At 42.6% G+C, this 144,179-nt stretch overlaps 1 protein-coding gene across 1 annotated transcript; it reads right to left on the bottom strand.

The window, feature by feature from the left end:
• Window positions 1-45,163: 45,163 nt before the first annotated feature.
• DTWD2 (DTW domain containing 2) lies at window positions 45,164-136,030 on the bottom strand. The gene is made up of 6 exons (XM_035099884.2): window positions 135,743-136,030; window positions 98,501-98,591; window positions 97,356-97,450; window positions 85,067-85,256; window positions 54,685-54,813; window positions 45,164-51,875 (listed from the first exon to the last, which is right to left on the bottom strand). Exons 1-6 carry the CDS (start codon window positions 135,916-135,918, stop codon window positions 51,705-51,707), a joined length of 852 nt encoding a protein of 283 aa, XP_034955775.2. The 5' UTR covers window positions 135,919-136,030; the 3' UTR covers window positions 45,164-51,704.
• Between the last annotated feature and the right edge of the window lie 8,149 nt (window positions 136,031-144,179).

The following is a 144,179-nucleotide window of genomic DNA, read 5'->3' as shown; positions in this document are numbered from 1 at the left end:
CAGCAGCGATTTTTCTATGTTCATGCCCCCAATTAAAATACATTTGTATTCCTCTTGCTGCCAAATTACTTGAAATTTATACCTTGAAGTATTTTATTCCACTTGCTGCCTTATACTGATAGCACAACGGATGCTGGGGACTGAGTAAAAGAAAGTGAGATACTATCACTAGTGCAGCTTTATTTTGCTCCACAAAATAAATTTTAAAAGCATAACTTTATTATTATTGAGTCGAGTCAGAAATGTAGATGCCCCACTCCCAAAAGGTGGTATTGAAGCACTTCCAGCTGCCTTGTACCCACAGTGCGTATTCAGACACACATAGTCCCCAGGTGTAAGGAGTGGGGCTACTGTTAGGCAGAATGAGGCAGGTGACAGGTACAGAGGGGGACGACCACAGACACTTCTGTCCTCTGAGTCAGTGCCCCAACAGAACCAAAGCTTCCTTGTTTCTGTCCTTGCACCTCCTAAACTAGCTTGCAACCCTGAGAAGTTGTGGAGGATGCTGTCCTTCAGCACCCTTTCTGTCCCAGTGAGAACTTCCTTCCATCTTCCATCAGTACATTACTTACACACACAGAGAGAGGGGGGGGTCCAAATTTCAAATAGAATTGTTGGGAGGCAGAGTAAAGATGTATGATTTGTTGCTTGAATGGGGTACAAAAGATGAGTTGACAAAAGATGTGATGATAAGATGGGCAAGAGATTTTGGGTATAATATTGAATATGATGCGTGGCTGAAATTATGGAATGAAACAATGAAATTCACTGCATGTACCGCCTTGAAAGAAAATGTTATGAAAATGATGTATAGATGGTATTTAACACCAGTTAAATTGGCAAAAATGTATAGAACAAGTAGCAAAAAGTGCTGGAAATGTCAAGAGAAAGATGGTGAATTTTTTCATATGTGGTGGACATGCGAAAAGATATTGGGAAATGATATACTGTATAATGAATTGAAAAAGATGTTTAGATACACATTTCCCCCAAAACCTGAAGCTTTTTTATTGGGTATAATGGGAGGGGAAATTGCTAAAGAAGATCAGAGATTGTTTATGTATGCTACAACCGCGGCAAGAAAGCCGCTTCCGCGCCTGCGACGGAAGCGGCGTTGTGGGCTGACCGACTGCACCACCGCGTAGGGGCTGCGAGTTCAGCCCCTACGCGATGGTGGCTTCCCGCCTGCGTCATCCCCGACCAGCCAATGAGAATGGTCGGGGCGGAGCCGGCAGTTTTAAAGCTCCCCGCAGGCGGGAAGCCGACCTCTTTTCTTGTTCGTCACAACTTAGGTTAGGCGGTTAGGCGTTGGAAATTTGCATAACAATAGAAGGAGGAGGGGCAGATTACGTCAACGGCTGCCCAAATTGGGAGAAGTAATTCCGTTAAAGGATTCCGGGGGCGTCGCTTGGTCCTGAGCCTGGAGTTGCCTGGGCCGTAGGGCACGCCCCTTCGGTGGCCACAGGAGGAGCTCTAGTAGATCTACATCGCGGGGCTCCTTTCTGGTGGTTAACTTCTCAAGGACTCCAACACACGGGTTGGAGTCGGATATAGTCTGTTAGGTTCCAACGCCTAAGCCAATTCCGCTCAACATGCTTATCAATAAAGTTGTGGCCTTAACCACCCAATTAAATCTTAATCTCTGTGTCATGAGTCTTGATTATGTGGGAAGGAGGGACATAGCCACACAACTTTATTGGCTCAAAAATGGAAATTACAGGACTTACCGACAGTTGAGGAGTGGAGGACGAAGATGATGGACTATGCAGAACTAGCTAAGTTGACCCATGAGATCCGATACCAGGGGGGAAACAAGGTTCCAAAAAGAATGGAGTAAATTCGTTGAATATATGGAGAGGAACTGTAGAAGTTTAAGGACACTTGCAGGACTAAAATAAATCCTACAAACTGACTTTGAATAAGTAGGTAAAAGAAACTGCGGGATAAGAGTGGAAAAACAAAGCCGAAGGATGGGAGGGAGGGAAGTATTAGCTCGGCGGAGCGAATTATATTAAGACAGAAGAGTATAAGATGCAAGAGGTTGTGTTATGTGTGCATTTGTGTGTGTGTGTGTGTGTGTGTGTGTGTGTGTGTGTGTGTTTTATATTTGTTAATTTGTGTGTTTATGTGAAAACCAATAAAAATCTTTATGGAGAGAGAGAGAGAGAGAGAGAGAGAGAGAGAGAGAGAGAGAGAGAGAGAGAGAGAGAGAGAGAGAGAGAGTGACTCTTACCCAAAGTAGTCTACTCTAGCCCTGTTCAGGCATTAGATTTGACTGAAAGGGTATAGCAACTTATGTGCAACTGCACACTGCCCCAAACACCCTGGGCATCTCTGCTTGATCACTGACCTTCCCGCACTGAACAGGAAAATGTGAAGATTATCCAGGTTCCCAATCACTGGGAGGCTTATAACCAGGGATTATTTTCAGCCAAAACTCCGTTCCGGCACCTCTCAGGTGGGTGCTATTGCCATTTTCGTTGCATACTCACAAATGTCATTCAACTGTGCTTACTTCATTTTTATATTTTTGCTGCTGGATATACATTATACAGTGAATTCTTCCTGTTGCAAAGTGACCTCTAGAGTCTGAGAAGTAGCTTAATTTCAATTTGTGTCAAATGAAATGGTTGATAAATTGTTCTTCTTAGAATCATGTATACCTTTGGATTTCAAGACTATTATTACCACTCTGACAAAGATAAATCAGGCTGGAGGGGTTTTTTCTGCCTTGTCATAGCATGGTTGCAATTACAGATACAATTCTGAAACGCACTTCTAGAAGGTGTTTTAAGCTGAACTCCTCGCTCCTACACTTTGCTTCCCTTTTGAACATTTCTACCTATCATGCCCCTCTGAAATTATGGAAAGCACTGTAATATTGCTAATTTTAAAAACAGCAATACACAAAAAATAAACAGGAATCCATTAAAAACACTTCTCTAAATATCATCCTCTACAAAAATTGCTATAATAAAAGCATTGATGCAGCGCCCGGATGTGGATTCTAAAGATCCATTATTGGTTAAAACTTATTTTTTCCCCTGTTGGGTTGGCACACTTAACCCTTCTGGATCCCTCCCAATCCAAATGGAAAGCCATACTACAGTGGTGCCTCGCTAGACGAATTTAATTCGTTCCACGGGTCTTTTCTTATAGCAAAAAATTTGTGTAGCGAATCCCATAGGAATGCATTGATTTATATATATATATATATTTTTGCCCATAGGAACGCATTAATTGAATTTCAATGCATTCCTATGGGAAACCGCGATTTGCTAGATGAATTTTTCATAAAACGAATTCGTCTAGCGAGGCAACCTCCGCTCGAAAAATCCTTTCGTTAAGCAGAAATTTCGTTAAGCAGGGCATTTGTTAAGCGAGGCATCACTGTATATGAAAAGCTAAGAGACTTGGGATCCTCCCCACAGGCCTTGATAGCTGCAGGCTATGAGAAAGCAAGAGCAATAATCCGCCAACGAGTTTGGGATGTGGAACTGCAATGCCATGTGAGCGAGATGAATAAACATCCAGCCATAAAAGATAATGGGAGAGGATTTTCCCCAGCAAAGTATTTGTCAAAATTAAAAACACCTAAATACAGACGGGCATTTACCCTTGTTAGATTTAACGTACTGCCATCTGCTTTACTGCAGGGAAGATTCGCAGGTAAACCATATGTGGAACGAGTCTGCCCCTGCGGGATGTCAGAGGTAGAAACTGCCTCCCACGTTTTATTACGCTGTCGTTTCTACAGTGACATACGCCGGGTTTTCATTTATCCTGTTATGCAAAAATTCTCAAATGAATCCGAATCCCAATGCCTAAAATTCCTTGTAGAAGATAAGGACCCTGAGATTATGATAAAAGTAGCCAAATTTTGTGCGGCTGCCATAAAACTCAGGGAACAAGCGGTGTCACCACAATGATCAAGGCCCCCAACTACAATTTTAGGCTATATTTTAGCGACCCAGTTTTAATTTACATATTCTAAATGCTGTAATATATACACGTGTACCGTCCCTGCCGTGTAAATTTTAATGCTACACCATTGAGTTTTATGATTTTTGATTCTGTATGTGAGCTGGTCTGTGACCGTAAATGAATTGAATTGATGCAAATTAATAAAAATAAAGAAAAAGGATAGTGTTTTATTGTTCAAGCACACTTAGCAAACACATACTGAAGGGGCAAATCTCTCAGGCCCACTGTGTAGATTATCACTGTGGGAGCCATATGTGCTCTGTTTATTTGAAAGGGGAGGCATTCTCAAAGAGATAAAGTCACAAATTTGTTGGCACAGTCCATGCTTCTTGAAGCAGATGTCACTGGTTCCTTTCCTTCTTGATCCTAAAGTTATTCAAACTTCACCTGTCCCAATCTCAAAATAGCATGTAATTGCTCTTCATTCCATTGTAATTCCCATCTGGTAACAACTGTTCCAAAATGCAGGCAAGATCCTTGGGGAACTTCAATGAGTAATTCATTGTTTAATAGATGCCCTGTTGTTTCTGGTCAAATTAGTCACAGCTTATAGCATCGATGAATAATTATTTCTTGTTCTGCTGATCAATTATTCCCTGCTAGGATATGGTCGCTACATTTAAATATCCACATTATTTTTTTAAAAAAAAAAATCCAGCTGGAGGAAGACTTCTGTACAACTCAAAAAGTTCACATACCGTATTGTGACTTGGGTTTGATGAAGTCACTATCCTTGTTCCCCAGTCATAGGCTACAACTTATTGGACCACAATTAATAAATACATGATTAGTTTCCCATTAGTGTTTCCCATTTCTTGGGAGTTCACGAGTGCAGTTCATGAACGAACTGTCAAAAATTAGATGCCAATGACTTTATTGTTATTAAACTTATATGCTGCTTTCCAAAACCTAATGTGCTTCCAAAGGCTCACAATCAAGAGGTTACGAGCAAAAATACAATAGAGCATCGTCGTTAAAATCCTTCTGGATTCATCCATACCACCTTACAACATGATATAAACATGCATGATCCGGAATGGTGCCATGGATACAATGTTGGGCTTGGACAGGACAAGTTGAGTTCAAATACCGTAACTGCTTTTGCATCGGGGTCATCCCTACGATTATGCAGAGTGAGGAGGCAGCCTGAGGAAAGAGATACTGGTGAGGTGTTGGTGGACAGAGCTGGGTGTGGTACTTGGTTTGCCCTGCACCCTCTAAGCTAGCCTGAAGTCCTTGGTCATCATAATGAAGGATGTTGCCCTATCACTAGGGCCGGATTTAGGTTTGATGAGGCCCTAAGCAACTGAAGGTAATAGGGCCCTTCATATGTCTAGCTGTCTTTTGTCAACAACCAATTATCACTGTTTTTTGTGTTGAATATATGCTAGTGTGGTGTAGTGGTTAAGAGTGGTAGACTCGTAATCTGGGGAACCGGGTTCGCTTCCCCATTCCTCCACATGCAGCTGCTGGGTGACCTTGGACTAGTCACACTTCTCTGAAGTCTCTCAGCCTCACTCACCTCACAGAGTGTTTGTTGTGGGAGAGGAAGGGAAAGGAGAACGTTAGCCGCTTTGAGACTCCTTTGGGTAGTGATAAAGCAGGGTATCAAATCCAAACTCTTCTTCTTCTTCTTCTTCTTCTTCTTCTTCTTCTTCTTCTTCTTCTTCTTCTTCTTCTTCTTCTTCTTCTTCTTCTTCATGGTAATTTATGGACCTAATAGGTATCTAAAGCAATTCGCGCATAACAAAATATGTATTTTATCAAAGTAATTGTTGAACTGAAATACAATTGGAAATGTACATCCAGGTTTTTTTCCTTTAAATTTTTTAGGGGGCCCCAAGAAAGTGGGGCCCAAAACTATAGCTTGTTTAGCTTATACGTAAATTCAGGACTACCATCACCACTGTTGAAGTAAGAGTCGACTTTTGGTTCAGTTTCCTGCTGCTGCTGCTGCTGCTGCTTCTCTATTTTTTATTCTTATTTTATATTTTGGCAAAGTAATAATCACAAATAAATAAGAATAAAAATGTGCACCCCACCCCGGAGACCATTCCATTGTAACTATCCAGCCCCCCAAAATTTCAACACCTCTTGCGATGGTTTGACCCCTTTCTGTTTTAACAGTACAGATTCTACAAACACCTTCCATATCTCCTCAAAATCATTTCTCCTGCGTATTCCCCATCTTACCTTAATGGCACATGTTAATTTATCATTAATAGCTTTACCCCACACCTCTTCATACCATTCTTCCATTTTATATTCTGCTTGCCGCTTTCACTTCCTAGCTATCATAACCCGTGCAGCTGTCAATAAATTTGTGAGCAAGCCCTTCATAGCCTGAGAACCATCCACCCCATCGTAAATTGATAATAATGCTACTTCTGGACTTTCGGCCGGCTCAGTTTGCTGAACACCACCTTGTCCTTTTTCTCAGGTAGCAAAATGCCCGTAGCTCACCTTACGATGTGATCATGGGTCAATCACTGTCTCTCAATGTTAACTTCCTTTCAGGGATTCTGAAAGGTCAAAATGGGATAACCCCGTAACATGTATTGCTCTCCGCTCACTGGCGGGGGCAAAACATATATACGAAATAATCAATTAATTATTTCAGGTTATACCACTTGCACATCAAGTTCCCACTCAAAGTTGGTTTAGGGTAGAAGAAAGAAACACACTGTGCAGTGAAACCATGGATGCTGCAAAGACTTCATTTCCAACCTGCAACTATTTATTTATTTATTTATTTATTTATTTATTTATTTATTTTACAGCTCACGTTAAGTTCGATAATCATATTAAATTAATCATATTAAAATAAATAGCCAGATGTTGCTGGCAGAGATCACTAATCAAACACAGCCTGCATAATGCCTTCCATGCCTTTCTCGGTGGGAAGTAATTACTATAGCATTAGCTTTACAGTGTTTAAACAACCATTTCATTATAATTTTTTTTCTCCTAGACTGATTACATTTTCCCGGAGTTTATAATGCATCATTACATCTGCTTTATGAACAGATACTGCACAACATAACTACTTATTAAAAATCCCCTGCTCTCTTTCATCATTTTAATAAATCTAATTTGACTATATTTGCATAAAGTTTTATAAAGAGTGATTAGTTCTTTTATTAACACAGTACCTTGGGTGTGAAGTGACTAAAACATTCCTTGCCAAATGCGGTTGTTTACATTGTGCTAGACAGACCAAACCCCTTCTTTGGGAATTGTGTGTGTGTGTGTGTGTGTGTGTGTGTGTGTGTGTGTGTACGCGCGGCAGGTAATTAAGGGCAAATATTTGTCATAAGCCATTGTAAGCTAAACCAGGCATCCTCACGTTCTGCTGCCATTCAGCAAAAAGAACTATTGACATAAGAGCTAAAGCCATCTTGCTTCCGATTGCTAGATTAACCAGCCTGGCTCAGGGGAATGCCAAGTTATGTTAGGAACAGTCAGCATCATAGGTACAATCTAACAGAAAGAAGATAAAAGGTCCCTCCAGACCCGTGGTCATTGTCACTGACCGAAAATACTGCATTAAGTGGTAGATTTTTACTGGACCACCCACACTTCATTCCACTTTATTAGTTGTTCTGTGATGCTTCCCCAACATTACCATGTTATTACTGTCCGGAGGGGCGCTTTTCTGCGACAGTGCCACAAAAGCGAGACAAAACAAAGACAAACTAGGAACCTTTGTGCTAGGAAACATTACAGTATTTCAGATGAAAACTATGCGACACACACAGATTGGAAACAAAACAGTCTGCCCTAATACCTTTGCAGCCACAAACAGGATTGAAAGTGGGATTGTGTAGAACAGGCATCCCCAAACTTCAGCCCTCCAGATGTTTTGGACTACAATTCCCATCATCCCTGACCACTGGTTCTGTTAGCTAGGGATCATGGGAGTTGTAGGCCAAAACATCTGGAGAGCCGCAGTTTGGGGGTGCCTGGTGTAGAACATACCCTTCTAAGTGTCCTGATTTTCCAGGGACAGTCCCAGAATTACAGAAGCCATTCCGGTTTCTGATTTGATCCTGGAACATCCCAGTTTTCCTTTTTCCTCCACGTCTCGGAAAACAATTAAATGTGGGTGGGTCAGCCAGTTAGGTCCAATAACACAAAGATGTTCTGTAGTATATAAATAGCTCCACAGGACTGAAGGCCATTCTAAGAAGAGCACACATTAACATACCCTTAAAACATAATTTTGTTCTTTCCCACAAAGCTTATTTTTATGTTGGGTGTAGAGCAATGGAACATTGCTGATAGGAATTGAAAAACACAAGGATCCAGCAAACTAGACAGGAAGTGGGAGGCTTTTTCCCTTGCCAGATACTGAAGTCTACCCTCTATCTTACCCGCAGAAAGTGTCCGCCCTTCTTCCTCACCTATCACTGTGTGCTAAAAGAGACCTTTAACTATTCTAGTAGAGTTATACAACACAAGCCTTTGGAAAGATATGCTTGGGCTTGGGTCAACAAATGAATGGAGGGCCCACCCCAAAGCACACAGTATGTGAAATTTCCCCAGAGTGTGGGTTGTTAGAAAAAGAGAGGATTCCTAACAAAGGGAATATCAATAGCAGATTGCCAGAAGTGTGAGAAAGTCAAAGGATGTAAACTCTGGAGAATATAGTCAGTAACAACCTTCAGATATGGAAGTCTACACTGGCTTCCATATAAATAAATGTCTCAACAAAGGCATAGGAGCTGCCATTATCCCTGCCCATTGGTTGTGCCGGATAGAGTTGATAGGAGTCTCCTAACAATCATCGCTACCTTTAATTTCCTAGAATTCTTTGGGGCAAGCCATGAATGCTCAAATTTGTAATTATGCTTTAAATGCAGAGTGCAGATGGGGCCACAAATCGTTAAATGTCCTTTTCAGCTTGGCTTAGCAGCTGTGCTTTTTAGCAAGTTTAGAAAGATATAAATTACAAGGGGAGAAACAGAATCTAGGGCAGGCTGGCTTGCTGCAAGGATATTCATTCATTTCTTTCTGAAGGATAACAGTAATCTTTCAAGATCTCCTCACCGAGTGCCTCGTCCCTGCACTTCCTCTTCCTCATATTTAAGTGGAAAGGATCAGAGGGAGATTTGTGGGGGCTAAGAAACAGCTTCTCTACCCTCGTTTTTCATGGAACAAAAAAATAAAAATGTTGGGGAAGCTTAAGGATCAAAAAAAGAGGGGTGTCTGTGAATAAAATAGAACCTTAAGAGTTGGCAAGGAACATTTGTGGCGGAAAGGCTTTGTGGCACTCCTTGTGAAGGCGAGCAGGAGCAAATGAGCAAGGCGAAGCTATATAATGAGATGTTGCTCACAACAATTCCCTTATGAGGGTGTTAGGAAGAGCAACAACATGGACAGCTGTGGGTACTGCCGGTTATAAGGCTATTTTAAGTTATTAGCAGTTTAAAAGGAGTCCAGTGTTAGAAATTGCAGAGTAATCTTGGTTCTACTAGTAAATGACAAAGCTGACCACAGGGAGAACGATTATCAACATCCGTAAATCACTCTGTCAATTAATACATTTCTTCTACCTCTCCAGGCTCTAACCAGGATGCTGGTTGGTTGAACTGCCTCTTCTGGCTCATCAGCAACCGGATCTGTTCGTACCCACAGACGTGTGCAAAATCAGGGGGGGGGGGGATTGCTTGCAAGCTGAAACAGTGGGAAGAAAGCGGGGGGGGGGGGAAATGGCTGCAAAATGGGGAAAGGAGTGAAACAAGGATGGTGGGATATAACCCATACACACCATACTGCACACACACACACACACACACACACACACACACAGTTAGATGCTTTGCATGTAAAAAAAAATGTCCCAGATTCAGTCCCTGACATCTCCAGGTAGCAGGTGCTGTGGGGTGGGACACATGGAGGGCAGATCTTCACACTTGCTCGTCAAAACCACTGCCCACCTCCCGAGCAGAGGCTGGGGCTGGTGTGTGTGAAGGGTGCCCAGCAGTGGGGGGTGGCAGCCCCTTCAATATTGGGAGGGACACAGCCCTCTGCCCCAAAACATGGTGGCTGGAGCCCCTTGTGCCCCATATAGCCAGCACCCCTGTGTGAGAGTCACTGCCAGTTGTGTGGGTACCTTCTTCCGCCAAACGGCTGCATTCTCTCGTGGCCAACCTTCCACATACATTCATACATCAGGCACATATACATACATACATACATACATACAGCAAACTCACACAGAATATTGCACATGCTTGCATGCATAGGCACATAAACATATACAGTGGTACCTCGGGTTAAGTACTTAATTGGTTCTGAAGGTCTGTACTTAACCTGAAGCGTACTTAACCTGAAGCGAACTTTCCCATTGAAAGTAATGGAAAGTGGATTAATCCGTTCCAGATGAGTCCATGGAGTACTTAAATTGAAAGTACTCAACCTGAAGCGTACTAAACCCAAGGTATGACTGTACAGAGAGGCTCTCACTCTTCCTTCCCCCTGTGGTTAGACTTAGAAAAAAAAACACATGGCTGCTGTTTTGAAACCTAGACGTTGGGGTGGGGTAGGATGGCTGTTATTTTTATGGTGACTGTTGTAGAGGGGCGTGCACCATACACTACAACCATGGGTCCACAAATATACAGAGAGGGGAACGATGCCTTGACCTAACAGGAGCCATTTTTCCTTGCCAGAGACATAGGTCAAGACAGGGTTATCCCTTGCGAAATGGGTAAATTAATCCCCGCTTGACCCAGACCATCACCTGGATACACCTAGCCTCTTTTGCATAGCTATCGCCTAAGCTCTTTTACAAACTCCTCCAGGAACAGACATAATAATGCCTTAACTCAGGAAGGTCTGGCGCAGCAGCAATTGCGCATTTCACACCAACCAACCCCCCCCCCTTCTTTATCTATGCCCCAAGCATTTTCCTCCCAGGAAGGAGACTTGCTTAATCTAAAATCCTTCTTTAATTCTGTCTGAATAAAGCTATGTTCTTGTATGAATTTATCTATTTCATTATATTAAGGGAACAGGGGTTTCTTTTAAATGTATGTGCTTCTGTAAAACTCTGAGACTCTCAAGTTGTTTAAACGTCATTCTAAACTGTATATATTAATAATATATTAATAATGTAACCTTTCCCGTGTCACTACTTATTGTATCTCTGTATTCCTTTTATGTAACCATTAGATGTTCTTGTTTCTTTACCAAGTATCAAACCCTGTGTATTAATCTATATTAAATCTTCGCATTCACCCAAGTTTCCCCATGTTAAAGATCCTTGCAGGATCCTGTGTTTTCCCCACGCTGTGACAGTTTACCACAGTGCCATCTAGCTTGTCTAATAATAACGACACCAATACACAACTCAGCGGCACCTCTGGGAATCCCATCCTGTGAACAAATAAAATGTATGCATACTCATTATCAGGACCATCACCCCAATTGTCCTGCTAAGGTCCCCAACATCGGAAAAACCTATCAAACCTTTGTACTTACCTGATTACCCTCCACCCAACTGTCTCCCGCCTTTTTCTTGTACTGTAATTGAGTAACATTGGGAAGGAATATTATATAAAGTTGGAAGCTCCCTTTGTTCTGGGTTCTTCGCTCCGTCCTGCTACTTGGGTGAAGGACCCTGTTGCAACAGTTTCTTTTGTTTGGAAATAAACTGCCTTGCTTTCTAGACGTCCTGGTTTGGTCCCTGTCATTTCCTCCGACAAGGAGCTTCATAAATTGGTTTCCTTGTCAGGTTCTCGGACTCTTTCTGGGTCAGAGCCTGTTTGTTGTGGGTCACCCGACCCCCCTAATTCCTACAACAGTGACTACAGCTGGGGGTGAAAGCATTAAACTGGCTATGGAAACCCCTCTTTATTAGCAACAGTAGAAGGCTATTTCCCAAGCATAACTGGGATCCATTTTTGCTGGAAAGATCACAGCACATGAGAAGATTAATGCTCTCATCCCCAATTCCACTAACTTTTTAAAAAGTCCGTATACATCCTTTAGGTTGGAAAAAATAGTTTTCTATTGGAGACAATAGGAGGGGATATTTAAGCCTAATTGTGGCATGGAGGGTGTCCAATGGAGTGTGTCATCACACATGGGAGAAGCTTCAGCCTTGCCTCCTCAGCTCTATGATCATCATCCCCAAAGTGCCACTTCATCTCAAGTAGGTCTGGAATGAAAGACTCCTAGTGGCTGGTAGGAGAGTTACAGAAAAGGAAGCAAACTTTGGCCAGATGAACAAATAGGCTGTGTAGGCTCTCCTGTTTGCCCTGAATCCTGTGTGCTCCCACCACTAGTTTGGCAAGTGGTGCACACATGACATTAACCACAATCCATATCTATCATGTCATTTGGGGGAGGGGAGAGATGTGTTTTGATGTACTTTCCCACAAACCAGCTTGGATCCGAATTGAGAAGGAAAAAAAACCCTTGCTGCATTTTAAGATGGTGATCTGCACAGAGCTTCTGTTTGAAGGCAGCTTCCCGTTTCTCTTGCTGGAAAAAAAATCCTGGCACCCTCAAGAACAGCAGCATGTATGTTATGCATGCTTGCTCAGATATGACATTTTAATCAGCTTAAAGTTCCAACCCACAAAGTCCATGTATATATATGCAATCTTGCCCCTGTGCCCTGTGTACCAACAGGGGCAGCTGAACCCTGATAGTTTAATGAAATCTTAAGAGGCATGTTCTGGTCCATGGGGTTCATTTCGTAGGGCCTGCAAGACGGAGCTGTTCCGCTTGGCCCTTGGACTGACTTAGTCGGACCCCGGTGTTACCCTCCCCTAAGGCTTTATCCTACAGATATTTAAATGAGGTTGCACTTGTAGATTCCTAATTTTAAAATTGAATTTTAACATTGTATTTAATCTGCATTTTAATTGAATTGTTTCTTTTATGTTTGCTTTGATATTCTTGTTGTTAGCCGCCCTGAGCCCAGTCTTGACTGGGAAGGGCGGGGTATAAATAAATAAATTATTATTATTATTATGAAGAGTCGGACATGACTAAACTACTAAACAACAAGGGGGAAGGTCACAGTCATGGCATAAACTCATTCCAGTAGGAAGTGGTTTATGTCACGAGCATTCTATTACTACTACTACCTCAGGGTAGTTCACAACACAAAGTTACAATATACGAAGCACAAAATGCATAATAAAAATAATGAAAACATCATAAAAATAATCAGAGCATCATAAACAATAATCAAAACAATGAAAGGATTTAATACTATAGTACAAGAACTGTCCCAAAGACTGGTTCACACAGTGCCTCTCCCATTTCTTCCAGCATACATGAGCACCCTAGAATTGTCCTCAATATTTAAGTGGGTGGTGGGAATCACCTTGAAGCAATCTCTATATACTGTAGGTATAGCCAGAGTCATTGCTGTTTTTGTTGTTGGTTAAAAATGAGAAGTGATGTTGCTTCATAGTTAAACTATGGAAATTGCTTCCACAGGAGGCAGTGACGGCCACCAACCCAGACGGCTGTAAAAGAGGATTAGACAACTTCATGGAGGAGAGGGCTATTGATGGCTGTTAGCCGGGACAACTAAGCTCTGCTTCCATGGTTGGAAGCCGCAATGCTTCTGAATACCGGTTGCTGGAAACCGCAGGAGGGAAGAGGGCTCTTGTGCTTGAATCCTGCTTGAAGGTTTCCCATAGGCATCTGGTTGGCCAGCATGAGAACAGGATGCTGGATTAGATGGGCCATTGGCTTGATCCAGCAGGACTCTTGTGTTTTTATGGAAATGCAATTAATTCCATCCATGTGCAACAGCCTCCACAGGGTCATGCATGCATGTGATCAAGGCAGGCATCTTTTGACTGCAGGCATGTCAGGGGAATGTACTCTGCTAAGAAAAAGCCCTTCCAAATCAGTATTTTTATTCATTTATGTATGCAGTGTTGCAGAAGGGCATCGCTGTGCTAGAGCAGGAGCAGCAGAGTGTCAGGCTTCTCTGAAGGAAAGCCCCGTGAGATTTATTAAGGTTCTGTAGCATTTAGTTGCTTAAACTGATTAAGCGCCAAGTTAAATCAGCCCAATTAATTGGCCGCTAGGACTTTAATTAGTTGACAGTCCTAATTATAAGATAAGGAAAAAATATATATATGAGGAGTAAGGCAGAATCAAAAGCATTAGATAAAGGCTCCAGTATGGGGGACCTCAAATGAAGGTATCGGCTAGCTTCATTAATGAAAAAAAAATGAAAAAAATAAAAGTATCTACCAGTGCAATGTGATAAGATGCCAGGGAGGGGGTGGGAATCCTTGCAAATCCCCAAATAGTTATGAATTATTCATACAGTGCTTTCATGGGAAGCGATCGCAGGCTAGTAAATATCCCCACATTGCCACAGAGGTGCCACGAGCGATACAGCAAGCTACTGCGTTTCCTCTTTGCTTCTTACTCTGCGAGCTTTGTTTATGAGCTGCAAAATATTTCAGATCTCGCATGTCCTCTGCTTTAAACCTGTTACTTTTGGCAAGGCGTTTGGCTGATCCCTAAGAGGGTCGTTCTGGACAAGTAGATGTATCGTCTATAAAGTTGGCAAGGGGTCAGACACTCTTCTCGCAAACCCTTTGCTGCAGCGCTGTGTGCATTTTTCTCACACAGCACACACATGCCTTTGGGGGAAAGGATAGTGTGCAGGGAGAGGGAGGTTTGCCTAGTGGAAAGATGTGAACTGAAAGATCGATTGGTTCATGGACACATTTTAGTGTTTGTGAGTTTGGTTCTCGATTCTTCCAAGTCTCCAGTGAAGCAGCAAACAACGATATTATTTAATAGCAATTGCATAGAGCTTGTCATGAGGCAGGACTCAAAACTTGCAAATATCAGATAATTTAGTACTCTTGAGTTAACAGCCAACTCATTCAAGGTCTGGAATATTGAAAGATAAGCGAAATGCCATACAAGGAACAGGACAGTGTCTTTCAGCACCCTTTTGCAAACGCTTGTGGAAAAGGGATACTATAGAATATGGTCTAAATCAGAAGACATTGCGCTGTTCTGCCGATAGCAGGGCATGCCCTCTGCGCTATATTTCATCATGGTTGTGGATCTTCCACAAGACTGACTCCATCATTGATGCAGGTGTAAAAAATATTCACACCTTGAGGGGCAGCATATGATTTTGGTTCATATGTCAGCAAGCACCTCTCCCCTCAAGCACAGAGGTTACAGCTGCAAGATGGGAAAAGCCTTCCGGGGCATTAAAAAACAAAAGCAAAAAATCTGGAACACTTCACAGCTCACCAACATTATACATAGCACTTTGCAAACAACTGACTGCTATAATGTACAGCAGTCATAAAGTATGGCTTTTGTTTTGACCCGCAGTGAAAACAAACAATGAATTCTGACATGTCCTTTTTTCACTTCCAGTGCTTATTTGGGATATAATTTTGCTGTGTGTCTACAAGCAACATAGTATATACATTCCCATTCATCAGAGAACGCAGATTGTTTGGAAGAAAAGGACACCATCGCCCAGGCAAAGTGGGCAAGCTCTTTTGCAGGAGGTCAAAGGAACAGTCCCTTAACCAGGATAGTTCAACCCTCTCCCCACTATGCCAGGGAAGCCCCAACAGAATGGCAAAGTCACAATCCTCAATAAACCGCCATATGCACAATGCATTTAAGCAGTTCCATAAAACTTTAAAGTCCTGTGGCTTTCCCCCAAAGAATCCTGAGAGCTGTATTTTGCTAAGGGTCTTCTTAGTAGTGGCACCCGCCCTGTGTATTGCCTTCGCATTAGATGTCAAGGAAATGAACAACTTTGACTTTTAGAAGACATCTGAGGTTTTTGATCTTTGATGTTTTATTGTGTTTCCAATGTTTTGTTGGGAGCCGCCCAGAGTGGCTGGGGCAGCCCAGTCAGATGGGTGGCATACAAATAAATATTTATTATTAATAATAATATGGGGGGAAAGGAAAAAAGACAATACTGTACCTGAATATAAGCCGTTCCCTTAAAGCTGGAGGGGGGAATTCCGAAAGGCACCCACCCAATGATGCGCAATCACACAACGAGGAACACACACACAAGGCTTGCCCAGGGAGGGTTCCAGGGGGGGGGTCAAAGGGGGGTCAAGAAGAACCTGTACCAAACAAGTAGGTAGCTGTGTTGGTCTGAGTGGAAGCAAAATAAAAAAAATTCCTTCAGTAGCACCTTAAAGACCAACTAAGTTTTTATTTTGCTGTACGAAACAAGCACACTCTCACCACCGAAGCCCATGCAGCCAAATACTGTAACTGCTTTGCCAGTGGCAAATTTTTATTGGCAGCAAGATTTGAGGGGAGGGGACTAGACATGGAACCCTTTGATGTGCACCCCCCAAAAAAGACTACCCCACAACCCCAACATAGAAGAAAGTCTGCACAACAAACTCCATTTAGACACAGAGTCTTTGTGGAGCAGAAAGCACATCTAGAAAGTGAAATTTATAGAACTTCAGCTTGCCTCCAGAGATAACACGGGGGAAATATTTGCTTTGGCAGACCTTATAGGAAAACTGTTACGGTTGAGCAGGATATTTAGATTGGGGGAGGAGTGGGGGGGGAGAGAAAAGAGAAATTGGCTTACAGACACAGAGAAGCTAGCTGTGAGAAAACCCCAGGAAGTTAAGCTGCCTTTATTAGCTGCTTCTTGTTGCTTTCCACTCAATGGCACAGATCATTAACTGATAAGCAGCAACCTAGCAGCACAGAAAAGTCTTGATAAACTGCTTTAGCGGGGCAGGAACCGGCAGAAAACTCTGGCAGAAATTGACTCTGGTGTCGTAAATCTCCTAAAACAAATAGAATGAATCCTGCATAAATGGCCACAATATGGCACCCAAATGATGGGAGGGTGCTTGTATGTACATGAGGGGGTTCAGTACAGTGCGCAACGACTTGTGAGGAATCTAGAGCCTTCCTTGCAGGGTGTTGGGCTAGAAAAGGCTGGAGGGGGGGGTCTGGGTGAGTGAGCTGGTGGGGCTGGGTCAAACGAGAAGGGCGGCATGGCAGCAAGGTAGTGCAGGCAAACTGCAGAGATTTGGCAAGGAGTAAGGGAAGCTAAGGGGGTCATGGACCATAAGTAAAGGAAGAGGGGGTTGGGGAAGGTGGGTTGGTGGGGTTGGGGACAAAGCAAGCAGGAACATCAACCCCTAGTTAGGTGAAATTTTCACTAAAACGCTGGCGAATTTTCGTGAGAACTTAAAAAAAATAAAAACCCTACACAATTTGCAAACTGATGTGGAAATGTAGAATCGTAGAGCTGGAAGAGACCCTGAGGATCATCTAGTCCAACCCCCTGCAATACAGAAATATGCAGCTGTTCCATATGGGGATCGAACCTGCAACCCTGGCCTTATCAGCACCAGACTCTAACCAACTGAGCTATCCAAACAACTGACTTAATTTAAGATTGGAAAAATGAGAAACTAAAACTGACGTACATGCCCATCCCTCCATGCAGCAAATCCCCTTGATGGCAGTACAATACTACCGAGGGAGCAGATTTAGGATTTGGCCATAACTGGCTGGTGGGTTTCTGGTTAGAGTAGGAGCTAGGCCTTTGGGGGGTCAAGGAATAATGTGGCCCCAGGTTTGAGAAAGGGGTGGCCCCAGTACTCCACAAACAGGTGGGCACCCTCCTATTGCAGCAGTTTTACCCCTGGTGGACTTCCCTGCTGGGAGTGGCCATACTAGCAGGCAGCAGCAACCACACATTGGTGAACACTGGGAAGATGCCATTTTAATTTCCCACAATGCTCCTGATATAAGGCCTCTCCATGACATTGTAGAACGGCAGGTCCTAGACCCAGCCAGGGGCTTATTAGACCACAATGAAATGTGTTTAAAGTGGGGCAGAGCTGACAGGGCTCTGGGGCCTTGTCATTTGTTGACATTACTCGGGGGGGGGGCCTCAGTCCAGTACGTAGCTGCCAAGTCCCGGTTAGAAAAATACGGGATCAGCAGCGCCGGCACCGGAAGTTGCTTCTACGCATGTCCAGACATGTGTAGAAGCAACTTCCGGCGCCGGCGCTGCCCCATTTCCGGTGCCCAGACATGGGCAGAGCAGCACCAGAAGAAATCCGGGGGAATTACAGGATATTTCGCCATTCGGGATGACAGCGGGAAACGGCTTTAAAAACGGGGGTTTCTCGGGGGAAACGGGAGACTTGGCAGCTATGGTCCAGTATATCTGAAGGAGCGTTTCCACCCCTATCATTCTACCCAGACACAGATATCCAATGCCGTGGGCCTTCTGGCGGTTCCCTCACTGTGAGAAGACAGGTTACAGGGAACCAGGCAGAGGGCCTCCTCGGTAGTGGCACCCATCATGTGGAACACCCTCCCACCAGATGTTAAAAAGAACAACAATTACCAGACTTTTAGAAGACATCTGAAGGCAGCCCTGTTTAGGGAAGCTTTTAATGTTTGATGGATTACTGTATTCTAATATTTTGTTGGAAGCTGCCTAGAGTGGCTGGGGAAGCCCAGCCAGATGGGCGGGATATAAATACAGTCATACCTCGACTTCCGAAGGTTTCAACTTCTGAAGTCAACAACCCCAGAGGTCTTTTCGTCACATGCACGTTCTGCACTTTGCGCATGTGCTGGCCACGCGCTTCGACATCCGAAAAACCTCGACTTACGAAGACAGCTGCAGAACGGATCGTCTTTGTAAGTCGAGGTACCACTTTAATAAATTGTTGTTGTTGTTGCTGTTGCTGTTGTTTGCACTGCCACTCTGGCAGAAGGAAAGTGAGCTAAAATGTGAGGGTGTACACCCACCCATACGTTCCATTTCAACAGCAGCATTAATTTTAGAAGTGTACAACCCAAGATTTCCATTCCTGGTTTCACATCTCCCCCCCTCCCCCCCTTTATTTTAAAGGTGCAAGTTCCAAGAATTGCACACAAGATGCAATAAATCACATTTAAGCACTTGGTCAGAAATGCCGAAGCACCAGTGTTTCCATTACTTAAGCTGAAGCTCCTGTGTAGAAAGAAAACCAATTTTGTCTATAAAAAGGGAAAGGGAAAATATGAGGGAGGAAAAAAGCAAAACTCCTTAAAGGATAGATCCCTCCTAATTTTGAAGCTGCAGCTATTGGGAACCGCCTGAGCATCTTTTGCTACTAAGTAATCAAACAATCTAGGCAGAGAAAAAGAAAACAACTTTCAATAGTCATGAATATGTAATATTTCAATGTGACGACTATATTGGTTCATGTGTCAAAACTATTTTCGCAAATAGGCTGTGGGTGGGGGGAAATGATTGACATAAAAATACAGTCGTACCTTGGTTGTCGAACAGAATCCGTTCCAGAAGTCCATTCGACTTCCAAAAATGTTCGACAACCAAGGCGCGGCTTCCGATTGGCTGCAGGAAGCTCCTGCAGGAAGCTAAGAGGAAGGCACGCTTGGCGAATCCATACCGTGATCAACTCCCGCCCGGAAACCAATGTCCCCACTGTAGAAGGATGTGTGGATCCAAAATTGGCCTCCACAGTCACTTACGGACTCACTGTTAAAACCATGTTTATGGAAGACAATCTTACTTGTCGACGAGTGATCGCCAAAGAAGACCACCACACTGGCTACCCCTACCTTAAACTGTGCTGGGGGGCCTCCAAGGCCTTCTTCAGATATGTGTAGCATGCTGTTGTCGTAAGAAAAGGCAGCAGGTTTTTGTTTTCACATCCCATGCAACAGGGATGCTACCTAATGGGATTAAAAGAACCAGGCTGCTGAATTGCATTCCCATCTGTTTGGGGTGGGTTCATCATTGGGTGCAGCTCAAGGTGCTGATTATTACCTTTAAAGTCCAAAGTGGCTTGGAACTAACCTAACTGAGATACTGTCTGCTTCCCTGTGCATCTACCTGTCCTCTGAGATCAACTGATACTGCCCTCTTAAGACCTTCTGAGATACTATTCGTGGCACCATGCCAGAGAGCCTTTTCTGCAGTGACATCCGATGTATTGAACTGCCTACCCTAAGAACTTAAATTAGTCTCTTCTTTACTGGTGTTTTGCTGAAAACTTTTCTCTTTCAGCAGGCTTTTGATTCTCCTGCTGTTTGGGTTGTTATTTGTTAGTGGGTGCTCCGAGTTCTTTGCTGCTTTTAGTTTAGTATTGTGTTATGCATTTCATTATTTTAATGATGTGGCTTGTTGCTATGTTTATTTTTGATGTTGTTTATTGGGGGTTTTTTTGGCAGTCTGTTGGAAGGGGAAAGCGGAGTTGACATTTTTAGCAGAAATGTAAAAACAAAAGTTTATTACAGTGGTGGTGTTGTTTTTTTACTTTGTCTATCAAGAGACGCCCAAGGTGGCTGACAAAGTTAAAATAAAGAATACCCATTATATGCATGCTCCTAGTAGAATTGTCGCATTAGGCAGGAGACAGCTATATTGTAGGTGAAAAGGCAGGTGGGGGGTTGAACAGGACATATATGAAGCACTGCAGTGAGCACAGCATGCTGTTAACTAACACAGATGGCTTAACAGATGCTTGTTGGAAATGTTCGTAACTAGATAACATTACACACCTATGGAAGCTTTGGAAGCAAAGAACTCCAGGTTCTGTAAGTAAAGTTGCCTAAGACATAAATGAGGTTCACTTCCATTGTGCTGACCTATTGAACAGATGTCTCCTCAAAAATACCCCTCATGTTTTTATTCAATAACACATACATTAGGATCGTGTGTTCTTAATGGCACTGGATCCATGTTTGGCTTCTCCAGAGAATGCATGGAGATGTCTTGTGAAGATTACAAGCCATTCCTTACTAATATAATAATAATAATTTATTATTTATACCCCGCCCATCTGGCTGGGTTTCCCCAGCCACTCTGGGCGGCTACCAACAGAAATATTAAAATACACTAATTTCTTAAAGATTAAAAGCTTCCCTAAACAGGGCTGCCTTCAGATGTCCTCTAAAAGTCTGGTGGTTGTTTTTCTTTTTGACATCTGGTGGAAGGGCGTTCCACAGGGCGGGTGCCTCTACTGAGAAGGCCCTCTGCCTGGTTCCCTGTAACTTGGCTTCTCGCAGCGAGGGAACCGCCAGAAGGCCCTCGGCACTGGACCTCAGTGTCCGGGCAGAGCGATGGAGGTGGAGACGCTCCTTCAGGTATACTGGACCGAGGCCGTTTAGGGCTTTAAAGGTCAACACCAACTAAAATGTGTCAATGGTTGGGATTTCATTCTCTCCACTGCTGATGTGCGATTGTTTTCGTCACATGTCTGTGTTGACATTCCATACTATTGGAGTCATAAGAACGGAAGTTGTGTTCCGTTTTTGTTGTGCTTTTGCTATTCTCTCTCGGAGAAGGGGGAGAGAGAAGCCATGTTTCCTTTGTTCTGTAACACTTGAACTTGTACATAATAAATTAGCTTAGATTCCACACCCCTATGCCTAGTTTCTGCTTGGACTATGCTACAGTATTGTGTGCACATATTTTCGGATATGTGTCGCAGAAGCGCATTGGGACAGAGAAGTGATGGATCATCCAAAGGGGCACTTGAGGGGGAAGAACGCAACTGCCTGGCATTTTCCCAAGTTGGTTATGAAGCCCAGCGTGGTACACCAATGTCAAAGGGTAGGCAAATGTTTCTTGACAGACGTGTCTATGTTGAGGCTGTGATGTCACTTCCTCTGCTACTGAATCATGCCCCAGCACTGAGAAATCAGCTCAGTCCAACTTGAGTCAGAGAAAACGAACTTGGAAACTCCAGGTAGGCCAAAAACACCGCAGCAACTCTGGAGGTAGCTTCAGCTTTCTCCTATCTTAATATGTGACTATAGGCGTATTTTGAGAATGGCCTGCTAGTGTCATATCCCTCTCTTCCAGAATCTCAGAGGACTCAGATTCAGAGGCTACGCTAGTTGGCCCATTCAAGGGAGAGACCTCAAACTGCTGAAGAGGCCAGAGACCACCATGTTTGTGAGTACTGGAAGACCTGTAGCCTGCCTTGCATACCTTTTCCCATCTCCCTGGGAGCGTGGGGGGGGGGAGAGCAGAGTCCTGACTGACTCCAGCTATAAAAGCTGAGACTGCCGAACAGAATCTTGGGCTGGAATACTGCTTAGGAGATTTGGGGGCATGCGGGTGTTGCCGCTGTTAATTTTTGTATCTTTATTTTGTATCTTATGATTTATGCAGAAATTGTTCCATTTGGTTGTGTAGTTTTTGATAGTTTGCTTATTGTTTATGACTCCTTTTATTATGTTTGTATATTTGTAATTTTTTTAAATATATGTCGTAAACTGCCTTGGGCATGGTTTTAACTTTGGAAAGGCAGGATACAAATAAAGTGATTGATTGATTGTTCCTTCTCTGTGGTGCGAGGAAATGGCTCTCCCATCATCCTCAGAGTATGAGAATGACTCCAGAGATCGCAGGAGGTTGTTACCCCTCTATTATTGTCCATGCCGGGTCACTCAACCACTGCTACTGTGTCCTTTCTTTTAGCAGATCAAGGTGATAAGATGATAGCAAAAACTGCAAGGTTTCAAGTGGGGGCAATCAGAATAAGATCTATTATTTGATTATTGATGTAAGCCCCCAAAATGTATTTTCTATAGTTGAGTTTTTACCTCTATCTTCAGTACATTTTATTTTGTTTTATTTTATTTCATTGCCATGGTTAGTGGCTGATGCAAATAAAGATTCTTCTTCTATTTTGGAGGAGTATGCAAGTAGGGAATAGGCTACAGCCTCCTTAAAGATGGCTTGCTGATCTTCCAGGGGGGGTGGAGCCACTGGAAGGGAAGACCCTGCTAGCCTTCTGAAATTCTCAGCTGATCTTGGTCCATGGCTGAGACAATGTATTCATTAATTCAGATAGCAGGGACCACAGGGAACTGTCCAGGGTGCTAATTTGCCTAGTCTGGTACTCATTACAGTGGTACCTCGGTTTACAAATACAATTGGTTCCGGAAGTCTGTTCTTAACCTGAAGCGTACTTAACCTGAAGCGAACTTTCCCATTGAAAGTAATGGAAAGTGGATTAATCCATTCCAGATGGTCTGTGGAGTACTCAACCTGAAGTGTACTTAACCCGAGGTGTGAGTGTAATTGGTTCCGGAAGTCCGTACTTAACCTGAAACGAACTTTCCCATTGAAAGTAATGGGAAGTGGATTAATCCATTCCAGACAGGTCCGCGGAGTACTTAAACTGAAAATACTCAAACCGAGGGATGACTGTACTATTTTCCCTGCAAACCCGAAGCCCAAGAAGAACAGAATACCAAGGACCAGTCTATAAAAAGAAACATGTTGTGTAATGGAACATAAGAACTGTAACAGTGCTCCCATTGTTTTAAAACAAAGCACTTTAGAACAAAATGTGCTCTCTCTCTCTCGGTTTTGTCTATTTTCTGGTCCATGAGAATCTAAAGAGACTGTCAGTAATTTGCTGCCCAATGAAAGTGGGTGAAACGGCAGGTTAACATGCAGCCATTAAAAGAATTGCAGGCAATATCTTTCTGCTCAACCTTTCTGGCAGTCAACAGAAATGTCACAAATGGAGAATGTGAGTAGAGTTCTGGCTGGATTTCTCATCCCTATATGCCCTGGTTGACAGCTTCAGGGGGAGGGAGGGGTGCATACAGATTTGCTTATTTATGGGCGGTTTCGTTAGTCATGCGGTAACTGTGCTGACACCATTTAAGCCGAACTGGATAGGCATGTCTTAAGATCACTGCCAAGAAAGACTGTAATGAGAAACGGCCATCGCACTGTTCTCAAGAAACAAGTCTAAATGCCTAAAAAAAAGGTTTTCCAGGGTACCAAACAAAACTAACGAAAACACCAGACATGGCCTCTGCTATGTTCTACCCCCCATGATACTTAAAGCAGTGTTCTTCAAAGGAAGGGCAAGTAGCTGGAACCTGAGCAACACATCTCAAACAAATGACACCTGGCAACCTTTGAATTCATTATGGGTAACACCACAGCGTTACAGGAATGGATGCTTGAGGTGGTTTGAGTAAAAGCATGTCTCCATTAAGACATTTCCTTTCAGCCGCTTAAAGTATCATTTTATCCACCTCTATAACAAGCCCCAAGGCTGGAAAGGGCAGCAATATTTAACTAATGGTTCCTGGGCTTTGTCACGCTATTAAAATTATGTAACTTCCACCTTATGGATATTAGGCCCCGTTACATTGCACTCACCTCACTTCCACCCAAGTTATGGAAATAATAGAAGTTGGTTACAAGGAAACAGTTTTCAAAACAAAGAATTTAGGTCAGGCAACACACTTCACTTGGTCCTTGACAGATAAAAGAACTTCCATCAGCTAATGCATGACTTCTTGTGCACCTTACACTATAGCTTAGTGCAAGGGAGAGGAGTTATTGGCAGTGGCGTCGTAATGGGGGGGCAGGGGGCACGCCGCCCTAGGCAGCAGGCTGGGCGGGGCTGAACACCTCCGACCGCCGCTGCCGCGCGATGCGGCCACTGCCATGGAGGAAAAAGCCCCGATGCAAGCGAGACTGCCTCACGCTGTGACGCATGCGCGCGGTGGAGACCCCGCTCCCCAGCAGGATGCCTTCGGGTGCTACGCTGCTGGTTATTGGGTTGTTTTTGCTTTTATGGGTTTTATGTTGTAACCACCCTAGGACCTGTGGGTATAGGGTAGTATACAAATTAAATTAATTAATAATACTATAGCTTAAAACAAGCACATGAGAAGTAAAGATGGAAGATTCTTCTGCCTGATTTCGGGTGATTCTCCCTTCCCACTGCAGCCCCATACAACAAAGATACCCCACAATGTTCAGTAGGTCTGGATAGTTTTTTCGGAATGGGGAGAGCTGCAGAGAAGAGGGTGGGAAGGGAGTTTCACTTGTGCACCTAGGATATGTCCCTCCGTAGCTATAGCAACTGAAAGGTACCTCTGTATGTCAGTAAAGGGACTGAGATGAACCTTTGTTTTCCTGAAAGGAATTGCCTGGCCACTCGCTCTTGGAAACAGAAAACTGTATTAAATGGACTCCTTCGACCATAAAGCAGGGATTTCTTATGTTCTGCTTTCATCTCTTTCCTATCCTGTCCACACCTGGCAGATGCATATCTACCCCAACTGCAGACTGTGATATGTGGACATTTTCAGGAACTAAAAACCCCATATGTTTTAGCAGTCGTCTACGGACATGTTAGCTTTCCAGATAAGGGATGTGTTTATGTTCAGAAGAATAAGGAAAGGCCCTACAAACCAAATGCAAAGTCTTATTCATCCACCCAGTTATAACAAGGTATGTTGTTTTAAAGTCAGAGGTGCAATTGTGCAAAAATACATAAATGCAGTTATGAAAAAACAAGCCCAGATAACATCATAGGAAGTCAATTATTATAATATGCACAGCACTGTGAAAGCTCCAGTGATCAGCTGATTGTCAGACCCTTACAGTTCCATGCACAGTCTTTTGCAAGTCCCAATGATAGCTTGTCGTCTGCATATTGTGTCATTACCTGATTAACGTGTGATTGACCTCATCCACCTGTCAAATTTGGCCTGCAGGGGATGGGGGAAGATAAGGATCCACCTTTCTGGCCGAATCCAGTTCCCCAGCCCTGTAGTATCATAAAATGTAAAGCTCTTCCACCTGTTCTTCATAGACACACTATTCTTATTTTATTCTTTATATTTCAGCGGCATTTGGGGGCACAGCTCAAATATTGACTTCCTGTGCTACTGCCTAACCCAGAATATAACATTCAGATAACACAAATAAATCCCGAGTAGCCTTTCTAGGGTCCATGTTTTACCAAGTTTGTTGTGATGGCAGTCACCTGACCTGCATGACTGTGGCACCTATGAGGCTTCATGCAGAGCTCTGTTGGGAATGGAGCAATGGCAGCATGGCAAATGCAGCTCCCTGTGACCCCAACAATGGGACCTCTTGTTCCAGCCCAGCCCAGTACCTTAGTGCTATGCGATGTGTCCACCTACCTCACCCCGTTGCAGGGATTCGAACCACCGACCTTCTGATCAGCAAGCCCTAGACTCTGTGGTTTAACCACAGAGCAACCACACGCAGCAACAGTTACTCTTTGAATTACTGCAACTAAAGCAGTCCCCCTCTGTCCCAACACACACATACAAGGAAGATCAAGCTATGGAATATAACTTTTTATGGGAGCATAACATTCAGTCTTGAACCTACATTCCAATCTAATAAGCAATGTTATCAACTACATCTACATCTTGCATTGTCCAGAGTTAAATTATGGACTTGGAATTTGTCTACACAGGAGCTTCCTAGAACCCATGATGTCTCAAATGGAAGTGCAGAAACAAACAGACTCTGCCTACAAAACACGGTTTTGTATGTTTGCCTGCTGTGGATACTGTTACCCATGTTGGTTTCATGAGTATTATATTGTCTTGTACATTATTAAGGTGATGTCAAGTCTTGATATGGGTATCATGCTCCTTGTAGGGTTAGATGTGTTGCGCTAATGCAGGTATCCCCAAACTGCGGCCCTCCAGATGTTTTGGCCTACAACTCCCATGATCCCTAGCTAACAGGACCAGTGGTCAGGGATGATGGGAACTGTTGTCCAAAACATCTGGAGGGCCGAACTTTGGGGGTGCCTGCGCTAATGCATCTGAGCACACCCACCTCTACTTCCCACAAACCAAAAGCCCAATGAACATGTCCTAACTCTGTTCTTCCCCACAGTTATTGGCATAGAAGTGAGGTCAAGTAAAACAGCTACTAATTGGGAAAACACTTTGAAAGGTTTTTGCTTCTGAATGGATTTCAAATACCTATTGAAACCAAGCATGCATTTACTGGCTCTCGCCTTGCTTGTCATTCCTCTAGCTAGCTCCTCAACAGAACCTTCCTTGAACTGGGCAACCAAGGAAGTGGGAAGTGCCATCTAGGCAAGCTTTGAGAAATTGAGAAAATACACTTCCACACAAGAAGGCTTTATGACAAAAATCCACCACCCCCCATCTCCTTTTGCTGGAGACAGGGAAGAAGAAACACTTTGTATTACTGACCTCACCCAGTCCCCTCACCCTGCTGAGAGTGCCTCTTTTTCTCTTAACATACCTATAAATGTGGAAATTGTACCTGCGAGTAGAGTATTTTAGAGCAGCTTTTCAAACAGACATATTGTTATCGCTCTGAACTCAGCTTGAGCTGAAGATTCTCCAGCCTGTTAATCTAAGTACCAATTTTTCATTCTATTAGGTTCTCGTGTTGGGGTTTCGCCATTGTAGTAGGCACCCGGGGTGCTTTGTCTTATCAGACAAGTAAGATTAGCTTTAAACTCCTGACATTGTCCATAAATATTGGTACTCACCTGCAGCAATCTTAGTAAAGCGGGGGATAGCGGCAGATGGTATAAGTTAGAGGGAACAAGATGTAACAATGCACTTTGAGGGTTAAATATGTATACTGGTTTGTTTTTACTGTTTCTTCAGCCTCATCCTGAAGGTAAAACTGCTGGGAATTTATGGTGCATCACCTGGAAGAATTCTCAGTTCTCTACAACATCAGTCAAAGCAGGATCAAAGTTCTGAGTCTGGAGGCAGTAACTTTCTTGTCTCAGCTTGACTGCCATTCCAAATGCAAACGCTTCAGAGGAAGCCAGACTCTTGAACTTGAACATTTATCAAGCTGTTTCTATTAATTAGTCATCATGATGCAAAGAAAAGAATCCAGGAGCTTTCCAGCATCCAGCATGGTTTTAAAAGCATTCCCATCCTAAGATTTTGTTGGCTTTTCATAGCGAAGTCTGAAAAGGGAATGGATTACGTTGGATAATGCCATTAAATGGAGTTTCATTGACTTAACTGTCAAAGGGAATGTTGCTTTTTGTTCATTAATTCCAACAAAATCTCTTCCTCCTATATTAGCAATGGTAGGACAAATAACACTAAGTGGTAGGACTAAATGAGGATTTCCCCTCCCTGCATCCAAGTGTTTTAAGTATAACACAAGAAGTTTTTTACTCCCCTTACCTAATTAGAGAATGCAAATCATAGCACCATTTCTCTATCTCCATTAATGAGCTGGAAGAAGAATTAAATGGGATGTTAATTAAATATGCTGATGAAGCTACATTATATGTGCAGAATTCTAGAGGGAAGACAGGAAAAAATATTCAATGACTTCAGAAAGTTAGACAAGGAACTATTTAACAATATTTAAAAGAACCTAGGTACAGGTATCTCTTTAAATTTATCAGAGACTGGTAGAATGAAATTTTAAAGTAAACTTTGGTGGAATCGACAAACATTAAAAATCCGTTCTGAAAATGCTGTTTTTAAAAATACATTGAATTTTTCCATAAGGCTCACCATTGCCATCTAGTGTCACATTGTATATTGTACTTAAGACACACTTGAAACTTTTTATTTGCAGCTGTATAGCTGAGTCCTTTGAGTACAATTTTTTTTTCCTTAAGCAGCATAAGGAAGAATCACAGGATGGAATTGAATGGGACAGGCCCAGAATGTAATAATGCCCCTTTCTCTGCAAAGCCAGTGGGAAGCAAGGCCCAACAAGCAAGAAAAGTTGAAGATCAAAATCAAAAATTTTCCCCACTATCAAATCCATAGTGTGCGCTGTTCTGGCCTATAAGGAACCTCTTGTAGGGGACACCAGTCAATTTGTAGTTCCCTCCTCTGGCTAATGCTCAGTGGTACTCCACAGACTAATTGTTTGTCTGACATTTCCTAACCTCCAGGTTCCAGAGCCACAGGGAGCTGGAGCCCTGACTCATTGGTAAATGAAAACAGCAGCAACAACAACTTATCATTTATACCGCACCCATCTGGCTGGGTTTCCCCAGCCACTCTAGGAAGCTCCCAACAAATACATAAAGCACTAAAACATCAAACATTAAAAACTTCCCTAAACAGGGCTGCCTTCAGATAGTTGTTTATTTCCTTGACATCTGATGGGAGGGCGATCCACAGGATGGGTGCCACTACCGAGAAGGCCCTCTGCCTGGTTCCCTGTAACTTGGCTTCTCACAGTGAGGGAACTGCCAGAAGGCCCTCGGCACTGGATATCTGTGTCCGGGTAGAACGATAGGGGTGGAAACACTCCTTCGGATATACTGGACCAAGGCCCTCCCAGGGTAATGTCAACAAATGACAAGGCCCCAGAGCCCTGTCAGCTCTGCCCCACTTTAAACACATTTCACGATGGTCTAATAACCCCCTGGCTGGGTCCTTCAGGTATACTGGGCCAAGGCCATCTAGGGCAGGCATCCCCAAACTGCGCCCCCCCCAGATGTTTTGGCCTACAACTCCCATGATCCCTAGCTAACAGGACCAGTGGTCGGGGAAGATGGGAATTGTAATCCAAAACATCTGGAGGGCCGAAGTTTGGGGGTGCCTGATCTAGGGCTTTAAAGGTCAGCACCAACACTTTGAATTGTGCTCTGAAATGTACTGGGAGCCAATGTTAGTCTTTTAGGACCAGTGATATATTTTACTTTATGTGAACTATTGGAATGATGCAGGCCACTGCATCTGTCTGTTTAAAAAAAAAAACAACCTAATCCTAGTCTAGGTGAATGAATGCTTGGACAACCTAAAGCAGCTCAATATGTGATTATCTTTACTGCAGTCCTAGCTTCACTATCATAGTGCTTTTTTCCAGCTTACACAGCACATTTCTAACATTTATGTACTTGTATAAGAAGGGTGGGTTCAAGTTCAAGAGGTCTATAGGGGATTACAAACCAATGCTTTTAGAAACTTCTTCATTCAAACCCCACATTTATAGAAGCACCTAAAAACAAAAACTTAGCATTATTACAAGAAGCAATCTTCTGGAACAAGGAAGCCAGTAAATCAATGGCAGCTAATTTTTTCTCTACGTTCCCACACCTCAGCACATTTTGTCCGAGTTCTAGCATTCTATACGCTTTCTAAACTAATTATCTTCCCAGGCTAGAAATGGTGGGTTGTGGGAGAAGGATGACTGTCTTTTTTCTGCCTTTGTACACTGGATCTGCTGTTTTAGTAACCACTCAAACAAAAAGCCACCAGAAATTGATTCTGCATAAACTCAGTTGGGAGGGAGGGTAGTTGGGAGGGAGGGTAATGGGGCCGTTTCCCTATTCTTCTTATGCTGCTCTCACAGAAATTTCATGAATTACAAGTTGTGGCCTGTTTCACATCAGCTCGGCATGCATCTTCCTTTTCTTCTCCTCTGCTTCAGGCATAAGCTTCTGCGCTTGAAATAGTAACAGCACAACAGTGATTTCAACAAGAAAGTCTGACTATGCATACAATTAAATTTAAACTACAGAGGCAGAAGTTTCCCTTCTGACTTTAGCAATGTCAATGTTTACCTAAAAATCCTCTCCACACAGCACAAGATAAGGAATGACAGGCAATACAACAAATTAACGAAGGTCAATAGAGCAGATGGCAGCAGTTAATCAATTACAAGAGCAAACCCTCCGTCAAAGTAACTAGTCCTGTTTTTTCTCAGTGTAATCAACTGACTGAGTCTTGTAGTCTAATAAAATTGACTCGTTTTTTCTCCCTTTGTCTAACTGATTGATGCCTGGATTTGCACAAACTTTAGATGCCCTAGAATGTAAGACTTAATATCTCCCCACCAAAAGACAGACATCTAATTAGCTTGTCTCCAAACCTAATGGATACCTCAGCATAGTGGAATTCCATCCAGCCATGGCAAACCTTCTTGCTTTGAAGAGATTTACACATTTTGCATTAACTCGGCTGGGTGCTAGAAGTCAGGGCAGGGAAGTGCCTCTCCATTTTCGAGCAGCAGGGACCAAATTGCAATATACCGGTAATCACAAGATGACTTCATTAGGATGACATATTTGTGACTTGCTCATTTCCCCCCAGCGAAGAGTAAAGTCACGACAACTTTACTTCTTGCTCATGTTGCTAGAATGCTTTTTTCTTACAAAAGGGCCCTTTAGAAGTTATTATTTAAAAGTGGAATAGCAATGGTGCCCATTAAAGTTCTTAGTGGGTTTTGTTAAAGTTAAGCTATTAGAGATCACAGGCATTATTTCCATTCATATTCTGACCACAAAGGCCATTTCACAGTGCCAGAACAATGCAGATTGGAAGCATGTATGTACATTAAATGATAAATATATGGGGATAATAATAAGTGAGAAACAGGCATAACATGCCCTGTTTCTCCTGCTGATTGTACATTAAGCTCTCGAAAAAATGCTGAATGCTTTAATGTTGGTTAAAGATTACCATGATGAGGAGAGTTTAAAGCTTAAATCTGGTGCACATTCTTAGCCATGTTCTCAGTTTATCATTATTTTTCAGTATATATTAGAATGTTAAGCCAGGGTAGGGGGATGAAATACATGTTGGATACCTGGAATGCAAACAAAACCAAAACTTAGTTTTGCTGAAGTCACTTGTTCAAGTTTCAGACTGTAATGCTATGCATGTAAGTTTGGAAGAAAGCGCTGCTGAATTAATGGGCTTACTTTAGAGTAATCACGGTCAGGGCAGCTCAGTACATAATTTATTTATTCTATTTATATCCCAACTTTCCTCCAAAAGGAGCCCAGGGCAACAGAAGTGAGAATTATCTGCCTTACAGGATCATGGATGAGACAGAGGGCTTATTCACCTTTCTTCTTGTTCTACTGCTTTCCCACTGGGAAAAACTGCTCTTTAGTGCTCAATTGGAACAAACAGCAAGTTTTCCCCAGAATGCCATTAGTTCCAATCTAACACATGAGAGTAGGTTTTCCCTAGAAAAGAAGCAGGGCAAGGTGAAAACTGCTTGGATTCATGCCTAGAAAGCGTGGGTCAAGTGGAAAACCACTTGGACCCATGCTTTTTAAACACTACCCAAGCGGAAGTGTGGATGAGCCCAGAGAATGCAATATGCTTTCAACATTTAAAATGGCATATCAACAATCATTAAATTTAGATCCATTCTGATCAGCATCAACTAGGTTGGTTTTGCCAGTATATTCCCTTCTTCTGATAAACCTCTTCCTTCATCCATTGGACAAAAGGGTGGGCCCTGGCTAGTGGGCCCTGAAGAGCTTGGTCCTTATCAGGATGCAGGAAATATCGGGCAAGTTTATCATGAGAAGGTAAATAAGTATGACCCTGAACTGAAAATGTCATAGGGCAAGCTGGACAAACAGAAGTATCCTTCTGAATTTCAGTCGCAGGAAAGTGCAGGAGGGGAGAGTGCTCAGGTCCTGTTAGGTGCCTGGTTGTCCAGTATGAAAAACAGAATTATGGAGTAGATGGACCATTGGTCCTATCCAGGAAGACTCTTCTTATGTTCTAAAGTTGGAGAAGAAAAATAAGGCAAATTGGGTGCTCATTGCATGCAGTGCATCATCTAGAGAAGACTTGACTGTACAAGAAAAATGCATCAATCACAAATGAACAGGAACTGTAATGTGTTGTCATGTCAAGGAACCACATATTAATTGGGGGCTCATAAAGGCAATGCAGCAGACAATTAAACTAAGAACAGCCAATTTATAAAACAGGCAAAAACAAAAACGGTAGCTTGTTGACTAGTTTCCTGGTTCTAGGATATCTGTGTTCGATCTTGGCTCTGCTTCATCTTAGTTACACAGAAGATGGGGCCGTAGCTTGGATGCCAGAAAAAATACTTGTCTATAGTGCATAGCTGCCAAGTCTCCCGTATTCCCTGGGAAACCCCCGTTTTTCCAGCCGTTTCCCGCTGGCAGCCCGGATTTTTTTTAAAAAACCGTAAATCCCCCAGATTCTTACCGGCCCGGGGAGGCTCCTTCTGCGCATGTCTGGAGTCTCTGGACATGCGCAGAAGCGATTTCTGGCGCTGCAGCCATTTTGGAAATGGGCAGAGCATGCGTAGAAGCGACTTCCGGTGCTGCTCTGCCCAGTTCCAAAATGGCCACAGCGCAACTTCTGGCAATGCAGCCATTTTGGAAATGCGCTGGAAGTCGCACTGTGGCCATTTTGCAACTGGGCAGAGCAGCACAGGAAGTCACTTCTACGCATGCTCCAGGGGCATTTGTCTCAAAGTCAACATTCTCTCAGTATTGCAACTGCCCAATTTATTTGTTAGGAATACTTCCAGAACTTCTTCAACTGTTCTGTGAATCATTTTCGGTTGCTTATCTACATCAGCTCTTGTGATCGATGTCACTTTTTTGTACCAGGTCTCAGTAGCCATGCAGTAAAACACAACTATGATGGACATTCAAAGTGCTGCTCGACTTCAAAGTAGACTCTTATACCACATGGAGACACTGATCAGCATACCTCAGACGTAAATTAATCCCCCTTTAGCCCGGGTGGTAGTCATAGTGATTCCTAATGGTGATGACCTTGGACAGATATTCTATGAAGTGAACCAATGATTCATTTGCGGTTAAGTTTCACAATGGATCATAGCTGCCAAGTTATCCCTTATTTTAAGGGATTTTCCCTTATGCTGAATAGGCTTCCTCGCGAGAAAAGGGAAAACTTGGCAGCTATGCAATGGATTTGCTCCTTTGTTTATTAATTCATTTTTTACCCATCTGAACACCTGGTAATACCACATGCATTCATCTTAATTACATCATGTAACTTTTCCTCTGGACAAGGCAATTGTGGTTAATTACTAATTACATCTTCTTGGAAGGGAAGGGAATTAATAAACTTGCCTCAGCCACACACCAGGAGACTGCTAATATCACTTGAGGGGGTCTCACTATCATCAGGAACTTTCGCAAACAGCTTAAATTCTCTATTTTTGTCCCCAGAAACCCAGATGGAATGATTGTCCTAATTTATAGTCCTGTTGGAAGTGTGCTGCACAATGCATAATAATAGAAGCAGAGGAACGGAGAAATAGCATGACTGTGATCATATCACAAATCATACTATTATACCCAGGAACTGACTAATACAAAGAATTACACATTTGCCTTTACATATTTGTTTGTGGTACAGGAGAGCTTGTAAAACGTAGCTGCTTTCAGACCCAGAACAAACAGAAGAAGATTAAACTATGTATTTAAAACAGGGTATCAATATGATCAGACAGCTATCAATTCTATCTATTCTCTTGAACAGGAATAGAGAAGCTGCAGCTGTCTAGATAAGGCATCCCCAAACTTCGGCCCTCCAGATGTTTTGGACTACAATTCCCATCTTCCCCGACCAGTGGTCCTGTTAGCTAGGGATCATGGGAGTTGTAGGCCAAAACATCTGGAGGGCCACCGTTTGGAGGTGCCTGGTCTAGATGGTGCTGGAAATTCCCATCATCCCTAAACCAGCGTCATCAAAAATCAATAGATAGGAGTTTAGACCAACAACGTCTGGAAAACCACAGGCCCCCATCACTTCTCTTGAAGGTCAACTAGCTTCTTCCTAGAGAGGCAACATAACCTGCCATGTCTCTACCGAGGATGTTCCTAACCAGGGTTAGAGCTTCCCCTACCCCTCTCTAGCAGACAAGGCTCTCCTGACAGCCACATGCCACAAAGCATGAACGGATGGAAATTCAGAAGGGACAGAAACACTACTGACAAAGCTGATATTGCACAAAGATGCTCCCATGTTTTTCTAGCCATCTGGAATGTGGCACGGTAAGCTCAAGGAACACCCTCAAGAGTGCTCACCTTCCTAGTTCAAATACTCTTCTCTTTGGCTTTCCGAAAGTTGTGACAAACCTCCCCTCACCATTCTCTCTCACACTCCCATCAATCAAAGATGACTCATTTAGCTGAGGCAGCAACTCAGGACTTGCTTTCCAGATTTGTTGGCAAGGCGATGCTGTGCACAGGTATAAATTGGACCATCACTAAATTCAAATTCAAATTATAAAAGAGTTTTCAGTGAAACATAGAGTCTAGATTATTACTATTTATTAAATTTGTATACCACCCTATACCCTCAGCTCTTAGAGCAGGGGTCAGCAACCTTTTTCAGCCATGAGCCAGCCCACTGTCCCTCAGACCATGTGGTGGGCCAGGCTATATTGGGGGTGGGGATAAATGAATTCCTATGCCCCACAAATAACCCAGAGATGCATTTTAAATAAAAGGGCATATTCTACTCATGTAAAAACACGCTGATTCCTGGACCGTCCGCTCGCCGGATTGAGAAGGCGATTGGGCCACATCTGGCCCCTGGGCCTTAGGTTGCCTACCCCTGTCTTAGGGCAATTCACAAGATAAAATCACAAAATACATAATCAAAATAAAAACAAAAACCACCCATTCAGCCCCCCAACACATTTTAAAAGGGCATTGGGTGTCAATCAGCCCAAGGCCTGGTTAAATAGGAATGCTTTTGCCTGGCACCTACAGGTGTATAATGAAGGTGAGAGTGACTTCAAGCCCACCTAGGTCCAGCGACACACACGAGTGTAGCCAATCCCTGCTAAAAGCAGTCCTTAAAGACAGCTCCTGTCAGCTGATTGGCAGTGACTTTAGGTCCCACCAGTATTGGCTACACTACAGAGTTTCTGATGGGGAATTCCAGAGTCCAGCTAATCCAAGAAGGACTTCAAGCCTTTGGAATCTTCCTTTGCAGTGCAGCTTGAAAGATGGCACAGATGATTGACAGGTGGGGAAAGTGACCTCTGCAGGTGAGGGAGCTAAGGATCTGGCCCAATGGGCTGAAAAGGTTCCCACCACTAGTCTAAGACAGGGGTCGGCAAGCAAAGCTCCGCAGACCGGATCCGGCCCAATTGCCTTCAGGATCCGGCCTGCGGACGGTCCGTGGATCAGCATTGGCCATGGGGATTCTGTTCATTTATTTTTTTGCGCCACCATTTTTTTTTGCACCACCATTTCCTCCCACCCCCACAAGCTACGGACCTGCCCTGCGGCCCGCCGAGGGCTGCCGGTCTACGGCCACCATCCTGCCTGCAGGAGCCCTGGGGAAAGAGCGTGAGGAGCCGCTGCTGCAGAGGCACTGTGCACTGTGAGGGCGCTGCCCAGTGAGCCCAGGTGAGCTCCTGCCCCGCGGGAGGGGCTGTGCGCGGAGCAAAGGGGTGAAGCCGGAGTACGGCTGCGACGAGTCCCGGCCTGGGGGCCAGCTCCCGGCGGACCCAAGCACACCCCTCCGCCGAAGGAGGCGCCCGGCGAATGTCCTCGAGGCCAAAGAGCTAGGGAAGGGCTCCTGCTTCCCCCTCTGGAGAGAGGGGGAAGAGGCCAGGGGTGCTCAGATCACGGGTCTGGGAAGGTAAGCTCAGTGGCTGGGGCTGGGGGGTGGGGAGGAGGACTACTTGCCCCCTTGCCTCTTCTTCCAGCTCCCCTCCCATGCCGCTTCTCTGGCCCGCCACACGGTCTGAGGGACAGTGGACCGGCCCGCAGCTAACAAAATTTGCCAACCCCTGGTCTAATACATACAGGACATGCCTTATGATTCTACTTCTCCAGTGTTATGGAGCCAACATGCTCTAGTAGCCTTCCATTTGGGATGGTGAGAGCTGGACATTCTAGGTTGAGAACAGACCTGGAGCCATGACCTCACCCCTCCTCCATGTCATAGTCACGTTGCTGAGCAACAACATGCAGAGCTCAGTGGAGGCCAGCCAACCAGAAGCGTCTCTGAGTTGTACTTACCTGGAGGCAAATTCAGCATCCAAAGTCAGGTCCAGTCCTAGGCTCAGGTGAACAGCAATCCGTGTGGTCAGATGATCCAGAGGTCAGGGAATCTGGGGTCAAGACAAACAGGAAGCAGCAAGGTAGGCCCAGGATCTACAAACATTGTTTCCGACATCTGCCTGCTGCTGGGAGCTCTGCTTAAGAAGGCTGAAGCCAGCTGGTTCTCATCAGCACCTTCTCCTCTGAGTCCTTGAAGGATGATCAGCTGCAGGTGGAGTCACTCCGCCTTCTCTCCCTTCAGGCTGCTGTTCAGCAGGCAAAGCTGACTCCTGGCCCATGACACTCCAGATGTTAACCCTATGTGTGGAGGCAAACCTTTGAAGTATGATGATAATGATGATAATAATGGTTACAGGTAGGTAGCCGTGTTGGTCTGGATCGAAGTAAAATAAAAAAAATTCCTTCAGTAGCACCTTAAAGACCAACTAAGTTTTTATTTTGGTATGAGCTTTCGTGTGCATGCACACTTCTTCAGATGATAATAATGATAATGATAATGATAATGATAATGATAATGATAATAATAATAATAATAATAATAATAATAATAATTTATTATTTATACCCCGCCCATCCCCTTCATGGATCAATGCCTTGTCGTGGCGAAGGGGCTTGAATAACTCAGAGAAGCTATGAGCTATGCCATGCAGGGCCACCCAAGATGGACAGGTCATAGTGGAGAGTTTTGACTAAACGTGATCCACCTGGAGAAGGAACTGGCAAGCCACTCCAGTATCCCTGCCAAGAAAACTCCATGGACAAAGACAACAGGCATATAAAAGTTATGACGCTGGAAGATGAGCCCCTCAGGTCGGAAGGCGTCCAACATGCTACTGAGGAAGAGCGGAGGACAAGTACAAGTAGATTCAGAGCTGATGAAGCGGCTGGGCCAAAGCCGAAAGGATGCTCAGTTGCGGATATGCCTGGAAGCGAAAGGAAAGTCCGATGCTGTAAAGAAAAATATTGCATAGGAACCTGGAATGTAAGAACCATGAGTGGAGGTAAGCTGGATGTGGTCAAAAATGAGATGACAAGAATAAATATCGACATCCTGGGCATCAGTGAACTAAAATGGAAGGGAATGGGCGAATTCAGTTCGGATGACTATCATATCTACTACTGTGGGCAAGAATCCTGTAGCAGAAATGGAGTGGCCCTCATAGTCAACAAAAGAGTGGCAAAAGCTGTAATGGGATGCAATCTCAAAAATGACAGAATGATCTCGATACGAATCCAAGGCAGACCTTTTAACATCACAGTAATCCAAGTTTATGCACCAACTACCGGTGCTGAAGAAAGTGAAATTGACCAATTCTATGAAGACCTACAACACCTTCTAGAAATGACACCAAAGAAGGATGTTCTTCTCATTACAGGGGACTGGAATGCTAAAGTAGGGAATCAAGAGATAAAAGGAACAACTGGCAAGTTTGGCCTTGGAGTTCAAAATGAAGCAGGGCAAAGGCTAATAGAGTTCTGTCAAGAGAACAAGCTGGTCATCACAAACACTCTATTCCAACAACACAAGAGACGACTCTACACATGGATATCACCAAATGGACAGCATCGAAATCAGATTGATTATATTCTCTGCAGCCAAAGATGGAGAAGCTCTATACAGTCAGCAAAAACAAGACCTGGAGCTGACTGTAACTCAGATCATCAGCTTCTTATAGCAAAATTCCAGCTTAAACTGAAGAAAGTAGGAAAAACCACTGGGCCAGTAAGATACAATCTGAATCAAATCCCTTATGAATACACAGTGGAAGTGAGGAACAGGTTTAAGGATTTAGATTTGGTGGACAGAGTGCCTGAAGAACTATGTATGGAGGCTCGTAACATTATACAGGAGGCAGCAATGAAAATCATCCCAAGGAAAAGGAAATGCAAGAAAGCAAAATGGCTGTCCAACGAGGCCTTACAAATAGCGGAGGAGAGGAGGCAAGCAAAATGCAAGGGAGATAGGGAAAGATACAGGAAACTGAATGCAGATTTCCAAAAAACAGCAAGGAGAGACAAGAGGGTCTTCTTAAATGAGCAATGCAAAGAAATAGAGGAAAACAATAGAATGGGGAAAACCAGAGATCTGTTCAAGAAAATTGGAGATATGAAAGGAACATTTCGTACAAAGATTACCATAATCAAGGACAAAAGTGGTAAGGACCTAACAGAAGCAGAAGACATCAAAAAGAGGTGGCAAGAATACACAGAGGAATTATACCAGAAAGATATGGAGGTCTCGTACACCTCAGGTAGTGTGGTTGCTGACCTTGAGCCAGACATCTTGGAGAGTGAAGTCAAATGGGCCTTAGAAAGCATTGCTAATAACAAGGCCAGTGGAAGTGATGATATTCCAGCTGAACTGTTTAAAATTTTAAAAGATGATGCTGTTAAGGTGCTACACCCAATATGCCAGCAAGTTTGGAAAACTCAGCAATGGCCAGAGGATTGGAGAAGATCAGTCTACATCCCAATTCCAAAGAAGGGCAGTGCCAAAGAATGCTGCAACTACCGCACAATTGCGCTCATTTCACACGCTAGCAAGGTTATGCTTAAAATTCTACAAGGCAGGCTTAGGCAGTATGTGGACCGAGAACTCCCAGAAGTGCAAGCTGGATTTCGAAAGGGCAGAGGAACCAGAGACCAAATAGCAAACATGCGCTGGATTATGGAGAAAGCTAGAGAGTTCCAGAAAAACGTCTACTTCTGCTTCATTGACTATGCAAAAGCCTTTGACTGTGTCGACCACAGCAAACTATGGCAAGTTCTTAAAGAAATGGGAGTGCCTGATCACCTCATCTGTCTCCTGAGAAATCTCTATGTGGGACAAGAAGCTACAGTTAGAACTGGATATGGAACAACTGATTGGTTCAAAATTGGGAAAGGAGTACGACAAGGTTGTATATTGTCTCCCTGCTTATTTAACTTATATGCAGAATTCATCATGCGAAAGGCTGGACTAGATGAATCCCAAGCCGGAATTAAGATTGCTGGAAGAAATATCAACAACCTCAGATATGCAGATGACACAACCTTGATGGCAGAAAGCGAGGAGGAATTAAAGAACCTTTTAATGAGGGTGAAAGAGGAGAGCGCAAAATATGGTCTGAAGCTCAACATCAAAAAAACCAAGATCATGGCCACTGGTCCCATCACCTCCTGGCAAATAGAAGGGGAAGAAATGGAGGCAGTGAGAGATTTTACTTTCTTGGGCTCCTTGGTCACTGCAGATGGTGACAGCAGTCACGAAATTAAAAGACGCCTGCTTCTTGGGAGAAAAGCAATGACAAACCTAGACAGCATCTTAAAAAGCAGAGACATCACCTTGCCGACAAAGGTCCGTATAGTTAAAGCTATGGTTTTCCCAGTAGTGATGTATGGAAGTGAGAGTTGGACCATAAAGAAGGCTGATCGCCGAAGAATTGATGCTTTTGAATTATGGTGCTGGAGGAGACTCTTGAGAGTCCCATGGACTGCAAGAAGATCAAACCTATCCATTCTTAAGGAAATCAGCCCTGAGTGCTCCCTGGAAGGACAGATCGTGAAGCTGAGGCTCCAATACTTTGGCCACCTCATGAGAAGAGAAGAATCCTTGGAAAAGACCCTGATGTTGGGAAAGATTGAGGGCACTAGGAGAAGGGGACGACAGAGGACAAGATGGTTGGACAGTGTTCTCGAAGCTACGAACATGAGTTTGACCAAACTGCGGGAGGCAGTGCAAGACAGGAGTGCCTGGCGTGCTCTGGTCCATGGGGTCACGAAGAGTCGGACACGACTAAACGACTAAACAACAACAAACCCCGCCCATCTGGCTGGGTTTCCCCAGCCACTCTGGGTGGCTTCCAACCAAATATTAAAAACAGTACAGCATCAAACATTAAAAGCTTCCCTAAACAGGGCTGCCTTCAGATGCCTTCTAAAAGTCTGGTAGATGTTTTTCTCTTTGACATCTGGTGGGCGGGTGTTCCACAGAGTGGGTGGCACTACCAAGAAGGCCCTCTGCCTGGTTCTCTGTAACTTGGCTTCTCACAGTGAGGGAACCACCAGAAGGCCCTCGGCACTGGACCTCAGTGTCCAGGCAGAACGATGGGAGTGGAGACGCTCCTTCAGGTATACTGGATCGAGGCCATTTAGGGCTTTAAAGGTCAGCACCAACACTAAAGATTAGAGTTAATCTATCTGGAAATTCCATAGCTAATTCACTCTTTATTTCACCCACCCACATTCCACAACTGACTCAGACTGTGGCCACATGGATGATTCAAAGGGCTCTTCCAGGAGGTGAGTGATGGCCAAAGCAAGTTGTCACCACCAATTCCATTACATTATCCCTAGTGCTATATATCTTTACCTTTTAAAAAAAAACTGGACCTGGTCATGTGTCTTTAATGGCAGCCTAACACAGAGAAATTTAGCAACTTTATTCCCCATCACTTATTTCTGTGTCTGGAAAAGTATGATGCATTACACTAATGTGTCAGGATGCTACTAAACGGCAGATGGGGGGAGCGAGAGCAGGCAACTGACCTGCTGCACTAGCCACTCCTGGCACAATCTGCAGGACACAGCAAAAAGAGAGAATGCCTACCAGCTCTATAATGCCATCTTCTTCTGATGCTGTGGCGAAGCCTTCAGCAACCTGGCAAGGACACCCACCAGGGGCGTAGCATGGGTTTGTGTGTCCCGGGGCAATCACCCCAGGTGCATTTTTCACGCTGGGGTGTGTGTGTGTTTGTGATGCTCATGCCACCACCCCTGTGCTGCTTTGCAAGGCTGGGGATCTGATCAGATCCCAGCCTCGCAAAGTGGCTCGGGGAGAGCGGAGTGAGGACACAACAGCCATGTGTCTTTCAATCCCAGTCCCTCGAGTACGAGTCTAGTGAGGAAGTATTCCAGTCTTTAATGAATCTTGAACATACATAACTTACTCAAGATTGCAACCAATGGAACAAATTTGCTTCTCTTCTGCTTCTCCTGCCAGTTGTGGTTTTGTTGTTGCTTTCCATTTCCGAGTATATTTGACAGCCGATCTGTACTGAAATATGATGCGTTGGGACCACGTGGAATCATTATCATGCAAAATTATCTCAAAGTATAATAACATTTGCAGGAGAGACTTGAGCACCTTACATTTAGTTTCCGGCAAGATGCTGATACATTCATAAATTGGCAGAGTTATAAACATTTTACTGGCAGGTAAGGAACAATGGGAGACGAGCTGCCTCTAAATCTTGCGTTGAGCATCGCCGGGGCTTTGTATGGCCCCATTAAACTTGCTGCTTTGTGCTGACACTTCTTAAGATGCTTTAATGAACTTTTAAAAAGAGAGGGAGAGAAGTTTCTCCAAGTTGAACTCTCATATATTTCTTTAATGCTGGTTTCTGACAGGCCCTGCTATTGCAGCACTTTCATGTCAATGCTACATGGACAGTGCTTCTGCTTAAATACTCCTGGGCCTAACCCACAGCTGTAAGCTGTGGCTAAAATAACTACCAGTAATGAAAAAAGAGGCAGCAGCAGACATCGGAAGCCCAAATCCTCGAGCTACAGAGTTGCTAAGCACAGCAACCTTCATAATGATATTTGCAGCAGGGCAGTGGTGAGAGTATGCTAGATGTCCGAAGCTGCATGTTATTGCGGTGTAAGAAAATACATTAATGTACTTTCTTTCTTGAGTTAGGAACAATCACCCTTGCTTTGGTGAGTAAAATAAAATTTCAGAACACTTTCAGAGCTAGGACCTAGCTTGGTTGGTAGAGTATGAGACTCTTAATCTCAGGGTCATGGGTTCAAGATGAAAGATTCCTGCATTGCAAGGGGTTGGACTACATGACCCTCAGGGTCCCTTGCAATTATCAAGCTTAAGTTTATGATAAAGCCTGGCTTGTGGCAGTTTTCAGTATTGCTCACTGACCAATACCATGGATCCTGGCAAGACAGAACTGGGAAACCCCCGCATCTTGAAGGAATCTGGGAACTACTAATTTTGTCTCTATAGCCTGTGGAAGAAACAATTATCAGGAGTAAAAGATGCCTTAATGCCATAATTTTTTTGGGGGGGGCACACACTACAAGTGGTCAATCTATTTGTTCATCAGATATATTCATGCTGAGAATTCTCTTGATACAGAGACACTTGTATTCGAACAAGTAGGACTTGCAACGGAAGGTTGTGGGGTGAAGTGTTCCTTCCAGGATACTCCATTCTTTTTCCTTTCCCTCAGACTGCTGATACCTCCCCCTTGCATGCAGTATATATCCACGTTCACCTCTGAACATTGGAAGTAGAAAGAATATTTTAAGCAGTTTTATAGCTGGTCCGCTGTGCTTAAGAGCACGAGGCGAGTATATTTCGTATTTCAACTCCATCATAAACTCACTGGATCAGACAAACCATTATCTTTAAGTTTTAGTCTCGAAGTAGTTGCCAAGTTGTTCTAAGGATTTTGAGATAAGGCACCACAAGCATTTAAGACAAGCTGTACATACTATATTATTCATATTCTTTAGGCTAAAGACACAAAGATTCTGCTCTAAATTTTAAAAGTGTGCTAAGGTTTCTTTGGCACATTTCCTTGCAAACATGAAGCCAGTCTGATGTTTCAGTTCAATCTCAAATGCCTGTTGTTTCCAAGCAGCATAGCAGCCAAATCTTGGGTCCTTCAGAAGCTTCTTTGAGGTTCATCTGTGAGTAACAGCAGACACAGTTCTTTGAACGACGGATCTATCCCTGTAACATGTAATTAAAGGGTTGGGTGTGCTTCTGGGTATACTCAGGCTGAATTTACACCTGTAGTATTTGCTGGAGACAAGTTGTTAGTAAGTACAGTGGTACCTTGTTTTGAGTCCAGGATCCGTTCTGGAGCCCTGGACGCTCGACAAAAGGGACGCTCAACAAAACGTGGATCTACGCATGCAAGTGGTTTTGCGCTTCTGTGCATTGCGAGACTTAGCGCTACTGCGCATGCACAAGCAGCAAACCCGGAAATAACCTGTTCCGGTACTTCCAAGTTTGCCGCAGATGTTCCACGAAATGGACACTAAACGGGGTGGACTCAAAACGAGGTACTACTGTACCGTCCAAATTCAGGCAATTTGTGAGGCACGCCACTTTGGACTGGGTTAACACATTTTTTCTATTTTTCCTCAGCATTCTACCATTCCATGCATATGGAGCACAGGGTGATGTTACTTGGGCACTGTCTTCTGTGAAGTGGAACATACATTAAAATTCTGTGCAATACTTGGGCTTGTTGGCAGATGCAAAGGGGTTCCTTGGGAGACTGGCTGGTGTGGAAAGGGTTCTTTGAAGGCAGAAAATTTGAAAGCCACAGCTTTCTACCAACAATACTGATGGCAGTGCCATCAATTCCAGGTCTTCAGAAAAATGCATGCAGCTTTAAATTCTTAATATCTCTACTTGAAAAGGAGATTTTAAAAACTTGTTTCAATAGCACTGACTCCAAATTTGCACACTATAGCCTTAATGTTATAAATTAAGGCTTGTTATTCATGTCAAGCAACCACTTGGTATCACTTCAGGTTAACTAATGCATCTTTCTTGGATTCTCCCCCACTCACCTCTTTTTTTCTTTTTTCTTTATTACCATGGACTACTTACAACACTTCTAATAGCTAGCATGTCAAAAAGCTGTTTGGGAATTCACCTTAACTGTACGTCGGCCTGCCTCATGCGACCAAAGCCAATTAAAATTTAAAATTGAGCACTAAGTCTTATCATGCATTTTACATAGCATGTTTTGGTTCCAACATGATTTTCTCATTGGAGTCATTGGCCACCCAGGCACTTGCTTCTGCCTTCTCTAAATTATGTATTAGGTATTTTCATGTAGAAATCACCAACGTAACGGGAACCGCTCTGCCGTTATACTCTGTCAACATATTTTCTTTTGCCTCCTGAACTGAGCACAGAGTTAAGAAATGAACATTTATTTTCTTCCATTTAAACCCCACCACCACCAACACACACCATGGATGAGGTATTTATGCATGTCTAATACCTGCACATATCCGAAGCAGCAGTTTGCATGAAAGAAAATAATAAAAAAAAATTCTTCTAAAATGCTGGGGACCCAATTGCTCTGCTAAAAGGCACGTTGATTTCAGTGAGGTCCTTAACAGAATGGAGCTGAATACTTAAATCAGGCATGGGAACCTTTGGCCTTCCAGTAGCTGCTGAACTATAACTCCCATGCTTACAGGGGCTAATGGGAGTTGTAGTTCAGTGAAATTTTATCACATCTGATTTAAATGCCAAGACAATGACTATATGGGTACATATAGCAGGATTTTAAAAGGTGGGCTTGGGCACATGGAGATTTTGATCAGACCACATTTGTATCCAAGAGTAACTTGCTACAGGATAGGTGCAGATTATTCAATGACAGATAATCGCTTCTTGTTAACTGCTGCTAAAGATTCTCCAATGGATTCCACAGCGTATAAAATGAATAATTGTTGTTGTTGTTGTTGTTTAGTCGTTTAGTCGTGTCTGACTCTTCGTGACCCCATGGACCATAGCACGCCAGGCACTCCTGTCTTCCACTGCCTCCCGCAGTTTGGTCAAACTCATGTTCGTAGCTTCGAGAACACTGTCCAACCATCTCGTCTTCTGTCGTCCCCTTCTCCTTGTGCCCTCAATCTTTCCCAACATCAGGGTCTTTTCCAGGGAGTCTTCTCTTCTCATGAGGTGGCCAAAGTATTGGAGCCTCAGCTTCACGATCTGTCCTTCCAGTGAGCACTCAGGGCTGATTTCCTTCAGAATGGATAAGTTTGATCTTCTTGCAGTCCATGGGACTCTCAAGAGTCTCCTCCAGCACCATAATTCAAAAGCATCAATTCTTCGGCGATCAGCCTTCTTTATGGTCCAACTCTCACTTCCATACATCACTACTGGGAAAACCATAGCTTTAACTATACGGACCTTTGTCGGCAAGGTGATGTCTCTGCTTTTTAAGATGCTGTCTAGGTTTGTCATTGCTTTTCTCCCAAGAAGCAGGCGTCTTTTAATTTTGTGACTGCTGTCACCATCTGCAGTGATCAAGGAGCCCAAGAAAGTAAAATCTCTCACTGCCTCCATTTCTTACCCTTCTATTTGCCAGGAGGTGATGGGACCAGTGGCCATGATCTTGGTTTTTTTGATGTTGAGCTTCAGACCAAATTTTGCGTTCTCCTCTTTCACCCTCATTAAAAGGTTCTTTAATTCCTTAAAACACCCACCCACACACCAGTACCATGTCTTTCTGCTAAAGATGTCCAGGTGATATAGCTGGTAATACAGTCGTACCTTGGTTTCCGAACAGCTTAGTACTTGAATGTTTTGGCTCCCGAATGCCGCAAACCCGAAAGTGAGTGTTCCGGTCTGCAAACTATTTTTGGAAGCTGAGCATTTGATGGGGCTTCCGACTGGCCAATCAGGAGCTTTCTGCACCCATTCAGAAGCCGCACTTTGGTTTCCGAACGTTTTTGAAGTTCGGCTTCCAAGGTACGACGTAATCTGTTCTATCCTCAAAACTGGCCTAGGAGGTAGAGAGAGGAACAACTGAGTTCACTTGTTGCAAGTACAGAGGCAACAAATCCACACAGCTTCCCCAGAACGGCGAACGACAAAGCCACACTGTTGTTCTGGAGTAGGCTTAATCACAAATCACATTCATGCTAGTGCAACTGTATGGATGTCCACTTAGCAGTCCCACAAAATACAATGAGACTTGCTTGAAGGTCAATTTTTAGTTTGTTTTCTATCAATGCATTTTTTTTAAAAAAAAAGTTTGTCTCCTTAAAATAACTTGCAAGTAGGCAGTTCTTTGATTGCAACTTCTGAACATTTTAAAGAAACACACCGAGCCTTCACATTTGACAAAAGGTTCATGTAATTTGTACTCGCAATAACAAAACTCATCTATGGAATACAGAAAAGAAACATCAGGAAATTACTCAAGTATTCAAATGCAACATTAATTCATTGTAAGTTCTCTCATTTGGATAATTAACAGTAATGAGGAACAGAGGGAAAAGTGAAGTTAGAGCTCAATCCTTGCTCAGAAAACTTATACCACAAACCCTAAAACTGTTCCATCAGTAAAAAGTCCAGACTTTTGTGATGCTTTCTTTCAATGCAATTTCTGAATAAAAAATACTAAAGAGATAAATTAAAATAAGACAAGTGCCAGATTGAAGTGTTTTTCTCTTAACAAATGGGGAACAGTCATCAACAAATTGAATAGAAAGAAACCAAAGTACTAAAAGAAGATATTGCAAAACTGAAGACCAACTTGTATGACAAATAAATTGCTTAATACAGGCATCGCCAAACTTCGACCCTCCAGATGTTTTGGACTACAATTCCCATCTTCCCCGACCACTGGTCCTGTTAGCTAGGGATCATGGGAGTTGTAGGCCAAAACATCTGGAGGGCCGCAGTTTGGGGATGCCTGGCTTAATACATTTGGACAGACAATGGATATGATCCCTGCTACATATGAAACAAGAGCCTGGATTACTTCTCCCTTCCCATGTATGCCCAGGAAGGCTGTTACAGGAAGTGGAAGGCTTATACAGGTCTCCCAGATGTCCATTTAGCCTGACTCCTCAAGGAACAAAAGCTCTTCTGTAAATAATGAAGACAATGCAATCAACCATAAAACACACTGTGTCACTAATCTTGATAGACCTACATCTGTTTAAGCTGTGTGTTATGTGTGTTCAATAATTTTATTTTATTTAAATTTATTTGGTTTTTCAGATCAAAATTTTACAGTCAAATATTGAACATAGATCATAAAAACAAGATTCCTAGGAATCTCCTGCACTTCCATCCTCCCCTTTGTGGGTCTTATTATTAATCATTTCTTCCTGCATCTTTTATGATGATCCAAATCTTTTACATCTCCATTGTGTCCAGAATTCACCCTTAAACTACAAGTGATATTCCAACCCTACTAATGATTTTAACGATTTACAATGGTCTTTAAGATAAGGAATGGGGATAATTTATAACTTATTAAAATTTTGGTCTTCCTGATTTCTGATTCTTCCAGTCATTTTGGCCATTTTGGCATGTGTTCAGCCATTTTAAGAGTTCCCCAGAGAGCTACAGCAAGCACCCAATTTGAATCAGGCTCCTTATCCCTCCTCTAGCAGGATTCTCAATTGGATCAGAGTTCCATCAGTGACTGGAAGGAGCCTTTTGTGCACTGAGCAGTAACTCTGTCTATATTTGGCTACAACTGGATGCCATTTTGAATCAAGATGGAGGAAGGAACCTTTCAAAACTGCACCAATTTTGACCACTTATTTCACAACTGCACTCATTTTTTATTTATTTTTTGTTTCTTAGAATTTCCCAACCAAGCTGTGTATAAGGCTGCTAGTAACTTATAAACTGAAAAGCAGTTCAACATTTCCTGAAAATAGTAGCAACCAGTGAGCTATACTTCTAATAAACATGGATATAAGACGAAGTTAATAGAACTAATTATTAGAGGAGAAACAACAACAACAGTAATAATAATAATAATAATTTATTGTTTGTACCCCGCCCATCTGGCTGGGTTTCCCCAGCCACTCTGGGCGGCTTCCAACAAAGATTAAAAATACATTAAAATGTCACACATTAAAAGCTTCCCTGAACAGAGACAAAGAACAAAGCTGATCCAGCTACATTCTATGTGGCAAACAGGAACAGCACCACTTCTAAATGTACAAAACCCTCAACAAAATTAGAAGATTGAGATTCCAAATGATCTCATTATACAAAGCATTCTTTTGAGTGGTTCCAAAGGAGTAAAAACATACTAAAGTATTAAGAAGACTTGCAAAGGGTGCCAAAAACAGACCTCTTTCATATACATGAAACATTAATCCACATTTAATAAAAATTCACACTGTGGTATTATAAATGGAAGGGGTTATTTGACTAATAATACGAAGACATTTTTAATTGTGAATCTAGGGTATTCGATTTTCCTCTCTTCTTCAGAACTTGAAGAGGGGAAAATATTTTTTGGTACAGAAGAAAATACTACTATGTTGATGAGTCTGAAGCAAGGAAAAATTAATCAAAGGAAGTGAGTGCATCCTCCATTAAAAGGGAAAGTGTTGGCTACAAAGCTCAATTAATTGCTGCTGCTTTCACAGGAACAACTGCTGCAGCCAGGATACATCTACAGTAAGAATGTTCTATGTCGGCATTAACAGTGCTTCCTTGCAACCCATATTTTCAGCAGTATTGATTTAATTTCTTTCATCTAGACAAAATACAGTTAACCATACATTATTGATTCAGGACATTCTTCTTCAGCTTCTACCACATATTCATTCTGTGTTACAATAGTAACATTGCTATAAAATGTCAATTCCTGACACATGACTAAAAAGTATTGGGTGGTTTCCAACCAAGTAGTTCCATCAGCAGGGCTGTCTTAAGCAGATGTGGCACCAGGGTGCAAACATCCGCCCGGTGCAGCCCCCCCCCCCGATTTCCCAGTCCCGGGCGTGCAGGAGGGTGGAGCCGGCTGGCTGCCTCAGCATCTCGGTGGCTTGGTCGCCCCTGAACTCGCGGCACAGAGCCGCCAGCAGCAGAAGAGCCCGTCGCGGTGCTCCAACCGACGGGCGGGCTTTTCCCCAGACTCAACTCTTGGGCCCCGGACTCTCAGCCTGGCGCCCCTGTGAGCCCGGCGCCTGGGTGCCTCACACCCCTAGCGCCTATGGGTAAGACAGCCCTATCCGTCAGCACAAGGATTTACATTTGTGCAACTGAACTTCCTCTTTCTCTCCCTACATACCCTCCCCCAAATGTGCTCTGGAGGGTTGAGGGGAACCCCCAGAATGCATCTAGGTGGCGCATGTGGGGTGCAAGAAAGACGTGAGGCACAGTTCCTTTGTGGAGCCCAAAGTCCTTGCATTAATGGAACTACTTTGTCAGATACCACCTATTATTATTATTATTATTATTATTATTATTATTATTATTATTTATTTACACTTATATACCACCTTTCTTTCTAAAGGAGCTTGGGGCAGTGCACAACGTAAGAAACACAGTCAATAATTAATAATTAACTAAAAATTACAATCCTTAAAAAACGATATTAAAAATTGGTATTAATAACAAAACTGAGGAATCCCAGAGAGTTTGTTGCCCAAATGCACAGATGAATTGGTTTTTAATCGACATCTGAATATTAACATTGTGAGGTGCAACTGCACTTCCCTGGGAATTCCGCAGTCAGGGTGCCACCACTGTGAAGTCCCTATCTCAGACACACACACCCCCAGGCCATATCAACCAGTGGGATCATGAAGAGGGCCTTATCTGTCAAACTAAGAACACAGAGTAGCAGCTACAACAGACAACACGGTGATGTTGGCAAAACAATGAAAAGGTAAACCACCGTGAGGTGCAAATATATGTGTCCGACAATAAAGTGCTATGATGTATCATGCGTTCTTATCTCTTCCCATATGTTCTTATCTCAGCTTCTTGACCAATCTTTGAGAATTGTGAGCTTTGGCAGTCTTGTTAAGCCTTCACACATGAACCTTTGAAAGAGTCCGCCCCCTGAGGAAACCATTCCTGTGAAACGGAGAAGCTGGCCACCCGTCAGATGAGATAAGAACATATGGGAAGAGATAAGAACGCATGATACATCATAACACTTTATTGTCGGACTTGATTATTGCACGTTATACAGGACTTTTATGACTTCGAGCATGAGATTTTGCACACATTTTTGAATCTCCTTGTATATGTGAAGGTTGTTTATACATATATTTGCACCTCACGGTGGTTTACCTTTTCAAACTAAGAACACAGGCTAGCAGATATTGGGGAGATGCTCCTTCAGCTTTTTTTATGTATCTATGTCCTAAATTTTCCTGGTAGGTCAAAGTTGGGCAGTGAAGAGCTTTAAGGATCAGTGCCTCCTGGTCCCATCTAGCTGACTTGCTCAACAGCTAGGCTGTTTTGCATTAGCTGTGTTTTGCATGAGGTGAGGCTATCAGATTGTCTTCAATGGTAGCTCATGTAAAGTGCATTGTAGCAATCCCATTGTGAGGTTCTTCAAGCATGGATTACATGTGGCCAGGTTGTGGGAAACACAGTTTGCAACTCACAGAAAGCCAAGCTATGGCTGATCAGGACTGCAGAAGCATGCAGGCTCCTGGAGTGAGGTTTGCACCTGCTTTGCTGCTCCCTGTTCCCTTCTAGCTTAGTGCGGCAGCTAAACCAGGATTTGGCTTAGTGCAGTGATGGCCAAATTTGGCGCTCTAGCTGTTTTGGGACTACAACTCCCATCATCCCTAGCTAACAGGACCAGTGGTCAGGGATGGTGGGAATTGTAGTCCCCAAACAGCTGGAGGGCCACGTTTGGCCATCACTGGCTTAGTGTGTTGCCTGATCATGGTTAAGCTCTCTCCTCCCTAATCATGATCTATAATTGGCTGCAGCTTCCTAGCTCACATCCACTGCATGTTTCGGAGATGAGTTCTCTCTTGACAATGTACATGCTAATCACATACAAGTGTACTGCAGTGTGTAATTGCTCTCATGAGTGACAGGACAAAATAACTTGATCTCCAATGATCACATTTGCTAGTGTGTTCTTACCAACATCCCGCAATGTGAACTGGACATAAAGGTTTATATGATATATTGTTTAATCAGAACAAGAAATTAAACGGAAAAAATGTTAAAATTATTATTTCATTCCCACTGCTGATGAAAATCAAAATCCCCATACTGGAAATTTCTCTTCTAACCGCTGCCTTGTAAAAAATTATGTTCCTTGTGCAGTGATGCCAAAAGCCTCCCATAATTTTTTTTTAAGAAGTCATACTAAAGATCACAGACTGATAAACAGGGGTGAGAGTATGGGGGACGGATATCTCTTGTTTATTCCCTGATGGTCCAGGCATTCTGCTTTTCATTATTATTATAATGTTTGAACTCATTGGCAAGTTGCCACCTGAACTTTGTCCATTATCAAAAGAGATGATTGTCTGGATTAAATCCTTATCAAACTCCACTTCATTATTTTAAAGGATTCTTTCTTTTTTTAAAAAAAATAAATCTAATTCTACATGACATTGCTAAATTTTAACATTATTCACTAAGAGCTCCATTCTTCTGAGCTTGCGTTTGTTTTTTGGCATGGGCTTGTCATATAAACCATTTTTAAGAAGGTGCTCCTTGCTGTGATGAACTTGGGCGCCGTGTTGAAGCTGGAAAGAGCACAGGGCTTGAAGAGGACGGAGGACAGTCTGGAATAAAGGAGACAGATGGAGAAAGAAAAAAGCTTTTATAGATAGGTTTCAGATATTATTTCATCTTGAGTTCACATAGGCTTGTCATTGCACCAAGTAAATGACTGATATCCCACTCCTGAGCACACTGGAACTCACACTGATTTCAAAGGGAGCTTCTACTGAACTATGCTCAAGCTTGCAGGCTGGATTTTATCACATGTCGAGATGAAATATTTAATATACTGAAATGTGTGCTTGATATAAAAATGATCAGAAGAATTCCAAGCACATTGTTTAAAGTAGTTGCAGGTCTTAATACAATGCTTTTTGTTGTTGTCGTGCTCTAAGCTTCCTGGACATATTTCTTGGTGTTCCTAATTTTGGCTCTACTGTGTTGGTGCTAGGTAAAAGTGGGAAGGTGGAGGCAGGGAGGGAACACAACAGAAAACTACATTTTTTCTTGCAAAGGCTAAAATACAAGAAGGGTAGGCAGAGTTTTGAATTGCATGCAACTTTATCAATCCTGAATGTAAAGGTAAAGGACCCCTGGACGGTTAAGTCCAATCAAAGTCAACTATGGAGTGCAGTGTTAATCTCTCTTTTAGGGCGAGAAAGTCGGCATTAATTCACAGACAGCTTTCAGGGTCATGTGGCCAGCATGACTAAACCGCTTCTGGTGCAACAGGACACTGTGATAAGTGTCAGGGCGCATGGAAACGCCATTTACCTTTCCGCCACAGCAGTACTTACTTATCTACTTGCACTGGTATGCTTTTGAACTGCTAGGTTGGCAGAAGCTGGGACACAGTGGGACAGATCTCACCCTGTTGTGCAGATTCAAACCATCGACCTTCCAATCAGCAAGCCCAAGAGGCTCAGTTGTTTAGACCACAGCGCCACCCACTCTCTAACTCTGAATGTGCTACTATTTAGTACAACTTCATATTCCAAATACTCACGGGATAGATTTGATTCCATAAAACTGGGAGTAAAGAAACACCAAAACACAGGGAGGTTCACTAACAATATGTTTTTCATTGCTAAACGCAATTCAGATAGGTATGAAACAGCCAATGCCCATTAACAATTCAGCAAAAATTGGCTACAAACCTCAATAGCTTGAAACAGAAACCTGGCAGGTTACCTAAGATTGGGTATCCATCGCTGTGAATGCCATAAACTCATTTAAAGACCAGGAGTGAGGAGCTGGATCTGGGGCACAGATCCTCATCTCCCTCACCACCTACGGGTCAGGTTTGTCAGTCACTTGACATCACAATATGACCAGGTGAGCCATTTCCCCTTGCCAGCATGGTTTGAAATCAAGCCATGCAGGCCAAGGAGCAACGCTTTATACCTGCAGAAGTACAAGGCTTTGCAGGCATCCCAGCCAAGCTGTAGCTTCCTCTGCCCCACGCCTGACAATCCGGTGATTGATAATGCCTGTAAACCCCACTTGCAACTGAGTCACACCTTTACCTGTCAGGTGTAGGGCAGGTAGGCGTGGTGGCTGACAAAATGATGCTGGGTGAAAGCTCTCCCTATCCCTGGCCATGGTGATGGATGCTGATGGGAGATGGAGGGTCAAGGTTCCCAAGCCCTGTCCCAAAGCCTATTTATTCTGAAAACCCACAATGAGAAACAGTCATTATAGTACTGGTTCTTAGGATTCTCATTAGGAGTGCTAACAATCATGTAGCGTTTCCAGCGTTGGTTATCAAAGTGCATTGGAGACATTTTAGAATCTTGACAGAGTCTTCCATCACAGACCCATGAGATCCACTTGCACAGCAAAGGCTAATGTCTTATTGCCGGTTCTTTGACCCAGTAGAATAAACTTAAAACTCCAGAGCTGTCATCTTCCCAATTCTGATAATGACATCTGACAGTTTTAAGCTGATTAGTAGATTGAAATAACCCAGTGGGTCATACGCTGAGGCTAGAAGAATGCTTCAAGTCATTGGGATGAGTTTACAAATATATTTTAATCTTCAAGCTCACTTCAAAGGTTGTTCAGGTCATCTTTGCAGAGTATCTCATGCAGGAATGATTGTTATTAATTGCTTGGTTGAAATTGGATTGGCAGTGACTTATTATTCTTTGGAGTTCACCACAGATGCCTTTGGACCACAGAGTAACTGTTTAACCTATTTATAAACATTTATGTATTTCATTACCATGAAAGAAGATAATTGCTTAGCCTGACTTCAACAACCTTTGGTTCAGCATGAAACGTTATGAAATATAAGAAAAGGAGAGTTATGTAACCTCGGAGGGGAAAGAGGAGTGGCACACTTTTCAATCTAACAACCTTTATTCTGCTTTTCTAAATAGCCAATGTCAGAAGAACAAAGAACAAAGGGTCTAAATTTGGTGCTATACATATGTCTGTGATTCACTTTAGAACCTATATTTTTGCTGACTTTTAAAAACATCTTGTTTAAAAAAGATGTAATTTGCACCGAAATCCTAACTATGTCTACTTCAAAGTAAGCCCTACTGAATTCAACTGGCATTACTCCCAGGTAAATGGGATTATGGTTGCAACTTTACTTAAGAGCACAGTTAAATGTATGGAATGAAGTATCCCAAAAGCAGTAGCTAATTTTGACTGGTGTTGATGTATGGCATGCAAGGAAGTGCAAAATGCTTATGAGAACTTCTTCCCTCTGTTAAATCACTGAAGTTAACAAATTGCAACTATAAATATGCACAGTACAGTATATGGTCCTTGGCCAATAAATACAGCCCTGTTTGTGAAATAGCCTTGTGAAATAACCTTGTTCTCACCCTATTATTCCATTAACAGAGTAAAATTACCTACTTCTTTAATACCATCATTCTTCTCCATGATGGCCAGGGAAATAGCTGCACATTCAAGTGTTGACAGGCATGCATTTGTAGGCTGGGTACGAATTACATACTGACTTGAAAGGCTAGATCTCAGCTGCACCTGAAAACAACAGCCATTGTAGATTAAAGGAACAAATTATTACAAGAGCTCTCTATTTTGAAAAGCTGTCCTTAAAATATGTACCATTATACTTTGTAGTAGTTGAGAATTATCATAGGTATATACTATAGTTCAAGCATAGGCAAACGCGGCCCTCCAGATGTTTTGGGACTACAACTCCCATGATCCCTAGCTAACAGGACCAGAGGTCAGGGATGATGGGAATTGTAGTCCCAAAACATCTGGAGGGCCGAGTTTGCCTATGCCTGCTATAGTGCAACATTTTTTTGTTATAATTCACTAATAATCTTTAAAAATAGTTATATATTAAATAGTAAGGCAAACAGTACTTAGAATAAATTTGGTCTTTACCCTTAGCACAGCTGTTTATGAAGCTTTGCTGAACAGCAGTCTAAAAATATTTTAAAGAAATAAAAAAAGTCAGCATAATAATGTTTTTGAAATACGTGATTCTGAAACTCTGGTTTGAATCTGCTATATCATTATCATTTCCTTTATTGATTTTAGATCCTGCCATTCTATTTGTTTACGTGTTATATTTCACAGTAAAAACTTTTTTAAAAGCTTAAACCATTTTAAAATACCGTATAGGGTTAATTTTTAAAAATGTACGTGCAAAATATTTTATAAATGAAAATTAGTACACTGTTATAAAAAGGTAAAATAAAAATGAATTCATGTGATTTATTGGAGACTTTATATATATATATTTGCAGACTTTAAAAATACTTTAAGTTGATTAATTAGTTCTGTCTTAAGTGATAAGCACTTCACACTATCACATATGTTTAAACATTTTTCAAGAAAGACAAATGCCAATCTCCCATTAGGCTGTGTGTTTTATCAGCTGCAAAGGCTTTTACTGGATTTATAAACAGCCTCTGAAAAATGACACAGTAGCCTTTGTGATAGTATTCAGACATTATTCATTACGATCCTTCAGATTCAGACATAATAGAATGGAATGGCTTGGGATGGAAAGCCAAAGTAGCACATCCTCTTAATATTCATATCAATGAAGATAAAAGAGTTGATACAGAGAGAGTCTGAAGTGTCAAGACACATGCAAAATCCATTGCCTTTGAATTTTTTCTTAACGCTTCATCCTGGAGAGACTCCTTTTTTCACGAATACTTCCTTAATGTGTACAGCACCCACCTCAAACACCCCCTCCCAATACAGTGGAACTTCAGTTTTCGAACATAATCCATTCCAGAAGACCGTTCAACTTCTGAAGCCTGCATTTCCAAAAGCATTTACGTCCGGAAAACTCAATAGGGAAGCCACGTGGCACATTCGGCTTCCAAAAATTGTTCAAAAACTGAAGCAGTTACTTCCGGGGTTTCGGGGTTCGAAAGCCAAATTGTTCAACTTCCAAGATGCTTGAAAACCAAGGTTCCACTGTACCAGATATGGAGAAGAAAGGTGGCGAATTAAAAGCACATGACTTCCCCAAAGAATCCTGAGACTACAGAAAAGTTCCCAGCACCCTTAAACTACAGTTGTCAAGATTCTTTGGGAGAAGTCGTGTGGTTTAAATGTGCACTGGATCTGTTTTAAATGTGTGGTGCAGATCAGATCAGATCTATTAAATTGCTACGGATTCCTTTTCAATATCTGAGTCTGTTTCATAAGGGTATCAAAGGTGGGGGAGATCTCCTGAGCATTTGGGCAATGGACACTGCGATTCTGCACCTGCTATATTCACTTCCTGCCCCAAAGCAGTAACAGATAGTAGATCTAAGGTACAACATATAAGAAGGCTGCAGAATCATAATCAAGGTAAGCCCTATTCAGGCATTCAGCTTCCCAGAGAGCCAGTCTGGTGTAGTGGTTAAGAGCGGTAGACTCCTAATCTGGGGAACCGGGTTCCCGTCTCCGCTCCCCCACATGCAGCTGCTGGGTGACCTAGGGCTAGTCACACTTTTTTGAAGTCTCTCAGCCCCACTGGGAAGAGACCAGTGGAGATTCCCACTCACCCCACTCACCTCACAGAGTGCTTGTTGTGGGGGAGGAAGGAAAAGGAGAATGTTAGCCGCTTTGAGACTCCTTCGGGCAGTGATAAAGCGGGATATCAAATCCAAACTCTTCTCTTCTTCCCCACATGAGTGTGGATGTGCTTGGCACCACTGTCCCTCCATTATTGCAGTATTCCATGCATGGTCAGGGTTCTCAACCATGCAGGGTGGCTACATGTGTACATCAGGCTCCCTGCTGCAGAAATCCACCCTCCGTTGCATGGAGGTTAGTGGTGATAGGCATGGAGATGTGGTGGAGAGGGCAGTCAGCCAGTTTGTCCTCATGCCATTCCAATCACACATGGAAACTGAATGCCCAAACAGGGCAGGGGATTTCTAATCCCATTAGGGAACTGAATAAAGCTGCAGCCAACCGAATATCGAGTTTCAAGCTGCACTGTGGTGTTGTGTTCAGAAGGGGTGTCTGACCATGTGAAGCATTTTGTTACCTGGCTTAGCAGCATTTATTTATTAATGGTATTTATATGCCACCCAATAATGAAGTTCCCTGGGCAGCTTACGATAACGATTCTACCAACAAAGTTTTTATTTCCCCATAGAACACTAATAGTAAGCCTCCTTCTCAGGTTTATGATTGATTTACTAATTTAATTTCTCGCTCTACACAGATATAACGTATTTTTCCTCGGAGATTACCTTATTATTTCCCCTTGGTTGTACTTGTAACATGAAAAAAATGAGCGCAATTCCTTCCTCGGGCTGTTTTATAAGGATGCGTTTCTGAGTATGATCAATGCTATGAAGTGAATTGGGGTGATAAAACTCTATATTTTAATTTTAAATTTCAAATAGAACAATCTGGAAATAATCTGGAAATAATACTTAAAGAACAGACTTCTCAGAACTCTTCAGATGTTTGACAAGGTGAAAAGCTTGGCAGGCAAAATCAATGACGGTTTTCAATGAAAACGATTAGAGAGGTTGGTGATAAAAACATCCGAGGTAGAGTGAGTGTTGAGCAGCAACCAAAGAAAGCATCACAGTACACACTTACAGCATCCAGGAACACTGAAGGAACAGAAAATACACAAGAGGTATACTGGCTGTGTGGGCTTCAGGTAAACTAGCCAATGTTCATTTCCACTGCCAACAAGTGAAGCTCACAGGTGAATTTATAAACTACTCTTAAAATGGGTTTTAAAGCTATTATTAAGTGTTCAATACTTATAACTTGTTGATTATGCCTGATAAGTGTGACAGGTTCGCTGCTTTGACAGTTTGGGGGGATCAGTGGTGTTGCTAGGACACAATTATGGAGTGCAGATGAAGCCACCCATTGTGTATACAGGCCTCCAAATGACAATGGCTATCAGTTGCAGTTGCTGCAATGTCTTTTCCCTCCACAGATTTTTATTTTATTTTTTTATAGGGTGTTTTATAGAGTGGGTATGCTGCAGAAAAAGTTCCAAACTGTTGTGGCTGCCATGTTCATTTTCCCAGAGTGTTGTGCCTCTGGGAGTCATGTGTACACAAGCACCACAACACAGCCACAGTTACAAAAAGAAGAGGGGAAAGAATGGGGGGAAAGACGATTTTGTGGCAACCTTTGCCACTGAAGGGGGGAGGGAGACTAACTAGGGTCAGTGAAGGTAGAGCAGTATGGTTTGCCTAGCTTCCCAATGTGGGGAATCACTGTTAGTAACCAAGAAGTGGAAGATGGGCAGGAAGGAAGCACAAAATGGCTGATTGTCTTTGCTGCGTTGGCTGTACCAGAACAACCTTCCTGCTGCCTCATGGGCGTAGGCAGGGGGGCAGGGGGCAGTTGCCCCCCCCAGAAGCAAAAGGCTGAGGGGCGCAGCATGGCGGCCCCAGGGAGGCGCGGAGGAGGCAGCCACAGGCTCACGCTCCCCGCGTGCCTCTGGAGCTGCGCACGGGGAGCGGGAGCCTGGGGCCACCTCCTCGGAACAGCTGGGAGGCGCAGGCCACGTAGCCCCGCCCACATTCCCACTGTGGCCCCTCCCCTCCCGTGCCTTGGCCCCGCCCCTTGCCCCCCTAATTTTGATCCTGGGTACGCCCCTGTGCTGCCTTGCCCCTTTTCCTCTTGGTTAAAGGTAAAGGTAAAGGGACCCCTGACCATTAGGTCCAGTCGTGACCGACTCTGGGGTTGCGTGCTCATCTCGCATTATTGGCCGAGGGAGCCGGCGTATAGCTTCCAGGTCATGTGGCCAGCATGACAAAGCCGCTTCTGGCAAACCAGAGCAGCACATGGAAACGCCGTTTACCTTCCCGCTATAGCGGTTCCTATTTATCTACTTGCATTTTTACGTGTTTTCGAACTGCTAGGTTAGCAGGAGCTGGGACCAAGCAACGGGAGCTCACTCCGTCACAGGGATTTGAACCGCCGACCTTCTGATCAGCAAGCCCTAGGCTCAGTGGTTTAACCACAGCGCCACCTGGGCCCCTTCCTTACCAGCCCTAAATTCAGAACAAAAGGCTCAACTCCCCCAGGTCCTTAATCAAACACTTTCCCCCTCCCTACGTCTTTCCTAACAGTCACTAGAGATCATTTTGACAGTCACAACATAGACAAAGCTCAGCAATCTTAGAAGTTATTATTATTACTATTACTATTGTTATGATAGTTCACACACATACATACTGCTTTTTGGAACAAAAGTTCCTCCAACATGACCTGCATATTATAAGGACATATCTACTGCAGCTGAAAGAAATAGCCCCCCCCCCAAAACGAAAAGAAAAATATCCAAAGAACAAAGATAAAAACCAGATAAAACATTTTCAAAATAGGCAGTAAAAGATGCTCACCTGAAGGGTTTTTTTTAAAAAAGCACAACTGAAACAAATAAACTGGTTGTTTGTGATTTAAAGCACCCGACAGCTACAATACAACCATATTCTCCTTCCCAAAAAAATCCTATGTCTTCAATAACACGATCTATGACATGGTGCTCTTTATGCATGTGTGTACAGGTATCCTATTGTAGATATGGAGCAAAATAAAAAAAATCCTTCCAGTAGCACCTTAGAGACCAACTAAGTTGGTCTCTAAGGTGCTACTGGAAGGAGGTTTTTTTAAAAAAAATTGTTTCAGCTACGGCAGACCAACACAGCTACCTACCTGTAACTAGATATGGAGCGTCTCTTCCCCCACCCCGCAACCTGCCCCTCTCATTTAAGATAATGGGATGTCCCTGCATGTTTGGGGCTCTGCAGGTATTTCAGACCCACTGCCACAAAAGAATGCTAAGTTATTAAAATAAATGAGAAAATCACTGTAGGGTAAAACTTTCATTACCATCATCTGAAATGTCACCAAATAATAAGCTTTTGAGATCCTCCGAGCGCTGCTGGATGCTAAACAAAACATCCGGGGGAGGGGGAAATGAGAATGGAAAACCACACATGACGGAAAAGTCCCAAAGTCTGCAGCTTGCAACAAACCCTCTTTAAGATGGTGTGCAGAAGGCATTATGCAAACTTAATTAGATTACACTATGAAAGATGGATTAACAGAATTTAGATTGCACAAAGGACCACTGGGACAAAGCAACAATGGACATTCATGCATTTTTATTTCTGGAAATAAAAGCTCACAGTTACTCTGGAGTATTCCAATTGGAATAGTAAACATAGCCAAGTAACTACCAGGTTTCATATTTGCAAAAAGTTGGAAAACGTTCATGGCATTGTGACACCTTGGTCGGTTCTCTAATAAAGCTGTTACCATACTTCGGCTTTTGCATAATAAAAAGAGAGCTTAAAACCAGCAGTCAGATTAAAAAGCAAAGACCAGCAATTAGAAGACTTAAAAATTAAACATTAACAGCATAGCGAAATAAAAAGCCTTGACAAAATGTCTGATGGATATTACCAGTTCTCTCACTTTACAGATGTTTACAGGAAATAAAGCCACAGGATGCTCAAAACAAGGTGAGTCCTGGGGCAGCCAGACAAAACCATCAAAAAGAAGGGACATTGCTCAGATCTCGGGTTGGTTGGTTGCAGGGGTTTTTTTTGGTGGAACAGGCACGCCTTCACCTGAGTCAAGATGTTAGGGATTGTTGTTGTTGTTTAGTCGTTTAGTCGTGTCCGACTCTTCGTGACCCCATGGACCATAGCACGCCAGACACTCCTGTCTTGCACTGCCTCCCACAGTTTGGTCAAACTCATGTTCGTAGCTTCGAGAACACTGTCCAACCATCTTGTCCTCTGTCGTCCCCTTCTCCTAGTGCCCTCAATCTTTCCCAACATCAGGGTCTTTTCCAAGGATTCTTCTCTTCTCATGAGGTGGCCAAAGTATTAGAGCCTCAGCTTCACAATCTGTCCTTCCAGGGAGCGCTCAGGGCTGATTTCCTTAAGAATGGATAGGTTTGATCTTCTTGCAGTCCATGGGACTCTCAAGAGTCTCCTCCAGCACCATAATTCAAAAGCATCAATTCTTCGGCGATCAGCCTTCGATGTATGGAAGGGATAACAAAATGTTTTCTAATCTAGTTCAGAATTTATTCCAGGGTTTGTCAACACTGATGCACTCCTAAATCTATGTGGGAGCCTAGATTTTATAATATGTTTATATATATATATAAATTCTCATTTCCTTGCTAACAACGATAACTGTGGAGAAGTATGAGTATGGTACTATTGTCCTTCCATATGGCCAGACTCAACAGCTGACCAGGATCTCAAATGTTTATATACATTTTTTTAAAACAAAACAAAACCTTATACCACACATGATCACAGGGCAGATGGATTGCCACTCAGATACTTGCAATTGCAGAGAATACCTTTTAGTAAAAGTGGTGGGGAAATAGGTTGTTTCATTATAAAAACAATTCCTGGGATATTTAACTCATCCACAGAACCATAGAGTTGTAGAGTGGGAAGGGACCATGAGGGTCATCGAGTCCAACCCCCTTCAATACAGGCATCTTGTGCCCAACATGGGGCTCAAACCCACAACCCTGGGATTAACAATCTCATGCTTTACGATAGTTCCAGGACTTCCTTTGTGATGGATCAAAGTACAGTACAAGACAGTGACTGCCCACTTTGTGCTTCCATGTCTATCCATCTAGAATATCAGATGATCCTTCTTGCAGAGCGAATGCCATTCATTGTGAGAAGCATTAATGATTTTCTTCCATCTGTGGCAGAAAAGGCAACTCGGTATACAACTGGGAGTCACAGAGGAGCAAAAGGACAGTCGTGTTTACTTTAGTTCCAACTCCACAATACTAGCTTTCGTTAGTTTTTTATTTTATTTTTTAGGACTGTCAGGGGAAAATGGGTCAAAATGGATATGAATTATTAGTGAGTGATTAGAATACTTTAGAGGGACTTGAAAATATATGCCCAGTCTGCAGGTTACTTTAATACATTTTATAATGAGTGGAGGAGAAAGCTTAAAGTTTCTTGCTGCAGATTCATTATAATTCTTTATTTAACGTCATCCTCATCTACAGCTGCTAGTCAGCACATTTTTGCAAATGGATCAGCAAAGCATATGACTGATATTTTAGTTAATGCACACATTACAATTTTATAGTTAGCAAGTAAGAGATATATTACTAGTGTCTGATTATCTTGAGAACAGAATAGTCCATTTTTTTTGCAAAATCAGGACCAGAGTGTCAATCTTTGTACTAAATCTTATCTTCACAAAGGGGCTTATTGCCTAATGATTCATTAACAGATTATGTTTGTTTTTATGCTATCCTCAGTAGCTCATTGTAATATATTGAAATATGTTTCTACACAATGACAACTATGTGTCACTTTAAATGAAAGAACATTTTTTTAAAGTTAATTGCTGATCTAGGGAGAAATCCAGACTGTCCTTAATCACAAGTCTGATTGTAATTTAAAATACAGCTATTCAAAATGTTCACATTCCTGATCTGAATGGAGTGCTTAGTGAGTAGATTTCATTGACGTCAATGGAACTAAACACAGATGAGAGCTGTGTTCAAGTAAGTAAAGATGGCAGAATCCAATTCTTGGCTACTGCTTATAAAGAAATGCAGCTGAATGTTCCTGAAAGCTGTAAAACACATACTTCTCTTCCCTATAACTAACTTTCAGGTAAACCAGCTCTAAGCTCAGGGTGAGTACGTAAGGAAAATAGTTAGCTAGCCTTTATATCTTTGGTTCTTTGAGTGGTCATCTGTGTAGTCACAAATATGGGTTTCCCCACTTCATGCCAGCACTCATATGAAGTGGTATCTCAGTTCTTGAACGTAATCCGTTCCAGAAGCCCATCTGGCTTCGGAAACGTCCAAAAACCGAGGCGCGGCTTCCCATTGGTTGCAAGAGCTTCTTGCACACAGCGGAAACCACATCACACATTCGGGTTCCGAAAAACGTTAGAAAACGGAGCATTTACTTCCAGGGTTTTGGCATTCGAGAACCGAAATGCGCGACAATGGAGGTATTTGGGAAAAGAGGTACCGCTGTATTAATAAAAGTATCATGGGTACTAGCACAAAATGGTTGCCATAAGCAGCAAAAAAAGCAGGTGTTGATACTCTGTACTGACGAGTACTGTCACAAGAAAGAGCCCTGGGTTCACCTAACTTTGTAATGAAAGGTGAAAGGGTTTTGGCAGGAATCTCAGGCTCAACCATTAGTAAGCATGACCAAAAGGATATGGCAATGATCAAGAGGAATCATAGAATAATAAAACTGTAGTTGGAAGGGACCGTGAGGGTCATCTAGTCCAACCCCCCGCAATGCAGGAATCTTTTGCCCATTGTGGGGCTTGCACCCATGGCCTTGAGGTTAAGAGTCCCATGCTCTACTGGCTGAGCTATCCCAGCAGAAAACTTCCGCTTCCCCCCAAGAATGTAAGTTAGGCCCTTCCATTTTTACTTTCTTTTCTCTTTTCTCTCTACAGTGTTGTTATTTGTACAGCTACATTCAGATTATTTTTATCTGCTTTGGTCAGGCATAGGCAACCTTGGCTCTCCAGATGTTTTGAAACTACAACTCCCATGATCCCTAGCTAACAGGGCCAGTGGTCAGGGATCATGGGAGTTGAAGTTCCAAAACATCTGGAGAGCCAAGGTTGCCTATGCCTGGCTTTGGTGAAGGACATGCAAGTAGATGCATGCCCCTTCATTGCCAACATTTCACAAGGCAGGCATGCTAAGACTGCTTGCCTAAGCTGCAAGTTTAGTGGATCCAAGGTCCGTTTTGGAAGGGGGTGCTGAGGCCAAAGTACGTGCAATGCTCCACAAAGCCCCCGCTTTGTGCATGTATACTAATGGCTGAAGGTGTGCTTTCACCAAAAGTCTTTTAGCCTGTTAAGTTTCCATTGTTACTCTGTGGGGCTGCACAGAGACCATGAAATATTTAGAATTAATCTAACAGTGCAATCCTACTTACTTTAAAATTAGACTGAAGTCGAGTGGTCTGAGTAAATATATGATCAGGTTTTTATTGTGTCGAATCTATGGAATGCCAAATATAGCTTGTGTGTGTTCTATCACACAGATCCTTCCACTGCTTTCTAAGGCTCCTCTCCTCCCAGGTGCTTCCCCAGTAACCTGAGGCTCCTTTGTCTTGTTTCCCTTTGCTTCACCCTCTTTATTCATGTTCTGGGAGACCAGGGAGGAGAAGAGCTGGTTCCAGCGGGAGGGGAAGACTCCCTGGATTCTTCAGCAGCCCTCCTCCCCTCTGCCCTTTGGCAGCCTCTGCCTCTGATTCTGGCCTGCTCTCTGCCACGGCCTCTTCCTGCTCACCTAACCCTGTTGCCTCTTCAGCTCCTCCTCCCAGCCTGCTTCCGTCTCCCTCTCTAACCACTCATTATTGTCCCACCACCAAGCTCAGAGCCTTCTTTCCCAGAGGTTCCCTTGAGGGTTCCCTAGCTGCTGCCTCCCGCCACTCCTCTGCATCCAGCCCGTCCATAACAGTAGAACAAGACTACTACAAAAAGGATAGAGGACAGGTGTAGCAGATAGCCAAAAAGAGGTGGAACAGTGAGGCTGCAGATTCCTGATATGCCAGAAGGAGGTATCTCTTAGAAATAAAGACCCCTCCATTCTTCTCGAAGATGAAATGGGGAAATGGTTCTTTTGCCACTGTCATTTTCAGCAACATTTGATGTTGAGCTTTTAACAGAATTAATATTAAAATCAGGGGGATATAATGAGCAACGTATTTGTGGTGATTAAATGGAATGCAAAAGCAAGGAAAAGCAAGGAATCCAAACAGCACACGCACAGGTCTTAGGCAATGTGAAATATCGTGCAGGTATTATCTATTTGTCAATGTGGCCCAGATCGTAAAAAGTATAGCTTTGCACGTCAAAATCTTATAAAATGCCTATTTTAAGGCGAACAGAGATGTATATTTCCTTTTGCTTTTATATGCTTTAGCTCTAACTTCTCTCTGCTTGCTGCTAAAGTTTCACCAACTGCCTTCTTGACAGAGAAAGCAATGCACAAAGTAAGCCTCAGCCCATTGCTGAAATTTGCATCAAGAGCATAAATAAGTTAGCCATTTCAAACATCTTGACTTTAATTTAAAGTGGCATTTTAAGAGCTCCATGTTGCTATATTCTACAGGGAATAGCTGCCATGCAACTGTTAGGAATGGATAGGCAGAAAAAGTAAATTGATGTCACGAAACCTTTCTGCTTTTCATGTTCTTATGCTTCCATATGAGTATGTAATCACGCTACCTATGAGATATTTACAGAAATGTTAGGAAAATAAGTGCATTTCATGCATTATGTGAACTGCACTTAAAAGAACTCCATGACTTTTCCGTGGCCGTGATGAAAGCCTCTTATTAAATTTCCATCTCCACTTAGGTCATAAATCCTTTCCCCTATAATTTCCTACATGATTGCTGCTATCAAGGTATGGAAGCTCATCTTATTAAATGCATTTCTTTACAGCTGGATGCTGGCATTTAGACAAAGCCCTATATTAGTCTTGATGCACAGCACAAGTCAATGAGAAGTATTTTGCTCCAAAACTTTGGAAGAGGGAGAATTAACAGTAAGCATCTGAGAAATAGGGGTTTGCTTGCTAGAAGAAACTTGAATTAAAATAAAATAATTCGAAGCTAAGGAATAAGAGAACATGGTCGAGATGATCATATGGTCCCCATATGTTGGGTGGCTGCCACACTGGGGCTAACTAATGGAATCGGGATCTTATGTCCACACAGCAGTAGATTCAAAAGCACAGCAACAGCTATACAGGATCTACAAAAGCCAGGTTACTATCATAGTGTACCTGGAAAGTCTGCTGTCACTTGCTAATCATAATGCTACTTGATGACACTCCCACACTGGCCATGCACAAATATCATCAATCAGAAAAGTGGCAGAGGAATTGCATTGATCTGCCAGAAAAGAGACTACAGGGCCTCTCTCTTTCAACACACTAACATGGAACTGTAGGTAGGAAGCCTGTACGAAGAACCCAAAGATTTACCAAGTAAAGGGGTTGAGTCTCCCTATGGGAAAACTGCTTCTGTGCATACAAATTCCGCAACATGTTTTTTCGTATGACATTTCTGTACAGTCGTACCTTGGATCCCGAACACCTTGCAAGTCAAACGTTTTGGCTCCCGAACGCCTCAAACCTGGGAGTGTTCCGGTTTGCAAACGTTCTTTGGAACCCGATTGTCCGACAGGGGTTCTGCGGCTTCCGATTGGCTGCAGGAGCTTCCTGCAGCCAACTGGAAGTCGCGCCTTGGTTTTCAATGGACTGTACCATTGGACTGTACCAACATTTTTCAGGGGTCTGAGTACAAGATGATGGAGAGGGCCCGACGTGACAGCCTAACATCATGTTTGCAACATTGCTCAACATCCTGATGTTGCAAAGAGCCAGGGAGCAGAGGTGAATGCCCTCTGAACATTGAGGGGGACTGGCTCCCTAATTATTATTTATTTATTTTTAAAAGGGGTGTGTGGAGCCGGCATGTATGATAAACACTGAAGCAGAGTGATGTAACTCCACCTCAGGCCTGGAAATGAGGGGTCCATGTTTGGGGCTGTTTCAGAAAAGGGTGCCATATAATCCAAAAGTGTGATAGTTTAGTTCTGTTCAGAGAAACAGAGTTAGTTAACACTTTTCTTCATGGTCACAACATCCTACGTATTTGGAAACCGTCACCAAATGTTTGGAACCCATTCCTTTGGCAGGCTGGTGCTATCAACATTTTGTATTGCTATCAGTAGGTAAGTTTGACTATGAGATATTCTGGGTCTACGCTTAATTTGTTTTTACCACCAAGCATCATTACTATGTGGGCAAGTAGTCTCCTCTTGGTTTCTGGGGCATGAAACACCACTAAGATGACATCCCTTTATAGAGACGCATGCTTTTGACTGGTCAAAATGTCAATTTTTAATAATAATAAAATAGCACGCCATTGAAAAATATTCATATCGAATAGTTATGGAATGCATAATTAATAGCAAGTAAAGCAGAATTAGCATTTTTAAAAGTCTCTGCTCAGGCATCAGAACAGTGGAATGGCGAGCTTTTGAAAAGGCTCCTCATGTTACCTTTTTTTTGCTCTGCATATATTTCTGAAATGAATGTCAGGCAACAGATCAATATTTTATGCAGTGCTATTCTTTTAATAATTAATGGACAAGAAAAGTGCTGCAAGGAAGCGCAGGCACAGAGCAGAGTGCGGATCGCAAGGCAGGGCCATGAAACAAAGAAAAGAAATGTAATTATGCAGATTGCCAGAGCTATTTAACTTTAAATTGACTGTAAATATCAGAAGTGCCGAAAGACAAAAATAATACCTGTGCACGGGGTGCTTAGAGGGCTACTAATTACTTACACTTCCATTTCTTTCTTTGTTAATGGCACTGAGTATTTGTTGACCCATGAAAGGGAAGTGAGAGAAGTTATGTAGGGCAATGTTTATAAAACAATATCTAAGAAGATTTTTTAAAAAATTCAGAATTATGCATAAAATCTAACTGGAAGGGATGGCAAATGATTCAGCTGATAGGAATAGATTACCAAATAGCACTGAATGTGTCCCTTTTGCTCTAAATAACTAGGAAGAGGAGGCAGAAAGCAATAAAATGAAATTCAGTGAACATAGCTGTGAATTAAGAAGGGCCGCTATGACACACATACAAAAGAGAAGGAAAGGTGTAGGGCTTGCAATGAAATGTTGCAATGCAACCTCACTGCTAAAATAAGTGCTTCTGTTCACCTCTTTACATGTTTGGGGGGGGGGAGCTTTAAAAAACGGATTTGTGCATATATTGAGATTCACCTGACTGTGCTGATACCTCCACCTTGTTTCTCAGTAGCCCTGTTTTGGCAACAATCCTGTCAGCACTCACCAGCTGAGTTTGCTACTAGGAGGAGTGATTGATGAGGCAATGGTACTGCTGGCCAAGTTAGCTGGGTTTGCAAAGAAGCAAAATGGAGATGTTCCAAAATTTGTCAACACTTGGTCTTGCTTTGGAAGATTAACTGCACCACATGTTGCTATATTCTACATTATAATTTAAACAGTTGCAATGCTTATTTTTTCTTTATACTTCATTTGATATTAAAATCAAAATACATCCAAGAAATATATAAAAACTGCCATCTGCAAAATGCATTTAACCACACACAGTTACTCCCACAGTGGCATTTCCTCATATGGAACTAAATTATACAAGTATGAAAGGAAAAATAAAGATAATAAGCAAGCCCCCCCTTTTATCCCATTTAATACATTCTACTACAGGGTCAACACCTAGAGCCAAAAATTATTCTGTGGCCTAATTTTGTCCTAGTACTCACTGAAGAAAGAGCCCTGGGTTCACCGAACTTTGTAATGAAAGGTGAAAGAGTTTTGGCAGGAATCTCAGGCTCAACCATTAGTAAGCATGACCAAAAGGATATGGCAATGATCAAGAGGAATCATAGAATAAAACTGTAGTTGGAAGGTACCGTGAGGGTCATCTAGTCCAACCCCCCGCGATGCAGGACTCTTTTGCCCATTGTGGGGCTTGCACCCATGGCCTTGAGGTTAAGAGTCCCATGCTCTAACGACTGAGCTATACCAGCAGAAAACGTCCGCTTCCCCCCCAAGAATGTAAATTAGGCCCTTCCATTTTTACTTTCTTTTCTCTTTTCTCTCTACAGTGTTGTTATTTATACAGCTACATTCAGTTTACTTTTTTCGGTGCCAAGGGGACATCTTTGTCTATGCTGCAAAAGCCAGCTTGGTGCAGCTGTTCTGTTTTTACTAGCAAACCTGCAATGGGCACAACCGCTGCCTCCTCTGCTTTGGTGAAGGACATGCAAGTAGATGAATGTGCCTTCATTGCCAACATTTCACAAGGCAGGCATGCTGAGACTGTGTGTATGTATGTATATGAGCGCCGCAACCCCAGAGTCGGACACGACTGGACCTGATGGTCAGGGGCCCCTTTACCTTTACCTATATATATATATATATAGGGACCCAGGTGGCGCTGTGGGTTAAATCACAGAGTCTGGGGCTTGCTGATCAGAAGGTCGGCGGTTCGAATCCCTGCAACAGGGTGAGCTCCCGTTGCTCGGTCCCAGCTCCTGCCCACCTAGCAGTTCGAAAGCACATCAAAGTGCAAGTAGATAAATAGGGACCGCTCCGGCGGGAAGGTAAACGGCGTTTCCGTGCGCTGCTCTGGTTCGCCAGAAGCAGCTTTGTCATGCTGGCCACATGACCTGGAAGCTGTCTGCGGACAAACGCCGGCTCTCTCGGCCTATAGAGCGAGATGAGCGCCGCAACCCCAGAGTCGGACACGACTGGACCTGATGGTCAGGGGCCCCTTTACCTTTACCTATATATATATATATATATATATATATATATATATATATATACACACACACACACACACACACATACATACAGTGTGTGTGTGTGTGTGTGTGTAATGTGCAGACATTATCTGTTGTTCAGGTTTGTCCAAAACCTCCAAGGACCCCTCTGAATCATCACTAAGAACACAACTGTGTTGTTGTTGTTATAGTTTAATAATAATAATAATAATAATAATAATAATAATAATAATAATAATAAATTATTTATTTATTTATACCCCGCCCATCTGGCTGGGTTTTCCCAGCCACTGTGGGCGGCTTTCAGAAGGATATTAAAATACAATAATCTATTAAACATTAAAAGCTTCCCTAAATAGGGCTGCCTTCAAATGTTTTCTAAAAGTCAATTTATACACCGCCCTATACCTGGAGGTCTCAACTACTTAAATGGGGCTGCAATCAAAACCGCTTTTGTGCAAGCTGGAGTTGTGGGTTTGGACTGAGGATAGATACCCCTCTGCCCAGCCATGCTGGCCTCTGCCCTTGGAATGATGCCAGCATCAATCTGATGTGCAACTGTCCATCAGTGGTACCCATGGGATGTTTCAAGGGTAGGGCTGTGATGGCCCAGAATCTGCTGGATCCCAAGTTCAGCCCTACTGTTTGGGCCCAATTTGGAACCGATTGCTGCACCAACTCCAGTGATTTGCCTTCCTATGCCTTCAGTCCCGTTTGAATGGCAAGGCTGCAGATACAACCCTGCTGTTCCCTGGCTGCGGTCTGGATTGCAGTGTAAGGCCCCTACTTAATGCAAAAGAATGTGTTTTTTGGCAACAACTACTATGAAGGATTCATTTCTACATGTGCTGTGATTCATATATTATAATTACGGTAATTGAAAATAACCATGTTTGCAGGGTGAATGCTGCATGTGTCAAGTTATTAGCTGAGTGATGTCGTTATCATGTGCATTTCATCGGCATCATCTATTTGCATATACTAGATAGTAGAACTGAACACATTTCTTTTTTTAATGCAGCAACTCAGAAATGAAGGTAGACCAATGTGAGCTAGGAATGCCTAGGATTTCTTAAAATTAAAAATGGTATTTGTAAAGTGTTATACCATACACATTTCAATGTCATTTAGAAGTGAGTGGGTAATTAGCCTAAGGAAAATTTAACAAATAACAAATAATATGTTGTACCATAAGAAAAAAGAAGTGTTGTTATATCTGCAGCGGGAAAATGTAGTTTATGTACACTGAATATTCCCCTCTAGCTTGACAGGGTGAAAAATCGCCATCTCTTCAGAGACAGCTGGTAAAACATCAGGCTTCAAGACTAGTGTTAATCTACCTATCTTTTGCCTGATTTTTCTTTTTTTTTTAAAAAAGCAGCCTCTAAGATGTAAAAGGAGCCCTTGTCTCTCCTTCTGGCTTCTACTTGTTTTATCATCGCTGTCATTATCATTTACAACATACGAGCATTATTTACAATTAGCACAATGAACCTGGCACAAATCCTTCTTCCAATAAGAATGGCAGCCTAAATCTGGTAAGGAACAGGGAATAAATAACATGGGTGTGCAGCCGCTGAATAATAAAAGATAAGATGTTTTTTATTCGCCAGCTCTAGCGGTCCAAGACAAGGCTGGTGCATCTATCTTTACCTTTCCCCCTTACTTACAGAGACAAAATACACAGCTATTGAAGAAAGACGGCCACCAGCATCACTGCAGATGATGGTGACTGACAGTTTCCTGCTAATCCAGGAGGAAACAGAAAGAGCAAGAAGATTAAAGGATTCCCAGAAACATAAGATAGCCAGCTCTACAAGAAAACAGCATTCACTTCCAATTACTGTACATTGTGTTGTTAGGTTAAAAGTTAAAAACAAAAACAAAAGCAACAGGGGAAAGGAATAAGAAAACTTCTTGAGGAAATTCTGTACAACACTGCTCCAAAAACATACCAAAAGGACCACCATTATTTTGGTTGAAGCCCATAGATTGAAATAAAAATAAAATGTCTCAAAGGATAGTCCTCCTTCTGCAATGAAAAGAGCATGTCTTTTTTAAAATTCTATATCATTTGCATATAAAAAGACACTACAAAAAATGTAAGAACCCTTTATAGTACACAAATACATTTTATGAACTGGGAAGGCAAATGCAGTAGCAAAATGTATTTAAGGTAAATACGGCTGACCTGTCTGATGAGTTATGTATAGCATGAACCATGCAATCCTATACTCACTTACTTGGGAGTAAGGCTCAGTAAACCCAGTGCAATATTTCTGAGCCAACATGCACAGGATTGCACTGTTAAAACCTAAAATTATCGTTTTAACCAATAGGAAATACGAGTGAAAGGGTTTCTCTTTCCCCTAACTTTAGGAAACTGGGGTGAGGTGAACAACAAGGTGGCATCCCTCCCCTCCTAGACAAAGGCTGACTGGACAGGTATTTGGGTCTTTCTTCAATGCTGACAATGGGGCAATGTTCTCGAGGGCAGTCGGCTAACTTAGGTGTCACAGGGCAGGGGCCAGATGGCAAATACAGCTCAGTCTGCTTCCTGTCCCTCATCATCTGTTGCCTGAGGCAGCTACCTCATTCTGCCTAATGGTAGAGCAGGCCCTGTGGGGCAGCATGCCATGTCAAAGGGAAAGACAAACCTAAATTGCACTGCCTAATTCTGTGGTTCCCAACAAGTGGTCCGCGGACCCCCAGGGGTCCGCGAGCTATGCCAGAGGGGTCCGCAAGATCACCTCCCCATGGCGGCGGGCACGCTGGCGCGGAGCTCCTAAAGTCGACCAACGTGCCAGCGCCGCCAAATCAGCCCGACTGAACTCTCGCTTGGCCAACTGAACTCTCGCGATGGGGGCTGAGATCTCAGCCCCCTCGCGAGGGGGGAGTTCCCGCCTCCGTCATAACCAGGCTGACCAATCGGGTCAGCCGGGAAGCGGGGCTTTCCCCTCTTTTAAACTACCGGTAGCTGGGAGGCGGAGGGTGTGTGTGCGCGGCCCAAGGCATCGGCGAAGGAGGCAGTTTAGGGCTCGAGGTTGCTGCAGCGCAGCAGATTGCACTCGCCCCAGTTCGTTTCTTGGCTTGCCTGCTCCCGGGAGCAGTCTCAAGCTGCCGGGCGCCTTGCCGTGTTTTCGCCTCTATATCGCGCGCGCCCCGCTTCTTCCAGCAGGGAGTCCGGACTGCAGCGGTAGCCCGAAGGACCCTACAGAAGGAGTCTACCAGGGTCTGCAGGACCGGGGCTTTGGGAGCCCGCATAGGTTGCAGGATCGAGGCGGCTGCCTCTCCGCAACGTACTACTGCCTCTCGATCCCAGTCCACGCTGGGGGCCAGCTGAGCCTGGAAACAGAAGAGCGGTTGGCCAGGACCATTCCCCAGTATACCGCGCTCCGCCGGGGATCTCCTTGGCTTCCACGTGAGTTTTGCCGCGGTTGTGAGCATCTGCCTCTCCCCCTTCCATCAGCTGAGAACGGTGTGGGGGTGGGGGTTCGTGTGTCCCTTGTTCTATCTGCCGGTGGCCCTGTGTTTTACAAGCTAGGGACTAATTGTTTGGTTGCCAGGGAAACGTGGGGGCCGCCATTTTAAATCTGCCCACGTGCTCGGCGCCGATTTGTGTGTGGCTTCGGCCTGACAACGACGGTCATTTTAGGAAGGAAAAAATTAAAATAAAATAAAATTGAATTCAATAAGAATTAAATAAGATAAACGATTAAATAAAATTTCCTTAGAGGATAAATAAATAATAATTAGATAAGGATGTCATTAAAGAGAAGGAAAGGTGAGCATTTATGAATTTATACCTGTGATCTAATTTACATTCAATTACTTTTGGTTCGATTTACCAAACCGCAGCCGCTTTTGCGTGGGAGCCCAGTGGTCCAGGCCCAAGCCCACCTCTCACCACACCAACGAGGCTCACTGGAAAGGACATTGCTTTTGGAATTCTCAACGGGCCGGGACCCAGTTCGCGTAGTTAAAAATGGACCGTTGGTTAAAAAGTGGTTCGTTAAAACGACAAAGGCCTACAGATGAAGAGGAAGATAATGCATTTGATGTTCAAGCAAGCAAGTCTAACCCTTCCAAGACCAGTGTTAAGCTTACTGGAAAAAATAGAAAATATCACTCTGATTACTTGAAATTCGGTTTTACGGCCACTGGACCTGAGGAACAGCTTAAACCTCAATGTGTAATTTGCTATGAAAGCCTTTCGAATGAATGTATGAAACCAGCAAAACTCCGGCGCCATCTTGAAACAAAGCACCCAGAGTTCAAAAGTAAGTCATTAGATTTTTTCAAAAATAAATTAGGAGAGTTGAAAACATCTCGTAAAACAATTGCCAAACACTGTGGTGCAAATGTAAATGAAAATGCAACCCTTGCGTCTTACGAGGTGGCTCAGCTTGTTGCTAAATGTGGGAAAAACCACACAATTGCTGAGGAACTTATACTGCCATCAGCAATAATACTTTGCAAGAGAATGTTAGGTGATGCAGCTGCTAAGATAATAGGAACTGTCCCGCTCTCAAATAATACCGTTCAAAGACGAATTACTGATATGGGAGTTAACATCGAAGAAACATTGCTGGCTAGACTTCGCATGAGTGACATGTACGCTCTACAATTGGATGAAAGCACAGACATATCAAACAAAGCTATAATGTTGGTTTTCGCACGATTCTTATGGGAGGACCAAGTGTTTGAAGATTTTCTTTTTTCATGCGAACTACTGCATACAAAAGCAGACGATATTTTTACTGCATTAAATAATTATCTCAATGAACACGATGTCACTTGGAAAAAATGTGTAGGCTTGTCTACGGATGGAGCAAAGGCAATGGCTGGCAATAAAGCAGGACTTCAAACTCGTGTCAAAGCAGTAGCTCCTGAGGTGAAATGGACTCACTGTTGTATACATCGTGAAGCCTTAGTAGCCAAAAGATTGCCTGAACCTTTGCAAAAGATTCTGAAAGAAGTAGTTCAAATCATCAACTACATTAAAACACGACCTCTGCAATCCAGATTATTTTCTTTGTTGTGTAAAGAGATCGGCAGTGAGCATGAGCAACTTCTTATTCATACGGAAGTAAGATGGCTTTCTCGAGGTAGGATCTTGTCAAGATTTTTTGAACTTAGAGACGAGGTTCGTCTCTTCCTTCTGGACACAAAGTACGCGGATTTTCTCACTAACTTCTCTTGGCTTTGCTCAGTTGCGTACTTAGCTGATGTGTTTGAACACTTGAATGTGTTAAACTTGAGTTTACAAGGAAAAAATGTAGACATGTTCAAAGTTGAGGATAAGATTAGTGCTATGGTCAAAAAGTGTCAGATCTGGGCGTCAAGGATAGAAAACAAGTCACTAACTAACTTTTCTACTTTAAAACAATTCTTGGAGTCATCAGAGGAGAATTTGCCTGAGCAGATCAAGATCAATGTAGCCGAGCATCTACACAGCCTAGCCACCACTTTTAGAGAGTATTTCCCTGAACCTGACCCTGACGACAGGTGGATTCGGAATCCCTTCAGCTGTGGAGAAATACACAAAATCCAAGGCCTCACTGAAGAAGAGCAAGATCAACTTGTGGATCTGTCAAGCTGTGGTACGATGAAAAACATTTTCATCAGTGATAAAATTACAGACTTCTGGGCATCAGCACGCAAAGACTACAAGGAACTTGGAGATAAGGCAATGAAAAAGATCCTTCCATTTGCAACCACATATCGGTGTGAGCAAGCATTTTCTTCCATGTGTTTCATGAAAAACAAGTATAGGAATCGGCTCGACATGCAGTCGGATTTCAGAGTGAAAGTTTCAAGTTTGGAACCTAATATTTCAGAAATAATGGACTCAAAGGACAGATTTAACTCATCTCATTAAGAACTGAAAATTAAAACTAACTGTATACTGATGGAGTACTCTGTTGTAACTGTAAAAAACGTATTAAAAAGACTCTTAATTTGGCTCTCACTTTTTTATTTTAGGATTAGGAATTAATGGGGGTCCTTGTCACAATAGCGGCTCAATGAGGGGTCCTCGAGAAAATTTTGTTGGGAACCCCTGGCCTAATTTACAGCACACACATTACACACAACCACTAATACAATTTTGCATTCAGTTAACGGAAACGTTTTTTGGTTTAATATTTCATGTTAAGGGGTTTCTATGTTCCTTCAAGCTCCAAAATGCTGGGAAACTGTAACTGCTCAGTCATGCCCTCAACAGATGCATTATTCAGGCAATATTGATATAGGTTCCTCGTTTGTGGAATGCCCTCTCTAGTGAGGTGCATCTGTCTCAATCATTATTAACTTTCAGCAACAATTTAAAAACATCACCCAGACACTTGGTGGCTGAAGAATACTGTTCCTGGCAACCCTGAGATCAGGAGATGAAATGATGTTTTGAACTGTAACTACTTTTAGTATGTTTTTAACTATGACTGCTTCTAGATTTTTTTAAACTGTAATTGTAATCAGAATGTTCTAACTGCTTTAGAATGTTTTTATTTTTTAAATTGTGTTTGCCACCCTGGGTTCCTTCAGGATGGTGGGATATAAATTCAATCAATCAATCAATCAATCAATAGTATGGTTTCCTATCTAGTATCTTGAAGCCAGAAGACTACCAGATGTAGAAGGGTCAACCCAAATCCCAGATTTGCCTGCATTGAAGTAGACACATGGAGTCTGCGAAACTGAAGCTACCATTCCATGCTACAAGTAGCTAAGTGGTAGCCAGCTAGTATCACCCATGTAAGAGTTAGAAAGGAACTGCTAGCCACTGCCCCTCAAAAAAAACTGGGGCAACTCATGCCCTGGTTATCTCCCACTTGAACTACTGTAATGTGCTCTACATGAAGGTGTCTTGGAAACTACAACTAATCCAGAGTGCGGTTGCCAGACCGGTGACTGGGAGCGGCCGCCAGGACCATATAACACCGATCCTGAAAGACCTACATTGGCCCCCAGTACATTTCTGAGAATAATTCAAAGTGTTGGTGCTGATCTTTAAAGCCCTAAACAGCTTTGGCTCTGTATATATGAAGGAACATCTCCACCCCTGTCGTTGAGCCCAGAGACTGAGATCTACATAGCTCCAAGGACCTTCTGGCAGTTCCCTCACTGTGAGAAGTGAGGCTACAGGGAACCAGGCAGAGGGCCTTCTCAATAGCAGTGCCCACCCTCCCATCAGATGTCAAGGAGATGAGTAACTATACAACCTTTAGAAGACATCTGGAAGCATCCCTGTATAAGGAAGTTTTTAATGTTTAATGTTTTATTATGTTTTCTGGGGCAACCCAGTCAGATGGGTGGGGTATTATTATTATTATTATTATTATTATTATTATTATTATTATTATTATTATTATTTACAGGTAGGTAGCCGTGTTGGTCTGACGTAGTCGAAACAAAATAAAAAAAATTCCTTCCAGCAGCACCTTAGAGACCAACAAGTTTGCCATTGGTATGAGCTTTCGTGTGTTATCTGGAGAAGTGTGCATGCACACGAAAGCTCATACCAATGACAAACTTAGTTGGTCTCTAAGGTACTATTATTATTATTATTATTATTATTATTATTGCCTGAGTTTATGCTCTGCTCCCAAGGCTAAGGTTTCTTACATTTCCCTGATCAGTCTCAGCACTGCCTATGGCATCTGCCTAAGGCCCTAAGGTAAAAAAAGCCTAAGCAACAAGGTGTCTGCTTTTAAGGTAATATTCTGTGCCTTCCATGAAGAAACCTTGCATGAGAATCAGCCATACATGTAGCTTCTCATGAAGCTCAGTTTTTTAAAGAGCAATGCTCAGGCTTATTGAACTAGGTTATTTTAGAAAGATGTTTTTATCAACCACCAACAACCTCAAGTATAAAATAATTTTTCCAACTAATGACCAGCAGGATGACAACATCTTTTAGTTCTTATCAGAAGCCTGCAGTCCAGTTCTGTGAAGAAAAAATTCATCAGTGACAGGATGAGATGATTAAACCTCTTCCAATAGTGAAAACTGGCAGAAAATAAATAAAGCTGATAAATGATGGCACTTGCGAGCGAAGGTGCTGCAGATTTTACAAGTATTTATGGTTTTGTTCATAATGAAGAGGAAAGATTGAGAAAGGCCATATTCAGGGAAACATATCTGAGTTCTGAATTTATATAGAGATATTCTCCATACATATAAGTTTGCAGTAACCATATGAATATGAACAAAAGGGCTTTGCACTCAATGTTTGAGAGAAAGGTTTGGGAGAAAGACCTTTTTTCTCGTAGCAGTTAGCACAATGGCGATAGCTCCAAGCACATCTTCTCTAATCCACCTTTAAACATACATTCCCTATTAAAATAAAAAAAATCCTTCAGTAGCACCTTAAAGACCAACTAAGTTTTTATTTTGGTATGAGCTTTCGTGTGCATGCACACTTCGTCAGATACACTGAAACAGAATCCACCAGACCCTTATGTATATTCAGAGGGTGGGGGTGGGGGGTGATGGGAATCACCTTTCTGAACTTTCTGAAAAGGTCACTAAACATCTTCTATATGGACTCGCTATTTAAATAGGGAGGAATGTGAATACGTCAAAGGGTTAGGCCATGGGTAGGCAAACTAAGGCCCGGGGGCTGGATCCAGCCCAATCGCCTTCTCAATCTGGCCCGTGGATGGTCCGGGAATCAATGTGTTTTTACATGAGTAGAATGTGTGCTTTTATTTTAAATGCATCTCTGGGTTATTTGTGGGGCATAGGAATTCATTCGTGGGGTTTTTTCCAAAATATAGTCCAGCCCCCCACAAGGTCTGAGGGACAGTTTGCTGCTGAAAAAGTTTGCTGGCCCCTGGGTTAAGCTGTGGGCCATCCTTTCTTCTGTGATTGAACAATTACTCACAAACATAACCCCGGTAAAGTAAAAGAAGCCTGGCATGGTTTTTATTTTTTTGAATTGCTGAAAAGAAACCATTCTTGAAGTTGCCTAACAGTAACTTTACAGTGCAATGCTATACATTTGTGCAGCTTTGCTCCTTTTGGGATATGCCTGGCCTATTCACTGCAAGTCTTTTAGGGGACACAACATTTGCTTGTTTTAGATGCACCTTTCTTGCTGTGCTCCCCAAAGTAGGCTTCAAACAGCTTAAAGATTAAAAGTGTGTGTTTTCTGTTTACTGTTTGGTTTGCTGCCACAGAGGAAAAAGCTTCTGCAACTTTGTTTATTCTTATAACGAAGTATGATAAGGTCAAGTGCTTTTTAGCCATCTGTTCCCCACTCTGCTATGGATATTGCCCTTCGTGAAAAGCAGCCTCTCTCGCAGTGCAGAGTGATTGCTTCGTGCAAAATACCAGTGGCCTAACTGTGCAGCCACACCTGCTGTGCACACAAACGTGTTCCCTTCGCTGAACTAATTTGTATCTGCTGGGCTAGCTTAATGCAACGCTTCCTTAGCATCCTCCTCGCCAAATGTGACAGCTGCTGCAAGAAGGCCCGTGGTGCATGCGAAGCCCCTTTGTAGCCTCTCTCAGTTGTGTCTGCACCAAAACATCACAGGGTAGTATGCTTCTGCAAAGCACATAGATGTGCTCCTGTAAAGTATACGAAGCGTTACAAACGATGGCTTTATACAACAATCCTCAGTAAAAAGGGGACAAATTTGAGCTATGTTTTGCAAACATATTCTATCAACTTACTATGACAATCTATTTCCTTCCATCCTCTGAGCGAGACTACCTTTGCTAACAGAAAAAATGCAATTTTTTCAGACAGATATAAAAGTCAGTCACAGAGAATAATAACATTATTCGGACATAGTTACAAGAGTATAGAACTGGGTAGTCAAAATTGTCCAGCATTTTCTAGACATTATCTTGTTTCTTCAAGCTCTGTCAACTTTGTTTTCTGAAGATTGGTCTATTCATGTATGCAATACTCTATGCACCTGAATTGATCTTTATTATTATTATTATTATTATTATTATTATTATTAAATTTGTCAGCCACTTTATCTTGCCCAGGGCAACCCAAAGCAACTTACAACAACAAAAAAGGCCAAAATAACCACAACTCCCAGAAAGATACATTAAAACCAAGTGGAAAGAGAAATACACTAAAAACATCCCATTCAAAGTGTATTTTGAAAATTATGAGGAATCTTATTCTTTTATATGTCTGTATTCAAATGGCACTATTTAGAATCTGAGAACAGGAGGGGGGAATACACAAAAGCTGGAGGCACTTTTTAGATGGCAAATCCCACTGAATCTAGCAGAACTAACATCTGCAAAAATGTAAGATAGGAAAGGCAGGCAGGCCATGTTCAATAAAATGTACTCATCCTGAAAACAAAACAGAATCTCTCATACAGAGGATACATTTAGAAACCTGTAATTTTATGTGATTATCTTCAAGAAATGCTGTTTGCAAAAATAGTATGCTAGAAATACTCTTATGCTGAAATACAAAATGCATATACATAATTTACATGTAAAAGGGAAGGGAAACTGTTTGTTATAGTCCTAGAACATTCTTTATGCTTTTTGGAATATACAACACTTACACTTTAGGACAAGAAAATGAATGGAATCTTGCATTTTATTTATTGGATATATATTCCCTTTGACTTCCCGAAAAGGCTTAAATCATAATTATAAGCTCTTCTATGGATCAACATCTGCAAGATAAACAGCAATAAATCTGGAACAAGAATGAGAACTATGCACATAAACAGCTTCCAACGATTTAATGAAAATTTTAACTCTCCACAATTGCCTCTCTCCTCCATCTGCTCCCTGATAATGGATCAAATCCTGATAATGGATCAGGTCCACAAGGCTGAACAGCACACTAAAAACTGAGCCACACAATCAGCAGATTCACACTATGCATCTGTGATTGTATTATATACTGCTTGTAGGTGAAGGTGGAGACTGAATGTAGAAATATCCCCACATATCAAAAGCTCTCTCTCTATAGAAAACTAAAACACCAGGCAGAAGACTGGCCTTTATCATTTCAATCCCAATTATGCCACTTAAAAATATTAATAAATGAGCAGTATCTAGGATTCTCTAAGGACAGACATCCCTTCACTGCTACTCACGCCCCCAGAAACATTAGAAAGACCAATAATTAGTGAAGCACAGTTATGTAGAGACCAGGAAGTTTAGGTGCCATTCAGCTAAGTCATACAGAAGTCCATTGATTTCAGGTCATACTCGGATTGTGACTTGGATACGGTTCAAATTCACTAAGTGCCTTTGGTAGCAAGACATGTCGGCCCCATCACAATATAGATAATTATCTCTGCTACAGATATGTATGTCAACCATTTTGAATACACAAAAACAAACCACAGCTTTGAGATTGTCATTGTCACTGATTCCAATTCAAAGTGTGTGAGTGTGTGCAGAAATGCATAGGAAAGTATTATTATTATTATTATTATTATTATTATTATTATTATTATTATACCCCACCCATCTGGCTGGGTTTCCCCAGCCACTCTGGGCAGCTTACAGCATATATAAAACATAGTATCAAACAATATCAAAAAAATATCAAACAGTTGAAATGTCTGCTGCATTAACAAACAATTGAAGTTTCTAGATCTGGGAGGTTTGACATCTTTTTCATTAAAAATTATCTATCTATCTATCTATCATCTATCTATCTATCTATTTTTCTATCATCTTCAAAGTATTACCGTGAAAGTGTTTTATGAATTATCTGCTGCTAGGAATGGGAGAAAAATGTACTATGTGGTTTGTTTTAGAGTACAGTCATACCTCTTGTTATGAATGCTGCAGGTTGCATACGACACGGAATACCTACGTGCCGAACCTGGAAGGTGTTACTTCCGGGTTCGGCAGTTCGCGCATGCACAGATGTGACGAATGATGTCATGTGCATGTGCAGAAGTGCTGAATCACGCCACGCACATGCGCAGATGCGGCGCTTCATGTTGCGTACTACTCATGTTGCGTACGGGGCTCCGGAACGAATCCCGTACACAACATGAGGTACACATTTCTATTCAGAAGCAAGTACCATTAAATTTAATGAGACTTACTCCTAGGTTAAGTGAATATAGGCTTGCAATCTGAGGCATTATGAAAGAGAAGAAGGGAATTAAACACACCATTGTCATTTTAGAGATGGACTTGTGATTAATGTAACATAAAGTTCTGGCCTCAACACACACATTTGCTCAGATGTACTTTTTGGCAAAAGTGCAAGTTTTCATGTGGCAACTGTTATATTAAAATTGAAATTATTTCTAGTCATAAAAACCATGCTTCAACAACTTCAGAAGCAAATAAATGCTGGCAGAAAAAGAGAACTTATTTTGAAAGAAGATCTTAGTAATTCTCCAGAGAAAAAAGAAACACTGTACACTTTGTGCAGAAGCAAAGCATGGATTGCGCTTTACTTCTGTGTTATACAGGTTACTCTCAAAGGGTTAGACAGCTTGATTATAAGAAAATAGTGTCATAATATAACCTTTGTATTAACGGCAGTAAAATATGGGAGATGCTTTTTAAACCTGTGTTTGGCTGATCTTTGGGGCCATAAAAGGAAGCTGCAGTTCATGCAACAATAACTTTTACCGATAGCAGCAGCCGGATATTACAGCCCTCAGATGTAAATTTCATGAAAAAGAACATTATTGTGAACTTTGCAGACAGTTATTATGTCTCATTTTCAGCTGTTTAGCACAGTTCCAAAGAGGTTTCAGCTAATGAATGCAGAATGAGATAGAAAGTTATTAGAAAGCTCTTAGTTTGAGTTTTGGGGGCGCAGGTGGCATTGTGGGTTAAACCACAGAGCCTAGGGCTTGCCGATCAGAAGGTCGGCAGTTCGAATCCCTGCGACAGGGTGAGCTCCCATTGCTCGTTCCCTCCTCCTGCCAACCTAGCAGTTCGAAAGCACGTCAAAGTGCAAGTAGATAAATAGGTACTGCTACAGTGGGAAGGTAACCGGCGCATAGCTGCCAAGTTATCCCTTTTTTTCAGGGATTTTCCCTTATGCTGAATAGGCTTCCTCGCGAGAAAAGGGAAAACTTGGCAGCTATGAACCGGCGTCTCTGTGCGCTGCTCTGGTTCACCAGAAGTGGCTTAGTCATGCTGGCCACATGACCTGGAAGCTGTACACCGGCTCCCTTGGCCAATAGAGCGAGATGAGCACCGCAACCCCAGAGACTTACGGTCTCTTTGTGATATTTGTTTTATTTTACAAATATATAAGCAGCCTGTGTTGGAAGCAAACATGCACTCCTACACACGGAGCAGATCTTCTAAGTCTGCATCCACAAACCCTGTAACCCCCACTGAATTTCATAGAATGCACTAAACACGCCAACACATCTCAAAACTCTGCTATTTCTTGTTGGATGTTCTCTCCCTTCAAACTAAAAAACCTGGTTCCAAACTGTTTCAGTGCCTGCGCCCCTCAAGGGCTAGATCCTAGTCCACCAGGGGCGGCAAGGAAGAACCTATAATCAATTAGGTTTACTTGACAAAATTCTCAGCCACCCATTCACCATGCTTAAGATGACCAAATGATGGTTCCCGTTCCACATATGGGCAAACCTTCAGCAATTTTTTTTAAAAAAGACATTGTAACAGAAGAATAAAAAATGATATGCGGAAGGAACGCAATAATAAATTGCATGAGAATTTTACAGCAGATAGGGACCAGCATAACTAACGGAGCTTGCGAGCTGCAACGATGCATTAATTCATTTTTATTTTTAAATGTCTCTATATAGTGCTTCAGGATGCATTAACTGAAGTTGCTCTTCTTTCAGGCTTTATTTCGGCCATGAAAACCACTCTGAAATTAATAAAACTAATAAAAGAAAAGCAAAACAAACATTAAACTGATGAGAAGGTAACAAACCTGACTTGTGGTAGAGAATCTTTTTAAATATATATACATATACCAGCATTCTTACTCACTTGGAACACTACACAGACGATCAGTATTCCACCACCTTCAAATTATAGAATTGTAGAGTTGGAAGGGGACCTGAGGGTCATCTAGTCCAACCCCGGCAAGGCAGGAATATGCAGTTGTCCCATTTGGGGATCAAATCTGCAACCTTGGCATTATTCCCACCACCCTCTAACCAATTGAGCTAGCCAGGCCATACATTGGGATACAGTATAAGGCACTCTATTCACAGACCTCCATTCTAGCCTCTATTCTTGAATCTTAGTTGAAGTACGAATCTGGATATATGTCACTTTGCCTTTTTTTTTTTTTTTTGAGGCTGTGCCCTTGTGAGGAATTCCCTGCTCCACTGTTCCTTTCTCCTCTATTTGTGTTCCACCGGCTTTTGGATACTCTTTTTAAAGAAGGAGAAAAAGCCTTGGATTCTGCTGTTGATCAATTTAATTAATTTATCATTACATCCAGTTTCTGTGTTCTTTGGCCCCTGTGGGTTTTTGTGTGTGCTGCTTTTAGCTTTTTTTTGCAACTGCTTTAATGATAATAGTATTTTAGTTTTGACCTTTTTGGTTTTATACTTCATTTGCAACCCCTTCTTGGAGTCGGCAAGCAGGGTACTTTTCAAACTCGGGAGAAAAGCAGGATGCAATATTTTTCTCTAAACAAAATAACTAAATAAATTCATATTGCGTTTAATATTAAAAGGCTTGTGGTTTGGGGAAGAACTGCAGTAAATGCTTTTCATGAAGAAGGTTCCAGGTTCAGATCCTGACATCTTCAGATAAGGCTGGGAAGACTCCGTGGAATTGCTGTCAGTCAATATAAAGACACTATCAAGCTAGATAGATCCATGATGTGACTTGTCTAAGGCAGTTTTCTATACTTCTGTGAGTTGCTGACCAGGCAGTTCTGAGCCTGATCTAAAACCTGTCAGAAAGGCTTGCAGCATACTAAATGTGGAATTTCTATCAAGCACACAAGGGCTATTGTCAATGTAATCAAAGGTTACCTTTGCTGAAGATAACTTTTGATAAAGAGAGATTATACCAGGTGTTGCTACAGAAGTCATCATTGTAAAAAATTCTCTTAGGTCATTGTATTGATCAAATGCATAGCTGAGTAAAAACAGGACTAGTATTTCAGCTACTAAAAGGAGTCGAGGACCCTCCTATTACATTAACATGTGAATATGTAAAGCCGTTGGTCAGCAAAAACTCCAGTCATGAGTTAGTCAAGCATCTCTTCCAAGAATTTTACCCCAATGATTATTTTTTAAAATATTGTTTTCAGCAACAACAACCACAGTAACAACTTTTAACTGTTCCATGCATAATGTACATGGGGGGGGACACTTGGAGTAGCATTTTCCATATTAAATTAATTTTTAAAAAGGTATACGCAAATGCTGTGTTGCAGAAGTCTGCAAAGGAAACTGACTCAAGCAGAAGCACACTTCATTTTTAAGTCTGAGTGTTAAACCTTACCTGTTTAGGTATTCGAAAAAGGGTGTTCTTAAAGAATATATCTTTGGCCTGGCTCCATGTTCCATCAATGATAATGATCACATAGGGATCAGGTGAGCTCAAGTCGACCTCTTCCAAATTTGCTGCTCCAGCTCCAGGATATAATATTAAGGTATTTTTATTTCTGCACACAGATGCCAGCTCAGGGTACCTGCATAAATATTGAAAAAGTGACTTTAGTGTTTTCTTTCTTTCTTTCGAGTACAAATATAGAACTTGCTCATCTTTTTCGATCCTGCCTATCCCATTTCACCTCATGATAAACCTGGAATCTAAGTATTCACACATATGAAATCCGTTTAACATACTTAGCCCCACTGGTTTAGGAAACTCCAATTCTTCATTCATCGGAATGAAACTACTTATTTACAATCTTCCCCAAATAATTCCACCCTACACCATTTTCTCTCAAGGACTACATAGATGCATGGGGAAAGAAAGCTGTGTATTGCACTCCCATTAACTTGGTAAATGAGACTGCAGAAAGAAGTTAGCCTTTGGAGGCAGAACAGTGGTGTGCAACGAGCAGTGCGATGGACCAGTCCTCCCCAGGAGAGGGACAGGAAACAAGCAAACCAGCTCCGCCAACCCCTCCTTTTTTGCTGACTCCCCCACTGTTAGCAAGCAGGTATCTTCTTTCCTTGGCTGCCTTCATTAAACAGCTCTTTGATCTTTGGAAGTATTATTTTTTAATGCCCTAGTCAACCCTCTCTATTGGCTAGAGTTGGAAGGCAACTGGGCATGTGGTCGGGTTGTTTAAACTCAAAAACACCATTTTCAACTTATGGTTTTTATAGGGCAATGCATTCCGGAAAAAGATGTTCTTAAAGAAACACCTATTTAAAAAACAACAACCAATTGCATAATAACAATACAAGGCAAACTGATCCTAAACGCAGACAAGACTGTGTTTATCAATATCCGTCTGTTTCAGAATTCAGTGACAGGTTCCATTTGCGATCTTCTCTTTAGGCTTTTCCTTTTACATTGCTCCAATTGTGCTAGCTTCCCGTGCCCCAACTCTTTCTCTCTCCCCTATAGCATTTCCCCCCTCTCTCTTTTTCTTCCCTATATATAAATTATTTCAACTCCCTCCCTAAATGTCTTAGTCAATCAGAGGGGGAAGTGGAACCTTGGTATAGTTTCTATTTCCCCAAACATCTTTTCCCCCATTAAATCTATAAGTTTCATTTCCCTTTGGCAAATTCTCACACTTAACTTTGAACCCTCCTGTATAATGTAGACCTTTTCGAAGAGAAGAGCCCCTAAAAAAAGAGAGGAAGCAGCCAACCATTTTATAAGAAAGATGAAAACATAAAATGGTGGAAGAGTTTCATTTCTTCAGGGGCAGCAAAAACCATGTATGGACATTAGGGTGTGGTGGTTGCTATAAAATGATCCAATGGCTGCATTCAGCTCTTAGATTTAGGAACACCAAACAATGCATTAAACACATTTAATGTTGAATTGTTAATTCATATCTATGTCAGGTTGTCTGCATTCTCAGCAACACAACTTTATGAATGGCCACAGTGCCTATTTTACATGCCTTTAACCTTGGCACATTTTTTAAATTTATTACATTAGGTTTCCCTCTGATCTCACAGTTTACACTTTTTCCTCTACAGTTATGTACGCATTTGCAAGGATGCGATGAAATGTACTCTAGCCCACAAAGCTTGTCATGATACTTCTGCTGCTCTTTATGGTGCTACAGGGTTCTTTGTTGTTTTTCCTGCCACGGGCCAACAAGGCGTGATGACACCACCTCCAGCCAGGACAGGGGAGGAGAAAGGCATGCCCCCCCCCGCTCTAGCTAGTTTCTGTGACAACTTATGGTCCTAGCTAGTAATGGATGGCATAGTTCAGCAGCAGCACTCACCTGGCCTCCTGACAAACAACCTCCTGTTGCTTACTGGGAGGGAGAGGGGTGAGGCAATAGAGAGGTCAGTGAGATCAGCAGGATCACTTTGCCAGTCTCCCTGATCCCAGGGGTGGAGGAAGGGTGTTCGGGGGGAGCGGTCCTCCCCATGTGTCACCACTAGGGGGGTGACAAAATGCCAGGCAGCACTCACCGCGGGGCCTGCAGTGGGAGAGACGCGGTGGCTTGGGCGCACACAGGCTCTGCGCTGCCCAAATGGTCTGCCTGCTGCCTCCCCCTACAGCTGTAGGACGGCTGAGTGGGAGGAGGCAGGCAGACTCTGGAGGCCCTACAGTGCACCCCACCCCACCCCACCCCACCCCTATGGGTGGCTCCCTCCGCCCCTGGGCGTGCCGCCCCAGGCGCCTGAGCAGCTTCCTCCGTCGCTGCCTGTTCCTCCTAGTAATCAGCAGCAACACAGCTGTCAGGAGGTCGGGGTAAGCACTGCCACCTCAATATGTCAGCTGCTGCAACTTAGCTTACATTAAAATCATAGAATTGCAGAGTTGGAAGGGACCACGAGGGTCATCTAGTCCAACCCCCCTGCAATGCAGGAATTTTTATACCCATAATGGGGCTCAAACCCACGACCTGAGATTAAGAGAATCATGCTTTACCAACTAGGAAGAGATATTTAACAGACCTGGAGAAGACTATCTACTTAGCAAAAGAAACTGGTTTGATCGTTTTAGAAGTCCTCCTTATTCACAAGCCAAAGGCTTGCAACTACAGAATCACTGAGCTGAGGGAGATCCTGAGAAGACATTCATCCCTGACCCAATCATACAGTAGTATTAACTATTAAATTAAAAGCTTCAGTGGTCTGCGTTTAACATAGAGATTACTTAAATAAATAAAAAAATCTGTCCTACAGTATCAACCTGTGCAGGAGTGAATCCATAGAAGACTGTAACACCATTATGAAACAAAGCATGAAGCAAGGATATTGCAGTACCAAAGAGTGGCAGGTGTTTTAATAGTAAATCCCACTTCAATCAGAGTGGCTTCATCCTTTTTGAAGTTCCCAGGACTCGAGGAATCACAGGGAGGGGGAACCCCAAAATTCAACATTCCCCTGCCCCTCCAGATCAGAGTCAGATTTGTAAAGATCTTACATCTCGGGATGTAAGGGGGGAAATAAAAGTTGCATTCTATATACACATGTGATTTTCTTACGAAGAAAGGACTCTTGAGCCTTCTGTGCTTCAAAGAGGCTGAGAAAAGCCTGGCAGCTGCTTCAATGCAAACTGAGGACAAATTGAAAGCGTTGATTGAGGTAGAGGTACTCCACTTCAAGCATTTTCCAGTTGCTAAGGACTGAGCATTACTAAAAATAAATGAAAGTGGGGTTTGCGCCTTTATATCGCAATCCTCAACTGATATGAGAAGCCAGAAGGAAATGTCTCCACAACTGGTCTATATACACAGGCACATGCTCCATTCTTTGGTCCTCTCAACCCCAAAATGAACATACTTTTCACATAGTAAGACAAAGTTAATCAAACTAACAAGGCCACAAATCTCAGCTTTTGATATCTGGCGTGTGCACAAGCACTAAGCCCTTGTCTGCTAGGACGCAGGAAGCAATCCGAAGGAGTAGTAGGGACAACTCTCTTTTGTAATGTTTTGAAGGTCCAATTCATCGCCCCACAAAATCCAGAGAACCTCTGGGGGAACCTCTGGCCCCAGGGCCATTTGGCCCATGAGGCCATTGTACCCCAAACCACCTATCTACTGTACACCTGACATTATATGTAACATCAAGTGTGGGCCAGGTAGAGGTGTGGCTGTGTTAGCTGCAAGAGCAAAATACCTGTGGGGAACGTGATTGCACAGTGATTCCCTGCAGAAAGCAGCATTGCTAACCATACACTTGGTTTTGACAAGCATAGGGCTGGCCATGCCCCTTCTGCTGTGGTCCACATGTGCCGGACAACTAGCTGGCTGCCAGACACTTTGCAATTACATGCAAAGGACTCTGACAGGTGGATGGGACAAGTCACCTCTCAGTCATTTGACATCAATGTGCTGAGTCACAGACAGGTGGCTTGTCCTGCTCCTGTCAGAGCTGCCCTGCAGGGGTGGGGACAGATAAGAGTCAGGCCCACCAGCAGAAAAAAAGGCCCCCATCCTTGCTCAAAATAATTTCAATGGCAAAATGGTGCTTCCACTTTTTTTGGGGGGGGAACTGGACTGTAGATGGACCAGGTGTGCCAACTTGAATAAAATATTGGCGGGGCTCAAGTAAGCCCCAACCCACATAATCGACCACGAGACACAGCGCATGCACACCATTTGAATGGCAATGCCCATCAACTTGGGGGGTGGCAGGCCCCTCAAATATTTTATTGGGAGGGTGAAGGGACCTTGGCCCCTAGGAGTTGAGCTGGACATTCATCCTTGAAACTCAATTCCCCTACGTTAACCCCTAAGGCACTTTAAAATATTATACCTTCACTGTCCAAAGTGGGGGAAACTGGGCATCCTCCGAGTCCAACTGCCCCAATTCTTCTAGCAACAAAGTAAATTCTCTGGGCAGGATTTAAGAAATGATTCCTATCAGAGGAAGCTGTGAACAAGGACTTTTGCTTGTACAATGGGGCTCCCCCGCCCTTCCTGACACACTCCTTGGAACTGGCTCCGGGGGTGTCAAAAGCACCATGGGGGGGGTTAGCACATTTTGGCAATGAATTGCTCCCTCCATGGTGAAAGAAAGGACTGCAAGGTTGGTACCCCCTGTGAATTTTCATACATCCGCATTCATTCATTTATTCATTCATTGAATGGATTTATATAATTCAGTGGCCAGGATGCTCACCGGAGCAAGACAGTTTGAGCATATTACACCGATCCTGGTCCAACTGCACGGGCTACCAATTAGTTTCCGGGCCCAATTCAAAGTGCTGGTTTTGACCTATAGAGCCTTAAATGGCTCAGGACCACAATACCTCAAGGACCGCCTCTTCCCATATGAACCTACCTGGACCCTGAGATCACCTTCTGAGGTCCTTCTTCATGTGCCTCCTCCTCAAGCGATCTGGAGGGTGGCAACACGAGAACAGGCCTTCTCTGCAGTGGCTCCCCGTCTGCGGAATGCTCTCCCCCAGGGAAGTTCGCCTGGTGCCTTCATTATACATATGTCTTTAGGCACCAGGCAAAAATGTTCTTTTTAAGCAGGCCTTTAATCTGATTTACATCTGATGTCCTTTTAAAATGTTGGGGGGGGGGTTGTAGGGAGGGGGTGCTATTGGGTTGTTGTTTTTATTTTTATTAGGTGTTTTGTGGTTTTATAGCTTGATTTTATTCTGTGAACTGCCCTGAGATGCCCGGGTATAGGGTGGTATATATATTCAATTGACAAGAACAAGAACAATATTTTCAGGGTGAGCCACATACAAAAAGATATAAAACAGTAAATACATAATAGAACAACAACCAAGGTAGAGCAGGATTTTTTTTTTTAAAAAAAATACCACTATAAAAAACAGTAGGATAACATCGCTCAAGTTAAATCAGGCAACCTCGGCCCTCCAGATGTTTTGGGACTACAACTCCCATGATCCCTAGCTAACAGGACCAGTGGTCAGGTATGATGGGAATTGTAGTCCCAAACATCTGGTGGGCCGAGATTGCCTATGCCTGAGTTAAAGAGTCTAGTTGTTGTTTTTTTAAAAAAGGTTTCCCCTGGCTGCTAAAAACACTTCTCTATAGGTACCAGATGAGTCCTGGGTGACAGAATTTTCAAAAACCATCTTGAAAGAGAAATTAAAAATTCAAGTCCTTTTTGTTTTGGAAGCCATTTTTATATATATATATATGGAACCACATTTTTCTTCGCAGCTTAGAATGCCACACGGAATGCATTTATCTGAAGAGTGCCACCTTTGTTGCTCCACTTTTAAGACAGGGCTGAGACGCCATGCAATTTCATCTAAGAAAGGACAAGGATTTCATGCTTTTCTTAGATACGTTTCGCTTTCCTGAGCAGAATTTGTTAAATCTGAAATGCTGTCTGTTGTATTGCCAGTTACGACTACAGACCAAGACTCCAGGTTACTTTTATCAGACTTATATTTCCTAAAGAAAATCCCATATTATATTTGCCATTCTCTTCTATTTTTAGGCATCTCTTTTTGGCAAAAAGGAAACAAACTTTGGTAACATAGATAGGGATTACTCTCTGCACTCTATCTCCAAAGTTATATTTTTTTCCTAGGATAGTTACCATACTTATTGTCTATGGCCGATGTACTCAGTAAAATACATCACATAATTAGTTGGCACCATCACCACAAAACTGCACTTGAGAGCTACATTTATTTCCTTTTCTTCAGGTTGGAACGATTTCCTCTATAGACATGAGCATTCCAAAAATGCTGCTTCCACCTTGAATTTGGAGAGGTAAACTTTTGCCCATTCTGCAAAATCTCAGCAACTTTTCAATGTGTCCCCCCCCACTAAACTTGTTCATTTCCAATACATTTTTGTTGTATTTCAGCTGTTCAGTCCTGCAAGTTCATAGAAAACTTTTCAGATTGATTTTTCAGTTTAATCTGTGACAAAGTTTGAAGCTTTAGATTTGTATTGCTTTTTGTCTGCACAAAATACAGTGGTGCCTCGCTAGACGAAATTAATTCGTTCCACGGGTCTTTTCTTATAGCGAAAAATTCGTCTAGCGAATCCCATAGGAATGCATTGAAATTTTTTTGAATTTTTTTTTTTTGCCCATAGGAACGCATTAATTGAATTTCAATGCATTCCTATGGGAAACCGCGATTCGCTAGATGAATTTTTCGTAAATGCATTCGTCTAGCGAGGCAAGCTCCGCTCGAAAAATCCTTTCGTTAAGCGGAAATTTCGTTAAGCAGGGCATTCGTTAAGTGAGGCACCACTGTATGAAGATTTTGTCCTTCTAAGTACTTCTGAAACATTGATAGCATTTTAATTTATTAAAATTAAAATTGAAGGTCTTGGGGGGACCTTTAAAAAGAAGCTAAACTAACAAAGGGAGGAGATATATATAAAAGGTACCAGAAAAAAAAATTGGCTTATTTTAGCTTTCTTTTAGAAATACAAATGCAGAACTATGATAATATCGAAAAATGGCTTTCAAAGGATTTAATTAGCACAAAAGTTTGCTTAACCAAGTGCAAAATCACCCTAAAAGCTCCAATAAAATAACTTAATGACAGGAAAAATTGATTATTTTATTACTAATCTGTTGGTAGTGTTTGCTTTAAAGTACAGTGGAACCTGAGTTCCCGAACGCCTCCATTGTTGTATGTTTCAGTTCTCGAAAACAAAAAACCTGGAAGTAAATGCTTCCGTTGTTGAACGTTTTTCAGCACCCAAATGTGTGATGCGGCTTCTGCTGAGTGCAAGAAGCTCTTGCAACCAATGGGAAGCTGCACCTTGGATTCCGAATGTTTCGAAAGCACAAACGGGCTTCCGGAACAGATTTCGTTAGAGAACCAAGGTACCACTGTATTAGGATACTCTACTGCAGCGTTTCTCAACCGCTGTTCCGCGGCACACTAGTGTGCCGCGAGATGCTGGCTGGTGTGCCGCGACGTGCCGCGACGAGAAGGGCGATTTGCACTGTCACGTGCCTGGCGGCCACCAATAGACAGCACTGACCTGCCGGAAAGCAATATTGTTGCTCCGCCTCCCCTGCCTCCTTCGCCCGTCCTTCGCCATGGCTGCGCGGCAGACGCTGGGTTTCGCGGTCCGGAATTACTCGCAAGCAGCAGCCAAGGTAACCTTTCGCCTTTGAGCCGCCCCGCAGCTCCCCTGGAAGTGCGCGCGCCCTTGTAATCCGGGGGCAGGCAGAGCCTTGCCTGGACTGTACCACTTCGGGCCGCGGGAGAGGAGAATTGGGGGTCTGAAGGCTTCTCCCCTCCCATGGGGCGGCGGGAGGGAGATTAATTTCCTCCTTCCTACTTAATAGGGGGCCTATACGTATTCAAATAAAATAAAATGCCTAGGGGGGAAATAGCAAGACAGGGAGATAGCTGGCTGAACTATTATAATTTTTGGGGGGGTGGGAGGTAAAGCTTAAAAAAATATTCATAATGTATATAAAACAGAACAGTTATGACAGCTGATGGAAATTAAACGATGAAAAACAAAACTATAAAATAGGCACGAAGTACAGTTGCACATGGGTTAAATTACAGTCATAATTATATAGCCAATATAGGGCGGCACAGAGTTAAATTTTTTATCTTTTTTAATGGTGGTGTGCCTTGTGATTTTTTTCATGGAACAAGTGTGCCGTGGCCCAAAAAAGGTTGAGAAACACTGCTCTACTGTTCAACTGAAATAGGACTGGTGATTTTAAAAATGCTTGTCAAAATATTTCTTAAAAGAGTTAAATAAATCCTAGAATAATAGTTTCACTACTTCATCAGATCTTTCATGATGAATAATAGAACAAGCACTTTGCCAAAAATACACAATGATGATTAAATAAAGTATTATACATTACAGGATATGGCTTTATTTATTTATGGAATACTTTAAATTAAGCATGGCGGTAAATAGATAAAATGCTTGGTGCCCCCCCCATGCTATGAAGTTAATAACATTTCTTTGAAAAGATTTCTGCCAGAAGATTACACTGTACAATAGTAGGCACGCTATGAAATCTAAAATTTGATCTTGAGGTGCATGTTATGCTGCTTCAGTGTGCCTTTGGGCTGGGGTGTGCTTTACTTCATTTCTCCGTACTTCTCAAAACATCTTATCTTTCCCGCTCATACCATCACATTTATTATACCTCCAACCCTTGAACACAAATTTCCAGTGCCTTTTCATTCAGTGGTTGTGACTCAGCGTCGGAATTCCTCAGGTGGCAATTCTCTAAATAGTGACAGACTAGGGATGATGATGATGATAATAATAATAATAATAATAATAATAATAATAATAATAATAATAATAAATTTATTATATATATACCCCAGCCACTCTGGGCGGCTTCCAACAGAGATTAAAATACATTAATCTCAACTACCTAGTGCAACTACCTAGGTGGAAGCAGAATAAACTGGGCTAGAACTTCACTAAAGACAGAAGACCAATAAATGACAAAAGAAGTTTGTTCTGAAGATGGCTCTGGTTGGAGGACCAAGAACTAGGGATCCAGGAAGGATGCACAAGACCTTTATGATAGCCACGAGTCAGAAAGGAGGGGAGGCTATTGGGTTGTCGTTTTTATTTTTACTATGTATTTTGAGATTTTATATCTTGATTTTGTTCCATGAACTGCCCTGAGACTCCTGAGTATAGGGCAGTATATAAATTCAATAAATCACAATCATAATAATTCCCAAACTGGTGGAAAACTCAGTAGATACAAACACAATGTACGGTCTCTTATGAGGTAACAGCTGAACACTTAAAAGTAGCTTAAAAAGGGTTGAGATGTCTTAGATTCCACGAGCAGGTTCAGGAGCTACTAATACTAATTCTTGAATTTATAGTTTATTTCAAGGGTAGGCAATCTCGCCCAATCACCTTTTAAATCCGGCCCGCGGATGGTCCGAGAATCAGCATGTTTTTACATGAGTAGAATGTGTCCTTTTATTTAAAATGCATCTCTGGGTTATTTGTGGGGCATAGGCATTCGGAATTCGTTCATTCCCCCCCCCCAAAAAATATAGTCCAGCCCCCCACATGGTCTGAGGGACGGTGGACCGGCCCATGGCTGAAAAAGGTTGCTTACCCCTAGTTTATTTCCTTGAGAGAAAGAGAAGTAACTTGCATGCTGATCAGTAGATATCTGGATGATAACACATTGCCCAGAGCAGGGCTGGGCAATATCAGATTTTCAACATCGCCAGCCAAACATTGCGGTTTGGCGATATACCGTGATGTTGAAAAAACAAGATGCATTGGCCTCTGCCTGCGAGACACCGGGTGAAACTGCCCCAGCTCTGGACTCCTCGGGCTACCCCAGTGGCAGGGGGGGGGGCTCAGAGGGGGACAGCATGAAGAAGGAGGAGGATTGTGTTAATATTATAAGAATAAGATTCTGAATTGGATTAGAAAACCCGCCATAACTATGTAAAGAGGTTGGGAAATCCAGGAGGAGGAGAGTCGTGGAAGCCATTAATATTTTTCCTTTTTCCTTTTTTTTTCCTTCCCTTTCCCCCCCTTTTTTATCTCCTTTTTTCTTTGTTTTTCTTTTTTTCCAGTACAGTGAAGAAATAGCTGGGGGATAAGCCAATCCCCAGAGATCCTCCGCCTTTGTCCTCTCAGTGGCAGGGGGGGGGATGAGGGGGGAGGAAGGAGGGGGGAGGTCAAACCCAGCTTAAAATGGACCCCTTTGTTCCCCAATACCCATGGGGCTCACTGGTGGCAGAGGTGGGCTTGTGGGTGGAGGGAAAATGAAGGGACAGAGTTTATGTTGTATACTTTGTATGTGTTTTCTTTTTCTAAAAATTAATAAAAATTATTTTTTAAAAAAAGAAACTGCCCCAGCTCTCACCTTGAGGCAGTTTCACCCAGGGGCTCGCGGGCTGGGACAATGCAGCTTCTTTGCGCAGCTCAACTGGGGATTGGGAAGGTCCCCGCTCCCCAGCTGAGACAGCCCCAGTGCTCTCCCCGCTTGCATGTGAGCAGGCAAAGCATCAAGGCTCCTTTAACTGCTCGCTTCTGGGAATGGCAACCGCGCTCCCCTCAGCTGAGCAGTTTCACGGTGCCCCCACCCTACCGCTCGCTTGTGGGAACTAGCATGGGCTGGGGGCTCCTTTAACTGCTCGACCGAGGCAAGGGCAGCTGCACACTCCTCAGTCGAGCAGTTTAAAAGATGCAGAGGGAGGAAAAAGCTGTAATAGTGCCTTGCCAATACAGCTTGTTTCTCCCTCTGTGTCATAGGCTGGCAATGTGGGATGGCGATTTCACTCAGTGATATATCTCTGGTAAAGGTAAAGTGTGGGTGCTGCTGTGGTCTAAACCACTGGGCCTCTTGGGCTTGTTGATCAGAAGCTCGGCGGTTCGAATCCCCGCGACGGGGTGAGCTCCCGTTGTTCTGCTCCAGCTCCTGCCAACCTAGGAGTTTGAAAGCATGACAGTGCAAATAGATAAATAGGTATCGCTGAAGCGCAAAGGTAAATGGCATTTTTGTGCACTCTGGTTTCAGTCACAGTGTTCCGTTGCACCAGAAGCGGTTTGGTCAAGCTGTCCACATGACCTGGAAAGTTGGCTGTGGACAAATACCGGCTCCCTCGGCCTGAAAGCGAGATGAGCGCCACAACCCCATAGTCGCCTTTGACTGGACTTAACCATCCAGGGGTCCTTTACCTTTACATATCTCTGGTGAAACCACCACCGCCACTCGTGAGTCCCTCTGCTAGCAGTGCCTGCTGGAGGAAGGGACTCTTGACTCCCTCCAGTAGATGCTGCTAGCAGAGGGACTCAGGAGTGGTGGCGGTTTCACCAGCAATATACTGCTGAGTGAAGTCGACATTGTGGTCTGCTCCTCATACCGGTCCTGGGTGAAAAGTCGATATATCCCCGCACAGAGTTAGGGGACATGTGACTTAGAAGTTTGGAATGGATGCAAACCTGACACAAAGCCAGAGACTTATACTAGATGCGAACATAGGGTGGTATCCATGCATGGACTTCTCATGAAGTGAGACTTTCCTCCCACTGCTCCCACCCCCCACATCCCCTAAACCTGTTCTGAAGGTTCCCCCAACCCGCCAGAACAAATTTAGGGGGTGCTGTGGTGTAGAGCAGGCAGGAGACAGGGGAAAGTCTTACTGCAGGCATGGCCAAACCTGGCCCTCCAGATGTTTTGAGACTACAGTTCCCATCATCCCTGACCACTGGTCCTGCTAGCTGGGGATGATGGGAGTTGTAGTCCAAAAACAATTGGAGGGCCAATTTGGCCATGCCTGTCTTACTGTGTGAACAGACATTGCTTCATGTACGCAACAACTTAGGTGGATCCTACTCAAAGAAAATGGCAGTGAAACACACATTTATGTGAGGCACCGTCAACTTACTGGACAGATAATATATATATAGCAGATATATAGCAAAAAAGCCGAGAAGCAGATCTGAAGGAATTCATATAGTAAATAAACAGGGCATGAATAATGGATTCGGAGATGTAAAAAGAAGCAATGAGAATTGCCATTTGCTTGGGAGTGTGTAAAATTTGTTTTATTTTGTTTAGGCACATTGGAACATTAGCTTGTTTCACCTTCATTGTATGTGCCCTATAAAACACTGAGCCAATAAACACAAAGTTAATTTACAATTACAAGTAACTGCTCATAGAAAAAAAATGGAAGTTAAACTATCAGTGCTCTTTACCTGTCTTCACTGAAGCGACGACCAATCAAGACTTTGCATTTTTCTTCAGGTAGACAAGCAGCCAGAAGAGGAACAGTCCGTAGTACTCTACTTTCCTTCAGTTCATATGGTTATAAAAACAAAACAAAGAGATTTACGTCATTCTTTGAACACACGCAAAACTAGATTTGCCTGTATTATAAACCTGAAAACACTGACTCACAGGAAAAGGAAGACAAAACAATGGTATACCTATCCCCAAACAATTGGGTCCAACCTATTACCAAGCAAACATATACATGAACTTGAAAATGTACAAAGAAGGAAAACAACAGTATTCAGGAAATGAACCACACATACCTATATTTGTATTTACAGTATTTGTGCAATGCCTAAGAATCATGTGCTGTGTGCAGCTTGCAAAAATAATGTGTGTTGATTGAGAGATATGATATATACATAGCTATTTCTAGCTGATAGAAAAAATAAAGTGAAGGAAAGTTATTTCACACTTAAAATCTGAAATATCTGCAAACCAATAATCAAAAGAGCTACAATGAAACAAAGGAAGTAAGTACTAAACTGCACTATTTTTCTCATCACAGGAGAAAACAGCAAACAGCTTGAGCAAACACAAAACAAGTAAGCATATAAGGTTAGAGACCGTCACTGAGGTTGATAACAGCTTTAAAAGTGACTGAATTTCACAGGGCTTAAGCCAATATATATTCTCTGGGACGCGGGTGGCGCTGTGGTCTAAACCACAGAGCCTAGGGCTTGCTGATCAGAAGGTAGGCGGTTCGAATCCCCGCGGCGGGGTGAGCTCCCGTTGCTCGGTCCCTGCTCCTGCCAACCTAGCAGTTCGAAAGCATGTCAACTGCAAGTAGATAAATAGGTAGCACTCCGGCGGGAAGTTAAATGGAGTTTCCATGCGCTGCTCTGGTTCGCCAGAAGCGGCTTTGTCATGCTGGCCACATGACCTGGAAGCTGTATGCTGGCTCCCTCGGCCAGTAAAGCGAGATGAGCGCCACAACCCCAGAGTCGTCTGCGACTGGACCTAACAGTCAGGGGTCCCTTTACCTTTAAGCCAGTTTTCACTTGCATTATTTCCTGTTTGCTGAGCTAACTGCTAGTTGAACCTTTGCATTTCCCATCACCTTACTCACCTCTGCTGGATGCTGGATGATATACAAACAGGTGGAGACTTTCAGTGGGTGGACTGGCAAGAATGGACACAAACACACCTTCTCAGGACGGCTACAGGATAGAAAGGAGTAGAAATAGAAACACACACATATATATATATCAGGAGTTAATGTATAATGCAGTTTCGTAACACATGCATCTTTGCCCAAGTGCTTTTCTGCTATGTTTTAAAAACCCCAAACAAATGTGTGGTTCTGTAGGTGCTCTAAAACAAGCAAACAGACTCTTAGGTGAAAATTCAGAAACACTGAACAGTTGGTAATATTTGACTTGTACCACGAGTACACGCACCCTCCAAGCATAGTAATTGTTAAATGTGCCTGAACACACCAACTTCCACAGATATAAGACCATGTGTTCAGAAACCATACCTATCATTTAGGGTTAATCTCTACAGAGCACTGCTTCTGCCCTTACGTTTGTCATTGGGGATTGTGCAAGAGAAGAGCTTAGAAGTCTGCCTCTACCATTCATTCATTCATTCTTCGCACCAGAGAAACTAAATGATGAATGGTTCCAGCAACGTGTTCAAATCCTTGCCTCAAAGGTCATCGTGTAGCTTTCAGCAAGGCACCATTACTCAGTATGGCATAATGTCAGCACTGGGCCAACACATTGTACTGCCTGAGGTGGAATAGAAAATAGCATCTTCTCTCCCAAGTCTTGGAGCATAGTATCCAAGGTTGGCCAAGTTCTTTTCCTCTGAGACGGAAAAATCCCACAAGCATGTCCTCTCTGAAGTGATTAATTACATCAATAATAAATTATGTAACTCACAATTTACTCACTTTTCATAACACACAAAATCACTCTGCCCAATAGCAGGGTCGGCCCTGATAGTCCTACAGAAAGGAAGTCCATGGTGTCTTAGACGTTCTTAAATTTATACAGTATCCCATTTCTTTCAGTGGAACTAGGACTTCATGGAAATGCATTAATCATTTTGATGAAACGTGTTATTAATTTGCTTTATTGTGTTTGACAGTCTAGCGGCTTTGAACCGCTTTGAGCTTGGAATTTGTCATTGGAAAAATGGAATACAAGTATTAAAATCAAATATAAATCTCCCACCCAGGCACAGAACAGACACAGAGGTACTTCAGCAAGGTATTAAGATTCTGTTGCATGTCTGGAAGGAGCACCTATACTTCTGAGGGTCTTCTAGTACATTTGCCAGAGAGAGGGGGGGTAGTACAAAATGCTGCAGATGGCATGGGTTTTTAGGAAGCACAGAAAGATGTGTGAAATTGACATTCCTCCCCTTAGCAGAAGTGCTTCCACTCGCCCAGCAGATTATTTGGATCCAATCCAATGTCTGTCATATTAGGAAGCAGATGTTTCTGATTGAACGACGGCAGCTCATTTGGGATTCAGTCAGAAGTCATGTCACATATTGAAGGAAATCAATTTCACTAAACAGTAAAAGATACTTAGGAGTTCAACAAATGCTACAACGTCTGAAGGTCAACACGCACCTTATGAATTCCTATAGTAACTTCTACAGTAACTGCACATTTTCTGTTCAAATACAATCTCATTAAAGAAACATCCAGCGGTGTTAACTATTTATGCTTATACTTACATTAGACAATTAAAATTATATTTGTTTACCATTCTAAGAGTTCAAGTAATCTCTGCTTGCAATTATGGCAACAGGCAGTTATTATATGTTCATAAATTATCTACACACCTCCCCCTCCCCAACATATATTATTCAAAACCAAAGATCCAGCATGAAGATTTGCGAGAAGTCAATTCACTGTTTTACTAACTTTTTAGAATATATGAAAAAACGGCACATAATGGCTCTTTTCGGTCTCTCATACACACAAAATCAATATTAAATAACATGATTTAATCAGTAGGATTAAATCAGTAGGATTTAATCAGCAGCATTGAGAAATAGCCCATGAATGAAATAGCAGTGTGAATCAAACCTTCCACTTTGCTCAGAAACTTGGAGGAGTAAAAAGAGAGAGCTGGAGTTCTGTAAACATGCATTTCCATTAAGCAGCCAGATGGCTCTGGAACCCAGACAGGCTTGACCTTAGGTAACTAGGATTTTGTAGATCAGAACCACACAGAAACTAACTGGCAAGCAGAAATCTTATTCACACTACTGCAACATGTTCTTTTCCTGGCATAAGCCCCCATCCCAGTCAATGCCTGGCTTGCACATTTGCAAGGGCAGCTTTCACAGAGATGGCTGTGGTCATCAATTTGAAATGTTACTTAAGCTTGTAAAACATCAGCCAGGAGAAGTGGCAAAGCAACAGCATCCCCATATGTAATACCTCGTTTTTTTAAGGGGTGTGTAATCCTTTTCAGAATAGGCATACGCTCGGACTACAGATCGCACAGACCTGTGCTCAACATCTCAGTTACTGAGGTTCCCAATCCTGGTTGAGGATTAAAATTGCATTCAGAACTTTCCTTCAGAGCACTGTGGTGAAGATGGGAAGGTCTGAAATGGAGCCAGCATGTGTGGGGCCACAACTTGTGTCCCCCGGGTTTTAAGCCTACACACATTTGCCCTGAACGCATGGATATGGATAATGTTAAATAAGCCCCTTAACTGCTCTGAAGAGCTCCACTAGATGGTATAATGAAGGTGTCATGGGCCCAGAGCAGGAATCCTCAGAGGCAGAGTCTTCTGACACTGGAATCGCTGAGGAGGAGGTGGATACTCTCAGTGTTCAGCCCCTTGTGGAGTCACACTCAATGGAACCTGTATCTCTTCTCCTGAACCTCAAAGATACACTCCTGACATCAAATTCCGATTCTTAGTCCACAGGTTCCTCAAAGGTTCAGGAGAGACCTAAGGGGAAATCCTCACAGCTTGAAACCCCAGGACATAGAAGAAGGCAACAACTATGAAGAAAGACACCAGGCCCTTTTACTGGCCAGATATAGCATTTGGGGATATGGTCTCTAGTTAATGAATACCTAACCCAGGATTTATGGATCTACCAGTTGCTGCAGGACACCACATGGATACTTTCCTGCCTCAGTTGCAGGATTAACCGTATTGGCCTGAATAGAAGCTGCACTTCCCCCCCCCCCCCAAAAAAAATATAACCATGAAAAGTTAAAGTGCGGCTTAAATTTGCGACCTTACAAAAATGGGCTTCTACGATATCACTGCTGAAACAGATATATGGTAAAACGGAACAAAAAAATGTTTTATTGCTGAATCGCGAGCTTGAGACTGTTGTGCAATTAATTCTAATGTCATTAATCGCCTTCCCCATATTTTACAGTGCAGTATTGATTTTTTTTTAATTTGCATTTACGGTGCTACGAACAGGTGTTTAACCCACTTGTGGGTCCTCTCTAGCACCCGTAGGATTTCCTTCTACATTTGCCATTTACAGGTGTGAGTGCCTGCAGAATTTCAAGGGAGCAGCTTATATTTGGGTATTGTCTTTTTTTATTATTCCCCCCCCCCCCCATGAATGTTAAAGGTGCAGCTTACTTGCGGGTGCGGCTTATATTCAGGCCAAAACGGTACTAACTGTGATTCTGAAGTAGTCCCAGGATTCCAGAGAAATTGGAAGGGGAGACATAGCAGGATCAGGACCTTGGAGAAGAACCATGGAGAGGACTCCATGGTTATTCTCCAAAGTCCTGATCCTGCTATGTCTCCCCTTCCAGTCTCTCTGGAATCCTGGGACTACTTCATAGCTGTCAAGTTTTCTCTTTTCTCGTGAGGAAGCCTATTCAGCATAAGGGAATTTCCCATAAAAAAGGGAGAACTTGACAGCTATGGACTACTTCCTCATTTTGGCCATCACTTATCCATGGTGATGGCCGTCCTCATGGACCTGGACATTAAGGACAGGTGAAAAATGTCTTCACCATTGTTACCAACACGGAGTAGGCATTCAAATAGGCTCTAAGTTGTATTTGGCTAAACCAAGGATGAGGAACCTGTGGTTCTTCAAATGCTGTTGGAGGAACTCCCTTCAGCCCCAGTTAGCATGATGTAAATTCGTAAATTCTTTGGTTTGAAGCTTTGGTCTATTGTTTGAGTGCTACCGTAATTCTTCTAGTATAACTTACTCTATGGCAAGTGAGTTAAAGACTCAAAAGGATATGTGTTAGTTGGGTACAAGTGCACATAGCAGTATTTCTCATTTGTGCTATCATTTTTGCTCTGTTTATGGTCCTTGCTGAGTTAAACAGCACAAGCACACCAGGATTTCACTCTCCTAGAAATTCATAGTGTGGGAGTTTCAGATGCAAGTAGGCTACGTAGCATGGCTGGCTGGCATAGTCTGGAAAAAGTGGCACCATTTCTGTTACATACATCTAAATTCCAGGGAGAGTAGGAAAGATGCAATCAGACCTAACGATGTACCACAGACAACACTTTTCATGGTCTTATATGGATTGCAATTGTTTCCCTGAAGTGGTGTGAAAGGGCCAGAAACAGCGGGCATTTTGGAATTCCTCTACGGTGGCATGAATTATCAGGATTTGGGCCATAGTCAGCCCATGGGCCTTATGATGTGGAGGCCTGTTCAATAATATTGATCCCTGCTTCCTTCACACTGCAGTAAATATTGATTAAAGCCTCTGTAAATTATACAGCTTTCAGTTGAGCCAATTCTAGCTTGTAATAGTCAGGTATGATGACATTCATAGATAAGACTTTTATATTCTCCCCCACTCCTGAAAGATTTTTCTTCAATATGATATAATATGAATGTCAAACAATGATAAAAAGTGCGTCCTGTTGTGTCCAACCTGTTTCCATCTTGTTTCCCTTCCTTTCAAGTGAAGCCAGAAGGCTCCCTGTTGTGGAGATTCCATCTAAGATCAGCAGAAGTGCAACATCCATTCCAACTCCATTGTTTCTTTTCGTTCCATCTTCATCGTACATGTTTGATACGTACAGAACGCCTGGCTGATGTTGGCAGCAAGATGAAAGCAAGTGAAAATGAATCCAGGAGATAATTTTGGACCATATTCTACGCAAGGCTGCCTTCAGTTGGAGGCTGCAGCCAATTCCTAATACTTATGAGCCAACTGTTTTAATTGGCTGCTTTACCGCATTCCCTTTTTTCTGTTCAGTTTGTGCTGCTGCAAATTTTAACTCTGTAAGCTACCTTGGTCCTTGATTGACAAAAGGGTGGGGGTATGAACGTTAAAAATAAATACATCACATAAGAGTCATAATGAATTATTTGTATCTGTCTGCACAGTAAAAGAGATAGGGCAGATCCTATCCCTATTTCTCAGAAAAAGAATCTGAGGAATTAAGGCAAATAGTGGTGACAAAAGACAAAGCTCTCAGATTATATTGACAAATTAAAAATGGACAAATCATTGGCCTTCTCCTGAGTTCTTTAAAGAACTGAAATGTAAAATGGCTGATCTTGTAACAAAAATGTGTAACTTATCCCTAAGATCAGCTTCCATACCCAAGGACTGTGGTTGATGCAACATTAATGTTTGGAAAGGGAAGCAGCCAGAATCTGGAAAACAACAGGATGGCTAGCTTAAGATCTATTCCAGGAAAAATGGTGAAAATCTTTATAAAATATAAAAAGCCTATAGAAGAACAAGACTTGCTGAAGCAGAATCAGCACGGCTTTTGTAAGGGTAAATGCAGTCTCATTAACCTTTTACATATTTTGATAAGTGTTGTTGTTGTTTAGTCATTTAGTCGTGTCCGACACTTCGTAACCCCACGGACCATAGCACGCCAGGCACTCCTGTCTTCCACTGCCTCCCGCAGTTTGGTCAAACTCATGTTCGTACCGTAGCTTCGAGAACACTGTCAACCAACCATCTCGTCCTCTGTCGTCCCCTTCTCCTAGTGCCCTCAATCTTTCCCAACATCAGGGTCTTTTCCAGGAAGTCTTCTCTTCTCATGAGGTGAGAAGAGAAGTATCCCACCCTATTTCTGTGATCATAATCTGTTTTAACTGGTTTTTACTTCTGAATTTTAAATTGCTGTAACCTGTTTTAGGATCTATCGGTGAATGGCAAGTCATAAAGATAATAATAATAGCAACTGTTAAATAACATAGGTAAAGGTAAAGGGACCCCTGACCATTAGGTCCAGTCGTGACCGACTCTGGGGTTGCGCGCTCATCTCGCATTATTGGCCGAGGGAGCCGGCGTACAGCTTCCAGGTCATGTGGCCAGCATGACAAAGCCGCTTCTGGAGAACCAGAGCAGCACATGGAAACGCCATTTACCTTCTCGCTGTAGCGGTTCCTATTTATCTACTTGCATTTTGACGTGCTTTCGAACTGCTAGGTTGGCAGGAGCTGGGACCAAGCAACAGGAGCTCACCCCGTCACAGGGATTCGAACCGCCGACCTTCTGATCAGCAAGCCCTAGGCTCAGTGGTTTAACCACAGCGCCACCTGGGTCCCTAACATAGATCCCTAAATAACATAGATCAGCCAAACAAAAACGTTTGAGAAGGGTGCAAGCCCAAGGGTGCAAGGCAGGGGTTTGGACTAGATGGTGTATATGGCCCTTTCCAATTCTACAACTCTATTCAAGCCTGATGAGGGGTGGAGTTTGGGAGGTGATATGGCCGGAGGAGACCTCTGAGAGTGAACTAGGAAGTTCTGGAAGGCCACATTAGGAGTCCAAATCTGAAGTTCCCAGCCCATGTTATAATTCCTTCAGGAACTCTGTAAATACTTGTGCTTGAAAGTTTGGGAAGTGATAAAAGCCTTCTCTAAAACTAGCTTTTGTGGCTAGTTTTAGGAAATAGGAGTTGTATATGTGCGCTAATCTCTCAGTACAGCTTAAGCATCTAGATAATAAAATGGTTTTAAGCACCAAAGCCCAAAGGGATAATCCTGGTTAGAACTCAAAAAGGATGTTTACTAATTCCCATCTTCATATAAATATTTTCCAACTGCAAACTCTATCATTAGGACACTTTTCAAACACAGTTGCATATGGCTCTTTTGAAGCTGGCAGTAAAATAATATGATCACAGGTGTACAGAGAAACAGAAACTAGGGAGAAAAAATATTCAAAACATTTCTTGTTTCCAATGTAGTAACCATCAGAAAATTATACGAAAAGAATGGGGGAGAAATCAGAGTTACTGAATGATGTTTCTTGTAAAAATTAAAAACAGGCATAGAAAAACACTGAAACAGGTGCTCACAATCTTCAGTTCAATCTATTCATAGGGATATAATATGCATCTAATTTCCTACATAAGAATAAGATTGTAGATCGTTTTTTTCCTCTTAAATGAATGATTCAATAAAGTGTGATATTTGAAAATGAGCAGGGAATTCTCTAGAGAAAGCCATCCATTTTTAATAATCCAATTGCCTAAAACAAGAGGCTTGTGTGTTTCAAAGGCAATGATGAGTATGAGTCAGAGTCAAAGACAAGCAGGAGAGCGAATTAACTGTTAAAAAGTTCTTTTATGTTGCATCAAGCTTGCCAATCTGCCACCTCTATCATATCCATTCTCGAATTGTCATTTGAGACATATCGCTTCACTTTGTGCCCAGTAGATTTGGAGTCACTTTTAAGATTACTGTCATTTTTTGAGCAGCGGGGCGGGGAGAGATCCTGTGTGAGCTACAGGGAAGCAGCCATAGGGCCTGAAAATGAAGCCCTCTTTGGGCAATCATACTTGCAAGACTACCATTATACACCCAAGGGGCAGAGCAGGGTTGCACAAGTTGGTTCTGCTCTTGCAACTCCTGCTTCTCCCCCCGCCCACATCCACATGTGTTTGAGCAAGGTCTGAAGCAGAGATCCTGCTCTACATACATGGGCACCTGGTCTGCATGATTTGGTTCTAAATCATGATGGGAGCCAACTGGGAGCGTTGGCACTTTTTCCTCTCACGCCAGTGGGGCCGCTCTCACTCAAATAAATTTTCCCCACCTCACTGAACAACCCTTTACCCAAAGGTTTCCTTTCCTTTCCTCTTATAATTCTAACCCCGAGTGTCCTGCGGGGGGGACGGGACCTTTGTGAGGGGATAACTACCGTGTTTCTCCAAAAATAAGACACCGTCTTATATTTATTTTTCCTCAAAAAACAACAACACGGTGGCTTATTTTCAGGGGATGTCTTAATTTTTTATTAAGTATGGTACAGTTTAACCTACAAGGTTAAACTGCCTATCACTATGGCTTATTTTTTGGGTATGGCTTATTTTTGGGGTATAGCTTATTTTCGGAGAAACGCGGTAGTAAGTTGGAGTCTCAGACAGGTTTTCTTTAATAAAGATTTATATAAGGCAACTTAGGTTACTTCAAGAACACAGTGTGATTTCACTTTAATTTGTCCTCAGTTGTTTTTGAGTTATAGGTTTGGTTCCTTCATACGGTGATACTTTCTTTCAGTTTTCCACCCCCTTTAACAATCCTGCTCCTGAGGTACAGTCATACCTCATGTTACGTTTGCTTCATGTTACGTCTTTTCAGGTTGCGTCCCACGGCGACCCAGAAGTACTGGAAGGGGTTACTTCCGGGTTTTGCCACTCGTGCATGCGCAGTAGTGCTAAATCGCGCTTTGCGCATGAAAGCCAAATCATGCCGTGCACCTGCGCAGATAAGGCACTTCAGGTTGCGGGCTTTTCTTGTTGCAAATGGGCCTCTGGAGTGGATCCCGTTCGCAACCAGAGGTACCACTGTACTTTAAATAATAGACCAAAGGGCTCTCCACATCCCCTCCCTTCACTGGGTCTGGGAGTTTCTTCTTTTCCTTTGCAGAATCTCTCCCCTCCAGACTAGATTTGAGTCCCAAGAAGGCTGTTCCTTTCCAGATCCTACTTCTCCTGGCTCAACCTCTGCCTCCCAGTAAAATTCTGGTCTATTCCTTCTACACCACACTCTGTCCTTCACAATACACTCAGAGTGCGAGTTGTTTTTTTTACCCAGAACCAATTCTTTCTCCCATTCACTCTTTATACCTCAACCTGTCTCCCTACCTATCTTCTAACCCAGGCATCCCCAAACTGCGGCCCTCCAGATGTTTTGGCCTACAACTCCCATGATCCCAAGCTAACAGGACCAGTGGTCGGGGAAGATGGGAATTGTAATCCAAAACATCTGGAGGGCCAAAGTTTGGGGATGCCTGTTCTAACCTCTCCAACCTCAATTCCAATCCTCCAAAACCAACCCTCTTAACTCCCTCAACTCCTTAACCAACCCCCAACTCCTAACTACCTGTCTCTCCTGAAATCCTCTCCTTTTAAACCCTCCCTCCTAGAACCATGGCCAATCAGAGGCTGCCGTTCATTAACCATTTGCTGGTTAACCACCTGTCCGGCAAAAACAACTTTTTCGTCACACCAACACGTTTAAAACAGGTTCTTCCTTTCAGACTTTTCCACCAGTGCATGGAAGAAGGCCACCAAGCACAGCCCCAGTGCTCCCTCATGAGATGAGAACCGTGTGAATATGAATGATAGAATAGGGCTAGAGACAGCCATGTTGTTGTTGTTTAGTCGTTTAGTCGTGTCCGACTCTTCGTGACCCCATGGACTATAGCACGCCAGGCACTCCTGTCTTGCACTGCCTCCCGCAGTTTGGTCAAACTCATGTTCGTAGCTTCGAGAACACTGTCCAACCATCTTGTCCTCTGACGTCCCCTTCTCCTAGTGCCCTCCATCTTTCCCAACATCAGGGTCTTTTCCAAGGATTCTTCTCTTCTCATGAGGTGGCCAAAGTATTGGAGCCTCAGCTTCACGATCTGTCCTTCCAGGGAGCACTCAGGGCTGATTTCCTTAAGAATGGATAGGTTTGATCTTCTAGCAGTCCATGGGACTCTCAAGAGTCTCCTCCAGCACCATAATTCAAAAGCATCAATTCTTCGGCGATCAGCCTTCTTTATGGTCCAGCTCTCACTTCCATACATCACTACTGGGAAAACCATAGCTTTAACTATACGGACCTTTGTCGGCAAGGTGATGTCTCTGCTTTTTAAGATGCTGTCTAGGTTTGTCATTGCTTTTCTCCCAAGAAGCAGGCGTCTTTTAATTTCGTGACTGCTGTCACCATCTGCAGTAATCAAGGAGCCCAAGAAAGTAAAATCTCTCACTGCCTCCATTTCTTCCCCTTCTATTTGCCAGGAGGTGATGGGACCAGTGGCCATGATCTTGGTTTTTTTGATGTTGAGCTTCAGACCATATTTTGCGCTCTCCTCTTTCACCCTCATTAAAAGGTTCTTTAATTCCTCCTCGCTTTCTGCCATCAAGGTTGTGTCATCTGCATATCTGAGGTTGTTGATATTTCTTCCGGCAATCTTAATTCCGGCTTGGGATTCATCTAGTCCAGCCTTTCGCATGATGAATTCTGCATATAAGTTAAATAAGCAGGGAGACAATATACAACCTTGTCGTACTCCTTTCCCAATTTTGAACCACTCAGTTGTTCCATATCCAGTTCTAACTGTAGCTTCTTGTCCCACATAGAGATTTCTCAGGAGACAGATGAGGTGATCAGGCACAGCCATATAAACATACAAAAAAAGAGGCATACACAGGAATTTTGAGGAAGGCGGTGATTTGAGGAAGATTGTTTAAGGGTGGTGTTCAAGACTGCCATTAGTCTAGCCACACTAAGGTTTTCTTCAAAGTGAATTGCTATTCGCTCAGATGTCTAGTGCAAATACAGGAGAAGGGTTTCGCATCTTAAAAGTTCAAAGTAAGGAACTGCTTGCTTTCAGTCAGGATTCAATGTTCATTTAAATGCTGGTTTCCTTTTAAGGAAAGAAAAGGGTGACAACTAGTGCCAGCTTTGATCCTGACTCTTCTCTCGTTGACACCTAGCCTGACATCATCAATTCACTTCTCATTACTCCCAAAGATCCATCAGATTGTAATGATTTTCAGTCACAACTCAACAAGTCCAAATTGGGACAAACGTGGCAAAATGTCTGAAAGACACTGGCTACAGTAGTAGAGTGTCACTTACTGAAGTCAATAACAGAAGAGACACAAAAAAAGCACATCCCCACTGGTGAGGCCTTTAAAGCAGCCAATATATTTCCTGATGAGTTTAATATTAGTGCTCAACTTTTAAGACATCAAAGTCAGCTAATGAACTCTTGGGAAGGAAGGACGGTATTAAATTAATTGAGTGGCTGCATTAACTACATCAGGCAGGGAGTATTGGTTGTGGGACCACAGGGTGAAGCAGACATTATCGTACTGAGGCTTACACAAAACTCAGATTTGGGATGGACCCTGGGAATCTGGCTACAGCTATTCCCCTTATTTCAATAATTACCGTATGTACTGTATAATTGAGGTGATTGAGAAGACCAAGGCAAAAAGCTTCTTTGGTGTTTCTAAATGGGTAAATGAGGGGTCTGCAAGGCACACAATTACAGGCCCTTGAAAGGGGAAGCCAAGGTTGCCCTGTCCCACCCTGGGATATATTTTAGAACGGCTGGGTAGAACTTTCCTAAATAAGTAAGACGAGCCACTGGAAGTTCTTAGTCTCAAATCAATGTAAACTCTTCCTAGTTACATATGGGTGAGTAGCTCTGAGGCTACTGGAGACACAACTCTCCGTGGATATAAGCAGAGCCTCTTTCTTGACAGTAGAATGCAGAAGAACCACATTTCAAGCTTATGTTTAAATATATAAGGTACACTAGATAAATCATCTCTGCACAATTGGGAGCATACGGTATGTCTTTGGGCTGCATTTTAAAATGTTATGAGGGAGGAAGAGAGACAGATGTCTGGAGGAGAGCAGAATCTGCACTGAGGAGCAGGCCACAGCCAACGAAGGTCAAGGTGTCCATTAATTCAGGCTTGCCACAAATAGTTTGCCATCAGCGACTGGGGCTGGCCCAAGGCAACCATGTGGTGCCTCAGTGCCTCTGATTTGCATCATAATCTGCAGTATGGGTCTAGCTCTTTAAAAAGAGAAAATGTTCAGTTCTGTGTTCAATGAACTCAACAACTTAATACTTTCATGTCAGAAGTCTCCTGATTTGTTCTGTGAAGACATATGTTGTTTGTATCTCTTTTGAGTTGGTCAAGACTCAGTAAATTGGGGATAAGGAAGCTCTGGTCCTCCTTCTAACTTCCTGTCAGCACCAGCCGGCAGAGCCAATAGTCAGGGCTGATGTGAAATGCACCCGTACAGAAAATTATGATAATCAGAGGATTGATTCTGAACGCAGTCCAGAGAATCTGGAAGGAGCTTTAATCTTCTTCTATTTACCTTTTCCTTGCTTTGAGGCCCTCCTGGGGAAAGGTGCAAAGTAATTAGCTGTCTACATTTGCAGCAGAAGCAGCCGATAATGTCTTAACTTGCTGTCCACAGGTGGAGGTTAAATGCATCCCAACAGCACTGGGAGAAAACATCATTAAAACTTTGTGTAAGTCTTCCATAACTCCATACTCCAGGTGAGCTTTACCCATGATAAGGTGTGAATTGCCATGTGAGATGCACCTATGGTGCCCACAACCATATTTTAGAGAAAAAGAAGGAAAGATAAATCTGTACAGAAAGAGAAAGTGAGGAAAATAGGCAGCAAGTAAAAGGTTAAAATAATATGTAAGAATGACAAACCTAGACAGCATCTTAAAAAGCAGAGACATCACCTTGCCGACAAAGGTCCGTATAGTTAAAGCTATGGTTTTCCCAGTAGTGATGTATGGAAGTGAGAGCTGGACCATCAAGAAGGCTGATCGCCGAAGAATTGATGCTTTTGAATTATGGTGCTGGAGGAGACTCTTGTATATGCAGAATTCATCATGTGAAAGGCTGGACTGGATGAATCCCAAGCCGGAATTAAGATTGCCGGAAGGAATATCAACAACCTCAGATATGCAGATGACACAACCTTGATGGCAGAAAGTGAGGAGGAATTAAAGAACCTTTTAATGAGGGTGAAAGAGGAGAGCGCAAAATATGGTCTGAAGCTCAACATCAAAAAAACCAAGATCATGGCCACTGGTCCCATCACCTCCTGGCAAATAGAAGGGGAAGAAATGGAGGCAGTGAGAGATTTTACTTTCTTGGGCTCCTTGATCACTGCAGATGGTGACAGCAGTCATGAAATTAAAAGACGCCTGCTTCTTGGGAGAAAAGCAATGACAAACCTAGACAGCATCTTAAAAAGCAGAGACATCACCTTGCCGACAAAGATCTGTATAGTTAAAGCTATGGTTTTCCTAGTAGTGATATATGGAAGTGAGAGCTGGACCATAAAGAAGGCTGATCGCCGAAGAATTGATGCTTTTGAATTATGGTGCTGGAGGAGACTCTTGAGAGTCCCATGGACTGCAAGAAGATCAAACCTATCCATTCTGAAGGAAATCAGCCCTGAGTGCTCACTGGAAGGACAGATCCTGAAGCTGAAGCTCCAATACTTTGGCCACCTCACGAGAAGAGAAGACTCCCTGGAAAAGACCCTGATGTTGGGAAAGATGGAGGGCACAAGGAGAAGGGGACGACAGAGGACGAGATGGTTGGACAGTGTTCTCGGAGCTACGAACATGAGTTTGACCAAACTGCGGGAGGCAGTGGAAGACAGGAGTGCCTGGCGTGCTCTAGTCCATGGGGTCACGAAGAGTCGGACACGACTAAACGACAAAACAACAACAACAATATGTAAGAAAAATATAAAAGCGGGTAAGTTGTTATTAAATACAGTTGTGCCTTGGAACTCGAACAGCTTAGTTCTCGAACATTTTGGCTCCCGAACGCCACAAACCCAAAAGTGACTGTTCCAGTTTGCAAACTATTTTTGGAAGCCGAACGTCTGATGGGGCTTCCAATTGGCTGCAGGAGCTTCCAATGTTATTTGGAAATAACAAATATGTTATTTCCACAAGCTTCTAATCCCTGCAAAATGCAATGATGAATTTGCTATAGAATGGCAAGACAAACAGCTATTTGTCTGATCTGCTTTGCAAAGAACTAGTGGTAGCACCCAGTTTAGATAATGATAAGAGTTCAAAAGCCAAATTTCTTTTATTCACTCCCACAACCACAACCCCCTTTAAATTCATCCCCACTTCAAAATAAGTTCTTTTTTTTAACTAAGCTGCCTGTCAGTCGGCCATTCCCCGCAAACTTGGGCAGCAGCAAGAAGACCTTGCAACATTTTTAGGTCTCCTAATTAAGGCCAAGGTTATGCTGAAAAAACAAAAAGCATCATCTTGTTCCTGGGAACAAAAGATAAGGCTGTGCACACTTGCACAACAGCATTTAGGTCATAATTCTGAGGCCTTGGAATGCCATGGTACCCCACCCCACCCCTTTTGCAAACATGGTTTCAGGAAATGGTGGCTGCTCCTGACAATCTGAAGCCATGAGATGATGGGCCCCAATTAAAATTTAAAACTAATCTAGACCCAATCAAAATGGAGTCCTAATTAGTATGACTCAGTCAGGCCCACTTCAAATCTAGCCTGGGGGAACATTGCCCATCCATCGCTGCAAAGAACAAATTGTAACACATTATTTACTTGAAAGTTACTATGACAGAAAATCTGGCTAAGCATTTCTTCACTCTTCCATTACAATGACCATTTGATAGAAAGGGAACAGAGGGGGGAAAGTGGGGAGAGTATTCAATAAAGAATAGAAAAGAACTCTACATTATGGGTTCTATTGGCTCATTTAAAAAGAAAGGATTTATGCGGGTAATTTCCATTAACAATTGTAATGCAAGTTGCCACAAGTAAAAAGGGAACAGTGTTATGATTACTTGAATTATGTCTATATTTTAATTGAATGGCATTGGACGACATCAAGAGCACTAAAAACCAATCTCATGCCAGGGACATTGCTAAAGTTTATTGTTTTTTTGTTTTTAACTTAGCGGGGGAAGTCAAGAACTAATGAACCTTAGTGTTGTCATTTTCCATGCATCTTGCTTAGTGGTGTGAGTTGACTTAGTATAGTGCTAATGATATTTAAACGTACGGTAGCTGTTAAGAACAATTCATTAATGAAGACTTTAGAGGATGTTTCTGTTCCACACATCACAACCAGCACCTGCATTTCTAAGAGCAGTGAGAGTTATCAGTCAGCAGTTTGTGGATTTTGATGGCAGCAATATTCATGGTCAGATACCTTTTTCAGAGCAACAATAAAGTAAAATAAAAATCACAGAAAGGGAATTGGGTGAAATTTCCAGTTCCCCTCTCAAGAGCTCATATGAACACAAACATAAAAATGTACACTGTTGTACCTTTGGTTTTGAACAGCTTAGTTCTCAAAGGTTTTGGCTCCCGAATGCCACAAACCCAGAAGTGACTGTTCCGGTTTGTGAACTATTTTTGGAAGCCGAACGTCCGACGGGGCTTCCACAACTTCCAGTTGGCTGCAGGAGCTTCCTGCAGCCAATCAGAAGCCACGCTTTGGTTTCCAAGTGTTTTGGAAATCGAACAGACTTCCAGAACGGATTCTGTTCAACTTCCAAGGTACGACTGTACCTGAGAGCATAAGAACAGCTTTGCTAAATTAGGCCAAGTATCCAGTTTCCATTTCTAACCACTGCCAATCTCTGAAAGCAGAGTCTATATATCATCTCTTTTGACTCCAGCATTAGGTACTTAGATGTATATAGCTCACGCACAGGGAATGTTCCATTTAAATATCAAATCTCATAGCCCTCTCCCCTCTATGTTTTAGGCTGAAATTCTATACCCCCTTACTTGGGAGTAGGCTCCTTTGAACAGGACTTATTTCTGAGTAGACAAGTAGAGCAGCTCTTCCCATCCTGGTGCCCTCCAGATGTTGTTGGACTCCAACTTCCATCAGGCCTAGCCAAAATGGTCAATGGTCAAGGATGATGGAAATTGCAGTCCAACAACACCTGGTGTATAGGATTTTACCACTTCCTCACTCCCTGCCCTCCCAGGTGTGCAAGTTCCTTTCTTACACCTTAAAATAAGACCCTATAGAGATGTTTTGAACCTGCTAATCGTCAAGATGCTTCCTTCTAAAGAGAAATTTTAATCAGGGCTACAAACTTAGCCGACGTTTCGTGTAAAATAACCTCACGATAAGCTGATGGAATTAACTTTGTGATGGGCCTCCTGAAATAATTAGAACTCCAGTCCTTGCATGGCAAAGTTAACAGCTAAAATTAGAGACCCTAATGGTGAAGGTTTTGTGGAAGAATGGAAATCCTTTTCAGATTATTTAAGGAAATATTATTTTATGATGAACACATGAGCAGGGTTTGAATGATGAGCAACAGAAGGGATTGAAGATAGTAGTTTTGTTAAGGTTTAAGAGATAGAAGATAGGGTGCAGCAGAGGGAGAGAAACAGAAACAGCATAGACAAGGAGGTGGGAAGTCGGGAAAAAGTTATTTTATTATGTATTGAAATGTATGTGTTAAATTTTGGAAAACTTAATTAAGATAAACTTCAGGGGGGAAAACTCCAGTCGTTCTCTAAGCAGTGTTTCTTCAGAATTTTGAAACAGATGCCTTTGTGCCACCTTTCCAGTCATTACCAATTTCTTTGAACGATGCCACACACTCTCTCTTCACTGAAACTGATATTAACAGGTGTAGTCAAACTTTGGCCCTCCAGGTGTTGCTGGACTGCAGTTTCCGTCATGCCTGACCATTGACCATGCTTGGCTGGGTTGATGAGAGCCAGAGTCTAACAACATTTCGGTGGCTGCAGGATAGCTACAGCTCTGATATAGCAAAAGGTGTGGGGGGAGGTGGAGAGAAAAATCAGAATATGACTTCTCAGGTGGTATCAACTAAAATGGAACAGAAAGTGATAAAAGTATAGAAGAGACTTTTTAAAAAAAAAAAATCTGCATAATATGAGGAATACGTACCCAAACATTACTTTCTACTACATGGGACATTTTAATTCACGTAGGTCTGTTGGATAAAGAGGTCAGGATATTGTGCCCTCTAGTGGTAACTGTAGATTTGGGAATTGCCATTATACACAAATACACCTTATTTAAAGCAGCAGTACGTGGATGGCGCTGTGGGTTAAACTGATCAGAAGGTCAGCGGTTCGGAACCCCATGATGGGGTGAGCTCCCGTTGTTCGATCTCAAGCTCCTCCCCACCTAGCAGTTCAAAAGCACGTCAAAGTGCAAGTAGATACGGTAAATAGGTACCACTCTGGCGGGAAGGTAAACGGTATTTCCGTGCGCTGCTCTGGTTCACCAGAAGCGGCTTAGTCATGCTGGCCACATGACCTGGAAGCGATACACCGGCTCCCTCGGCCAATAATGCGAGATGAGCGCCGCAACCCCAGAGTCGCCCGTGACTGGACCTAATGGTCAGGGGTCCCTTTACCTTTACCTTTACGACTATTTAGTCATTTATTAGGTGGGAAACTTCTCAAAAGCACCTTCTGTTCCAGGTTTAGGTCAGTATCAGTTCACTTTGTTTATTCCCCAATTTCCTAGAAGCAGGTTTAAAGTAGTGCTGTCTATACCACTTTCCCATAAAATCTCAGAATTGTAGAGTTGGAATGGACCCCAAGGGTCATCTAGTCCAACCCCCTTTTCACCCAGTGTGGGGATAGAACCCACGACCCTGAGATTAAGAGTCTCATGCTCTACCAACTGAGCCATCCCAGCTCTGGAATATGTTCTTAGTTTCCCAACACTGACATACCAACACCAATCAAAAGTGTCTTGTAGCTCATGTATTTTCTTCTGCAAAATAGAATGAAATTTTAAAATATCAGGTAAATTATACACTGAATTCCTGCTGAGTTTAATGAGGCCCAAGTAATTAAAGGACATCAGTACATAACTTTGGGTTAAAAAACACTGCTTTTCATTATGATGGAGCTAGAATTGCCAACGTGTTTTTTTAATGACCTGTACCTTCAGCAGAACTTGCAGAAATGAGGCTGATGGAGTTTCTTTACTGGAACAGATATAAAATATTGGAAGCACTATAGCTGTTTAATTTCTGCATATTAAGTTGGTATTAAAAGGGACAAGACTAGGGCCAGAAAAACGAGGTGTAGGTTCTGAAAAATGAGTATTGGAGCATGTGTGCAGACAACTTACATATACCCTGTTTCTCATATTTTAAGGCATCCCCATAAAATAAGCCATAGCAGGATTTTTAAGCATTCAAGGAATATAAGCCATACCCCGAAAATAAGACATAGTGATAGGAGCAGCAGCAATGCCGGCCGCGGCAGGAGGAGGAGGAAAAAAATAAGACATCCCTTGAAAATAAGCCATAGTGTGTTTTTTTGAGGAAAAAATAAATATAAGACGTGTCTTATAATATGAGAAACACGGTATTTTTAAAAGTTGGAAATCTTGTAACACATTAAAAGCTGAGTGTCTTTATATGCTCTGAAATTACATTACCGGTATATACTGAATGTGTGCAAACTAACAATAGAACAGACCTACTTGCTTTATGGGAGAATAATAATAGATCTTTAGTGCTAGATTTTATCTATGCTGTACTTGAAATTATTATTTTTATTAGATTTCTTAGCCGCCCTTCACTGTAGAGTCCCAAGTTTCAACTATTTTAAAATCTATTAAAATGAATTACAGTCAAAAGCAAAGAGTGGGTCATTATATGTGTTATAGATAGATAGATAGAGATAGATAGTTGTTTAGTCGTGTCCGACTCTTCGTGACCCCATGGACCAGAGCACGCCAGGCACTCCTGTCTTCTACTGCCTCCCGCAGTTTGGTCAAACTCATGTTCGTAGCTTCGAGAACACTGTCCAACCATCTCATCCTCTGTCGTCCCCTTCTCCTAGTGCCCTCAATCTTTCCCAACATCAGGGTCTTTTCCAGGGAGTCTTCTCTTCTCATGAGGTGGCCAAAGTATTGGAGCCTCAGCTTCATGATCTGTCCTTCCAGTGAGCACTCAGGGCTGATTTCCTTAAGAATGGATAGGTTTGATCCATAATTCAAAAGCATTGATTCTTTGGCAATCAGACACACATATATATATATGTATATATATATATATATAATCTCAGGCTAGGGGGGGAGGTGTGTATTTAGCATACGAGAAAACTACACAACGAAGGTTATGCATTTTTATGGACTTCATTTTTTAACCTCAGTGTACCACCCCAGAGAAGGTCTTATCCCTGGACACCATCTATCTGCCTTACCTCTGGCACTTAGAAACCAGTAGAAGGGCATCTATGGATTGGGGTCAAGTGAAAGAAGCCACTTTCTTAAGATGGACTATCTCCACTGATGGAGATCTCTCTTCTGCGCTAAAAGGATGCTCTTTTGTTTATCGGCTGATTCCTATAAATTGGCTCACAATCTATGCAAAGCAAAACGGAGAAGAACGCCTGAGACTAATGTAAATAAAGGGCATGTGTCAGGGGAGGAAGGGTTGTTGAATGCTTTTAAGGTACGCATTAGGCCAGCTTATTTTCAGAGCTATTTATCAGCCAGTGCTAGAGGCAAGGACTCCAGGACTCTCACTATAATGCATAAGCATAATAATAATAAGCTTAATAATTGGGGAAATGAAGTGGAACCTTGAAGAAGAAGCTTTGTTTGGTTTCATTGTGTACAGCTGAGAGTTTATACCTTTGGAGAAACTAATGGACATAGCTGCCAAGTTTTCCCTTTTCTCGCGAGGAAGCCTATTCAGCATAAGGGAATTTCCCTTAAAAAAAGGGAGAACTTGGCAGCTATGCTAATGGAGTCTGTGTATTTCTGTTGCAAAGCACCCTGGGATCTTCGGATGAAGGGTGGTATAAAAATCTAATAAATAAATAATAATCAATATATAATTGTAGTGACGTCAGCAACTGACAGTTACCTTCACTTACGAATAACAGGAGCACACTGCCTCCTTGTTTTAGACTAAGAATCCAATTTGCAACCAGCTGCTGCAAAATAGAATTATTATTTTATCTTATTATATTATATACATTGTTTGGACTGGGGTTTGGTTTTGTAGTTGAAGAAAAAGATTAATCAGTTTTCTGAGCATAGGGTTTTTTTAAAAAAGCAAAACAAAACACCATAGATATGCACATTTTAATAAAGGATATGTTGCCTGTAACTTCATACCTGCAGGAGAACCTGTCATTTTCAGGTATTCCAGAACAAAGAAACTAGACAATACATATAAATACATTTCTTTTAGAATATTATTATTATTATTAATTAACTTTATATACTGCCCTATACCCACAGGTCTCAGGGCAGTTCACAGGATAAAATTGCAATATAAAACACAAAATACATAATCAAAATAAAAACAAGAACAGCCCAATAACATCCCCCCAAAAAAATAATCAGAGAGGAAAAATAGAATTTAAAAGACACAGTATTTGTAATAAAACATATAAAAATAAGCACCCATCAGGTATCGTCAAGGAGTAGATTTAAAAGATCATTTTAACTGTGTTTCAAATCAAAACATTTTAGCCATTGGTTCTCCCCCCCCCCCAATTGTAACCATTCATAGAAGCTTTTTGATCCTGTGGAGGCTTCCATGAAGGGGCGCTGGGAGGCCTATTTTCTATCATTCCCCCTTTCTTCTGCAGCCCTTGTCCCCATCCCCAAATCTGATCCCAGGGTTGGGGAAACCCCGTGACAGCATTTGGTGGGAGGAGCAGAGGTGGCATTGAGGGATGCAAGGGAAAGGTGGAATTTGCAAAAACTGCCTCCTTCCGTCCATTATAGAAAATCTGTTTTTTTAAAAAATTAAGAATCTGTAAAATACTTTTTAAAATATGTGTTTTGTGTTTGCTTTTACGGTCTCTGCACAACTTACTGCATGGATTTTTCCTACTGGTTTATAAAACACGGAATGCATACGTTGTAGGTCAAATGAGTGGGATTACATTAGCTGAGATATCTTTAGAATGAATTAAAGTAAGGTTGCCAGACGTCCCCGTTTCCCGGGGACAGGCCCCGGATTTACAAATCAGTCCCCTGACAAAAGCGATCTATTTCACAGGAAGTTGAAAAGTGTCCCAGGATTCATTGAAAAAAAAATCTGGTAACCTTAAATTAAAGCATTCTTGTGACCTATACAGGCATAAGGAAATTGTTTTAAAGAGCCAGTGAGAATTTTTCCATATCAATTTTTTAAAGCAGGAAAAACACGCAATAATGAAATACACCACTGCCCTCTACAGTCTAGTTTTAAACCTGAAAGCTCCATTTTTGTCCAAGCTCAAAAAGAATAGGCATTAAAGAACCACAATCAGTACAAAACCATAGCTCTGGCCATTCCTAGTCCAGGAAAGCCTGGCCACAGTAGTTCATGTATTGGTTACTTCAAGACTGGATTATTGCAGTGCGCTCTATGTAGGGCTCCTCTCACGCTTGATCGTGAAGCTGCAGTTAGTGCAGAATGCTGCAGCATCATGGCTGACAGAAGTGAGGCCTTAGAATCATACAGAATCATATAATGGTAGGGACACTGAGGATCATCTAGTCAACCCCCCTGCAATGCAGGAATCTTTTGTGCAGTGTGGGTCTCAAACCCACAACCCTAAGAGTAAGCATCGCATGCTCTATGGACTGAGCTATCCAGCCTTGCTGGCAGATAACACCTGTGCTCATAAATCTGCCACTGCTCGACAATTTCTATTAGTATAAAAAGGTAAAGGTGAAGGACCCCTGGGTGGTTAAGCCCAGTCAAAGGCGACTATGGGGTTGCGGCGTTCATCTCGCTTTCAGGCCGAGGGAGCCGGCGTTTGTCCACAGACAGCTTTCAGAGTCATGTGGCCAGCATGACTAAACCGTTTCTGGCACAACGGGACACCGTGACGGAAACCAGAGCGCACGGAAATGCCGTTTACCTTCCCTCCACAGTGGTACCTATGTATCTACTTGCAGTGGTGGGCTTTCGAACTTCTAGGCTGGCAGGAGCTGGGACAGAGCAATGGGAGCTCACCCCGTCATGGGTATTCAAACCGCCAACCCAAGAGGCTCAGTGGTTTAGACCCCAGCACCACAACTTGAGACCAGTTTATCTACGAATTCACCTTACCCCACAAGTGCCCACTCGACCGCTTTGATGGGTGGAATTGGCACCACTACAGGTGCCACACAGCACCCATTCTGCATTTGAAAGAACTTGACCATTTAGTGTGGTAGAACTGACACTTACTTTGGAACTCCCTGCCTATTGAGATCAAGCAGGTGCCTACATTGTACTCTTTTTCAGTGCCTGCTAAAAACATTCCTCTCAAACCTACTCAGATGCTCTGAAATTGGGGAGAATTTATTCTGTTTTAGCATTGTATGTTTTAATTTAGGGTTGTGGGTTTTTCTTGATTTTACTGTTTTATCTTTTGTAAACAGCTTTGAGGGTTTTGTTTGTTTGCTTACAATCAAGCGGTGTGTAAATTTTATGATACTTGAAGGGAAGAGGATGTTGTTGTTGTTGTTGTTGTTGTTGTTGTTTAGTCGTTTAGTCGTGTCCGACTCTTCGTGACCCCATGGACTAGAGCACGCCAGGCACTCCTGTCTTCCACTGCCTCCCGCAGTTTGGTCAAACTCATGTTCGTAGCTCCGAGAACACTGTCCAACCACCTCGTCCTCTGTCGTCCCCTTCTCCTTGTGCCCTCCATCTTTCCCAACATCAGGGTCTTTTCCAGGGAGTCTTCTCTTCTCGTGAGGTGGCCAAAGTATTGGAGCTTCAGCTTCAGGATCTGTCCTTCCAGTGAGCACTCAGGGCTGATTTCCTTCAGAATGGATAGGTTTGATCTTCTTGCAGTCCATGGGACTCTCAAGAGTCTCCTCCAGCACCATAATTCAAAAGCATCAATTCTTCGGCGATCAGCCTTCTTTATGGTCCAGCTCTCACTTCCATATATCACTACTAGGAAAACCATAGCTTTAACTATACAGATCTTTGTCGGCAAGGTGATGTCTCTGCTTTTTAAGATGCTGTCTAGGTTTGTCATTGCTTTTCTCCCAAGAAGCAGGCGTCTTTTAATTTCGTGACTGCTGTCGCCATCTGCAGTGATCAAGGAACCCAAGAAAGTAAAATCTCTCACTGCCTCCATTTCTTCCCCTTCTATTTGCCAGGAGGTGATGGGACCAGTGGCCATGATCTTGGTTTTTTTGATGTTGAGCTTCAGACCATATTTTGCGCTCTCCTCTTTCACCCTCATTAAAAGGTTCTTTAATTCCTCCTCACTTTCTGCCATCAAGGTTGTGTCATCTGCATATCTGAGGTTGTTGATATTCCTTCCGGCAATCTTAATTCCGGCTTGGGATTCATCCAGTCCAGCCTTTCACATGATGAATTCTGCATATAAGTTAAATAAGCAGGGAGACAATATACAGCCTTGTCATACTCCTTTCCCAATTTTGAACCAATCAGTTCTAACTGTAGCTTCTTGTCTCACATAGAGAGTTCTCAGGAGACAGATGAGGTGATCAGGCACTCCCATTTCTTTAAGAACTTGCCATAGTTTGCTGTGGTCGACACAGTCAAAGGCTTTTGCATAGCCATAGTCAATGAAGCAGAAGTAGATGTTTTTCTGGAACTTGAAGGGAATAGGATAAGAAAGGCTAAAGACACATATTGGCCACATCAGATTGATCCAGTGCAAGTACCACGTCCTGAACTCGCAAAGCAAGTTTGGAAGCTCCACATATCTCATGCACTAAATTTCTGTCTGGAATCGAGACAAAAAATGGCGTTTTCATCTATTTTTACCCATGCAAAATGTCTGATGACCAAATACAGCCTTGTGCCAGACAACTAACAGATGTATTAGAGGAGGGACCAGAGGAGGCGACAATGGCCCAGTTTGCATGCGACACTAAACCATGATTTAACTTGATGTGCACAAAACCTCTGCAAGCCCAAGTGAAACCTCAGTCTCAAGTCCTCTGCTCCTCTCCGCTAGCCTCCTGCTGCCTGGCTGGGAGAACAAAAAACTGAGGATTCCGTTTCATTTCCTCAGATTCCTGGCTTTTCATTACATGTGAATCAGGAATCATGGTTTAAAATAAACTCGTGTGTTAAATTACCGTAACCAGGCTCATAACCCACAGTTTTAAGCTGACTTGCTTTTGCAGTTGATTATAGAGTTTATTGTAAACCACAATTCCTGGTTTGTAAATAATGGCTGTGTAAGAGCAGGAGAGGGGATTGCTTGAATCCAAGGGTTTGCACAGGCTCCCAGAAGCTTGCTTGTGCAACACTAAACCATGGTTTAGACTTTATGTGGCTCAGCCCAGGGTAAAACTACTTTTTATAATTTGCTGTTTGAAAACTGGTCTATTGTCACCCAGAATCTTTAAAAATAAAAATAATTTCAACCAGAAGAAAGCTGTGGTATAAATATAGTTTGATGGCTCTCATCCAGTCCATTACCAAGGTAAGACAACCAGCTAGCACATCCACTATTCAGTACAGAGAGCCAAGATTATGTCCCTTGTCTGGGTCTGGATGCAGGCGGCTACATGCATTTGCCATGAAGAATGTCATATACAAGAAGGAGCCTTCAGATGTCTTAACCGTGAGAACCTACGTGTTTGAAATGGGGCTTTAAAATGCACGAAGAATTATGTCCTTTCAGCAGAAAGTGCGCATCTGGCTTTAAACATACAGCTACTTTCATCATCCTATAAAGACCTGAGCTACCGAAGTGTATAATCAACCTGCTGTTCTATTAAGAAAGCTAACAAGACAGCTTGCTTTCCAAAGGTATGCCCTTTATGAGTCAAACTTCAGAAAAGTTCACTGAAAAGCAATATTAAAATCCAAGATTGTCAAATAAAATTACTATCCCTCTGAAGTGAGAAACAATTAGGTAAATATGTTTTGCAATGAGTGCTTGGTTGGAGAAGACTCAGTGTGATTTCTGGTCCCTTGGCAACAATCTAGATTCTAGATAACAACAGACCATTGCTTCAGCATCTCTGCCAAATACTTTCTTGCAGAGCACTTTTATGCTTTAAGGAAGACAGAAGCTTGTGGGAGTGTTTTGCTTTGTTTTGTTAAGTCTCTTTAATTGTTATTTGTGTATTTTGGAACACCCACCCACCCACCTTGCCTATAATAATTTATGAAGAAAGCTTTATATAGATTTACTTTGCAGAAGCACGTCAAAATGAAAAGATGTGGAAAAGGATTGAGACGATCACTTGCGCAATGAAGCTTTAAAGGACACTCATCTCTATTTATTTACTCTATTGATTTCTGTTCTTGAGAACCACAAAGAGCTGTCCATATCACTCTAAGTGCTCAGGGTAATTATTTAAAGAGAATAAAAGCCTATCACAAAAGTACATACACACAGTATGAATCTAAGCCAATATCTACCTTGCTTATGTAGTTTTATTGGCCTGCAATGGAGAGCATGCTTATCCCTTTAAATCTACAAAGCGCAAAGGAAGGACCACTGAGACTTCTTCCTATTCACATACAGGGCTAGGCCATAACTGGTTTTCAGTACAGTATTGTCATTTATCCATTTTGGACCCCCAAGTAGTAGCAGTTGCCAGGTCATTGCCCTGTTCACCTCTGTATAGTTCCATCCTTATATCAGACATTCCGGTAGATTGCCATGTTTAGCTGTGATAACATTGCAACCTTTAGCTGGTCAGTTATCGCAATGTTGAAACCCATATATTGCCTAGCCTAGCCCTTACACCAGGCATCCCCCAACTGCGGCCCTCCAGGTGTTTTGGCCTACAACTCCCATGATACCTAGCTAACAGGACCAGTGGTCGGGGAAGATGGGAATTGTAGTCCAAAACATCTGGAGGGCCGAAGTTTGGGGGTGCCTGCCTTACACACATTGTGATTCACCATATATCGCCAGCTCAAATATTATGAAACAATTATCATGATGTGAACTTCAAACAGGTGTTGGATATATTGATATCTCGCTCAGCCCTATTCACATAGTGTCTTCGCTTGAACTCTTCTCCCGCTTGCTTTCTGCCTTACAGTAAGTAGAAAACTGAATTTCTGAACCCAAAGAGCCATGCAACTACTCTGTGTGCCTCACATTGTGGACACCTCTCTCTCTCTCTCTCTCTCTCTCTCTCTCTCTCTCTCTCTCTCTCTCTCTCATCCATTAATTTTGGTGTGACTAATTTCCATGCATTCTCATTCCACATTGGGAATCTGGCATGTTTTGAAACGGTTTTGGGTTGTGGACGCCAAAACAAAATGTCGGGGGTGGTGGTGGTGGTCAGCAACACTTTTTATTTATTTTAAGCATGAACTAACACACAATTCACGTAAGAGACATGTTGTTCATATCACATGTGTAGTTTGGTGTTTACAATAAAAATATTGGTATCACACTTCAGTTTTCAAAACACTCTACTCTTTATTGTTAAACTCCTTAACATATTCTCTATCTTTAACATATACTTCGAGGCTTCAAAGCAGTGGGACTTTGCCGCCCTCTCCTCCACCCTTGCTGTCTTGCTGTCCCAAACCTGCCCTGGAGGGTTAGGGGAAACAGAGGGAGAGGCGAGCAGGGAATGTCCCATTGTGCAAGCAGTTGTTTATCCACGAGTGCAATTGTTTGAATACTGCCCTGAGTACCTTTAAAGATGCAGCCACACCCAAAAAACTTTGCCAAAGCCAGATTCTAGAACACTGTCAATCATTCCCTGTGGATCCTTCACGGGAGAGAGATCTCCATTTTGGAGCAGGTGTGTTGCTGCAGGCCTACTTGCTCTAATATTTCTCTACAAGGGGTACCTGCAGAGAAAATACATTTGGTTCACTGCTCCCTTTTCTGTCACTGCAAATCCCTACTCTGCAAATCCGAGAATATTGCCAAGAATTTCCAAAACAAAGAAAAAAGCAGCCAATAGAGAAAAGTACCTAAACCAATTGCGAGAGCAGCAGCAAGGGGATTATCCAAGAGCCTATTCCCTCTTGAAAACTATTCACTCTATTCCATTGTAAAAAAAAAAATCATCTGATACTTAGGACATATCTTTGTAGCAGGGCAAGAATAATAGCAAGTATTTTACACTGTTTGCTGCTTTAAACAAAAGCCTCTTGAACATTTCTCTTTCAGTATTTTGAAGCCCTTATCACATTTGTCTCAGGCAACAATTCATTCCTGCAGTTGGCTAGATGTCTTATATGCGCAGCCTGCAGCCAGAATCTTTGTTTAAACTTTGAGGACTTGGCAGAAGCAATTAAGATTAAAGAGATATCAAGCAGGATGTAAATGCTGGTGAAGACGGACATTTTTGCCTAAAGAATGGCAAGTGGTGACTTACCTTTAGTAGGGTTATTACAGCTAGATAACGATCAACATATATGTCAATCAAATACGTATATATTTTTTCAGGATTTTTCAGGATGCAAAAGCAAATATAATTGTTCTGTTGATATCAATAGATTTATCATGCATTGACTTTATTTTGCTGTGGGTGTTATTGTTTTTTGTAAGAGTTTACAAACTATACTACAAAAGCCTTTCACCAATTATAACAGTGCATATTTTTAAAGAAAAAATCTTAGCATTTTCTACCATGTTTAATAAGACACCTCCAGTCTATGATCCAAAGGCTCATTAATACAAATCTTAGGAACAGTGGTGGTTGTTTTTTCCCTTCTAATTTCTCATTAAATGGACTGTTATTGGGGAAATATAAATACACTTCGTAAGTGGACTATTTTTTGGGGGGAGTTTTCACTTTTTCCCACTACTACAATATGTGAAATGTGGTGAAAGGCAAAAAATAGGTTATTCAAAAATACAGTGGTACCTCTAGTTACGGACTCAATCTGTTCTGGGGTGCCGTTCACACCCCAAAAGTCCGCAACTAAAGTGCCGCTTCTGCGCATGCGGAGAAACCTGGAAGTATACACTTCCAGGTTTCCTGCATTCGTATCCTGAAAAAACACAACCAGAGACTGATGTAACAAGAGGTACAACTGTAGGTCACCGTTTCACTGAATATACTTGTTATAAGGGGGAAAAAACTGCTCCTTTATCCCTTATGCTGGGGTATTCAAGAGCCCGCATAGAGTCCTTATGTAGGTTCTGTATTGGTAGGAGAAAATAACAGAGGCCAGCCAGAGAATATTGAGAAGCAAAGCAGCTAGTAAGCATGATCTTTATTAAACTGTTGTAACAGGGTCCCCCACTCCCTCCATGCAGGGAGGGAGGAGAGGAACCCAGAACAATGGTGTGCAAGCTCTTATATAGACTTTTCATGCAAGCCCACTCACCACGACAAGCTGATGATCCAGCGGGTAGGTGGTGAGTGGGCTTGCATGTTCCTATGACCCTTGTGAGCGAAGCCGTCGGGAATCTCGTACTCCCAGCAGGGTCACCCAAGGCGGTAAGGTCGAAGGGAAGGAGCTAGACAAAGAACGATCCAAGAAGTCCTCAACGGCAGAACTAGCGGGTGATAATAAGCGGTATGTTACAAGGCGGCTGTGAAGGCGGATGAAGGCTGCAGCAGATAGGAATCTACCGGTTTGTCGTGACTACTTCATGCCATTGGAACAAAGCCCTACTGCGAAGACTGTGTGTTGGTCAGGGTGCACTGATCTACACACATGAAACAAAATCACGCACAGGCATCTTCCAAAAACCCAACCCAAATCATGTTTATGGAAGACAATCTTACTCGGCTACGAGTGATTGAAGAAGAAGAAGAAGAAGAAGAAGAAGAAGAAGAAGAAGAAGAAGAAGAAGAAGAAGAAGAAGAAGATATAGACTTTTGAAATTGCCCACCCTGTAGCCAGAGACCACCCATAAAACACCATATAAACATCACAGAAAGAAGAAATCCTGTCTGCCAGGATACCTGAAAATGGTCACTGATTGCATCACCTGGACAGCCCGGCCATTCTTTTGTGATGGTAAATACTTTAATTCCTGAATCCAGGTCACAAGCTCATCCTATTCACCCACACTTAAGACAGGTAAGCAAAAGACAATGGACTTTCCCATTTCCTTCCTCCTTGCAGAGAAATATTTGAGGCCACTGGGAGAGTCAAAATGACTTCAGGGTTGTTCTCCTGTAGTTTAGACACGTGGTTTATATATTTATGTATGTGTTTGCCTTGTAAATTTATGAACGCTTATTTTATATTTGGGACCTTAGGATTCTTATAACAATACTGATATACAGCTTACGATGTTTCAATCTGCACTGAAATAACCTTCTTTTCTCAATCCCATACAATAAGACACACTCCTCAAAGCAAGACTACAGTTAATACAATCACAGAAGACAAAGCTAATCAAAAGGTAATGACATTAATTAACAAGATTAGTCACTGCTACAGGCAGAGGCTCTTTGTTCTCATCAGTCAAGGAACATGGCCATCTAATGATGTCTAATTTTGTGTGTGTGTGTGTGTGTGTGTTTTAATGTCAACAGATCAAAACAGGTAAGAGCCAAATGGAATGAGCGCAGGGCAGATGGCCTGAAAAGATCAGAACTCATCATGTAATAATCAACCCCCAACCAAGTCTTAAAATGTGATCCTAAATCACTATGCTGCCACATTTAAGAACTGAACATGCAGTATACCCAGTGTAATCTTTTTAGAAAAAGAGGTGCCAGAACTCACCATGAACACCTCCCTTGTTCTTTTGTAATGGCAATGGCGCCCACCTGAGAGGCGTCAGAACTAGGTTCTGGCAACTTCCACCTGAAAAAAGCCCTGAGTATAGCAATATTGATGCAAGTATGAGAGTGAAATAAAAACAAATATGTTGGTTCAGATTTCTCTGGTGTCAGAGAGTTACTCCAGGGTGGGAGATATCCAAGGGATATTCCAGTGACTAGATCAGGGGTCAGCAAACTTTTTCAGCAGGGGGCTGGTCCACTGTCCCTCAGACCTTGTGGGGGGCCGGACTATATTTTGGGGGGGGAAATGAACAAATTCCTATGCCCCACAAATAACCCAGAGATGCATTTTAAATAAAAGGACACATTCTGCTCATGTAAAAACACCAGGCAGGCCCCACAAATAACCCAGAGATGCATTTTAAATAAAAGGACACATTCTACTCATGTAAAAACATGCTGATTCCCAGACCATCCGCGGGCCGGATTTAGAAGGCAATTAGGCCACATCCAGCCCCCGGGCCTTAGTTTGGGGACCCCTGGACTAGATTTTAGTAGTCAAACAGATGTTCAAGTATTGGCAACAATCCTAATTGTTAAACAAATGCCAAACAAATCAGAAGGTATGTGAAACCAACTACTCCTATTCAAGTTTATCTAAGAATTCCCAATATCTACATATCCATCTAGTTGCCAACATCATTTCCCAGACTACCAATGCTGCATGACAAAGCTGAACGCTTACCTAGAATTAAACCACAGGGTTAAACACTGCAAAAGACCTCTGAGTAAATATGCAAAGGATTGCGGTGTTTCAAAACAAAACTCAAGACAGGGTTCAGAAGTTAGGCTCATTTGGTGTTACTAGAGGCAGGAAACTGCTTATCTCCTATTTCCAAGCATGCATCCATTTGGTTTTCTTTACATCCTTTCAGTGAAATAATGTTATTCACCCATTATGAGAAAAATAGTGGAGATGCAAAGTCTCCCTTCCTGACAAGAGATGGGCTGGTACAGAAACTATGAGACAATGCATCTGGGCAAGATGAACAGCATGTGCACACACTTGTAACATGGCCTAGATCCCATAGCTACCCACTGCCAGAACTTCTCATCCCTAGAAGTCACACAGCTTTGATTCTGGTACATGGAGTGTACATTGAGGAGAGAGTTGGGAACACTTAGCAGCTCAAGTAAGCAGGAGGGGGACCACTTCACTTCCTGAAAAAGTGCATCCTCTGAATCCTCTTCTATTCCAAGAGCATCTTTATGTCCCCATCGCAGGCATTATTAGATCCTCTAGAGCACAGGTGTCAAACACAAGGCCCGGGGGCCAAATCCGGCCCGCCAGACCTCGTCATGTGGCCCGCCGAGCGCCCCAGCCAGCGGGACCCAGCAGTGGGACCTTGCTGCTGAAGCGCCGTGCCAACAAAGCGCCGACAAACAGCTGGGGCCGGGGAAATGCTTTATGCCCCTGGGTCCCTTCGCGCTCTTTTCTGGCGCTGAATCAAGGCGGCGACCCCCCTTCCCTCTCTTTCTTCCTCTCTCTCGTTCTTATTCTTTCTTTCCCTCTCCTTCCTTCCTTCTTTTTCTCTGTCTTCTCTCCTTCTTTCTTTTTCTTTCCTTCTTTATTCCTTCTTTCCTACTCTTCTTTCTCTCACCTCTTTCCTTCCTCTCTCCCTCCTGCTCCCTCTTTTCTTTCTTCCTTCCTTCCTTCCTTCCCAACTTTCTTCCTCTCCCTCATTCTTATTCTTTCTTCCCCTCTACTTACTTCCTTCTTTCTCCCTTTCCGTCATCTCTCCCTCTTTCTTTTTCTTTCCTTCTTTTTTCTCTTCCTTATTTCCAACTCTTCTTTCTCTCCCCTCTTTCCTTCCTTCCTTCCTCTCTCCCTCCCACTCCCTCTTTTCTTCCTTCCTTCCTTCCTTCCTTCCTTCCTTCCTTCCTTCCTTCCTTCCTTCCTTCCTTCCTCCTCTCCCTCTCCCTCTCCCTCTCCCTCTCCCTCTCCTCAGAAACATAGGATGCTGCTTTATACTTCTGGCCCTTAAACCCTGGAACCAGGAGAGCAGCTTTAGTGAGTCAACCTCAGCCAGTCCCTTTGGTGAAGGGTGGTGGCTCACTGGCAGAACATCTGTCCTGCATGCAGAAGGACCCCAGCATCTCCAGGTACTAGTAGCTCTGCAAAGGTCCTGCATGAAACCCTAGCAAGCCTTCACCACCCTGTGCAGTTACCAAAAATCATTTTTCAATAAATTGTACAATAATTGTACATTTGAATATCTACTTGCCATTATTCTGACTATGTTTCCGCTTTCAGAGCTAGTTATTACTTACATTATTACAAAAAACAGTAATAATTGAATGCAGTGACAATAATCTATGATAATAAAGAGTGGACACATAGTCCTACAGATACAACTGGCCCTTTGAGGGTGACCAAACTGCTGATGCGGCCCCCAATGAATTTGAGTTTGACACCCCTGCTCTAGAGGAGTGCAAAGCATCATTCCTATACTAAATTCAGAGCTGTATACATCGGATAAGCAGATGAATGGCAGAAGATGGGCAAAAAGAGTTGGAGGACTGGGACACATTTTATTACAAAATAATATCTCATTATCTCATCTATACATCCTTGTACACAAAAGCAGGCTAATTTGCTACATATGAGGATCTCGGCACATCTGGCAACCAACAGGTGAAGCTCCCTTATACCAAATCAAACAACTAATCCACTAAATCAGACCACTGATCCATCTAGCTCAGCACCGGCAATAGCTCACCAGGATTTCAGACCGGGGTCTTTCATAGCTTGGGACAGATGCTAGAGACTGAGCTTAGGACCTTCTGCATGCAAAGCATTGGGAGAAGGGGAAAGGTAGAGTAGGTTTAGAAGGGGAAATGGAATTGGAGAAGTCTGGGAAATGCTGCTGAAGTGTCAATACATACGGTAACATTGTTATAAAATCATATTGGGGGGGGTTGCAGGACACCATTATTAATGAACAGAGAGGGGTGACAGAATTTGACAGCTGCAATACCCAGAATCCTGTTCAATGCCATCTTCCCTGTCTCCCCACCCCTCCCGCTAGGATGCGACCCTGCCTGAAGGAAGGCTTAAGGATCTGCATATGCACAACAGTTAGCATAAACTCACACATTTCCCCTCTCCACCTCCCCTCCGCCCAGAACAAAACAGTGTTCCAGAAGAAGGGGGGGGAACCGCCCAAATCCAAAGTGACACTTTTCTACTCAAGTTAATAATACAGCCTATTATATGTTCTCTTACCATGAAATCTCTATCCGCTGCCTCTGTATTAGAATTGCTAGTATCTCTCTGTATTGGAATTGCTGTTTTATATCTTAGAACTGTATTGCTACCTTTTAATTAGAAATCCCTGTATTAGGTATGTTTTCCAGGTATATTTTCTGTATGAACCCTGTATGATCCCAACCCACCTGAACCTTGCCCTACTACCACCCTATACCCATTCAAGGACACACGGACAATAGAGGGATTAGCTGGAACAACTTTATTCAAATAAATTGCCATCCTCAACGTAGCCCACCCTTCCATGGCCTGGAGGAAAACACCTGCCGGGCGGACTTCCACCCCACGGAAATCGCCAGGAACTGCCCCACCTCTGCACCCATCTCGACTGATTGCCCTTCCTGCCAAACAACAGGGAGCACCATCAGCGACAGGAGAAGAGCGATTGACATCTCTCCATCTGAAAGGAAAAGTCATCTCCGCACCCAGCTAATCCGATCCCCCACCCGTCGCCCTTGTCTCCCCCTCCCTCCCAGTACAGAGATTTCCATGCAGGGACAGGAGGGTATATAAGGGGACTTTACCATTTCCCGGGGTTCCTTCCTTCTTTCCAGAGGCAGGGACCCTACAGCTGTAGCTTTGCATTCTGCAATAAAGGGATCAGTTTGTTTTTCCTGACAGCATCGTGTGGTCTCTGTCATTTTCCCGGCGGAGCTGAACTTAGTGCAAATTTTGGAGCTTCCGACCCGCGTCTGTCCTTCTTAAAAGGCAACGCATTTTGGGGTACATTTTTTCATAACAACATTGTTATCACAAAACCAAAACATGCACATACCTGCTACAAACCAAGGTTATTACTAGGATGGACATGGAGGGGACGTCTGAAAGAGGACTGGAATTACCAATCTGTTTCTAAAAATGTCTTCAGAAAGGCTTCCTGAAATAGCAGGGTCTTTCAAAGAACTGATGGATTATACAGATATATCTATTAAATGATGGAAATTGTTGCAAAAAGAGCACCTAACCACCAGGCAACAATTATCCAGGTCAAATTTATGTTAGAGGAAGCACTGTAAGAAATACATATAAGTAATTCTACCCTGTCAGGCACGAGATGGACAGAAAGGCCTGTCTTTTTCTGAAAAGCTTACATCTGAAAAGCCCTGATGGCTTGTAAACATACCCATTAGGGACTTAATTAGGAGGGACTAAAACATCTCTCATCACCTGCAAAGCTTCTTCCCACCACCTGCGCATTAGCCAGTGCATTAATTCTCTAAGTCAAGGCAGCCTTTCTGCTGAATTACGAATGAGCTACCGCTACCGGTATTTCAAATACTCCTCTCTCTCTCTCTCTGACAAATCTCAAAAGTTAAATTTACTGTATAGGTAATAAACCTCTCTTGCTCATGACAGCCGTGACTCACATGAGCAAAAATGTCAAGGCTAGCAGATATCTCTAAGGCCCAGAAGCACTGGTGTGATTATGATAGAAAGTTCACAGAGGGACTGTGGAATAGTAGTTTATAACAAAACTCTGATTTACTAAATTTCACCAGTTCAGTCAACTTCATACCTGCGGAGCACAAGGCAGTTATTTGCAAAACTCCACTTTGCAAATTAATCTGAATCCTCCACCTGGTCTGTTAAAACATTAGAATCATAGTTTCTTGGACGGACACATACATACATAGAACGCATAGATAATTTTAGACAGGTCTCTTTCTTCTTCTTTTCTACTTTCATGAATCATAAGATTTCATAATCCAATTAGAAAACAGAGGAGGCAGCAAGAAAGCCTACGAGGAAAAGCAGACAGGCAAATTTTATATGTCTAATTTCTTAGGTGAACTGAAGCCAGAGTCAGCCCTAGGATATATAAAATAGGTAAGAGGGCTAGCTTATGTGGCCAAGTCTATATTGATGTAATTTAACTTCTAATCCACCATTCTCACAATTCAAGAGAAACCAAAAATCTCCCCAAACTCCCCAAAAGTAAGAACAAATTAAGCAACTGAACCAGCCCACCAATAAGAGAAAGGGATGAGACTATCTGAACTGAACAATGCCAGATTTATGCACAAGCTATGTCGTCTTTAGGGCCTCAGATTATGAGGTGCCTTTAAATACCCCACACACACCCCAAAAAAGCTAGTCAGATAGTCAGTTTTTAGTTGCATCCTCACCTACATACCAGTATATAGGCAAATATAAAACTTCATTCTTTCTATTTTCATTGTCCGTTGAACAATAAACCTTTAAGGTAATGCTATGTGGCCACTTAAATTTGACATAGTTTAAGGCCTCAGAGTATCTTAATCCTGCCCTGGGCCAAATGAGGAAAGGTGAGCTTTGGCACCTGCTTGCCTGTACTCTGCGAACTTCTCCAAAGACCCTGCTGCCAGTTCCAGCATCCTTGGTCTAGCAGTTTTATAACAGCTCCCTGCAGGGCCACACCATCTTCCTGGGACAGCGGGGAAGTCACTAAAGGGTGCAGGATGGACAAGGGACACCCCAGTTTGCACAAGTGGGTGAAGAGGCTTAACTTTTATGTAGAAACAAGGAAGTGAAGGACTTTTCTGTGGTGGCACACCCAACTTCGAAATGCCCTACCCAAGGAGACAAATATTCCGCCAACATTACAACAATTCTGGTGTCAGCTTAAGACATTTTAGTTTACTTTTTGTTGGGACAATAAACAAACATATTCCATACTGTGCATTTTGTTGCAGTTTGTAGTTTTCTATTTGAAATGCTGCTGAAGTGGGCTTCTTGTGGAAGGTGAAAGAAACATGGGGAAATGACTTTTCCCTCCATCTCCAATATTATACTGTAGTACCTTTCGACAAACAACATCCTATCAATTTGGAATTGACAACAGTAACAGCACATATGTGCCTCTATATGCAAGGGGTTGCATATTGCTAAGTAAGTACTCTGAGTAGATGCGATGAAATTCATGGACCACAGTCAACCATGATTACTTCAATTGTCAAAATAATTAAGATGCATAGGGGTGTTTTTAGATTCAGGGGTGTTTTTTAATACAAAAACTTGCAAGAACACAATTGCTCACTAGATGGCAGCACAGTGTCACAAATTCATGTTGCTTAGTGGCCTTCAAAAAGGTAACATAGGTTAGATCATTAGATGTAATATTCTGTCAAACCTAAATGTATGCTTACTTCCTCAGAGGTATGTCTCACTGCATCCCAGTGAGCTTAGTGGCTGAGCAGGGATTTGAACTCTGGACTTCGCCGTTTGACACTCTTCTAACCCATGGGTAGGCAAACTAAGGCCCGGGGACCGGATCCGGCCCAATCACCCACAGACGGTCCGAGAATCAGCGTGTTTCTACATGAGTAGAATGTTTAAAATGCATCTCTGGGTTATTTGTGGGGCATAGGAATTTGTTCATTCCCCCCCCCCCAAAAAAAATACAGTCCGGCCCCCCACAAGGTCTGAAGGACAGTGGAACAGCCCCCTGCTGAAAATGTTTGCTGACCCCCTGCTCTAACCACTATGCACCACTGCCGGCTTTCTTTATAGCAGCAGCAGCAGAAGAAAAAAAACAGTACCTTATCTTATCTTATCCAAACAAGCTGACTATCTAATCCAGGCATCCCCAAACTCGGCCCTCCAGATGCTTTGGGACTACAATTCCCATCATCCCTGACCACTAGTCCTGTTAGCTAGGGATGGGAGTTGTAGTCCCAAAACATCTGGAGGGCCAAGTTTGGCCATGCCTGTCTTACTGTGTGAACAGACATTGCTTCATGTATGCAACAACTTAGGTGGATCCTACACAAAGAAAATGGCAGTGAAACACACATTTATGTGAGGCACTGTCAACTTACTGGACAGAGAATATATATATAGCAGATATATAGCAAAAAGCCGAGAAGCAGATCTGAAGGAATTCATATAGGAAATAAACAGGGCAGGAATAATGGATTCGGAGATGTAAAAAGAAGCAATGAGAATTGCCATTTGCTTGGGAGTGTCTAAAATTTGTTTTATTTTGTTTAGGCACATTGGAACATTAGCTTGTTTCACCTTCATGGTATGTGCCATCTGGAGGGCCGAGTTTGGGGATGCCTGAGATCCTAATATCTCTCTCTGTATTTAAAGTTAAAGGTAGGTAGCCGTGTTGGTCTGCTGTAGTCGAAACAAAATAAAATAAAAATCCTTCCAGTAGCACCTTAGAGACCAAAATAAAAAAATTCCTTCAGTAGCACCTTAAAGACCAACTAAGTTTTTATTTTGGTATGAGCTTTCGTGTGCATGCACACTTCTTCAGAGGGGAGAGAAAGAGATAGATCCTCCTTTTTTCTCAGAGGTGCCATAAAACTGAGAAGGGGGGGGGGGAGAGGCAGCCTCTCGGCCACTAGGGGGCGAGGGCGGACAGGCGGCGTCACGTGACCTCCGCGCGCAACGGCGGCCTGCCTTCATTCTATGCTCGCGCCACTCACCCGCAACGGCCGCACTCTGGCCTCCGCGCGCTGAGCTCCACGGGAAGCTCCCAGAGCCCCCCGCAGTCTTCCGCTTCTTCCTCGGGGCCGCTCGCCGGAGCGGGAGGCGTCGACAGCGGTTCCTCGTCTTTTCTGCCCCCCGCGCCATCCGTTGCCGGCGTCTCCTTCTCCTCCATCGCTTCTGCCCTGGGCCGGAACGTTCGGCAGAGGGCGCTAGGACCCCGCCGGCCCCCGAAAGTTGAGACGCGCCGGGGCCAGCTGTGTGATGGGGAGAGGGCTTTCCTCCTTCCCCCGCCCCCGCCGGACATGCTCAGCCAATCAGAAACGCGGCTCCATCCAATCGGGAAGCAGCGTGCTCTTCAAAGGCTTTGGTGGTTCCCGCAGAATGCTGCCTTTGCCTCTTTTGAGCCGGGAGATACCTGTGCTAAATGTTGGGTGCAAACCGCCGCTTTACCCGGACTCTAAGAGTTCAGGTCTTTCTCCGCTTGTAGAAATTTCTAGGAAATCATGTTCTGTAGCACAGCAAGTTCTCCTATGGATCAGTTAATGATTAAGCAACTGGAAGTAAGAGAATAAGAAAATGGACAGCTTTCTCAGGGAGGATGTAGGAGGTGCAGATCCTCCAAAGATCAGCTTTATGAACAAGTTGTTGTTTATAACTTGCACATTAGTGATATTCACACGTTACATTCATGGAGTGTGCACTCATTCATATATTCACATGCATCATTCACAGAATGTGCAATCGCTAGCCAACATGCATTTGATGCCACCTAAAGGAAATGGCTTCAATGACTCTTATCACATGCGTCATTGAAGCAATTCCCTTTTACTGGCAGCAAGGCAGGGCATGCCAGTCCTGAAGTATTTCCTGAAACAGTTTACTACCAAGTAAGAATAGTGCCAGAGTGGGATGCAACGGCGCTCTTCATTTTTCCTATTTTCCAAACTCCAGTGGTGAAGCTAGTTAATTTAAGACCTTGGACTTAATAGTCTCATGAGCTCTCTTCTTCTCACCCTCATGCGTCAACTTCAGTTGTACTGTAAAGCTCACTGGAGCAAGTTTGAAAAAGGCGAAATGAAGAGCAACACTAGATTCCACACTGCCACAATTCATATTACTGTATTGAATGTAAACCTTTGTAAGAAACCTTTTCAGGAAGTACAACATGACTGACATGCCCTGCCTTGTTGCCAGTAAAATGGAATTGTTTCAATTGTAGTAAGTCATTGAATCTATTTCCTTCTGCTTGCAGCAGATGTGTGCAGACTAAAGATTGTTCACTTGCTGAATATTACATGTGAATATGAATGTACAGCTCTACTGCTTGTGTACTCCGATAAAGACTGCACACTTATTGAAAGTAACATAAGAACACTCCTATAGAGTTACAAGTGAGCAGTGAAGTAGCCATGTTTGCTGAAAACCACCAAATTGTGCAGGGCAGTTAAGATAATATTGCCAAGAGTTCCAAAAGGATCTTTCCAAATTGAATGGACAGTAAAATAGCAAATGCAATTCAATGTAAGCAAGTGAAAACTGATGCACATTAGGGCAAAAATATCCTAATTTTACATATATGCTATGCTAAGAGAGCTTGAACTGGTGCTGGCTGACTAGGAATGAGAGAAACCACTGGGTCACAGTGGATAGCTGTGCAACAGCTTTGAAAAAGGCAAATTCCACGATAGGGATAAATGGAAAGGGATTGAAGATAAGATTGCCAGTATTGTCACACCGTTATACAAGACTATAGTGCAACCACACTTGCGATGATGTTTATTGTTATGGTCACTTCTCATCAAAGAGACTAGAACTGGAAAGGGTTCACAACTGCACAACCAAAAAGAGCAAGGGGATGAAGCAATGCCCTTGTGATGAAAGGTTACAGTCGGGGAGGGGCTAGTTTTAAAGAGAGAGAAAATATCCCGCAATATTGAAACTTATAAACATCCAGTAAAGCTGAATGTTGGAAGATTCAGACAATAAAAAAAAATACTTCTTCCCACCATGCATAGTTAAATGATGGAATTCTCTCTCTGACAAGATGTAGTGATGGCCACCAACCTGGATGATTTTAATAGATGTTTAGTAAATTCATGGAGGATAAGGCTATCAGTTGCAACTGTCCATGATGGCTGTCTAGAGCCAGGCAATATGCCAGTTAATACCAGTTGCTATGAATGACAAGCGTTCATTGCACTTATGGCCTGTTTGTGGGCTTTCAACAGGTATCTGGTCAGCCACTGTGAGAATAAGATGCTAGATGGGCCTTTCATCTGATACAGCAGATATGGGAGCTTATTTCCTTAAGTCCCATGCACAATTCTTCTTTGCAGTGTTAGGGGGGAAAGAAGTAAGATTTCACATGCCAACAGGTCCTGTGCTGCTAATATTAAGAAGTAAACAGCCCCTTTGCCTAGAAAACCACGCTGTGCTTTCACATGCAAGGACTCTGTGTGCCAAAGTATCATGTGTCAACATAGCCAGGGAGGCCCTGAAGTGTTTTCAATACAAATACATCCAAACAATGTGAAAACTGAAACTGAATAAAATTACTAAATAGCACGATACTGATCAGTAACAAAAAGAGAAGTTAATACCAATGATATAGAATATCAAGATATTCCAAATGCATACAATTGCTTATACACAGTGTGTTGTCATTCTGGGGAAGGGGTACATGGGCCATACCCGGCAAAGGGGTCAAAGGAGGGGGCAGCTGCACCCATTGGGTCAGCTGCATGCCAGCCCTCATTTCGGAAATGCTGCTCCGCTCCATGGTCTGCATATTTTCCCAACAACAAAGCTTTCAGTGGCCCTCTTCTCCCAGGGTGGCTGCTTCAGTGTGCTTCTTTCTCCAGAGTGGCAAAGTTTCCTGAGGAGTAAATTCCAAACTCCTCAAGACCTTCAGTTCTTCCCAGTAACTTCAGGATGATTTATTTATTTATGAAATAAAGGAGCTCAGGCCAGCAAACAACAACAAACACTGAAACACCTTACAAACAAACACCTTAAAAAACAATTTGATACAGATGCAGACTGGGGAAACATTCCAAGGGAGGGCTCTCACCAAAGAGGACCGGTTTATCCTGCCTCAATGTCTAGCCTAGGCAGGACTTCTATACCTCTCCAGGCACATCTTTTTAAAAGATCCAAAATATTTCTGCTTAGTATTACTAAGTAAGTATTATTTATTTTTATTAATGGCCATCTGTCATGGATGCTTTAGCTGAAAGTCCTGCATTGCAGGGGGACCCTTGGGTCCCTTTCAACTGTACGGTTCTATGATTTTACGATTTATTAAATTTCTATACCACCCTTCATCCAAGGAGCACTGAGAAGTTTACAGTATCAAAACACACAACACAGTAACAAACAAAAACAAAAAACCCTGCACAGCTTAAAAGGCCATAGATTGTTTATATTAGCCAAAGGCATGCAGAGTCTTTTTGCCTAGTGCCTAAACTTGCAGGGGTCCCCACCATTCACCTTCTAAATCTGGCCCGCGGATGGTCCGGGAATCAGCATGTTTTTACATGAGTCGAATGTGTCCTTTTATTTAAAATGCATCTCTGGGTTATTTGTGGGGCATAGGAATTCGTTCATGTTAGGGAATTTTATAGGGTGAGGGGCACCAAAACGAGGCTTCATTTGGGAATCAAGATTGGCACAAACGCCCTCAAGGGGACCCCGTCTGATCCTACAACACCACTCTAGTATGGCACCAACACGAACCCCTCAAGATCAAGCCCTGTGTAATAAAGGCTCCCTTTCCTACCCTTTCTCTGTTGCCTGAGACTCTATGTAACCATATTTCTTTATGAATGAATACCGTGTATCTGTATTTCTATATGAAACCCCCTTTTGCGACTCTGGCCAAGGGCTCTCAGGGATGCAGGGAACAGCCATAATCCTTTAGGCAAGAGGTCACATAGCCAGGGTGGTGCTCCTCTGCATATCCATAATCCATTCAGGTACCATCTCCTGCCATTCCCGACCCTCCGAAGCCAGAGGCAATACTCACACCTGGACCCATTGTCCCCCCCCCCCGCCAGGTACTCAAGGATCCCCTCCCAGATACTTACTGGTACTTGCTTATCAATGTCCTGGGACATCGCGCATTGTTACCTTATGTTAATCCTGTTTACCTCCTGTTTACCTGTATGCTAATGCCCCTTGCACCTTCCCCTTTTCTGACGTTTTACTCTGTCACAAGTGATGTATGTACAGTAGTACCTCGGTTTATGAACACAATTGGTTCCGGAAGTCTGTTCATAAACTGAAGCGTTCATAAACTGAAGTGAACTTTCCTATTGAAAGTAATGGAAAGTGGATTAATCTGTTCCAGACAGTCCGCGGAGTACTTAAACTGAAGCGTTCATAAACTGAAGCGAACTTTCCCATTGAAAGTAATGGAAAGTGGATTAATCCGTTCCAGACGGGTCCGCGGAGTACTTAAACTGAAGCATTCATAAACTGAAGCATGGGTGTAATTGGTTCCGGAAGTCTGTTCATAAACTGAAGCATTCATAAACTGAAGCGAACTTTCCCATTGAAAGTAATGGAAAGTGAATTAAAACATCTATGTGACTGTAAGGGGAAGATCTGGATTATTATGAACTTGGAGGACGATTTGAACTTTAGAAAAAAGACGGCAGTGGACGGTTGCGAGGAATCCCCAATTTCTTGAAGCATGGGAACCCAAATAAAAAATTCTCTAGACGATTTGGCATAACATTCGGTTTGATTGATATATATATGTGTATAATTTGAAATAATGAATGTGATATAATTGGTTTTAATTGGAAAATTAATAAAAATATATTTTTTAAAAAAAAGAAAGTAATGGAAAATGAATTAATCCATTCCAGATGGGTCCGCGGTGTTCATAAACCGAAAATTCATAAACCGAGGTGTTCATAAACCGAGGTTCCACTGTATGATGCTTTCGATGTGCATTATGGGGTGGTGGTGGGAACTTTTAAAAGTTCTTGCAGCCCTGTTCACGGTGTTCAGTCTGGCATTGAACCTGCTGCGCAGTAATAAACCTTGCTGTTTTCTCCGGATTGTGGCTGGACTCCTTCCTTTTATACTCCGCAATGACCACAGGCCTTTGCCTGATGAGCTGGGTGGCTGAGCATTCTCGCACCCAGAATTTTGCCCTAACAGTTCTTTTTTTTTTCAAAATATAGTCCGGCCCCCCACAACGTCTGAGGGACAGTGGACCGGCCCCCTGCTGAATAAGTTTGCTGACCCCTGGCCTAAAGATATATAACATCCTCCCTGGGGAGGGCATTCCAGAAGCAAGCAGCTACTGCAGAAAAAGCCTGTTCCTGTTTTGCCACCCTCCGGACATCTCATGGTGCTGGAACAAAGAAGGGCAATTCCTTTACATCTATGACATTTAGTACTAGACTGTTAGTGTGTTTGCTCCAAAGCATGCAAGCTAGTCATTGCAGAGGTGGTGTTAGAGCTCGTTAGTACAGCTCATAAGTTGCATTTATGAGGTTCCAGGTTCAGTTTCCACTTAATGGTTCTCCCAATGGAAGTGCTAGCAAAGAACTATGTCTGAGACTGAGAGAGGTACTGTAATGAGGCATGTGCTCATTCCTGTAATATGGTATAGTGAAGTATTTTTGAAACACACCAATGCTTATATCTCTGTAGTGGGATACTGAAGATAAGTTTTATAGGTATTCACGAATACGTTAGTTACATTTTTTTTAAGTCTTTCAAATGTGCATGAACAATTTCTGGTATAGTATTGCACAGGAAAAAAATCAGAGCAAAATATTCTGCCCCAAATCTATTTGATATTTCAGGATTATGATTAATTTTGCTGGTATTGAAACTTCAAAACCATGATTTCACTTCTTAAAACAATGTTCTCCATGAATAGCTCTGCCAATATGTTCTCAAATACTGCATAGAAATTACTGTACTCTTTTTTTGCAGCTCAATGTTATTTTTTCACTGAAGATGTCCCTTTTCTGTAGATATTTCTTAACTATGAGAAATAATTGTTAAATAGGTTTGCCAACACCATGGAAAGTCCCCAAATTTGAAACTGTTCTCTTCTGCATTCTCATTTAAGCCTTCTGCTTTCCATCCCATGGATTTCAGTAGTCAGTAACATATGATCATGAACAGCCATACAGTTAATTGCTTATGATAACCAAAAGAGGGGAACTCCAGAAAGAACTGCTGCCTCTTTTTAGACAGTTGAACAAAAACTAAAATAGCAAGTTGCCTAAGTTCACAAATGAAGTCCTAAACTGTAAGAAACAGATTCATGTTTCTTTATACCAAGACCTCAATTCAGCTGAAAATAGTCAAGACAAAGGACATTTCCACACAGTAGATTATTGTGGAGCTGGTACTGTGCATCAGAAATTCTGAGTAAATGTGCTTGGGTTATTCTGGAAATCCTATGCATAATAATACCGGTAATAATAATTTATACCCCGCCCATCTGGCTGGGTTTCCCCAGCCACTCTGGGCGGCTTCCAACAAAATATTAAAATACAATGGTCTGTTAAACATTAAAAGCTTCCCTTAGCAGTTAACACAGTGGGATATTTCTAAATAAACCATGCATTGTTGTTGTTTGTTGTTTTGTTGTTTAGTCGTTTAGTCGTGTCCGACTCTTCGTGACCCCATGGACCATAGCACACTAGGCACTCCTGTCTTGCACTGCCTCCCGCAGTTTGGTCAATGCCTTGTCGTGGCGAAGGGGCTTGAATAACTCAGAGAAGCTATGAGCTATGCCATGCAGGGCCACCCAAGATGGACAGGTCATAGTGGAGAGTTTTGACTAAACGTGATCCACCTGGAGAAGGAACTGGCAAGCCACTCTAGTATCCCTGCCAAGAAAACTCCATGGACAAAGACAACAGGCATATAAAACCATGCATAGGATTGCACTAAATAAACCATGCATAGAATTTTCTTCAACTGAAAACATTAAGATTTTAGTGACCATGTCACGTTGGTTTCAATGGTATATAGTCAGAACTACCTTTAGCTGAATTGGGAACCAGCTGGTTTTTTAAGTTTAAATTGAGGTTGCAATTCTATACAGTGGTACCTCGACTTACAAACGACTCAACAACTGGATTTTTCGACTTACGAATGGGGCAAATGGCCGCACGCTTACAAATTTCTTGACATCCGAACAGAAACCACGACGGTTTTAGATAGGGTTTTTTCGACTTACAATTTTTAGATGGGGTTGCTTCGACTTACAAATTTTTCTGTTCCCAATGCATTCCTATGGGAAATCACGTTTCCAATGGCACTTTTTGACTTATGAATTTTTCAACCTACGAAGGTGCCTTCGGAACAGATTAAATTTGTAAGTTGAGGCACCACTGTATAGCCACATGTACCAGAGAGTAAGCTTACTTACTGGGAGTAAGTAGATATGTGGAAGAGAGTGCTGCAAAAATCATTTCACTAACTTATACTAAAAGACAATTATTTTGGAAACCCACATTATTCTCTTTAGCATTTGTTATTAACTGGGATAACCAGAAAATGCACAGGACTAACTACCGTATATTCCATTTATACAACCCTTATTCTTCTACTCCACCGACCTGAACTCAGACTAACCCTAACCCTAACTCACCACTTTCCCCTCACTTTACCCCAATACCTTCTCCTTGCCAGCATCACAAGGTCATGTCACATTATCTGGGAAAATATACTCTATTGATTTTAAAAGTTTTTTAAACTAGCTTTGCCTTACAACAATGCTCAGGACATATAGCACAATAAGGTCACTTCACATTTGTATAAGACTTAAAGCTAAATTCATAATGTCAGTTGCATCAGATGAGTTAACCTGACCTTTTCTGAAAATATATTCAAACTACAGTGACACTTAATATAATTACAATCCTATTTACACTTACTCAGCAGTAAGCCCCACTGAACACAGAGCTTACTTTTGAGTAAATATGAAAAAGGTTGCACTGTATGCCTACTGCATATTTCAAAGTGGCAGACTAATAGGAACATAATGCACAAAAACAGTTTGAACTATTTTTTTGAGTGTCAAGGAACAATGAGACATGCCCCAGGATTACTGGTCAGTTACTATTTACAAATTATCCAGAACTGTTGATTTGTTTTTTGGAGAAACAGAAGGCAGGTGAAGTGTTAGGGTTTGCCACACATTTGCCCCTGCATGCAAAGACAGACTCCAGCAGATTGAGTGGACGCCAATAGTGGATCCAGTAGTCAAGAAGGGGACTTCTGCATGTGCTGTTTAGGGAAATGACAAATTTGGGGGGGGGGGGCAGATGAGGCTAGTCAACATGGAAAGGTAGCCCCATATAGAAGGAAAACTCTGATCCTAAACCTCCAATGCCTTGTGGTCATACTCATTTGTGAGAAAGTCTCCAGGAGTAAACTCTGAGGAACCATCTG

This window comes from Zootoca vivipara, chromosome 11 (assembly GCF_963506605.1).
Source record: "Zootoca vivipara chromosome 11, rZooViv1.1, whole genome shotgun sequence".
Taxonomy (NCBI): domain Eukaryota; kingdom Metazoa; phylum Chordata; class Lepidosauria; order Squamata; family Lacertidae; genus Zootoca; species Zootoca vivipara.
This window is presented reverse-complemented; position numbering and strand designations above follow the sequence as displayed.

Coding starts and splice junctions, on each gene's coding strand:
- DTWD2 (XM_035099884.2), bottom strand. CDS start 135,918: ATGGAGGAGAAGGAGACGCCGGCAACGGATGGCGCGGGGGGCAGAAAA. Junction 98,592..135,742: donor CCAGAGTGCGGCCGTTGCGG/GTGAGTGGCGCG, acceptor TCTATCCTGTAG/CCGTCCTGAGAAGGTGTGTT. Junction 85,257..97,355: donor CGTCGCTTCAGTGAAGACAG/GTAAAGAGCACT, acceptor ATATTTATGCAG/GTACCCTGAGCTGGCATCTG.